The sequence below is a fragment of the Erpetoichthys calabaricus genome, chromosome 12 (assembly GCF_900747795.2).
Source record: "Erpetoichthys calabaricus chromosome 12, fErpCal1.3, whole genome shotgun sequence".
Taxonomy (NCBI): Eukaryota; Metazoa; Chordata; class Cladistia; order Polypteriformes; family Polypteridae; genus Erpetoichthys; species Erpetoichthys calabaricus.
Genome location: NC_041405.2, coordinates 20,955,246 through 21,099,424, shown reverse-complemented (window position 1 = coordinate 21,099,424; position 144,179 = coordinate 20,955,246). Strand labels below are relative to the sequence as shown.

At 40.8% G+C, this 144,179-nt stretch overlaps 5 protein-coding genes and 5 non-coding genes across 11 annotated transcripts in view; 9 read left to right on the top strand and 1 right to left on the bottom strand.

Moving 5' to 3' along the window:
* The first annotated feature begins 24,611 nt into the window (after positions 1–24,611).
* LOC114661930 (tripartite motif-containing protein 16-like) lies at positions 24,612–30,669 on the top strand. Its single transcript, XM_028815179.2, has 4 exons — positions 24,612–24,763; positions 24,866–25,133; positions 25,214–25,285; positions 27,514–30,669. Exons 2-4 carry the CDS (start codon positions 25,067–25,069, stop codon positions 28,035–28,037), a joined length of 663 nt encoding a protein of 220 aa, XP_028671012.2. The 5' UTR covers positions 24,612–24,763; positions 24,866–25,066; the 3' UTR covers positions 28,038–30,669.
* A 9,066-nt stretch (positions 30,670–39,735) lies between these two features.
* Positions 39,736–67,456, top strand: LOC114661929 (tripartite motif-containing protein 5-like). The gene is made up of 10 exons (XM_028815177.2): positions 39,736–40,381; positions 45,079–45,132; positions 45,405–45,449; positions 50,358–50,448; positions 52,871–52,978; positions 58,836–58,955; positions 62,607–62,731; positions 63,173–63,241; positions 65,432–65,482; positions 67,270–67,456. Exons 1-10 carry the CDS (start codon positions 39,740–39,742, stop codon positions 67,357–67,359), a joined length of 1,395 nt encoding a protein of 464 aa, XP_028671010.1. The 5' UTR covers positions 39,736–39,739; the 3' UTR covers positions 67,360–67,456.
* A 2,788-nt stretch (positions 67,457–70,244) lies between these two features.
* Positions 70,245–70,317, top strand: trnar-ccu (transfer RNA arginine (anticodon CCU)). The gene has a single exon. It is a non-coding gene; the product is annotated as a tRNA-Arg (tRNA).
* Positions 70,318–72,926: 2,609 nt separating this feature from the next.
* On the top strand, positions 72,927–72,999 carry trnar-ccu (transfer RNA arginine (anticodon CCU)). Its single transcript has one exon. It is a non-coding gene; the product is annotated as a tRNA-Arg (tRNA).
* A 2,729-nt stretch (positions 73,000–75,728) lies between these two features.
* On the top strand, positions 75,729–75,801 carry trnar-ccu (transfer RNA arginine (anticodon CCU)). Its single transcript has one exon. It is a non-coding gene; the product is annotated as a tRNA-Arg (tRNA).
* A 371-nt stretch (positions 75,802–76,172) lies between these two features.
* trnar-ccu (transfer RNA arginine (anticodon CCU)) lies at positions 76,173–76,245 on the top strand. The gene has a single exon. It is a non-coding gene; the product is annotated as a tRNA-Arg (tRNA).
* Positions 76,246–78,179: 1,934 nt separating this feature from the next.
* Positions 78,180–78,252, top strand: trnar-ccu (transfer RNA arginine (anticodon CCU)). The gene has a single exon. It is a non-coding gene; the product is annotated as a tRNA-Arg (tRNA).
* A 2,828-nt stretch (positions 78,253–81,080) lies between these two features.
* On the top strand, positions 81,081–87,272 carry LOC114661928 (E3 ubiquitin/ISG15 ligase TRIM25-like). Its single transcript, XM_051934914.1, has 4 exons — positions 81,081–81,698; positions 83,793–83,828; positions 87,124–87,195; positions 87,255–87,272. The coding sequence occupies exons 1-4, from the start codon at positions 81,138–81,140 to the stop codon at positions 87,270–87,272; spliced, it is 687 nt and encodes a 228-aa protein (XP_051790874.1). The 5' UTR covers positions 81,081–81,137.
* A 14,250-nt stretch (positions 87,273–101,522) lies between these two features.
* Positions 101,523–113,075, top strand: zmp:0000001062 (GTPase IMAP family member 7). Its single transcript, XM_051934913.1, has 4 exons — positions 101,523–101,534; positions 102,193–102,277; positions 105,829–106,581; positions 110,562–113,075. Exons 1-4 carry the CDS (start codon positions 101,523–101,525, stop codon positions 110,606–110,608), a joined length of 897 nt encoding a protein of 298 aa, XP_051790873.1. The 3' UTR covers positions 110,609–113,075.
* Positions 113,076–129,656: 16,581 nt separating this feature from the next.
* Positions 129,657–144,179, bottom strand: part of ep300b (E1A binding protein p300 b) — a 124,472-nt gene continuing 109,949 nt past the window's right edge. For both annotated transcript variants that reach the window (XM_028815174.2, XM_028815175.2), the window contains exons 20-31: positions 141,834–141,914; positions 140,541–140,597; positions 139,819–139,896; positions 139,404–139,471; positions 137,920–138,070; positions 137,440–137,586; positions 135,892–136,005; positions 135,620–135,785; positions 134,975–135,142; positions 134,358–134,519; positions 133,626–133,907; positions 129,657–133,198 (exon numbers count right to left, since the gene is read on the bottom strand). In XM_028815174.2, coding sequence (XP_028671007.1) covers positions 130,688–133,198; positions 133,626–133,907; positions 134,358–134,519; positions 134,975–135,142; positions 135,620–135,785; positions 135,892–136,005; positions 137,440–137,586; positions 137,920–138,070; positions 139,404–139,471; positions 139,819–139,896; positions 140,541–140,597; positions 141,834–141,914 — 3,985 coding nt within the window. In that variant the 3' untranslated portion in view covers positions 129,657–130,687. The remainder of the gene's footprint in view (positions 133,199–133,625; positions 133,908–134,357; positions 134,520–134,974; positions 135,143–135,619; positions 135,786–135,891; positions 136,006–137,439; positions 137,587–137,919; positions 138,071–139,403; positions 139,472–139,818; positions 139,897–140,540; positions 140,598–141,833; positions 141,915–144,179) is intronic.

The window sequence follows — 144,179 nt, the reverse complement described above, 5'->3', positions numbered from 1 at the left end:
TGATTTTTGTTTTGTAACTATTTTTTTGACTGCTCACATTCATTTTTTGACTGATCCAAGTCTGATATGAGTACAGTGATCAGAAGCCATTAAGAAGGCTAATAGAATGCCAAGTTATATAGCATCCTGATGTGTGGAGTACAAGTCACAGGAGGTTCTGCTCAAGCTTTATAACACTCTGGTGAGGCCTCATCTGGAGTACTGTGTGCAGTTTTGGTCTTCAGGCTACAAAAAGGACATAACAGCACTAGAAAAGATCCAGAGAAGAGCGACTAGGCTGATTCCAGGGCTACAGGGGTTGAATTATGAGGGAAGATTAAAAGAGCTGAGCCTTTACAGTTTAAGCAAAAAAAGATTAAGAGGAGACCTGACTGAAATGTTTAAAATTATGAAGGGAATTAGTCCAGTGGATTGAGACTGTGACTTTAAAGTGAGTTCATCAAGAACACGGAGACACAGCTGGAAACTTGCTAAGGGTGAATTTCACAGAAATATTAGGAAGAGAGCAGAGAACCACAGACATTTGAAATAAGTGACCAAGAAATGTGGTAGACAGTAAAACTTTAGGGACTTTTAGAACTTGACTTGATGTTATTTTTAAAGAATGAAGTGGATAGGACTGGCAAACTTTGTCAGGCTGAATGGCCTGTTCTCATCTAGATTGTTCTAACGTAAAAAAAAAAGCCTTTCTAATAAAATAATTTTGTCAGATAGGTGTTGACTGCTGCTCTACTTACATCATTTCAGCACAGAACGTCTTGTGATGGCATGGAGGAGAAACAGGAAAAGAGAGATCAGAGCTGTTGGCTTTAGTGCATTTATCATTGTTGGTGTTTCGTAAACAGAAACAAGTGGTTCAAAGGATGCCAAGAATGACTGGTGTGAGCACAAAAACAGTAATTTCAAGTGTAGTGTAAATCTTTATTGAAATGGTTTTAATCCATATCAATTTTTTGCTAATGAAACTTCACTAAAAACATCACATCTGTGTCATATATGAATGAAATGATGGGAACTGACCTGTAATGTGAATGTAGGCTTTTTTGTTTCAAAAATCAAATATAAGGTTACGTGAGGTGCTTTGCAATCAACCTATTTAACAGCTAGGCAGTTGCTATGAGCAAGGTGGCATTCATGAAAAGGAATAATAAAAATAACAATAATAATTCTGCACATTAAATATGCCAAATCAGGACACTACTAATCATAATAATAGGTGCTGTTATTCTATATTAAAAAAAAACCTGAACACAGCAAACTAAAACTTGTGCCAATAGCAATCTGAGAACTCCATTAAAAGTTCCTTCAGTTAACACCTTTTATTCATCAGCCCCTTTAAAATTGTTACATGGGTGTTTAAAATCGTTACGTAGGCGTTCTGTTCTACTCCAAGCTTACCTTGTCTCTGTACAAAAATCAGAAAGTATTTGAAAACATTTTTTTTCAGAGATCAGATTAAATGAAGCTCATGCTAAGCATGGCCAATTTGTTACAAATTGAGAGAAACAGCTGTGGCATTAAGAAAATAATACTGAGACAGAGTTGAGTAAATCTTCTGTTTGCTAACCATGAAGGTAGTATTATGTACTCAGACATGTCTTCAGACATTTGATTAATTAGTATTATCATTGATTTCTTTTTACAGCATTCAAGTTTATCATGTGACCTAGCCAAATATGACAGGATATGTCTCTTTAAGTTGTTCTGGGTAAGTTTGGTCCCATGGAATCATATTTTTTTTGTCCTGTTACAAGATTCACTGATAACATCAATATACTTTCCTCAGGGATTTTGAAAGTGTTCTGAACATTATGGTGAATTTAACATCTGATAACAGATACGCTACACTGCAGATCCAGTTCTTGGCTCTAATTCACTTCTGTATGTTCTTATCTGGTGTGGGAAATAGCCCGGACACAGACAGACAGACATCGTTATCTCACCCAACACACGTTTATTTTATACACTATTTACAATGTCAATCAATTGCACAACCCAGTGCCGCAGCACCAATCACCCCAACAGTCCAGGCCTCTATCCACAATATGCCTTCAGGCCGCCTCCTTCTCTCTTCTATCTCTCTCACTCTCAGACCTCGTCCTCTTCCACCCGACTCCAGCCTTGAATGAAGGGAGGCGGCCCCTTTTATAGTCACCCGGATGTGCTCCAGGTGGTTCCCGGCAATCTTCTGCTGACATGCCCCTGTGTGGCGGAAGTGCCAGCTGTATCTCCGGAAGCACTCCGGGTGTCTCTTTTCTTCTTCCCCCCAGCACTTCCTGGTGTGGCGGAAGTGCTGGGGTCCCAAGTCCTCCAGGCATGGGGACACTCCCTGGCGGTGACCACAGGCCCCTGCAGGGTTGAGCTTCCAAGACCTGTACCCGTGGCCCCCAATATAACCAGGGCAGTCGCCCCCTCATGGTCCGCAGGAGGCATGAGCCCTCCTCCTGTCCTCCTGGGCATCCCAGCTGAGTTCCACCCCCAGCCGCGTGCCACACTGGAAACACAGAATCAGCTTTCTTTATTGAAGAAGAAAAAGGCAAAATAAGACACATTTTCAATTATAATCAATCCTTCCCCAGTTGCTGATCCACAGACCAGTAGAATATTTTTGTGGGTAGATAACATTTTGAACAAAACATTATGTCAATGTTGTGTCTGGATATTCAAACCTCCAAGAGGAAACACCCAATCCTAATGATCGAAGTAAACGTTGTGAGAGACTGCCAGCAGCTCAATCCGGCCTGGACATCCCAGTCTGGGAAGAATGGAGAAGGGCACCCTTTCCAGGACACTGCCTCCCCCAGGACGCTAGGTGGCAGCTCCCCTGGATGGTAAATGTACCCCGGATTCCCTTCAGGGCATCATGGAACGTGGAGTCCATTTTCTCAGCCCTATTGGGTGCTGTGGGTGCCGCAGGGACCTGGGGACTCCTACTTTTCTGACAACCCGGAAGTACTTCGGAGTCACAAGGACGGAAGCCCACAGTACTTCCAGGATGCTTGAGCAGAATGATGTGGCGTTTGACCCAGAAGAAGAGGAGAAACATTTCCGGGTCATGGAATATATAAAGGACTGTTGGAGAGCCAGCAAGCTGAGCCGGAATTGGGAGGTTGGGTGACGAAGCTGCTGGGAGTGGAGGATTGATTTATAGTATTGATTATTGATTATTGTAATTGTGGAGAGTGTAGTGCTTTGTGCACTTTAATGAAGAAAAGTATTAAAATTCTTCTTAGTGCTTTTATACGTGTGTCCTGGACGTCTGTCTGTTGGGTTTCCCGGGGCAACAGCGCCCATAGCGTCCACAACGTGTACACTCAAAACTAGAAGGAGGATGCGCCTCCAATGTAATGTTAGTAAATCTTGGTGCTTGAAACTCCAAGGAGGATCTCCCACCACCTCCACCAGGCCTCCAATCTAATGTTAGACAATCAGAAATTATAATACAATGTTATAAAGAAATTATGATAAGCACGTTTATTACTGTATATTTTAAACCTCCCAAGGTCCACAAAGATTTTCTCAGTCCCCTGCCGATCCACAAATCAAAAAGATTGAAATCTGCTGATATAGATATTTATATTGTCATTTGATGGGGTCCTGAAATAAACAACTCAAGATGTCAGAAAAAAAAGGGTTGAGACACAACAAGATACTCCATTTAATGAAGGTGGTATGTTAGCGTACTCTTCCATAATGCAAATGATGAGAGGGTAGGCGCCATTTTTTATTCCCTCAATGGTTTTCATCTTCAAACCAGCTTAACATTTAAATGTTTTTATTCTAACCCTGGATATATATTTATATATATATTGTAAATGGATGGACGCTAGGTGGCACTATTGCCCCTTTTAAACCCAACAGACAGACGTTCAGGACAGAGGTTAACAACACCAAGAAGTATTTTATTGTTTCTTCTTCCCACACAGTGCCTCCAAAGCACCGCCACAATAAGTTCAGCAATAAAACACAATATTCTTCTCCTCCACACCTCCCAGCAAGCGCTGTCCACCTCCTCCCTACTCAGGCTCACCTGCTAGGTCTTCAGCAGTCCTCTAATATACTGCCCATCCCGGAAGTGCTTCTGTTCTTCCTTCCACATGACTTTCCAGCACTTCTGGGTCAGATGGAGAACTCAAATTCTTTAGTCAGCCCGGAAGTACTTTGGGGCTCCTGTCCACGTGATCCATTAGTACTTCCGGGCTATAGGGAACGTATCACTCCCCTGGTCCTTCAACAGCTCCCCAAAAAGGTTGTGAAACCAAACTCCAAGTCCCAGGATGCCCTATTGGAATCCGGGGCATCGCTATACTCTAGGGGAGCTGCCATCTAGCGACTTGGGGGAGGCAGTGGCAAAAAGTTGCTCCCTACCCCCATCTTTCCCTTCTTGGGGTGTCCCAGTCGAGTTAAGCTGCTGGCCGTCCATCACTATATATATATATATATATATATATATATATAATATATATATATACTAGGGGGCTTTGGAAGCCCACCCACTCTCCCCAACCCTGGAGTGTGCCATGCGCCAGTCACTTTGCGTCTCTGCCACTGCTTGTGTTGTGAAGGGGGGAGCTGAACGCACGCTTTGAAGATGCGGACGGATCACCTGCTTGCTCACTGCTCCTCCTGCCGTGCTGCGTGTTCTGCTCCTCGCACTGCGCATCAATCATTTCAAAGCCTGTACAGCAGCTGTCCTCACTTTGCTTGCTTACACACCCCCCCCCCCGCCACATCCATGCTGCTCGTATTGTGAAGGGTGGGGGGACTAAACACACGCTAAGGAGATGCAGACGGATCAGCTGCTGTCTTTCTGTACCTGCTGTTGAACTGCATGTTCTGCTTGACGCGCTACGCGTCGATCATTTAAAAGCCTGTACAGCAGCTGTCCTTGGTCTCACTGCTTTGTCTTGCGGGACGTTAAAGTGTCTCTCGCAGGACGTCCGGGCTGATTATTACTTTCCTTATTTTCTGAATTTACACATAGATTTTTATTGTTCTCTTGTGCATCCTTTTTTGCCTTCTTTTCTCTCCAACACTTTCGTGTCTCTTTTCGACGCGCTGCTCTTTTTTCTTCGATTAGTCGTTGACATGCCATCTAGAACATATAACATTTTTAAGAGCTGAGAGCAGATGAAGTGTGTCTGCCAAAAGCATTCCAACAACTGCGAGGTTAGATGTCCGTGAACTTGGTTTAACTTGTTTCTGAGTTGGGTGTGACGTACAAAAGTCACCGTCTCATGGGTCTTACTTCCTAAGGTTGTAATGTCTAGTCTCGCGTGATGTCAAAGTGTCTCCCCAAGATGATGACGTCTCGACCCAAAATTTTTTTTATATAATAGATATATACTGTATATATATATATATATATATATATATATATATATATGTATATTTTATAAAGTGTATAAAATATAGATGAAAAATATTTTAGCCTACACCTATTTGAAAACTTGTTCATGCATCATAATTTAAAGCAAAGGAGAGCAGTGGTCAGCCATAATGGTTGATTAACCAAAGTTCAAGTTTTTGTCATGGTTAGCATAAATTTTGCATCATTATTGTGCACAAAAGCATGGCCGGCCTAAGGGTACATTGCGCACATAGGCAGACTCAGTTGAGGGCGGCGAAAAAGACACATTCAAAATTGTATCCCTCTTTAAGATTTGCTTGGTTTGATCTTTAACTGAAATCAACAAGCAGAGGGAGGGCACCCACATAATCGTATATCAAACAACTTTTTGGTGTCCACTTGGGCATGGCGCCCCTAGGACCGGTGCATACAGTACTTAGCCTATGCCTAGAGCCATCCATGTTCATAAGAATTACTTAGAAATGCTTTTAAAAGATTTCCCTTTTTGTCTCATGCCTCCTGACTCATGGGTGTGAGGAAACCCCCACATATGATATATCATTCAACTATGATGTCTAGTTATGGAAAACCTGAATCTGTTTGAGGTTTCCTCCCTATTTTTGCCCCTCTAGACCTGAAAATCCCTCCTTTTTAGGCCAATTTTGGACCATATTTGTGTAGGAAATTGCACTGTTATGATTAAGAATAAACCAATAAGTGTGTTCACCAAAAAGGATCAGAAGGACTTGAAGTTGTGCATGCTACATCAACCGACCCCTAATGGGATACAAGCCAACAAACTATGAAAAAATGGGGTTCGGTAATAGAAGCAGCTGTCATTTTATATTATTTTGAGGTTGCTGATCATGAAAATGATTATATTTGTAATATTTGATTCTTTACCAGTGCTCCTAGCCCTTTAAGAGCCACTCCTAGAAGGTTAAAAATGACACATTATAAACATATGCACGTGGGATATTGTTTTAGATTATTTAATATTAATTCATATTATTAATTATATTGTTTTTGATCTGCGCTCTTTTGCCAGGGATCTGGCCCTCTATGGAGCTCCACTGAATGGTGAAACATGACACATTTCTCTTACAATCGAGAATATTTAAAGTTTAAATATTTCAAGTAAAGCATACATTTTAATATCCTCTTTAATAAAATCCCTTTGTGCGTCCAGGTGTCCGTGTGTGTGTGTGTCTTCTGGTGAAGTGCGCATGCGCGGGGCTTCTGGTGAAGTGCGCATGCGCGGAGCACGGTGCGATGCGCGATATTACTGTCAGAGAAAGTTAGAGGCATTTTACGGAAATACAAACCAGTATTACTGCGAGAGGAAATTAAAGGTACACAATACAGTGACGCATATTACAGCCACATACAAGCCAGTATTACTGTCACAGGAGATTAAAGGCATATTACCGACACGCACGCCTGTATTACCGCCAGAGAAAATTAAAGGTATATTACGGACGTACAAGCCAGCGGACGTACAAGACAGTATTACTGTCACAGAAAATGAAAGACACACAATACACGGCGGCAGCCCACGAAGAACGGTCAGCTCAGCAAGTAAACATCAACAAAAGAAAGGCTGAAAGAAAAATACGACCAACAAAAAGAATGAGGTCAAAGTCCCTTGCCATTTAATATAGACTGTTCCTACTATTGTTTATGCATTACTGTTCTAGCGCCCGTTATTGTAACGGGCTAAATGGCTAGTTTCAGATATTTGACACAGCTATTCTTATTTATTACTTATTAAAACAATACTCGCTAGCGCCCGCTCTCTCAGCTTTGACAAGTGAAAGTGACAAATTCAAGCCGTATTTCAGGTTGTGTTTGAGGGAATATTAAAGACAAAATTAAATGAAGAAATAAATAAGCAACAAAATAAAATTCTGTGTAACATTTATTTATTTACGCTCATATTTTGCGCTCTTTTTCTTCATTTATTGTCACATTTCACAGTACTTTAATGTATTTTCGTATTTACTTATTTATTTAATTTTGTTCAAAGCATTCCTCCATAAGCATGTTCCTAATTTAGATGGCTATTGTGATGTTCCAGGCAGAGGCATGCAGGCTTGTGCATAGCAAAGATGGGAAGCACGGGCACAAAACGCCAAGCTGGGATTAGAGACATTCAATAAATGACAGAAGAAGTCAATAGCTGGAGCTCAGAACAGTACATAATATCTGCATTTACATATTGCTTTATATCAGTTTAATTAATAACTGTTGTTGTTAATTATAAAATCAATGTGAGATAATGTAACATTCCAACCTTCTTTTATTCGTTGTATTTTTTATCAGAAGAGAAGACAGAAAGTTGAAAAGCAGGAAGTACGGCAATCAGTCATTAGTGTAAGTGTTGTAACTCTTTTATGTTCTTTTTGTTGAGCTATTTTATTTATAATCCTCAATCTTTTGCAAAATATATGAAAATAACAAGCTAATTAAGAGGAAGATCCTTGCAAACCAATATGTTAGATTTTTTTGAACATGCAGTTGTTGACAAAAACAAAGCATGTGGCATAATTTACTTAGACTTTCTAAAAGCCTTTGACGCAGTCCCACCACAAAGATTAATTCTGAACTTAGAAGCTGTGGGCATCAGAGGTAACCTATAAAGGTCGATCTCAAGTTAGCTAACCAGCAGAACACAAACAGTACAGATAAGGGTAGAATGTTCCACAAGAGGAATTCAACAAGACTTGGACAAGCTTCACAACTGGGTGAGCACTTGGAAGATGCAGTTTGATGTACAAAAGTGTATAGAGCTACGTGTGGAGACAAGGAACGTAAATTATAAATACAAGAAGGAAGACTAACCCTACAGGATGCAGGGTCTAAAAAGTATTTACATTGACATAATATCTTCATAATCTAAGCAATGTGAAGGAGTAATTAAAAGGGAAGATTAAATTTTAGATTGTGTAGTAAAAACAGCTGAATGTAAATTGAGGGACGTTATGCTCAAACTATAAAATGTACTAGTGATGCTGCATCTGGAGTATTATGTGCAGTTCTGGTCACCACGGTACAAGAAAAACAGAGCAGCACTTGAAGATGAGCAGAGGAGAGCAACCAAGTGCATCATGGAACTTGAGGACATGTCCTACTGTGACAGACTCAGAGAATTAAACCTGTTTAGTCTCAAGCAGAGGAGACAGTGTGGGGACCTCATCCAGATATTTGAAATCCTCAGGCATTGATAAAGAAGATCCAGCAGAATTCTTTCAGCTTAAAACAGAATCACGTACTCGAGGACATCAGCGGAAATGAAGGGGAAGTGCATTTAAGACTGAAGCCAGGAAGCACTTCTTTATGTAAAGAGTTGTAGGACTTTGGAACAAACTAGCGAGACTTAGAGTTGAAGTAGAAACCTTGACAACCTTCATGAAGAATATGGATGAGATATTGGGACAGCTTAGCTATTGGTCAAACAAACAAGTTGATGGACTGAATGGTCTTCTCTCATTTGTCAAATTCTTATATGATTTGTATTTCTTAAGTTTGATGAGGTGGTCTGTGTTTCCCAGTCAAGATTCCTAGCAAAGTGAATCAAATGGACCCGTCAAGCCTGAATAATTTTATTAGCTGAAGTAACTTTCTTGTATTTCCCTTTATTGTGTAACAGCTGTAGCCGTCTCAGATAAACTAACACATTTTTTCTTTCTAAAGAATATTTCAATTATTATGTTTTTTTTGTCTTCTATTTCAGAAATATGAGCATTTATTTCAGCCATGACGTTTATGTGGACTGATGGCCTTTTTGTTCTCACCTTGGAAAAGAAGCAGCTGAATCTGTTTTTGTATGTCATCATTTATCGGACCGTAACCCTCACCAGTAACATATGGCACCTCTTTACATACAAAATGTCTTCCTGAAAGAACCCTCATAAATGTAATAACCCTCGTACACTAGTATCCTTGTGCTAACACTCTGTTTTTCATCATTATTTTCAGAATGAAAAAATGTATACATTCCTGACTCCTCTAAAATAATACCAAATGAACACAAACACTTCAATAGTTCATATTAGGTATCAAAATGCACTCCAACTAGGCACCTTCTCTTCATTAGTCACTCAAGTAAATGGCTGTTTACATCCATCCATCCATTTTCCAACCTGCTATATCCTAACTACAGGGTCACGGGGGTCTGCTGGAGCCAATCCCAGCCAACACAAGGGCGCAAGGCGGGAAACAAACCCCAGGCAGGGCACCAGCCCACTGCAGGGCACACACACCAGGGACAATTTCGGATCGCCAATCCACCTAACCTGCATGTCTTTGGACTGTGGGAGGAAACAGGAGCACCCAGAGGAAACCCACGCAGACATGGAGAGAACATGCAAACTCCACGCAGGGAAGTGAACCCAGGTCTCTTAACTGTGAGGCAGCAGCGCTACCACTGCGCCACCTTGCCACCCATGCCTCCTTTGTAGCTACTGTGTTTTACAAAGTGTACGGTTACGGTTACAAACAAAACAGACGTACTGATTGCTCTGGCCTTGTGCCCGATGCTTGCCAGGACGGGCTGCAGTTCTCCCCCTACCCTATCTCAGGATAAAGTGTGTTTGCAAAATGGATGGACGGGTGTTCACTTACACAGAATTTTTCCTTTAATTTTAAAAAACAGTAACCGGGCAGTAAAAATAACTTTAAAAATGCCATTAATCACCCTCACTGAGCAAACTGAGAAGGAAAGAGAAGAGGCAAGGATGATGGTGACATCATTGCTGTGGGCTGGTTGGTGACTGTGGGAGTTAATGGAAGGGTGATGAAGAGGTGCTGAGTTTTTTCACTCTGTTTCTGGATTGTGGAGGCAATATCTAAATAAGAATCAGTCTGTGCCACACCAGTGCCCAAACAAGAATAGTATAATGTACCGTACATGTAAGTCCAAATGCAAATGGTGACACTTGTAGAAGAAAATTATGAATAGAGACACCCCACCCACTGGAATGCCCCGATTTCAGCAATAAAACACAAGTAGGAGAAAGTGTCAATCGTTATTCTTTATCTAAATCTCTGAAGAGGCAAAAAGCATCATATCAGTGTTTTTGCAAAGAAAAGAGTGTCCTCTGCGCTCCATTTATACAATCCGTTGATTAGGTCACTACTCAAAAAAGGAATTCATTACATAATCAGAAAACCTTTAACATGATTGGTTACACCTAGCTGGTAACGGGACATGACAAACGTTGATACCTTAAATAACTACAATTTGATTAATAGTCCTGTTAGCTTAGGGTGTACATGACTTTACTAAGGTTTAAAAGTACATCAGGATGTACATTCATTTTTTTATGTTTCTGAACCATATGCTTACTAAGTTTGCCATCAACAGGAAACTTCGCGCCTAACAATAGAACAATGATTATATCATAAAATACATTTTCTCTTAAAAATAACAAAAATGGATTTATCATAGTAATAAATAATAAAATAACAGCATCAGCTTTTAAGCATAAGCTCAGAAGGGTATGAGACTCAGACACATGTTAGGTGCACATTGGACCAGGGTTCAAATTCAGCTCTTACACACTTTGCACCCAACACAGAATAACACCATTTGAAAACATCCCATTTATTCCTTTTGTTTCATAAGTCCTGGGAGGTGTGAAGTAGCCGAAATCTAACTACCTACAGGTATGTCACAAAGATGCAAACCAGCATCGCTGTCACTAGCATATAAGGTGCAGTACAGGTAAAGCAAAACACAAACAGAACAAGCATATGATTGCATTTAATGGGCTGTGAGCATCAAATGATTGGTATGTGTGACACTTCAAAGGACATTCGTCACTTTACAGGTGTTTACCTTTTCAGAAGTAGATATTGTTATGAGATCAGATGACACATCTGAAATACATCCAACCCAAAGTAAATGTCTGTTATTAAGCCCTAGGAGAGCAATTAGCCTTCAATGAATGCACGCCACATAGCTCCATTATAACGGTAGCAGTGTAATCTTATAAAGTGTTTTGCATAAGTACAGGGATTACTGAGAAACTGTAGAACTTCAAATAATTTTATTCCTAAGGGCACAAGTGAAAGGCATTCATTACAAATTTCAAAGAAATGTACTCTCCTAATAAGGAAAGCATTTCTTGCTACGGATAACTGGATGTTAGACATGATGACAAGACAGAAGGTGCAAGTTTGGCCATTTATAATGTGTGGCATCATAGCATCTCACCTCTGCGCTCTGGGGATCCTGGAAAGGCATAAGCATCAGTTTCTGAGTGGGTAGCCATTGTCACCTGACACATGTGATTACATAATTCCTGTCACAATGACTACTACAGCTTATATGAAACACTGAGGGTTACCTTACCAACAAGTCAGCCACTACGTACATAACTATCATGTCAGCCAAAGCTACTTTGCCACAAAAATAATGAACCCCGTTTTGACTTAGGCCAACGAGCCATGACATTTCTCAGCCACATCTTAGCATAACAAATGACTTGTGCTTTAATGGAATGGAACAACTTACAGTTAACAGTGCCCTTAATTGCAACCTGAGTTCAGTAAATTGCCCTGATTATGTTAGGAGAAACGGGTGGCGCAGTGGGTAGCGCTACTGCCTTACAGTTAGGAGACCCGGGTTCGCTTCCCGGGTCCTCCTTGCATGGAGTTTGCATGGTCTGCGTGGGTTTCCTCCGGTTACCTCCAGGTTAGGTGCATTGGCGATTCTAAATTGTCCTTGGTGTGTGCGTGTGTGTATGCACGCCCTGCGGTGGGCTGGCGCCCTGCCCGGGGTTTGTTTCCTGCCTTTCGCCCTGGGATTGGCTCCAGCATAGCCCCGTGACCCTGTAGTTAGGATATAGCAGGTTGGTTAATGGATGGATGTTAGGAGATCCAGACACTGCTGCAACTTGGCTTTTTATGTTGGCAAAAACATGTTATGTTTTACATATGTGCACACACACCATACTAAAACTGAATGTAGTGCCTCACCAATCAGTTAATGGCTTCCAACATAGTAATGATGTGAAGTTTGACAGAGGTATTCCTGACTTGCTGTCAATATCCAGTTCACAGAGAAATGACAATATAAACTGATGAAAAATCGAAAATGTTCTTCGGTGCAAATATGCAGCATTTACCCTCTCAAAAAGGGAACTAAAATAAATAAACAGAAGTCTGGACATCATTTTCATCACTTTTGGGGTGTAATATGTTTGTCACATCAGCACACATTATAATAGTAGCTCAATGATATGAATTATACACGTGAGTCGTCATTTAGCTGGTTTGGCTGCATTTACCTACTTTATTGAGGGTGTTGTCATTTCCCAATTTCTCCGAAGTGTTGCGTATGCATGGCTCAAAATGGCCATAAATAAACGCATGTTCCCCCCATTAAACTTTTCTTTTATAAATCCCTCATGGGAAGCTACACACATACATTTAAAGCTTCTTTTTGTGCATACACAAGCTTTATAAATGAGGCTTCTGGTCTAGACACTGTCTTCTGGGATTTTACCACATAATCATTTAAAGTCTGTATATCCATCCATCCATTATCCAACCCGCTGAATCCAAACACAGGGTCACGGGGGTCTGCTAAAGCCAATCCCAGCCAACACAGGGCACAAGGCAGGAACCAATCCCGGGCAGGGTGCCAACCCACCGCAGTAAAGTCTGCATAGTATTAGATTAATTAATGACTCAGATTGCACTAGTATGAGTGAATGTGACTTGCGATAAGCTGCCATCCCATCCAGGATTAGTTCTGCCAAGCTAATTTGCAACCAAGGATGAAGTAGAGCTGCCATGTAATGGAAAAATGGATAGACAGAGGCCTTCCAGGGATAGATTGGCTGCCTTGACTCAAAAAAAAAATTTAAAGAACCAATGATGTCTCTACATCTGAATTTGGACTGGGTGTGTTGTAAGAATAAGATCATCTGTTCTAACTTGTTGAGTGTTTGCATAGATATTATAACCTGCTTTGTGACAGTGCAATCAGCATACCTAGGTAGGTTCGACTCATAAACTATTTACTGAAAATCATTAATCATCATCTGATGTAATTTAGTCTCCTCAGATATTATCAGCCTCATTCCTTTTGATGAAACAACCAAACCAGGGTGTTTCCCCTCAATGAGAAGCTGAAAACCTTTACACACAGTTTCTTCTGTGATTGTGAAAGGGTGTGACTTCTTCACCACCCCGAAACCAGCACCTGCGTTTGAGCAGTTTGAAAACATTTTATTTGATAAGGTGGTGGGGTAGTGAGCAATAATGGATGGAATGTCGGGGTATGTGTTTGGAGATTGTATGTTCACCCTCTGGCTTTTCTCTGGTTAGTCTGGTTTCTTCCCCTAAATGAAAAACGTACATGTTACGTTAACTGGTGACTGTAAGTTGATCCTGTATAAGTAGACATGGCCAAAGTATGCCCTGAATTGTATGTTGGTTCATACCGTGTTAAATGAAAAACATCAGAAAACCTGTAATAGAAAATGTTGATTCAAAAAATAAACAGGCTAACTGAAGGATCAATGGAGGTATAAGTCTATTCAATGGGAGTTAACCGAGGTAAAGTGAAAAATAGCAGAGAAAAAAAACATTGAACATCTAAGCTCAATTGCTGGGGGAAGTTACTTACTATAAACCCCATCGTAGAGTTTATTTCTGGGGTATGTCCAGGTTTAACCTCTGTCTTCAATAGCCACATTAATAAAAAGACAAGTGCCTGTGTGTGTGTCAGTGTGTGTGCGTGTGTATGTGTGTGTGTCCGTCCAGTTGCTACTGTATGTCTCATTTGGTATGGAATTTGTAAAAGCTGTGCTAATGCTTGTGATGCACCATCTGTTGGAATGACAAATTCAATTAATTTCATTTCTACATGCTTACAAAATACATGGTGCCCTATAAACATTAAGGCTTAATACACTGAGGTCTACATTGATTATTTAGATTTCAACCCAACTTAGACAGGTAGCAGAGCTAGTTCTCCCATAAAATGCTAAGACCATTAGAAAATAGAGCTTCTGGTAGCCCCGGATTTAAACTCTGTACCTGGACATACAACTAAAAACTAGGCACTCTAAGGATATTTTCCTACTGTAGCAGAAAACAGAGGTCCAATATGTTGTAAGAAAGGAGTCTGAGACATGGGTGTGATACAACAACAACATTTATTTATATAGCACATTTTCATACAAAAAGTAGCTCAAAGTGCTTTACATAATGAAGAAAAGAAAAATAAAAGACAAAATAAGAAATTAAAATAAGACAACATTAGTTAACATAGAAAAGGAGTAAGGTCCAGTGGACAGAAAAAACAAAACAAAAAAAAAACTCCAGAAAGCTGGAGAAAAAATTAAAATCTGTAGGGGTTCCAGGCCACGAGACCGCCCAGTCCCCTCTGGGCATTCTACCTAACATAAATGAAATAGTCCTCTTTGTAGCTAGGGTTCTCACAGAGTCACATGATGCTGATGGTCATACAGACTTCTGGCTTTTAATTCATCCATCATTGTTGGAACATCATGGTGCTTTGGGTAGATGGTGGTGGCGCAAGCCAGTCACAAAACAGAAAGAGCAGAAAGAAACAGTGAAGAACAGTCCTTATAAGAAAAGTTCTCTTAACTCAAGGTTCTAGTGCAGCAGAGACAGCAAGATGAGTTAACCTTGGCCCAGCAGGGACAATTAGACAAGAAGACCTTGACCTGGCATTGGTGAGATGAGATGAGAAGACTTTGACCAAAGATAGGAGGATGCAGCAGTATAGAGACCATTACTAAGTAATGACAAAACAGCGATATGTTTTTGGGATGTGGAAAACCCAGCCTAAAACTGAGAGAACATGCAAACTGCACCCAGGTAACAACCAGAATTGAACCCAGTCTCCTGAAGCAATGAACCAAAATCACAAAATTTAATCTCCACCAAGCCATGCAAAAAGTGTAAATTAACATTCAAAATATTATGGGAGCAATTCAAAGGAGTGACATGTCATAGGAGTGACATAACAAAGGAGTGAAACTTTAGATATAAATTTCAAAGGAGTGACAACCATCCAACCAACCATCCAAGTGGTAGGTGAGGCGACAACAATTTTTTTGGCAAGCGTACTTTCAGTTGTGTTCCTGCTCTCTGTTGAAGCAAGATAACAAATTATTTAATAAAATTTTAATCATAATTTGTCACTCCATCATTATGTCACTTGAATAAAATGTCACTCCTTTAATATGGCATTTATGTCACTCCTTTGAAGTGTCACTCCTTCCACACAGACCCAAAATTATAATCCAGTGTAAAGTTAGTACACAACATGTAACAATAAAAACACATTCTGCTATTCCCTTAAATGACTTAATACAATTGTAGGAACACAGAGGGCTGTAGCCTTTCGTGATAACAACGAAGAGAGGGTAGAAACCAACTTTGAAGAGTACCAGTTCAACATAGGGCACATGAACTTAGACCAAACCAATCTGGAGTTGCCCATTGCACTAAAAAGCAAACATCTGGGATGCGGGTGAAAACTAAAACTACAGTACTAGGGAAAGACCCACCCGGATACAGAAAGAACACACAAACGCCACACATATGGTGACTAGAATAAATTCTAAACAGCAGCACTAATCACTATGAAACCATAGCACTCAATAATTAAATTATTATTTCTGCCTAATATTAAAATAATATATTACTATAATAAAATGTAATAATATTGCATAGTATTAAACACAAAAAAAATGCATGTCAGGGAAAAAGCATGAATATCCTGGCACTCATTGCTCTGCTTTTTGAATACAGGCTTTAATCAATAATAAGTTTCTGTTTTTCATATCCATATCTAATTTTAGTAAATAAGGCCCTCAATAAACTGACCTATCGTGCATTCAACACTTTATAGTCACCATACACACTCAAAGCTATGACTGAAGAGGGAGGAGTGCACACATCTCACTACCTTCTAATGTCAGTCAGTGCAGGTTCATCACCAGCACTCCAGCATCAGTGTCAGATAACTAACCCTAACCCATTTGTACAAAAATATCAAATTCCCTGTAGAGGTGTCAGGCTTTGAATTTCAGACTCTGCTTTAATACTGTATATATTTGTAAGTTTCATTAAACCATGAAAAGAAAATTTATAGAAGTTATACTCAATAAGTTTAGTGAGAATAAAACTGACAGCAGGTTGTTCATGTGTTCATTATTACACAATGTTTTCTCCAATGAAGACTTTATTAAAGTTTTTTCTTTTTTGGAGAATTGTGTAATTAACATTAATGGTAATAACGGCTTGTTTGAAGTGCAATTGAAGAGGATGATCAGGTGGCTTCCGCTTCAGCAACAGCCATGCAAAATCTAAAACCTATTTAAATACACCTGATGGAAAAAGTCCAGAAGGTATTTGTTCACACTTACTGTATTTATCTGACGACAAAGGCGTCAATCCAAAACACATTTTTTAAAGTGGAATGGCATGTTAAGTTTCATATCCTCAGAAATGCGTCACCTTGGGCTCCCCTCCCCTCCCTCTTTCAGATCATAATACAAACATCAGTCTGGAACTGCTCCTGTAGAAGGAGCTGTTTCTCCAATAGCACTTGTCAAAGCACACTGAAGCAGAGTACAGCACAGTGGTTAACACTTCTGTCATGAAACGCAGTAGTCAAACCCCACCTGACTCTGAGAGCTACTGTATATGACAAGAGAGGGTCGTCATCTCTATATAATAAAATGTTGAAGTCTGTCCTTCTGTCACGAGTTTACTCGCAAACTACTGGAGCTAGAACCTTGATCTTAGTCTTAATCGAAAGCTTATGACTTGATACCTTTATATGAAGAGGAGGTAAAAATATGTTTGTTGAGTCAAGTCGTTTAGGTGGTACACTCGTCTTGTCTTACCGAGTGGCCAGTTATTTTTTAACATGGCTACCCCATTTTCAGGACTGGGAATATCCGAGCTGTGTTCCTAGTAGCAGTGCCACTATTTTGAGATCACCAGTTCCAGTTGTAATTGTTGTACTGTTTGTGTAAACTTACAATATGAGACAAAATCACTAAAATAGGTGACTGCAATAAATGGTACATGATAGGTAATAGGCTTTTTACAGTAGCTCTTAAAATAAATAAATGCATTCATTCATTCATTAATATACACACACACACACACCATGGTCTGAACGCACACCAAAATGACTATAAAGCAAGAAAATTAAAAAGAAAGAAAAACTTCTGACTTGGCAGTTCCAGCTCCAGGACGGCATTATGCAGATGTATTGCTGTTGGTATAAAGGAGCACCCTTAGCATTTCTTGCCACAGTCCTGCTGAATGATACATTGGCTGAAAGAACTCAGTGTTAGTGTGTCATGGAACTGTTATATATTCATATTTTCTGTATACGTTTTAACACAAACAAATTCCACAGGGTGATGAACAACAGGAACACTTTATTTTACAAATCTGAACCAAACCGTAACCGCTATTATCCTTCTCACACACGTGCCTCTCTATCGCTTCTTTCACACACACTGCTCTAAACTCCACACCCCCTTATTTATATTACACATGCACACACAACCATTTCCTTTACTATATAATAACATTTACAAATGAATATGTATACATAACAGGAACAATGGGTAGTGTCTACCTGTCTAACAGAGGAAGTGAAGAGCTGTAAATATTCACTTTCGTTTCTCCAGAAGACACTCCTTTAAGTATTTGCTTCTCAAATTTCCATTTTGTATAAAAGGCACTTCTTGTTTCTCTTTGCCACACAGACATTTTTTTTTGTGCCTGGGAACTTATGCTGAACAACACTGCAGCCATAAAGGAATCTACTTTCCTCCTCAGCGTGAAAACATATTCACGGAACCAGACATGCACAGAAACATGCAAATGGCAGCAGTATATCAGCAGGTGAATGTGGGATATGTGTTATTGGCTCCTGAACCCAAATTTGTGCTGTGTGACATCTGTCAGTGGGATAAGAAAATAGCAGTGCACTCCTGTCTCAGCTGCAGGGCATCGTACTGCGAATTGCACATCCAGGCTCATCGAGACTCAGAAGCTTTGAGGAGACACGTGCTGGTGGAACCATATGGAGAGCTACAGGAGAAGGTGAGGGATCTGCTGAGAACATTACTGTCCAGCATACTCCCAGATTGTGACTCACATTCAGGTTGGAAGATTCTCCCTTGTACACTCCAGGCATTCATATTAGAATAAATAGGTCAGGAAAATTTAGGAATAAAAGAATGAATGAGTAGAATAAATGAACAAGTGAAGGAAAAGCATAACACACAGCAAAACAAAATGTGATTCTAAGACTTAATGCTTTTGCAAGGTTTAAGTTTCCAAAGAGGTTGGTATTCAAATAAAAGCATATTATCAGTCTTTAGTATTGTTAACCCAGATGAACAAAGGCTGTGGGTGGGAAACTAAAACCCTACTTTGTAGTTTAGTAATGTAGCTGTACTTGATTTATAACACTTCTCTTGGTTTGTGCTGTTTAAAAATGGCCTGGAAAACTTCTAAGCATCTCTAGGGGACTGTCATTGATTTGTTTCTGGTATTTGTGGTCTTTTTCTTGTGCTGTGCATGTGATGTATTTGATACTGTAATCTTAAAACCATTGTAAATCTTATTGTGGTGATGCAGACTGTTAGTCTACTATATAAAAGATTGATTGATTGGGACAAAACCACCAAAGTTGGGTTTGACAGATTTTGTTATCAACTACAATGCACATTTCTACACATTTTTGAGATTTATATTATTTCACTGGTATTGGAAATGCCCCTCTGTTTTCTGCCACATAATAAAACTGTCTACAAGGGGACCCTCTTCTGACAGACATGTCTTCACGCAGTTTTCAGAGTGTCCTTATAGGCCTTCCAAATGGATCATTGCTGGTTTCATACTGGTTTTATTTTTTTCTGTTTGCTGTCTTTAACCATTAACTCCATCAGACAGTTGGATTCATCAATTTCAAATTCTACTAAAATCTAATTATTTTGGTCTGTCTTTACAATCACTTTTGCAACTGTATAAAATATACTAAGCTTGCCTATGGTATGTTTTGTGATGGGGAGGAATTGTGAGACCCCCTCTACTCTCAGAATAACATCCAAGAGGGCAGTGATAGGGAGAGTGAGCAGTTTCAAGTTTCTTGGTCTCCACATCTCAGAGAAGCTAAACTGGTTAACAAAAGCACCACTGCCATCATTCAAAAACCCAGCAGCATCTTCTTAGAGGGTATCTAGGTCACCTGTAAGCATCCAGTGGGAACATAGCATGCATCAATCAAAATCATAGCCCTTTCACCCCTTCTGCAGTACCACATATATGTATATACACGCATATCACCCTAATCAGCTCCTGCAACTTAACATTGGCATGTGCAGGACCTTTTCTATTCCCAGTGTAGTTCTTACTCCTTCCCAGAGGCTCTCCAATGTGAGCTGTTCTTGCCTCTATGCCATCCTGACGGTGCCCTCACTTTTGTTAACATCTTGCCAGCCAATTCCCCCTCCCACTTTCTTTTGACCCTTCTGAAAAATCAGTAAATATGAGTGAGGCTATTGTTATTTGACTGGTGATAAATTAAGCCCAGTATTTAAAGAGATACATAAGATTGGAGGTCAATGGAGCGAGTATTAGAACTAAAACCTCCAGTGACCAAGAGTGCACAAATGGTGATAGTCTCAGAGTTTCAGCTGTGAGTTTTCTTACCTTAATAAACAGACAGGCTGGCTTTTCTAGCAACTCCTTCACGTACTGAGCGTCTGACAAGTGTCTTAGTCAGGACAACAGCTTTCAGTTAATTCTTTCCAATTCCAATAATGGTCAACACAGGTATAGTTTGTGACGCTGTAAATTAAAAATAAAGCATCCACTAGAATTTCATTATATTAATAAAAGTCTTTACTTTACAATAGAACCTTGGTTGCCTTTATTTATAGGCCTAAGGGTGATGAAAGTACAGTAAGTGAGAGATGAAATGCTGGATCAGACAGTACAGTGGGACAGACAGCACAGTTTCATTAATTATCAGTCAGATACAAACCTTAACTGCAGTATTTAAAGCATTGAGTTATTAGCAATTCTAATCTGGCCATTTGTGTCTGAGCATATGAGTGAAGTCCTGTGTGGTCTAATGGTTTGTCCAAGGCTCATTCTTGGCTAGTGCCTAAACTTGCCAGAACTGACACTCCCAATGGCCCCCAATGACATTGAATCAGGTTAAGAATGTTAATTATGCATTTTTTAAGAATGTAATTGTTGATCTATCTAGAATAGTAATTTTAATATTCATTATAATTTAAAGCATCAGATATCCACTTATATTTAGTCCAGAAATATATTCTCCTTATTAATTATTGCTAGTTGTAGTTATTGTATAGAATCAAATAAGAAAAATATGATTAAACTAAAATATAAAGTATTTATCAGTGAATAACATATGATGGAGAATTGTTTGCAAGTGAATGGTTTGGTGAGTTTTTACATGTGGACTAATATAAAAATCTTAATTTATTCAGTCTGTCTTCTGTGTTTTATCAACCACAGATACAGTTGGGGGAAACACTAAAGGATTTGCAGAAAAGAATCCAGGACAATGAGAGGACCATTCACTTATTAAGAGTGAGTATAACTATGAGTTGGGAATATAAACTGTATGCATAATGATATGCAACCCAACTGGGATAGCAAACAAAAGCAAAGACAAAAATATTACTTTGATTTTAATGTATTATGTGTTGGCAGCACAGTGGCGCAGTGGTAGCGCTACTGCCTCGTAGTTAGGAGACCTGGGTTCTGTTCTCCCCGTGCCTGTGTGGGTTTCCTCCCAGTGCTCCAGTTTCCTCCCACAGTCCAAAGGCATGCAGGTTAGGTGCATTGGTGATCCTAAATTGTCCCTAGTGGGTGTGTGTGCCCTGCGGTGGGCTGGTGACGGAGGGCAGGTGTTCACACAGCATTTTCGGTGACAGATCAAGCTGAATACAGGTGTGTAAAGCGCGTGAAATAGAAAGAAATTTATTGTGCCACCTTTCTTTGCTCTTGTTGTATATCAAAATGTAATTCAAACGCCTGAAATTGGAATGTGCTGGGCAACAAAACCTTTACCGTATGGACTGAAAAATCACGAGTAATGTTTCGTTTCATTTCTCAGGTGCCTGCTTTTTGTTGACAGTAATTCACAGGCCACTTTGCACAGGAGAAATCATTTTAACTTCTTTGTATATGAAGTACAGAGAAAGTATAGTAATTATGAAAAAAATGTTTTTCTTTGTTTCCCTCAATACAGCTAAGTGGGGTCTGCACACTGATTCAAGTCTAAGTGTTCTGTTCTTCTTAAGCCCCCATGCTTTTCATGATCACACCAGTCAGAACACAGTAGAATCTGTTTTCTGATTTTTGATATCTTTTCAGGCGTGCAGGTGGCAAAATTCTGTCTATAAATTTTCTGTGCCTTAGATAGAATCAGAGATCAATATAGCTGGTAGAAAATAACAAAGCATAGTATGGGAAATTTGTGAATGCAGTATTGAAGGCCTTCATTATAAGCACATTGTTTTGGAGCAGGATATGTTGTGTGCTGTAGACATTTTGAGTAAAAAAAACCTCAAACCTTCATTACAAATTGGCTCATTCTGTGCAATAAAAGGAAAAGATGAAAAGCGCCAACAACCAACGCGGATTTGTTCAGCACAAATGACATAGAACATATTTTTAAAAATTATAAAATTGTGTAAAATTGTTCATATTCAGTATCTGGTTTTGATTATGCTTGTTTTTATCAGACAAAAAACAAAATAAAATAGTAAACCATGTAGTGTAGCAAGCTTCCACTAATATTAAACTCGTATCCAAATCCGTTAAGTGTACAGTTCTGTCTACTTGTGACACAAAACAAAACTCTGTAGGAGCTCCATGCCATAATTACTAAAACTAAAACTGAAACTAATAGATATAAAATATAAAATAGAAATGTCTTTGTGAAATAAAAACTAAATTAAAAACTAAAAATACACGATGCAGGAAAACTAAAACTAAACTGAATTTCCAAAGTAAGGTCAGAAAAAATATAGAAATAAAAACTAATATAAAAAGGCAAAACTATAATAACCTTGGTAAGCTGTACTGACTTGTGGCAAGCAGTAAAAGAACAAATGAAAAATGACCAGGAAAATTGTAGTTAGAAAACAGGCAAAAGTCAAAACAGGGAGAAAACACGGTCAAGTGTCAAAACCAAACTGTGGACCGGAAATCAAAGTAAAAAAACAAAAGAACAGATTCAGTAACCAAGAAGGGCACAAATAAACTTTTTTAGCACAGAGATACAGGGTTTAAAATCAGGGACAATTTTTAATAATAATAATAATTCTTTGCATTTCTATAGCGCTTTTCTCACTACTCAAAGCGCTCAGCAATTGCAGGTTAAGGGCCTTGCTCAAGGGCCCAACAGAGCAGAGTCCCTATTGGCATTTACGGGATTCGAACCGGCAACCTTCCGATTGCCAGTGCAGATCCCTGCCCCTACAATTATGTCATCAATGAGTGTGGCACAGAGCATTATGGGAACTGTTGCCAGGAAGATGGCAAATACGAAAGCTCTCAAATAGTGGTACTCATCAGGAAAACAAAGTGGTGATGTTGTAAAGCCTAAACAAAACATTAACTTTCTAAATATATTCAATGCACCTTTTCTGACCAGATATTCTGTAGTACTAGGGTGTTGTACCAAGTTAGCCATTTTGGATGTACAGTGGAACCTCGGTTCACGAACGTCTCAGTACACGTACAAATCGGTTTATGACCAAAAAGTTCTCCAAACATTTGCCTTGGTTCACGACCACACACTTGGTATACGAACAAGCCAGTTTCCCTTTCGGTTTGTACATGTTCAGTCTCTCCCTGTGCATTTCCTGTGCAGCGAGCAAGAGAGAGAGCGTGCGACACACACACACACAGGCAGCGCGAGAGAGAGACAGGCGCACACACACAGGCAGCACGAGAGACAGAGCTGGACGCATAAGGTAGGAAGGCAGTTAAAGAATGCACTGGGCTTGATTTTGTTTTCACTTCTGTTTACAGCGATCGGTTCGTAGCGTGCATTGTTGCAATGTTACTTTTCTTGGTGGTTTATTAAATTACGAATTTTTTCAAATGTTCATTTTTTTCCCTGTGCTTAAAATTCATTTAAAAAAGTGTTTTTAGCCAGCGGTTGGTAGCGCTATAGCGCGAACTATTGCAGTGTTAGTTTTCTCTGTTGTTCAAGGTTTTCTCAGTGTTATTCAATGTTTTTACATTTAGTTTACTATTACGCTGTGCATTCTATGGTTTAATTAAAAAATATATATATTTACATACAGTTCGTACGGTCTGGAATGGACTAATTGTATTTACATACAATCCTATGGGGAAATTGCTTCGGTTCACAACCAAATCGGTTTACAACCAGAGTTTTGGAATGAATTATGGTCGTGAACCGAGGTTCCACTGTAGTGGGAAGTCAATCAAAATGTCACCTTTTTTGGCTAACTAAAAAGATTACAATTTGCAAGTGTTTTGAGGCAACTCAGGCCCCCTCTTCAGGTGAGATCTTCAGGCAAGTTCAGAACACTGTCCTGTGCCTGCTTGTCAGTGTAGATTCATTTTGGTTTGCTGCATCTTCATCGTTGTCTGGGGAGAGCTCCCAATCATCTCAAATCCTCTCACTGCAACCTGGAACCTGGTAGGACAAAACATTACATTTCCTTCAGAGGTCTGTACACAGGGATTTCATTTCACACACTATCATAATCTGCCCCTGTTATACTGAACTGTTTTGGACTTTGTTGTCAGTGTTTTTTGTTTATTGTGTAGTATATATAGATAATTACTGCCATCATGAAACTGGAGTTGGCAATTGTGTATGCGTTCTGTATAATATTGTTTATTCATTATTTGATTAATATATCTTTATTAGCTGTATTATTTCTCAATTCACTGTGCTGCTTATCATTGTCTCTGTGTGTGAATGTGTATGTGCTGAGTCAAAGCTGGATGTGTTCCTGGGGTCCCCACAATAAAATAAACAAATCACTGTCTTTGGACAGTGCGAATCTTAGCATCCCTGTGACCGCCACAAACGTCTGTCTTATGTCTATTCCTCCTGAGGGAGGCCTAGGAGTCCCAGGAGTCTGATGATAAAATATACTCCATAAAAATAAAACATATTGGCTGTATCTCTTTCTCATTCAGGAAACCTTCAACAGAGAGAATGCACTCACCGAACAGCAAGCAGACCAAGAACGGAATAGGGCACACATGCTTATCGTGATGCTAGAGATGGAGACTGAGAACCTGAAGAAGACAGGCTTTGAGCTGATAGATTACTCCAAGACCAGAGGCCACTATGTCTTTGTGCAGGTGACGCAATGTACTCATAAGTAAAGCAATCAATTTGAAGCAAATTTAAATTCTTTTTAAATGTAGTTCTAACATGACTGTCCTGTTGCTCTCATGATACAGAATTTCATGGCTCTTCCTTTGCCTCTTGGACATGGAGCTTCACCCAACAGCATACAGAGTGCATAGACCTCTGCTGCAAACTTCATACCAGATCCTTCCAGTGTACTTCAGTGTTTACGGGCCATCAAAGAGACAGGATATCTTGAAAATGCAGTTTCACCCAACAGCATACAGAGTGCACAGACCTCTGAGACAAACTTCATGTCAGATACTTCCAGTGTACACCAGGCAATCAGAGAGACAAGATATCAGGACATGGTTAACAATGGTGAGTATTTCACTTATGTACTCATAAAATTCAGCAAGTATACATCATTTGTCATTGTCATATTTTCTTCTCTTACCCAGCAATCAGAGTTCCAGCTCCATGTCCAATGCTATCATTTCCAGAACCCAAAACAAGGCAGGACTTTCTAGAACGTAAGACACTTTGATTTTTTAGATTTAGTTGAATTTTTGTCTTTTTGTTATGCTGACTCCTAACTGCTCTTTTTCATCCCACTTAAAAAATAATTCTGTTTCCTTTTCCATCCAAGTGTCTATTTCCTGCTGTTCTTCATCACAGCCATTGCGTCTTTCTTTCCTGGAATGTAAAAAGAGGTTCCACTTATTGTTTTTATATATGCTGCATAGGTTATATATTTTTTGATAATTCTACACAAGTTTGAAAAACAAAATTGTGAAGGAGTTTTTTTTTTGTTCTTAGAAATAAAGTTACAGCTAGAAGTATACTTTTGAGATTTATACTTTTTAATTTTAGGCATTGATCACTTTTAAGTTTTTGATGTATTTCCTATTCTGTAAAAATGAAAAAATAAACTTTCAATGGATGTACATTTTATTGGCACCAAATGTGTATGTTTGGTGAACCCCAGAAATGGGACAATATAAGTATATAATACTTGATTATATTAGCACGGTTCTGAGTAATTAATAGAAAAAGGGATTATCCTATTGACACAACTTTCCTGTCAAATCCCAGATGTGAATATTTTTAGATTAAATGACATCTCTAAATTAGCCTTGAGTGTGTATCTGATTTAGTGGGCCTGAATCACCTGGATGGTGTCTGCCATTCTAAAGTCTAAAACAGATCAGTCCTCAGTAAATTCTTTAAGAGGAAAAATATCAGCCGGTGATGCAGCTCCGTGTGGCACACATGTTTCCCTGAATCGTTCATAAGTAAGACAGCATAATGATCTTAAATCAAGGAAGATTGGTATCTAAAAGCAGAAAAAACAACAAAACAAATGATAATATAAATTCTAAAATTAAATTCATACAGCTAACTAATTGTTTTCAAGCGTCTGGTTGGGGTTTACTTCTTATCTTGTGCCTAATTTTGCCTGAATAGGCACAGGCTCCCTACAACTGTGAACTGGATAAGAGGATTAGAAAATAAATGGATAAAGCGACAGCAGAAAAGACAACACTGAAAGTATTATATTTGTAATGTTTTGGGATTTTTTTCCTAATAATGTATTCCATTTTTTTACTCTAATACTGTTGCTTACAAGATCTTAAAATATATTGCTGCAGATCTGCTGAACTTTACAAAATATAAAGGTTTTGTTAACTAATTAAAAGGGGTAGAAAAAAACTTAATTTTTTTTAAAAAGATATTAATTTTTAACTATTTTTCTATTCTGACATGTCAGGCAGGTGGCATGTCATGGATTTCAAATGCAAAAGGGACTGTGGTATAGCAGGTCCACGGACCAGAAAAGGGTGGTCAATGTTAAATAAATAATCATGTCCTGAATGTGCAGGCTTCAATCAGGTGTGGGTGTGGGTGTGCGTTTCACTCCGCAGTTAACTGGGGGAACTGGCTGACCACACAACATACGAATGCGGAGGCCGGCGGATCAGTCAGGCACCTCAATGATGCTGCAGAGGTAGCAGCTCCTCGCATACATACCTAGTTAAGCAGCATAGGATAAAGGAGGAAGGCCAATAGTGAGTGCCATGGCCTTTGGGGACCCGAGCCTTGTGTTTGGATTGGGTAGCCCTGTTGTAGCCAGGGAAGGGCAGGGACCTGGACCTGTGGAAGGTCAGCTGTGTCTGTCTGCAGGGCGTCTCCTCTGTTCATCCGGCACTGGGCCTTGTCAGTATCAAAGAGACACACTGGGGACCAGATTTTAAAAGACAATTTTCTGCCTGTGCTTTTAGCCTCAATTTTTAAAAGAAATTATGTTTTGTTTGATTTTAACCTCCACCATCACTTTGTTTTATGGATTTTTTATTTATTGAATTTTTGCACCGCACTTTGGAACACTGATTGTTTTGACTTGTTTTAAATAAAAGCACTGGAGCTCTTTCACACCTACCCCTTGCTATGTTTGTGTGAGTGTCCTCATCCGCTGGCTCGTCCCTCTGGTATGTTATCAGTGGTAGCGGGTTCAAGAGGCTCCCAGGATCCAACTGGTAGCGTGGGGCCGACCCGCAGTGTCACAGGGACATGCACAGTATGTATGTATTATGATAACTGCAATCTAATAACAGTTTCTTACATTCTTTACTTTTCACATCCAGTTTAACATTTTTTATTGCTTATTAATGATATAAATATAGGCAGTAGGAGACATATTTTTCAGTTTAGGTGGTATAGGTGACAATAATGGATTTTCTCTTCTCTTTTCTTCAATCAGTTTCCTGTCAGTTGACTCTAGACCTCACAACAGCATATCAGGATCTCCAAGTATCTCGAGACCTGAAGAAGGTGACACACAACCTTTCACAACAATACCCAGACCATCCCGACAGATTTGAGTGTTATGAACAAATTCTATGCAAAGAGGCTTTGTATGGTGGTCGCTATTACTGGGAGGTGGAAAAGTCCTGTCACAATCTAGAGTTTGCAGTTGCATATAAAACAATCGGCAGAAAAGGCTGGACTCATGACTGTCGCTTTGGGTACAATAAGAAGTCTTGGAGTTTGCAATACGAACGGATTTTAGAATCATCTGTCCTTCACAACAAAAACGAGACCAAAATATCAGTTCCTTCCTGTGAAATAATAGCAGTTTATCTGGACTATCCTGCTGGCACTCTGTCATTTTATGCCATTGCCAACACCATGACCCTTCTGCACAGGTTTGAGACCACTTTTACAGAACCACTTTATGCTGGGTTTAGGCTTAGATCATATACATCCAGTGTAATTTTATGCTAGCAGAATTACAGTCTTGAGTAGTCTCTTGTGCCGTCCTATTCCTGTCTCTTCAGTGATACTTTTGAAGAATCCAACAAGTGTGATTCTAATCATGTTAAATTCTGAATCAAAGTTATTTGAATTTGGTTTTCTGTCATTTACTACATCATTAGAGGGAGCAGTAAACTGACTGTAAAATGTGTGTCTATATTTTCAAGCATTTAAACATATTTGTATTTCATACTTTCTAGCTCAATAACAATCAAACAGATTCAGTTTGCAGTTGCAAGAAACTTTTGTGAGTCTTTTACAGTTACCTGAATTTTTACCTTAATTAGTCATAGAAATGCGGTCTGATCTTCAAGTACGTGACAATAGCAGACAAACATAATCTCTTTAAACAAACAACACACAGACGGCTGAACTTCATCGCTGCAGTACTCAACAGATTGCTTAAACAGTCACAGACTGGAGCAATTCTGTGAATCCTATTTAGAATTTCCACCAAACCCTTTCTGTAGCTACTGACTAGTCTTGTGCAACAGTCAGGAGGAATTGTTTCAAACTTTCATGATTCTTCTGGTCACTCCACAATATCTCCTTTGGGGTGAGGTCTTGGACTCTGACCTGATAGGCATTTTCTTCTGGCTAAGTTCTTCTGTTGTTGATTTACTTCTGCATTTCAGGATGTTGTCTTCTACTATTAAGTTTCATGTGACAGACCACTACATTCTTCTACAGAATTTTCTAGATACCATTTAAAAATGATAGCAAGGTGTCCAGGCAGGACAGGAAGTCTGCCCCAAACCATGATGCTCCCTCAACCATGAGGTTTTGGTGCTGGTGTGCTGTGCTTTTATTCATCTAAACATGGTGTTGTTCTGGAAGAGTTCAACTCAACACATTTGAGATGTGCAGCGATATTTCTCTTTTGGAGAACAGTGATTTACCTTTATGAACACCATTCTTATTTTTTGATTTTTTTTCTACCTGAGACATCAAAAGAGACTCTGGCAAGGTCAGGAGATTCCTGATGATCCTTTTCTGTTAATTTAGGGTACTTTTGACCTTCTTCAGCATTGCATATGTGCTCTAGTCTTGATCTTTGCAGGATGCTAACATTTGGGAAGAGTAGCAACAAGACTAAATTTGCAACATTTGTAGACAGTAGAGATTGATGAACATCCAGACCTTTTGAAATACTCTTATTTTCCAGCTTTATGCATCTCTATAATTCTTCTAAAGTTTTCTCATATCTGATGGTCGCCAACAACAAATCTGACTTGAGAAGTTCAGACACTTTTAGTAACCAGTTGGTTGTGTGCCTCTTTTATACAGCAGGTCACCTCCCAGCCATACATCCAATCTCACCTCGTTGATTGGAACACAAGACTCCAATGAGCTTTTGGAGAACTCACAGGCCTAGAGGCTCAAGTCTGTGAATGTTTAAACAAATGTGTTTAGGATGGACAAGAAAAAGCTCTGTTATTAGTATACTTTTAATTTAAATTTATGTTTGTCTATTATTATGAATTATCTGAAGATCAGACCACATTTTATTTAGTAAGTTCTGCAGCAGTCCGGGTAATTCTGATGGTTCACAAACTTTTACGTATGTCCTAATTGCACATTTACAAAATATAAAATATAAAACAATCATATTTACTCTTTGTCTAGTTACAGATATTTTAAAGGCAGAATGAAGAGACAATAAGAGATGCCAATTAATTACTTAATCACTGTATTTCATGTAGAAATACCTTTTACTTGGGTGGCACAGTAGCTCAGTGGTAGTGCAGCTGCCTCACACTCACAACATCAACAACACCATTTATTTCTATAGTGCGTTTTTATACAACTGATGTAGCTCAAAGTGCTTTAAAAGATGAGGAAAGAAAAAGGGAAAATATAAAAATAAAATTAGGCAAAACTAATTAACAAAGAATAAAGTAAGGTCCGATGGCCAGGGAGGACAGGAAAAACAAAACAAAAAAAAACTCCAGAGGGCTGGAGAAAAAATAAACTAAATCTGCAGGGGTTCCAAGGCCACGAGACCACCCGGCCAGCCCCCACTGGGCATTCTACCTAACATAAATGATCTCAATCAGTCCTCATGGTTTACAGGCTTCACGTGGAAGAATTAGATAATGATGATCATATGGACCTCTGGCCTTCAGTCCATCAATGTAGGGACTGCTCGGTGCTTTGATCAGGTGGCAGAAATGCAGATCGCCACCACAGAAAACCAGAAAGAGAACAGCAGAGATAGCAGGGGTTAGTACTGATTTTGGACCCATGAAAAAAATGATAATTAAATACATATACAGAATATCAGGGTTATACTTAAATGAAGCTATGAGAAAGCCATGTTAAAATAAGAGTTTTTTTAGCAGTTTAGCAGTCCCATGTTCTCCCATGTACACGTGGGTTTCTGCTCACAATCTAAAGACATGCAGGCTAGGTGGAGTCTGGCCCGTGTGTTTGTGTTCACCCTGGGATGGATGGCCACCCTGCCCAGGTGATGTTCCTGCCTTGCGCCTGAAGCTCGCCATCATGGGTTTAAGCTTCTCTACAATGCTACTCTAAATAAGCAGGTTTGGAAGATGAATGGATGGATCTTTCCTCCTGAGATAGATAGATAGATAGATAGATAGATAGATAGATAGATAGATAGATAGATAGATAGATAGATAGATAGATAGATAGATAGATAGATAGATAGATAGATAGATAGATAGATAGATAGATAGATAGATAGATAGATAGATAGATAGATAGATAGATAGATAGATAGATAGATAGATAGATGGGGAAATTCACATAATAATACACTGACACACATTCTTATTTGAAATCATTTGCTGCAAATTTATTCTTTATACTCAGGAAGTTTGTGTCTGCTTCTTGCTGTTATTTACAATAACTAAGAGAAAAACAGTAATAATAATAAGTTGTTAACAAATTTTTCATCGTCATCTTCAGTAGTCAAAGACACCGCTAAAGGTAATGTATTATATTATTTATAAAATAAGTTGTGAAGCTCTAAAATCTGGAATGCTAATAGAGGGATGATGAATAGATTGATTGATGTAATAAGTCCACATTTATTTTCCTTACCTTTCTCTGTAGAAGGGGGGCTCTGGGCCATAAGGCTTTGAGTAGACTAAGGTAAGTGAAGCATGCTTTTTAAAAGAAATAGAGAAATACAATTTATTGATATACAGAAGAATTATGGAAAAATGATAATTGCTTATATATGTCAATAAAGAAGACTGGTCCCATGATGGAGAAAACAGCATATGACACAGTAGGAGCCGTTCGTAGTTCATGTAGAAGTTTTCTGGAGTTTCTTGATTTTGCGAAATTTTGTATCTAGTGGTTTACTTTTTGAATTTTAGTGGGATTTCACATTCAGCTTATTGTTGTACTGATGCACAGCTGTTGGTGAGAGAAGGTTAAACCCTTCCACTGTGACTCAAAGCTCTTTTGTCTCCTGTTAGAAGTTTGCATGACACACTTAGTTGTGAGCATGTTGCACAATAAAATATCAGACATGAGAAAGCAGGTTTTCATCTCGATGTTAACCAACTATTTGGAGTTCTAATTTATCCTGACGCAGGTGAAGCAGTTTTACGATCCTAAGCCTTGAGACATTGCCCAAAGCTGTGTGGATTTGTGTGTTGGGGCTCGACGTCTGAGTGATGTGATGCACCCGTTGTCTTTGTGGTCCTTTCTTCATGTCGGTGATGTGGTGTGGTCTGTCTAATAGCGATACTTCAGTAAAAGTTTTCCAAAAAAGTGACTCAAGTAAAAGTTGCCCACAAGAAACTACTAGAGAAGAAGTTTTAAAGTATCTGAGTGTTAAGTGCTCTTAAGAATCAAAAGTACCAGTAAATGTATGAAGGCTCCATGTTTTATACATAGTCAAAAAAGTTCCAACAATTGTAAAGTAATTCAGGCTACCTTCTCTTTGCATGCGAGTCGTATTATAATCACTAAAGTATGAGACAATATACTGCAACTTAACAGTGACATTCAGGGTGAGGAGACTCTGGGCAGGGTGCTAATAGGAAAAGCATACAGGAATTTTTATACTGCAATTACATTTCACTTCAATTGAAAACACTTTTAAGCCTTCCCAAATTTTATTCAGATAACACCAAAGTAAATGAAAATCGACAGAATTAGTTTAATAATAACATCTCTCTATTATAAAAAAAAAAAATCTTGGAAGGCTTGGTAGGAGACGAGACGTGATTTTCTCGGAGACACTTTAACATCCCGCGAGACAAGGCAGTGAGACAAAAGAACAGCTGCTGTGCAGGCTTTTAAATGATCGACACGCAGCGCGACAAGCAGATCACGCAGTACGTCAGCAGCAGCAGTAAGCCAGAAGCTGATCGAGCAAAGAGGAGGTAAAACAAAACTGTATTTGTTTCCCATTGTATTACCGTTTAAGAAGGAGTTTCGGAGGAGCAACCACATCTCCTTAGAGTGCGTTCAGCCCCCTTCTTCACAACGCAAGCGGCAGAGGCACGAAGTGGCTGGTGTGTAGCGCGCCCCGGGGGAGAGGGAGTGGGCGAGCAAAGCGAGCAGGGGGCATAGCCCCCTAGTTAGTCATCAAAACAAACCCTTTCAGGGTTTACCTAGACTTTATCACTTTGAGTTTCATAAATAATGGAGCAACTTTTCAGGTTTTCTTGGGCTTTTTTTGACCTTTCTGTGGATAAGCCCTGATATGTTCAGCAGGCTGCTGCCAGGACAGCAACTAAAAACAGAAGCATCGGCAGTGGAAATAACTAAGGCTGGAGATCGCGTGTCAGCAGCGTTTAGCTGTGCAGGCTGCAGCGCGGTGTACTAGGAATGACTGGGTAGAGTAGCAGGTGTTAGAAGTGTCTGCAGCATACATTTGACTCTTTCTAAACATGGACTTTCATAAAGCGGTGCTTCCTAAAGCAAGAGAAATCGGTATTTTAGTATAATGGACTGAATGAAGCATTGCGTGTGTTTGTGTAGTCCTTTAGTTTTCTGGCTTAATATTGCAGTAACAAATACTGTATGTCTTGTTAAATATGTTAGAGTAAAAGGAGCCATTTGTGCTTGAAAATGTAGTGAAGGAACAGTGAAAGTAGACAGAACATTTTGTACTCCATTAAAGTAAAAAAAAATTCACCAAAAATACTAAAGTACAGTAACAAAGTATTTCTGCTTCATTGCTATAACACTGGGTGTTGTCTTCTGGAGCTGTTTTTTGGGTATTTAGGCTCCTTGCTGTGTTTCTCTGCAACTTTATAGGAAAAAACATGGAATGTTTCTGGCTGTATGTGTTGAAATTCTCTTTTTAAAGCAATGGTAGTTATGGTAAACTGGCATAATCAATGGCACAAAGCTTGGCTTGAAAAGAGGGGATCTTAGAGCAGGGGTATTCAGCTCCAAAAGCTCCATAGAGAGAAAAACTGATCAGGTCCAAAGATAGTAAAGACATTCATGCAACTAGTCTTAAGGGAAAATGAAGCCTGTGCTGGCGGGACCAGTGCCCACTTCTGGACATAGATCCACACCTGTTTAGAAAGGCATGAGATGTCCTTCAGAGTAAGCAAGAGTTCTGGTTAAAAGTCATGAGAAGGCCTTGTGTGCAACTGCAAGCCTAGCAAGATGGCACATTGTCCACTTTGTTCTACACCATTAGTATAATATATACTTTCTTAATTGGTATAATTATTTAAAATATTTGAATAATGGAGCAGTGGTTTGCACACCAGAGACTGGGCTGGAGCTGCAATCTGGTGACCGCCAGTGTGTGGTTTCATCATCTCTCTGTTTCTGTGTGGGATTTCTCAGAGGCAGCTGATATTGGACAGGTTAGTGTGATGAAGTGAAGGCCCTTCAGTCTTGTGCCTGAAGCTGCAAGGATAACCTCTTGCTCTCCTGAATTGATTTAAACAGGCTCAGAATAGATGGCAGGTTCGAGAAAGTTTCTCTTTGACCAGAGAAGCTCCTAAATGCTTCACTCACTGATGATTCTTGCCTTGTGGCCAGTGCTGTCACAACATCTTGGCATCCTCAGGAAGCCCATAACAGTTCTGAAAATTAATACATGGATGGAAGGAATAGGTGTCTTGTCCAAAAATGGTTTCCCTGTTTACCTTGTGTCAATGTTCTCTTCTCAGTTTCTCTTAATTTGTCCTGATCCAGTTTGGAGTCTAAAGGAGTAGGGCTTCCCTCAGGTGCAAGTAGTCGAATAATCATATGAGGAAGATTTAAGATCTGGCCCGGCCATACCTCATCAATGTGGTATTCATCGTCCTGCTTTCTGATTAAATCCATTCTTATTTTAATAGAAAGTACACCTCGTTTAGTTTGGACCTTCTGCTTTTGTCACTTTACCTTGCTTAAATGGTTCTTGTATCAGTGGCTCTTTAATTTTGGAATTCTGGGTCAATTTTCAAAGATGAACAGTTCAGATTCCATGGTTATATGATTATTCATACTCATGTTCCTGTCTTGGAGTTGTTGTATTTAGGATTTTGTTTGGGGTTTTCTCTATTAACAGTTTCTTTGTTTATTTGATCTTCTTAGTTCTTTTTAATAGTTTGATTCCAGATTTTATTGTCTCCTTGTTCAAGTTATTATTTTCATCATTGTTTTCTTTCTCCTTTAGTTTGTTGAAGGAGGAGTTCCCTGTTCATTTACATGAAATTTGTATTTGTTTTTTCAAACTTTGTTTTTTTATTATCGTTTAATTACTAATTACATTACTGTTGTCCATCACCTGCTTGCTTGCTACTTATATTTATTCTAATTATTTTTGTAGTTTAATTATTTTAAAATAAATATTGTAATTGTGTGGTTTTATGGTTTTGGCGTAATTGTTACGCTCTCCAGGAACCACTTCGACGTTTTTGATGGCTGCACAGCCTGTAAATCCCCGGGCTGCGTACCAAGAGTGCCATCTAGTGGCGTCAGGCGTTTCTGCACTTTCTTTCAACATCCACCAAATTAAATCAAATCGATTTGTCATATACAATACTGTATCCGCTCTGCACAATATGTAGTGAACGACAACACTGTGCATTATAAGAAAATAAAAAGACAATACGCAGTGTGTCAGGAAACGCTGCTGGGGGTCCTTTATATATTTACAGTATCTTGAGCATCTGTAAAGCTACATTTGCACTTGGGACACATAAAATGCTATCTATTATATACTAGTAGCGCCTTTTCTATCTATCTATCTATCTATCTATCTATCTATCTATCTATCTATCTATCTGTGACACCTTATGACAGAACAGACACTCACAAGGCCCCTGGACTGCATTGTCTCCTGCACTGACAATTTGGGCACAGGAGACTTGAACGCCTGGCGTAGGTTGGCAATTAAAATATTGAAAAGAATTTCCAAAACTGAAACAGAACACATATAAAAATGATGAATAAATATATTTCCAGCAGAAAAAACTAATACACTCACAGCAGTTTGAAGATGCTCTGGCAAAGGCAGTGAGGACATTAGCCAAGCAAACTGAACAGACTTTACCTCATCATTGGGGGGATTTCTTTATCAAATAGACCCCCACCGAATGGACTACTTTAAATTCTGAATGCTGTCCTTTGGCGCTCATTATAGTGACCATGGTGACTTTTATTATTGTTTGATAGTGCTGAAATCGCCAACTAGGCCTGTAAAGAGGGTGAGAGCAGACCACCTTGACCTGTGATCAAGAGTGGTGGGATCTTTCTGAGGAAGCCTGGGATTTTTCTCCATATTGGGATGGCCTGATACTTGAGGCTTTGTGCTGACTGGCATTTCAGGGCTTGCTATGCTGCACACTGTGCTGTTAAGTGGCTGCCACTTTGGATGGTGTGTAGACTCACTGTTTTTATTTCGATTGGCCTCTTAATAAAATGATGCTATTACTAAGTGAACTGATCAAACAGAACAGGCCCTCAAGAGAAAGCACCAAGGAGCGATTACAAGAAACTGATGCTGACTGTTGTGTTGACAATGAAAGAAAACAGTTTGTTTCTTCAAACTTCAATGTACACTCCAGAACGTTCTTCCTGACGTAAACCAAATAACAATCCCATCCATGTGTTTTAATGGCCCTCCAACATCACAGATGCTCAGCTAGAAACCTTTTGTATTAGCCAATCAGTTTGAGAAAAAAACAACGTATACTGAACGTGATTGGCTGGTGGATTTTCTATACAGTAGACTGCCAGGTTGCTGCCAGGTGAATGACAGATAGATTCATATTAGTTTAGTTGGCAGTGTGCACCTGTAAGTTTTGTGCTAGGTGCAAGACCCTCTATGTATCTGACTGGGCAAGAATGACTACTGTGAAAACCAAAGAGCCAGGCCTATCACTGCCCGCCATGGGATTCCTTCATTTGCTGAAAGCTGGAATTATTGAATGATTCAAGTAAAGACCCAACTACTCAGACTTGTTTAGTTTAATTTCCTTTTCCTTTGGGGTAGGGCATCAGGAAACACAAGCCAGGGGTGCAGGGTGCAGTCTCTTTGCACAAAACACAAATGCATGTGTTTAGGATGTGGGAGGAACACCTGCAGAGATGGTTCTGATCCTGCATTAATGGGGAGCACCGACAAGGCGGATGAGACAGAGGAGCGGAGTCAAGTGGAGAACTTTGAGAATTGCCTGCAAGTCAACATCAGGAAAACCAAGAAACCGACGCACCAAACAGTCTCTACGTCTGGTCACCATTCAGGGAGTGGATGTGAAGATATCTGGATGGTTGTCGGTTCAAATCCCGTTACTGCCGGAAGGGATCCTTGAGCAAGGCCCTTAACCTGAACAATGGCTGATCCTGCGCACTGACCCCCAAAAAAGGTCATGCAAAAAGATAATTCCCCTGGGGGATTAACAAAGTATATAAATAATGATGATGTAGTACTACAAGTACTTGGGGGTCCACATCAATGACAGCCTGGACTGGTTTCATAGCACAGAGGAACTGTAGAAGAAAGAGCAGAGCAGACACTTTTTTTCCGTACGGGACTGCACTCCTTTAATGTTGGTAGTGACATACTTTATATATTTTATAAATCAAGTGGCTTTAATTTCATGCCACCCAAACACTGCACTGCAGCATACAGTGGCACAGGACCGCGGTCTGACATACCCATAAAATTACATATATAACATAACAAGTACAGGACAAGTATAAGACAAATAAAAAATGAAACAATACGATACTCTACTAAACTATATTAGGTAAATTAACAGATAGTAATAAAGTGAAGTAGATAGTAATTAATAATTTAATGATAACAACCAATAATTAAGACAATATGAATATACTACTAGGAGCAGATCTGAGGGCAGGGGGGCAGCACAGAATTCAGACTCCAGACAGCCACATGGTAGAAGCTGGTGCTGAAACTGGCAGCACTGGTTCGGATGCTAAAGAACCTTCTGCCTGATAGAAATGGGTCAAAGAAACCATGAGAAGGTTGGGAGTGGTCCTCAACATTGCTGTGAGCTTTGTGGATACGACACTTGAGAGAGACGTCTTTAGTGGAGAGTAGAGAGATTCCAGTGATCTTTTCTGCCATGTGTGCTATCCCGTTGTAGGACCTCATGGTCAGAGATGGGGCAGTTCCCCAACTAGATGGTGGTCCAGCTGTTCAGAACACTCAAAATGGTACACTTTGTGGACTACCAGGCGGGCACACAACTGACCAAAGCAGAGACAGACACAAGCAGAGGCACAAGTATAAGCACACGCTTTTTATTCTTCTTTTCTTCCCTCATGGGAAACACCTTCCCCCGTTTCCCACAAGCACAGCACAACACAAATCTCTTCGTCCCCTCTCTTTTCTCCTCCACTCCTCCTGGCAAGCTTCATCTACCTCCTCCCGACTCTGGCTCCTCGAGTGGCGTCTGCTGAAGTGCTCCAGGTGCTCATTGACAGATTTCCGCCAGCACTTCTGGGTGTGGCGGAAGTGCTGCAAATAAGGGCTCAGCAGCTCTCCAGGCACCCCGTGGTGGTGCCCACAGATCCCAAAGGGGCTGCATCCAACTCCTGTTCCCATGGAGATCTGTAGAAGTCCAAGGGGCTGCCACTTAGTGCTCCGGGGAAGGTAATGCTCTGCATACACTCCCTCCCAGGAAGAGGCGTCCTACCTGGGCAAGGGCCCCAGCCATACGCCACACCCTCTACAGTGTGGTGAGACTAGGGGGAGATAGGCTGACATTCCTTAGTCTCCAAATGAAGAGGAGATGCCGCTGCACCTTCTTGACTACGGAGATGGTGTTAGTAGTCCAGGAGAGGTGAGCTGCCAGGTGCACACCAAGGAATTTGGTGCTTTGTTCATTTCCATCATGGGGCCCTGGATATGCAGTGGGGTAGAGACAGCATGGGGATTCCTGAAGTCATCAATCATCTCCTTCATCTTGTCCACATTAAGATACAGAATGATGTCAGAAAAGGTCCTTAAACAAATATTTAAAAAAAAAGTTCAGCTCCAGACAGAATAAATGGCCATCTGCTTCATTACTGTGCAGAGGAGCTCTCTCCGATACTCCACTCCATATTTGAAATGTCATTGGATTTACAGCAAGTGCCCACTCTATGGAAACAGGCAGCTATTATCCCATTGGCAAAAACCGGACACCCCAAAGCATTAAGTGGCTTTAGACCAGTGGCATTAACTTCTCTTATCATGAAACGCTTGAGGTATTAATTAAGAAGCAAATGCTTAACAAAACTGTGGCACTTCTGGACCCTCACCAATGTGCACACAGAGAAGAGAGGGGTGTGGAGGACGCCACAGCAACACTTTGAATTTACTGTATGAGCACTTGGAAGGATCAAAAAACCATGCATAATTGCTGTTGATAGACTTTATGTCAACTTTTAACATAATCCAGCCCCATACTTTAGTTGACAATCTGATCGATCACTTCTGTTTGGACCCTAACTTGGTGGGGTGGATTGAGGACTTTTTAACAAACCGAACGTGAAGAGTGAGAGTCAATGGCTGTTTCTCTGATAGCCTCGGTACATCTGTGGGTACTCTGCAAGAGTGCTGCCTATCTCTTCTTTGGTTTATCCTTTATACAAACTAGGGGGCTCTGCCGCCTGCTCACTTTGTTCACCCACCCCTGGGTTTGGTTAATCAGATATACAATTTAAAGAGATTGTTATATTCATTGGAATTGTTACATACTCTTTCAATTCTATGTTGCATCGCTTCTCCGTGATCATAAATATACACCTGACCGAATTGTGGTTTCTTCGAATTTAATTTTGTCCTAGCTTTAATTGTTGTGGGACCACAGATTCTCATAGCGTATGGTCCATTATTATGTAAATCTACGTTTTGAGCATTGAATGATGCGAACGCGAAAAGATGGTAAGATGATAAAATACCATGCCACACCATTTTTAAGCCCATAGCAGGGTTTGTAAGGGGTCTGGCGCCTATGCGAGCAAACATGGAGCACAAAACAGGAACAATCCCTGGTCAGGGCGCGCTACGATGATGAATCCTTGGTTTATATAGCGCCATTCCCAGTATGCACCAGCACAGAGACGTGTCCGCCATCTGTCCCTGTGTTCTCACACATTCATCGCCGCACTCCGGCAGTGTTGATGTGTCACCAGTGGGTGTGACCGGCAACTTTAAAGTGAAGATCAAAATAAACAAACCAACGACCCCCCCGACCCGCTGAGTAAGCGCGCCCACACTGCGCATGCTCGCCGGCCGCTGCGCTCTCGCGTGCGCAGAGTGTTTGGAAGTTCGGAGGTCCATCCGTTGTAAAACAATGGACACGGACGCTTCGTCGGAGAGCCTCTTCGGCTGCCCCATGTGTGACGAGTTGTTTGTCGAGCCGGTGTCCATACCGTGCGGACATACGTTCTGCGAGAACTGTCTGAGTACGTTTTGGGAGTGGAGCTATAAAGCGGAGGGCTACACTTGTCCTTTTTGCGGAGATGTGTTCAACCCCAAGCCGCACACCTACAGGAATGTCGTCGCCGCGGAAGCCGTGGAACTTTTAAAAAATACGCGGCTGCGCTGCGAGGAGGAGGAGAGGCTCACAGCAGCCGAGGACGTGGCGTGTGATGTGTGTCCAGGGGCGAGATACAAAGCCGTCCAGTCGTGTGTGACCTGCCTGGCCTCTTACTGTGGGACGCACATCCGGCCGCACTTGGAGTCCGAGGCTCTGCGGACGCACAAGCTGACGGAGCCGATCCAAAACCTACAGTGGCGGATCTGCGAGCAGCATCGGAAACCGCTGGAGCTGTTCTGCCGGACCGACAGCAAGTACATCTGCGCCTTGTGTGTCGTGAGCGGGCACCAGGGCCACACGCTGAAAATAGCCGTGGAAGACAAGGTGAGTCTTGAAACGCCCGCTGTCGCTCGTTTACTTTGTTGGTTGCGCTTCGCGGTGCCCGCTGGATGATGGGCGTCTATTTACAAAGTTGTCACGCCGCTTTTTTGCCAAGCTTTCTTGCGCCATCTACTGGAGTAAAGTGGAATCACCGACACGTTACAATTTTTCATTTCAAACGTTCAGGTAGGTGTTCTTTATGAAGAGCCCACCATCGGCTGATTTAATCTGCGCATTTATATAAGAGCCTTGGTGACCGGAACCACTGATATGATTGAATGTATGCCAGGAACCAACCGGCTAATCGGAGGGCACACTTACGCTAACGCCATGCCTTTAGGATATGCACAGAAAGCCACCGGGAGAACTTGCAGACTCCACACAAGAAGGGCCGGGGCTGAACTGTGACAGAGAGAACCTTTGATGCTGACCTCCTCATACTTTAGTACAAGCTGTATGTTGTGATAGTTTAGGCTCGCACAGCTATGCCTGGGTAGGCTTGATGGTTTTTACTGATGTCTCCAATGGTTTTATTATTTTTATTGTCCTCATAATGGCTTCTTTGACTTTCATTGGGACAGTCGAGGCATCTTCTAAAGCAATGAAACCCACCGGAGTGATCACAAGCCCCTGTTTATGGTGCCCAGTGTATAAAAACTGTTGTCATTACTGCTCGGTGTCACCAAAATGTATGAAAATCCCCTTAAACGAAAGCCTTCAGTGTGCACTGTAATCACGATGTGTGAATTGTGTGATTTGTAATTTTAAATTGTGGAGTAGAGGGGTAAATCAAAGAAAAATGGGTCCTTATCCCAAACATTGTGGAAGGCACCGTAAACCTTTGTTTGATGCTGTGAGGATGTGAACGTTGTATGTAGTTTTAAAATATTTCCAGGCAGCATTGAACTTGGCTATGATGTACCAGAACAAGTTAATTCAGTGCCATGTTACCTGACTTCTAGTCAAAGGGGTGTCACACTTAATGACTGCACTTGCTGATCTTGTCGCCGGAGTACGTCAGATTATTAGTACAGCGGGACTGAGCCTTGGCTGGGCTTGAGTACGCCATAGTGGCACAGTGGTAGAGCTGCTGCTTTGCAGTAAGGAGATTGTGGGTTCGCTTTCCTGGTCCTCCCTGTGTGGAGAGCACTTTGAGTAGTGAGAAAAGCGCTATATAATTATAAAGAATTATTATTGTTGTTATAATTCTTTACATTTATATAGTGCTTTTCCACCTGAGCCACCACTAATGTGCAGCATCAGCCTGCGTGTGTTCTTTCTTGTGCGTATTTAGCAGGCCGCGCTGTATTGGGAATTTCAGATGTTCTTTTTCAAGAATATTCTGGATTTTTTTTTTTTTATTATTATTATTATAAATAATTTCAAACTGCGGCGAGTCAAAATGGCAGATGCCAAAACCCACGAATAAGCCAGGTCGACTGTATTTTAAGGAAATTTTATTTTAGCATTTTTTTACAGTCGCTGAACAATGAAAAGACAATTTCCAATCAGGGCTTAATAAAGTATATCCCATCTTAAGCGTACAAAATTTAATTTTGGTAATGCAATACAATACAATTTATTTTTGTAAAGCCCAAAATCGCACAAGAAGTGCCTTAATGGACTTTAACAGGCCCTGCCTTTTGGCAGCCTTGATTCTCTAAGACACGGGTGTCAAACTCCGGGCCTGGAGGGCCGCAGTGGCGGCAGGTTTTCATTCTAACCCTTTTTCTAATCAGTGACCAGTTTTCACTGCTAATTCACTTTTTCCCCTTTTATTTTAATATCCATGTTAGAAGGATTCTGAATTGATTCGTTTCCTCGTTAAATGACAGCCAAACAGAAATGAGATGTGAAACGAGCCAACAGATGACCAGCTAAACTGGGGCTTCAAACTCCAACCAGTTTCTTTAATGAGAAGCCGATGCTTGCTTGCTGTTAAACCCGTTATTTAATTCCATAGCTTGTTGCTGCTCTCGTTCTGCAACAGCAGACATTTCCAAATCTGATGATTTTGTGTTTTTATAAGAACATCGTCAAAGTGTTTTGAGATATTAACCTTACTGAGACCATCACCTTTCTTATTTTCAGATATTGTGTGATGTGGCCGCTTGTTTTGTCTCATTATTGTTTGGCTGGTAATTAAGGAAAAAAACTAAAGGGCCTGAGTCAAGTTAATTAAAAGAAGTAATTAGCAGCAAAAATTGGTCACTAATTAAGAAGATGGTTAGAATGAAAACCTGCAGCCACTGCGGCCCTCCAGGACTGGAGTTTGACACCCCTGCTAAGAAGACAAGGAAAAACTTTAGTAGGGAAAAAATGGAAGAAACCTTGGAAAGGCAGTTCAAAGGGAGACCCCTTTCCAGGTAGGTTGTGGGTGTCAAAAAAAAAAGGGGGGGGGGTCAATACAATACAAAACACAAGTAATTCACAATACAATACAATAGTGCAATAGAAATATTACAAGTACAGAGCAGAATTCACATCACGATTCGGATTTGTAATAAAAATCGACCTGCAGTTAACACTTTAATGTAGAACATGAGGCTTCTCTGCGTCCTGCTGTGCAGGAGCGTAATGTCCAAGTAAAGCAAAAATAAGAACCTTTATTGGAATTGGCCCATTCAACGACATGACGTCAGTGATCAGAGCATCCTTAATGGCGGTTTGCACATTTAGTGTTAAGTTCAAACTGTTTAAAGCCAGAAAAAAATTAGCTTAAGGGGACCAATATTTTTGTGTACGCCACTTTCATTTGTTTAATTGTTACTTTCTCGTGTACAAAGTATCTATCACTCTTTAATTTAATATTGTTCTTTATCAGTATGCTGCTGCTGAAGTATGTGAATTTCTCCTTGGGATTAATAAAGTATCTATCTATAGGGAAAGTATTGTAATCGTCCAAAAATTCGATTTTCAAGATTTTGATGAATCTCGACGTAAATTAAACATTGATTTTAAGATTAAGTTTACGACGTTCTACTTTAACGACAAAATAAACTATGAGATTAAAGTGGACATTTCAACCTTTTTTTTTTTTTTTGTTTTTCCACTGTATCCCTATTTTCTTTTCTTTTCGCTGTACCCCAATACGCTTCTATATGACGCTCCTACAGTGGGTTACAACTCGCCTTTTCACGGCAATACCACTTCTTTTTACTTTCTCGTATAGGGAAAGTATTGTAATTGTCCAAAAATTTGACTTTGAGATTTTGATGAATCTCAATGTTTTAGACCTTACTGACTTTCTCGTATCTGAAGTATAGGGAAAGTATTGGAATCCTCCAAAAATTCCATTTTGAGGTTTTGATGAATCTCGGTGTTTTGGACCTCCGTGAGTCTGAAAATACCGTGTCTGTGTATGTGAACATGTTAATTTGAGTTCGGTCAATCAAATTTTCCATACAAGTTGTAGCTGCAGGAGTGTAAGGCGAGATCAAGCACGGGTAAAACGCATGCTGAAAGATCTGTCTCAGTCCAAAAGTTTGTTTTAAAATATTTAGTGAAAATTCAAAGCAAACAATCCATACAAGAATAAAGAAAAAAGTTGTTACACACGTAGAATAAAAGGCAAAAAATAAGAAATAAAATGTATCTTCTCTAAACTTAGCTTTTCTTGTAAAACTTTAGTTATTTTTATACTTCTTCTTCTGTACATTTTAAACGTACGGCGCGGCTCTTTCAGTTAAGTGCTTTGTCTTATGTGTTTCTTAGCACACAAGGTGCGCGAGGCTTGAAAGGGACGCTTTAAAGCCATGTGCCCTCTACACCTTACACATGGCAATGCTGATCACCAACTGAGAATAATGTTTAGTCAGATAAACTAGAAATAGTTAGAATACAGTAGAGCAATTCAATTCAAATTATGGCAGTTATAGGAACCTCCCATAGAGTATGCACTGTCATTTAGTAAAACATTCTAGGAAATGGCTCTTACACAAGTATGAGGTACAAAACGTAGATTTCTGTCAACTTTTGGGCTATGTCCGCTAACCAGAAGTGGTACCGGCAGCTGCGTAGTGCGGTTTATTCAACTTTACATTTATAATAATTGTTCAGTATATTATTAATTAATTAATTAGATTTGTTGTTGATGGTTCATTAATGTACATAATATAAAAATGTAATAATTGCCTGGCGGTTTACTCCTCAAATATCCATCCGAGTATACGAGAAAGTCGTGGGGAGACCACTCTCGAGTTTTTCAAGCGAGATATTCAACCATAAATCATAAGCAAAGTTTCTGTTCTGTTAAATGTGATACAAAGAGTTGTTGAAACTCTGTACTTTTGTCCATTTCAGCTTAGATCAGAGAAAACTATGAAGTTTTTTTTTGTGTGAAAGAGGACCACTATGTCAATGTACCCCCAATTAGAGGAACACAACACTGTCAACATTATCACACAAAAAAAAAAACATAACTCATATTAGTCGTGAACAAACCCCATTATAATCGTACAGTGGTCTTCAGTAAGGTCCAGCAGTTGTGCTCATAAAGGATAGCAATTTGGAGTTTAGTGACCTTCATGGTGTGTTTTTGAAGTGTCATTGGTCCTTCTTAACTTTGATGTAATTTTCTACCACAACATCTCAAAAGTTCTCATCTGACTCCTTTAATACGAAAAGAGAAATACTCTGTCATTGTCTATTTTGGATTTCTAGTGCCTAACTATAGTTGTCTTGTCTTTATTTCCACCCAGCCGAACACTCAAGCGGCGCCACAGAAGCGGAATCATTCTGGCAAGCAGAAGCAGGTGAGTCTGTGAAAACGTCTACCCTGTGCGCCTTTCTGCCAGGTAAGGCCTGCCTCGTGTAATTTCTGCCACCGTGGATTTGCGTTTCTTCTTGACATTGAAATGTTTGGGGTGATCTGAAGTGTGGGCTTGGGATGAACGTATTGGCCTGATTGGTCTCCTGAGCACCTTCTCAGTGCTTATAGGATGAAGCATTCACATTCATGGAAGTCTGAAGTGCTAAAACCTTTTTAAAGTTTTTGTTTTTCTTTCTTTTTGTTTTTTTTTTTTAGACTTCATCTTCAAGACCAAAAAAACACCTCAAACGAAATGAACAGGTATGGCCTTCAGAATTCGGAAAGTGCGTTTTGATTACTTGTGAATAGAGAGATTCCTATTTCATAACTAATAGAGTCGCAGCAAGAAAAAAGTAGACCCTCCTTCAGTTCTTTTATTTTATAAATCACAATTGTGTTGCCATTGCAGGCTTCTGTAAATAGGTGACGTGTAAAACAGCAGATTTCATTATGTTGTTGTCCCCCCCCAAACAGTATGCAAACATTCAGAAATCATGTGAGGGGGGGAGAAAAAGTCCACCCTGTAATTTAATAAGATGTAGGACCACCTTTAGCAGCCATAACTTGATATAAATGTTTCCTGTAGGAGTCTGTCGCATCGTTTTGGATAAATTTCAGCCCACCGCCTTCTTTACAGCAACAGTGGAGGTTCCTTGATGTCAGAGGGCACCGCTTTATTAAGACCCCACCACTGCCTTTCATTGAGATTGAGAGCTAGACTTTCACTTGGCCATTCCAACACCTTGATTTTTTCCTTTTTAGCCAATCAGATGTTGATTTGCAGGTGTGTTCTGTTGCGTAATCCAGTTTTGTCCCATCTTAAGCAGTCCGCCTGCCCGCCCACCTCCGAGTGTTGGCACTGAGGCTATGGATCTGCACCAGCAATCGGAAGGTTGCCAGTGTGAATCCTGTAAACACCAGAAGTGTCTCTACTCTGTTTGGCTCTTGAGCAAGGCCCTTAACCTGCAACTGCCTCATCCTGGATATGACGTTAATATGCATCCACCCCTGTAAGCAGGTCCTCCAACTTACAAGGTCAAAACTTGGGGGTTGGTAGCAGGATTGGCACTCCAGCCACAGTTTAAAAAAAAAAAAAAACAAAAAAAAATCTGTTATATAAAAAAATCTTGAGACGAGATGAGACTTTTTTCAGAGAGATAATTTCACATCCCGCGAGATGAGACTTTATGCCAAGAGATGAATTGAAAACCTAACGGGTCTAAGCGGGGGCGGAAATAAAAGACAAACAGTAGCAGAAGAAAAGACAAAGAGTAGAAAACAAAGTAGAACATCGTAAAGAATTGAAAAACGTTGACACAATACTCATGCAGAGCAGGTTAGAGATTATCAAAGTACTAAAATTCAAAAAAGTCGAATTAGCGCTAACAAACGGAAATTATTACTCGGTGAAATAACAGAACAGCGAAAAGAGATTGAATATATGGACATAAGTGATATGACAGAAGTATGTAGATAATATTCACATTTAATATTTTAAGTCAGAGACATGTAGATAGTCTAATTCATGTTGTCATCAGGGAAAAGTAGCGTTTCTCCCCAGTGATGAGGCGTATCCGCGAGAATTCAAAGATTTGTTGTTTGGTGAAAGTGAAATCCCGCAGAGGAAATTTCAAGCCCAGTGAGACAAGAGCTTATGCAAAGAGATTTGTAAAAGTCCTGCTCACATCTGAAACATTTACAACCACACACACGGTTCAATCATTTCTCATTTGTGTGAATGTTATTGCCAGACACAGTTTGTGTACATAGAAAGAAACGATATTCACTCACGGGCAGTTATACGTTGTGTTCTCACGATGTAATTCCAAACACGGAATTAAAATTCAATGCGATATTGACGAAAAGGTAAAAATGAAGAGATCGAATATATGGACATAGGTGATATGACAGAAGTATGTAGATATTGGAAGGCTTTAAAGTTTAAGTCGGAGACCGTCTGTCTAATTTGTGTTGCCATCAGGGAAAAGTAGTGTTTCTTCCCGATGAAGAGGCGTATCTGCGAGAATTAAACGATTTGTTGTTTGGTGAAAGTGCAATCCACATATGCTAGCGGTAGAGACGTGAAGTGGCTGGCATGTAACGCAGGCCTGGGGGTTGGCAAGCAAAATGAGCAGGGGGCAAAATAAAGATAAATAAATAAAGAAAACCTCGCACTGTTCCAGTGGGGTGCTGAGGTGTCACCAGTTGCACGGCTCCACTCGGGTCCCAATTCAGGTGGTCCATCCTCGAGTAGTCAGGCAGATGATCTCACATTAGTCTTAAAAATATTTTGGTATAAAGTGGAGTTCTTGGTTTTCTCGAGGACTCTACATTTCTCAGTTCCTGTGGCTGCAAAACAATCCCAACCACTACCCCTCCACGCTTGACAGTGGGTGTGAGGTGTTTGTGGTGACACACTCTGTGCGTTGTTTTGCCAAACATGGCACTGTGCATGATAACCAGACATCTCCACCTTAGTCTAATCAGTCTAAACACTTTTTGTGGTTTCCTCCGATGCAACTTTGCAGAATCTAATCTGTACTGCCATATTCTTTTTGGAGAGAAGGGGCTTTCGGCTTCCCACCCTTCCTTGGAAGCCATACTTCATATTGTACTGTCGGGAACACAAACATGTAACATGCTTATCAAGGTCTGTGGGTCACGTGATGCAGTGCTTCAGTTTTTCTTGATTTCTCCAAGCATTAGACAGTCTGACCGTGGGCTGAATTTGTTGGGCCGTCTACTCCTGAGAAGATGGCCAGCGCTCTTGAAAGTTCTTCAGTTGTAAACGATCCTTCTCATGTACAGGCGCAGCTCTGGTGATGACGACATTAATGTGTTTACAGAAACTGAGACTTGCTCCATTGGATATCTCGTAAATGAGACACCGACAAAAGTCATCATTGGGACTTTTTTTTTCTTTTTCATTTTATACAGTTTCTTGTACTAGAAATTTTTTTTAGTTTTCACAGAGTGCAGGGTCAGCTGCTGTGCGGTGCCCTTGGAGCAGTTGTAGGTTAAGGGCCTTACTCCAGGGCCCAGCAGAGCAGGATCTCTTTTGGCAGTAACAGGAAATCGAACCAACAACCTTTCGGATAATGGCGCAGATCCTTAGCCTCCGAGCCATTGCTAAAACCAGAAAACCAGGGTGGATAAAACAACTGGTGATGCACTATAAACACACACCACTGCATACAGCATACAACTACAACTGCAAACCGCTCACTGAATAGTGTTAAGGCACTTTTTTCTTTCTTTTTTTTTTGCATATTTTGTAGCTTCTTCAGTCTCAGATGAACTTGGGACCAACATCAAGAGTTAGGCGGCCAGATGTGAATGTGGGCTAAATGGTCGTTCCTCCAGAGCCCACATTCACATGTTCGTAACACTGCACTGGTTCCACACTTAAAATTGAAATTAAATTTAAAATTAAAATTTTAAATTGGACTGGACTGCCTATACTGATTCTCTGTGCAAGAGCGGACAGAGCCGGCTATACTTCCTTAGAAGGCTGGCGTCCTTCATCCATCCATCCATTTTCCAACCCGCTGAATCCAAACACAGGGTCACGGGGGGTCTGCTGGAGCCAATCCCAGCCAACACAGGGCACAAGGCAGGAACCAATCCCGGGCAGGGTGCCAACCCACCGCAGGACACACCAAGCACACACTAGGGACAATTTAGAATCGCCAATCCACCTAACCTGCATGTCTTTGGACTGTGGGAGGAAACCCATGCAGACACGGGAAGAACATGCAAACTCCACGCAGGGAGGACCTGGGAAGTGAACCCAGGTCTCCTAACTGCGAGGCAGCAGCGCTACCCACTGTGCCACCGTGCCGCCTAGTGTCCTTCAACATCTGCAATAAGATGCTGCAGATGTTCTATCAGACGGTTGTGGCGAGTGCCCTCTTCTACGCGGTGGTGTGCTGGGGAGGCAGCATAAAGAAGAAGGACACCTCACGCCTGGACAAACTGGTGAGGAAGGCAGGCTCTATTGTTGGCACGGAGCTGGACAGTTTGACATTCGTGACAGAGCGACAGGCGCTGAGCAGGCTCCTGTCAATCATGGAGAATCCACTGCATCCACTAAACGGTGTCATCTCCAGACAGAAGAGCAGCTTCAGCGACAGACTGCTGTCACTGTCCTGCTCCACTAACACACTGAGGAGATCGTTCCTCCCCCAAACTATGCAACTCTTCAATTCCACCCGGGGGGGTAAACATTAAAATTATACAAAGTTATTGTCTGTTATACCTGCATTGTTATCACTCTTTAATTTAACTCTTTGAGGGCTGAATATTTTTTCCAAAAAACTCAGTTTTCTGAAAAGCACACAAAGCAATGGTTTCACACATAAGTCAACATAAAACATCTGTTGCTATGTGCTGTGGCTGCTGTTGGTGCGTGTTTGGCATCTCTGGCAGCAGTGGCTGCATGGGGGCAACTCAATGGTCAGCAGGAATGCACGGTGGGCCAGCTGCCTGGCTGTCTTCACATAGCAGGTATGGTGGCGGTTGCTGTGTGACACAATATGCTTTGTACCTCTAGTCATCATAAGTGGTGGACCTCCCAGGCAAATGCTGCTGTAGGCACATCAGCTACACGAAAGTGTTCAGTGCCACAATCAGCTGGGGACTGATCAGATGATGCTGGTACCTCACTTTCATTTCTGATATCAATCTCCAGATCAGTTGCATCAAACTCGGAGTCCGACAAGTCAGAGTCCTATTCAACGAAATTACGTAAAACATCCATGGAGTATTTTGCTTTGCACATTGACTTTGGTCTCTCACCAGATGTTGGTGCCATTTTAGAGGTTGTTTGGTCTTCGTTACTCATGCCTGCATAGGGAATTGAGATTAAATCAACAAAGCTATGTAACTTTATTTCTAGCAAAGAGAGTCAAACTAAAATGTAAGGGTTAGTTTTGTGGCGGTTTACAGCTGATTACCGTCCTCTACTCCTGAATTTTGACAAAAGTTGACATCAGCCCTGAAAGAGTTAATATTATTTTTTATCAGAGTGCTGCTGCTGGAGTATGTGAATTTCTCCTTGGGATTAATAAATCTATCTATCTATATCTATATATCTATCTATCTATGTTAACTGACTTAATGGCTCCAGTGTGTTTTCTGTTAAATGTTCTTTGTGCTTTTTCCCTAAAGGATTTCACCTCTGAATCTGAAAGTTGGAGTACTACCCCTGACTATTTTTCTTTTAGTTCTCCTGGAAGCTTAGAAGATTTAGACCTAGCAGGTTTGTAAAAAAATTATATATATATGTATACGTACACACCAGTAACAGGGCACACTTGACTTGATCATTCCTAGTTTTCCTCCTCTTTCTCTGTACGTTTACCACTCATCTGCTCAGAGGTTGATGCGCTTGTTCCTTCCTGAGCAGCTCTTCTTTTCTCCACTCTAGCGGCCCGCTTCTTCTCTTCTTTCGTTGGCATCTATTTTGCGTTAAAACTGATTCACTTAAGCAGGTACTTAAATCATTCTTGAGGCAGATCAAAGACTTAAGATATGAAAAGGTTGGGGAAGTGACGGCAAAGGTGGTAAGGATGAGAACGGCGCCCGTAAGCATGTGCCACACGGCCGCCCTGCTGCCCACTGCTGAGAGTTGATTCTACAATAAAATAAAAAGAGCAATAACCTTGGAGGTCAATCATCACCCCGAAAGCAGATAGTAGATGTCACGTAGTGTATGTGTACCAAATTTCAGGTCAATAGTTCAAATGGTTTGCGAGCTACAGGTGATTTAAAATCCTGGACAGACAAACGGACAGCCGCGGTAGCGTATTATATACAAAGATGTCATATATATAATGTTTTATTCCATAGGGATGGGGAGTGGCTGCCATTTACAGTAATCACTGTCATTGCCTCGTGTTTGAAGCCCTCAACCAAGAGGCTCATTTCCGTCTTTCTGTTTCTTGCAGATGGACTGCTGTTATAAACTGCTGTCAGGCCATCATGGCTGTTTGCATTGCAGAGGGGGCTCTGGTTTTCTTTTTGTGAATCACAGACAATCACGTACCACGAAAGGCTGTGGTGACAAACCGTTGTTATGATAATGCGGTTACATTAAGAGGTGAAGGAGGGCTTGTTCAAGTTCAGACTTCCAAAGAGCATTCCTTCCATATACACCTTTCAGCTGAGAGCTTTGTGTGGGGCTCAACTCAGACAGCTGTGAAAGTGGTCTTCACCTAACCCTGCCGAATTATTATGAGTTGCATTTATATTTCCTCTTTAACTTGGGGCACATGTTATTAAGGGAATTTAAAATGTGAAAAGACAGTTTCCCCTCACGGATTACCAAAGTATATCAAATCACAATTGAGCACCACATTGCATCACATGACAGCTGAGTTGGAGGGGATGTCAGGCTTGACGACTGCAGTCGCTGGTCTTGTCACCTCATAACCAAACAAAATTGAAGACAAATCAAACCCCACCCCTGTGAAGAAGAGCTTAGCCAAAGGAGAATTGCTTAGAGCTTTTTAATGAGGCAACAGTAAACAAAAGAAAGGGATAAATAAATATATAAGTAAATAAGAAATGGAGAAGGGAATTAAATGTGGTAATAGTTATTTCTCTTATTCTAAAATAATATTGATTAGATCCTGCCAGGTTTTGGTCTCGTCACCTCAGTAGGTCAGATTACATGACTAGATGTGGCAGGCAACTCGGAAGTTTTTTTTTTTCTTTTTAATTCTCTTCTTTTTTAAATCATTTTGGTTGTGTGTATGTGTGTATATATACTGTACATATATTTATCTACTTATTTATTTAAAGAACATCTGCAAAAAGCCAAATTTCCCCCTCGGGACCAATAAAGTTCTGTCTACCTAGAAATTCCAGGGCATGTCAAACTAGATGACTTCCCAGCACATTTTCACATTTCCAAAGAATTGTGTGCTCATCTCTTTTTATTTATTTATTTTTTTGACGGCCAATAACGTTTTTTCCTGACAGAGTTGGTGCCCATGCAATGTTTTCACGAGTACAGTGAGCTCACCATTAATCGTGGACTCCTCATTATTTTTCTCTTTTTTTCTAATTTGTTTTGTTACTTAAAACAGATGGGTCTCTCTTCTGTTTGTGAGGTCAAAAACTCCCGCATTGCTTATTCCTCATTGCCACATCCTATGCATTGTACTTTCGGATGAGCATTCATTGGTTGGCTGCCCCTCTGACTAAACACAAAATCAAAACTGTTTGTTTTAGTCAGCGCGAGTCGTGGACTAGTTGGAGTGAGGCGCTGGTTATTTCAGACTAGACGACTGGCTTCCGACTCGCTAAGATTATGTAAATAAAGTCTACAACTGAAAGTCACAGGGGACACTCGTCTAGTGTGACATGACCTTAGCACAAACTCAAACCTGTCTGGTTTTATCGGGGTGAGTTGCAGACTGATTAGACCGAGTCGCTGGATAGGTCAAAGTACATGACTGCCGATCACAGCAGCAGACTCGTTAAGATTATTTAAATGACGTCTGTGACTGAAAACCACTAGAAAAGACGTCTAATGTGACATGGCCATCAGACTGTCATGCTGGTCATTCCAAACCTGCAGCCCTCACTTCAGTAAACACTGAAACATAGCAGCGGTTGTAGACTGTGTAAGATATGATCCTTCTTTCTGACCCTCTTCCTCTTTTTGTTTTGGAAAGTGAACAGCTCTCACAGTGGACACCCAACACGCAAGAAGCCTGATGTTCCTGATTCCTCGAGTAACACAGTTAAGAGTAAACCCCAGAAGCCTGCTAAAAAGAGTCCAGGTACAGTGATGGAAGTAATGGGGATACTTCTCGGGTGGGTGGAAATGATCTGTGCTTTAATGTTTGAATATGCATTTCACTTTTAGGCCCCTCCAAAGATCAAATCACTCTTGCAAAGTTATTTCCATTGAGTCAGTGAACCTCAGAACTCACATTAATTTCCACACCAATGCAGAGGAATGGGTTAAACTTGCCATCCAGATTCCACACATGGCAGACTTCCCAAGAACAAGTGAGATTAGCAAACTTCACAATAGTTGTTTTTCTGTAGTTTTTAAAAGGTGTGCAGAAGACAAACTAGGCCAGTACTTTCATTCTAAAGTTCAGGTTAAAGTCTGCGTTACGAAGCCACACTTAACTTCCACTCTGTTGCTGACATTAAATGCCAAAGTGAAAAATAAAACCACTCTGGCATTGTTTTGTTGTAGTGGGGTCCTAGGGTGACCCTCTTCTCCCTCTCAGTCTCTTTATTATGTAGACGTGAACAGAATGCTCCCCTTGTATGTTTGTTCATACCCGCCTGGTCGCTGTCAGAGTTAGATAGATATTAATTTTAGTATAGTAGGCAGGATAGACAGAGGAACTTTTTTGTCTACACACTTTTTATAATATTTTTTGTTATATATACTAGCTAAGTACCCAGTGCCTTCGCTAACTGAGTGCAAGGGAAAAAAACTAAAATGTAGTATTTATAAAATAAGTTTGTCAATTACCAATGTTATTTTTGAACAAACAAAGAGCATTTACAATAAATAGAAATTATACAAATATTAAGTAGTAAAACATTTTGATAAAAGAATTTGAAGAAGATATAAGAAGTGTATAAATTATTAAACAGTCAAACATTAACATTTAAGAAGTAAAGATACATTGAGTACTACTGCAGTGGTTTCAGGCAAACGATGTGCCTGACAACCTTGCACTATGTGCCTGTGATTTAAACGAAAAATTATTCTGAGAAATGTGGACGCTGCCTTTCCGTGCTTAACGGGTAGAAGGTCCAAACAATTCCCAAGTCCAATACTTAACATGAAGAGCTCAGTACATCTTTTTAGATGTAAACCCTCCAATCCTCTTAAAAGAATTCATCACAAAAGCAATCTTGAATGTTGCAGGGTTTTAGTGACCCGAATTCATCTTAAGGGACAGTAAGTAGGCGTGCATTGCAATTTACCAAGAGAGTCCCACTTCGATAGCGCTAATTACACTTATTCGCAAAGATTTCCACTGTCCCAGGAGCCGATGGGACAAACAGTGTGACAAACAGTGCGAGAAGAGAGGACGCTGCCCGAAACTGCGAAGCTGTTGACCTGGAGGAAAAGCCGGACATTCCGAACCTCCCAGCGTCCACTTTGTTGTTACGACCCCTCGCCGCTGAAGGCGGTCTCGTCTTCACATTGTTTACAGCTCGGCGCAGTTAAAAAGTAGAAAGACGCAAAGCTGTTTTCTTTATCTCTTGTACTATCAGGGCTGGGAGAGGGCGACGCGGGTGGAAAGTTCTATGGTGATTAGTTCCTATATTATAATAATGTTCTGTGGCCATACGTAATTTCTGTTACCTGTGGTCATACATCATTTCCGTTTCAAACACGAAAAGAATTTTATTTATTTATATATATATATATATATATATATATATATATATATATATATATATATATATATATATATATATATATATATATATATATATACTGTATATTATAAAAGAAAATCTTGAGATGAAACTATTGCCAAGAGACTTTTTCAAGTTGGTAGAGGGGGTCCTGGCCTCCTCTCAACCATTTCTAGTTAACAGCCCACAGCTACAGTCCTCTCACATCTCATTCATGTGAATGCTTTTGTCAGTTCCTGCACTCTCAGTTCTTATAAATTTTTGTTTTCCTCACTTTAAGTTCCCAATAAAAAAAGACTTACTATGTCCAACTCTTATTGAAGAATTTAATCCCAAAGGGTTATCAACAGAAGAAATGAGTACACAGGCAATCCTAGCACCGAGAAATGAAGAAGTCAAACGAATTAACGCGAAAATTGTCGATCGGTTACACAGCAAATTGGTTAAATGCATATGAATAGACTCTGCTGAAACAGTTGGTGGTGATGTTGTGGAAGATGAAAACATCAGCTTATAATATCCCTTAGAATATCTACAATTGTTAACATCATCTGGTCTTCCACCGGCCGAATTACTGTTGAAAGAAGGATGTGTCGTAATGTTATTGCGTAATTTATATGTGAGTAATAGGCTCAGTAATAGGACAAGATTAGTTGTATTCAAAATTGGTTGAACAATTCTGACATGTAAAATTTTAACAGGCGACAAGAAAGGTAATGTAGTACATCTTCAGGGGATAACATTAGACACCAAAGGAGATCTTGATATGCCATTCGTATAAAAACATTTACAGTTTCTTGTTAGAATAGCTTTTGCTATGACAATTAACAAATCACTGGGACAAACATTCGAAAAAGTCGGTTTATTTAATAGAAAGAAATGATATTTATTCACAGGCAGTCATACATTGCATTGTCACGATGCAAGTCCAAACACGGAATGAATATTCAATGCGATATTGATGAAAGGTTAATTCAAAAAATTGTTTTTACTGAAGTTTTACAGTAAAAGTGTAAGTTTTAAGAGTGTTTGTGTGTTAATTTCAAAGCCAAACAGAATGAACACATACAACACAACAAATACCCCTAACGCAACATAAAACATAATTTTCTGTCAATTTATTACATTCTAATATTTTTTACTATGGTTAATTACTTGCTGTAATGTCAAATAGTTCTATTGTGCATATGTAACAATTCCCATGAAAATAACAGTCTGTTTAAATTGTACATCTGATTCCCCGTACGTGAGTGGGAGAGCTGGGGTTGGCAAGCGAAGTGAGCAGGGCGCAGAGTCCCCTAGTGTGTGTGTGTGTGTGTGTGTATAAAATAAACAAACAACAGAAACACACAAGAACCTGAAAATAGGGAGCAGCTGCCGTCAGTCTCAGGCCTGTGGGTGGGAGTCAGACGTGGTCAGATCTGCCCAGTTGTACTGCAGGTTTACATTTAAAGGCATTGACATTCGAACAGAGCACGTCCAGCTTGATGTGTCTACAAATTCAACATTCTAATTGAAATTTGTTCATTACGATGTCCCCCTGGTCGAGTCAACATCATGCTGGGATCTGAGTGATTGACTGGTAGTGTAGTTCAATAGGTCCCCCGTTTCTTTTACATCTTTAACCCCAGATAACTTGATAGAGTAGAGATGTTAAACTTTTTATTCATACATCGATTAACTTAAGAGTTCTAATTGTGCCCAAAATCTAAGCAGAGTAAAAATGAGTGTTGACAAAATAATACAACCTGATTAATAAGCAGTTTCTGGCTGGCTGTCTTGGTATGTTTATTGGTCTCTGGTTCGTGTGGTCTGGTATGACCCTTGAATGGAATGGTAGAGACACCCAGCATGGCTGTCTTCTTGAAGTGGGTAGCGGAGACCTTGAGCTGCTTTGTTAGCGTGAATTTCTGATGGTTCAGCTTTTTTGATGAACCTCCCAGACCAATGGCTTGTTGTATATTTCCCATTAGCTCAGGCAGACTCAGTCCCCATTCCATCCCTGGCTATAACTAACCTGCTTGTCCTTTCATTTCAGCCACTTGTATCTCCACTAACCACCACTAACCTTCCAGGCTGTTCTCCTGGAAGGGGAAGAGTTGTAGTGCTGAGCAAACTGCTCTGCTATGAGGTGCCCATCACGCAAGCTGGTGACCCTCAGAAGGTTGTCTTCTGATTAGGTTGTGACTTAGGGTCAGCCACATCTCTTCCTATCAGAGTTTCTTCCTGTTTCCAATTGCCTCTGATTTGTGTAGGACACCATACTTACTGACACTTTATTTATTTTTTTGCTCAATTTCTCTAAATGAAAGGCCAACACTTCTAAGGGTAGTATTGCTCCGTCTCATTTCATTTGTTAATTGACATTTTCTTACCATTATCACTGGAATTTACAACTTTCTACAGTGTAATATTGCCCAAGTACTGTACTTCAGAGGGTGTAGAAACTCAATCTGTTCCAACTCTCTGTCTTAAAGAAGAGTTGGCTAATCTGTAAAAGTTACATGATTCAGCACAAACATTTTGGATTTTCATTAAAAAAAAAAAACAAAAACCCAAACTTAAATGCCTTTAGCTTGCAAATGTCGAATAGTACCACCAAAATGAATTCATTGCAACATGCACTTTATGATTCCTTCTGGCATAAATATAAATCCAACATGTCTGAATGGACTTAATATGTGTGTGTGGATGTGAATGAGGAGGTGATTGCATAAGAGTGTCCAGCAGTGGATGAGAAAGTGCATCTGTTCAAGTGGCTGAGACGTGGGGTCTTTGTCAAAGCCGAGGAGTGGTGCAGGGAGTACTTGATCCGTGAGAATATGGACCCCGGTCAAATGTATTTGATGACCCCAGCTGTATGTCATCGGGTGGCACACAAGTAGGGTGATTAGGTCATGCTGGGTAACACAAATTGAGAAGTCGGATTACATCAAAGAAAAGTTACAGTATAGCAGTTTGGCCACTAGATGTCACTGTGAGACGCAGCATAATGTCTGGTTAATGGCTTTTTTCTTTGTTTCCCAAGAAGGAAAGCATATTTCACAATATAAAAAGTTTTATAATTCCAGTCGGACCAATTTGCAACACTCCGTTTCTTTGGCCAACCACTATGTTTTTAGTCCTTAAGACTTACCTGTCTGGTTGAGCTTCCACAGAAGAACGTGCGTGGTACATCTGGAAACATCTGTCTGCTTTGGAGAAACCTGGTTGATGCCAGTTCATCATCTTGTGTCTTGTTGCTATCCTCACTCTTGGCATGGTGTAAGATCTGCGCATACAGTGGACGACTGCCTCATCAATTGGTATCTCACCTCTACACCGCTTTTTCTGTTTCAGGTCATCATGCCATTGATCATTGGCACCTCAATAAAGCACTGGGCTGTGTACCTATAAATGATATATGTATTTAATATGAGCGTGTGTGTGTATGCATATGAGGGGGAGTCAAGGCCTGGATTGCAGCAGAATAAAAGGTTTGGTCTTGTCCTCGCAACCACTCATGCACCGCTTTGTTCATGTCATCAGTCTGGAATCGACGACCACCCAGATGTTTTATTTAGCGGTCCAAAAAGGTGGAAATCACACGGTGCCAAATCTGGCAAATAAGGAAGATGTGGCAATACCTCAAACTTCAATTTCTCCAGACAAGCTTTGGTGTTCTTATGAGACAGCAGCCCCCTCTGTTTGTATCGAATAGCAGGCTTCACATTGGTCTCCTGCAAGTCACAGTAACTTGCACTAGTGACTGTAGGACCCCTCAGCATGTAGTGTTCGACAGTAACTCGGGTACACGAGTGTTTGAGAGGACAAGACAAAGCATTTTATTCTGCTGGCACTTCTAGGCAGGGTGGCGCATGTGCATTGAGAAGGGTGGAGACGACATTGAGAAATGACATAATCAGTTTTGTTAAGGTGAGGTCCATTTTCTGATAAATCTCATTTTCTAACTTCAGCTTGACTCCCCCTCATGGGTTTGTGTGTATCATTTGTAACTGGGAAGTGCTCTGTTACCATGTTGCTTTCTTTGCAAACATTTAAATGTCTTCTTGTATTGCTTTACTTTTTACAAATGGAATGTCCGGAGCTCTTAGATGCGCTATTGACACACTGAGACTGCCAACGTCTCTTGCACAGTACTTCATATAACACGGAGGAAAATCAGATCTTACCTTATCGAGTGACACCAGTGTGTGTGTATACAGTATATAATATACCAATGTTTTATTTTCTGTATTCCAGCCAGTTCAAAGAAACTTAGCCAATCAGAAGTCTATGATTTAATATCCTCAAGAAATGAGCTACCTATCATCTGCAAAGGCAAAACCGGTGTTCTGCACAAAGACAAGTTGGCCACCAAAGGTAATTTTTCATTCTCTTGAACAATCCATGTAAGGTTTTTTGGATAGTGAAAGAATCTAAATTTTGTAATTCAAGGGGGATACTATTGTGATGCCCAGGTTGCCCACAGCTGGCATCTTTCCATCTTGCACCTGGACATCGATGGTCACGACCGAGGATGGTCCAGGCTGAGGGAGCAAACAAGTGAGACTTACTTAGCAAGGAATAACGAGACTTGGAGAACATAAAGTGCTTTTCCAAAAACTGCTACAAATAAGTCACAGTTGTGCCAAAAACTCAAATCAGTGTCCAAGAGGGTTTAAATAAATACATAATCCAATAAATAGCTTTAAATTGTCCAAAACGGAAAGGTTACATCACTGTCATTTCTTTTATCACATTGTTTCTCCATCCTCATCATGACCATGGGCATCCCATGGACACTACATCCCCATTGATCTACCACCTCACCCAGTACCCACAAACCCATAGCTGCCTCCTCCACCAGTCAGTGCAACTCGCAGGGTGCTGTGCCCACTCCTGGATGCCACTACATTGGGACCCCATCAGCATTCATAGCCTCGCCAGCTGACGAGTGCGCATTCACCTCTCTAAGCTCTCCGTAAACTCGTCAGCAGTAAGGACGCTGGCCACTTCGTCCTCCGCCATTTATCTCTATACCTGCTGTGTACACGAAATTAAACCAAATGGTTATTCTCATGTTATTAAAATTAAGAGCATCTTTTTAATTTCATGGTAACCACTCACTGAAGGAGATTAAATAATAATTGAAAAGCAAGTTGTACTATTGATTTTATGATATTATCTGATGTACTGCTATTAAAGAGAGCTGACATATTTAAACAAATAACTGCATTGTATAGAATGATGATAAATTGTAAACTCCGTCATTGAGCTCAGTGCTGCCGTGACCATCAACTGGATAAAGCGGTTAGTAAACTGATGGACGAGTTTATTCATTTTTGTTTGAATGCCAACCCTGCACTTTAGTGCAGCCACATCTCCCCACTTTGACCTCCGTGCTGCCAGGGTGGGCCTTGGCTCCTCGTGACCCCCAATTGGCTAAAGAGGTTAGAAAATTGAGGGGTGGATTTTTCTACTTTCTCATATACACAGTATAGAGAGAGTATAGGAATCGTGGAAAAATTGGACCTCAAGATTTTGATGAATCTTGACATTTTAGACCTTCCAGAGTCTGAGAACACCATTTTTGAAATTCTGTGTGTAAACACGATAACTCAAAACGTTTTGACGTCGGTCAACGAGATTTTGTACACCTGCTTTATATCAAAAATTAGAAATCCTATCAACTTTTAGGCCACTTCCAGCAACCAGAAGTGGTACTTAAACTGAATATTTTTGTGAATTTTCAAGTAAACTACTCTATGGTTGTAATTACAGATAGATGATTCAGATTTTGTGTAGATATTTATAATGATAAAAAAACAAACAGATAATGAAATTTGACAAAAATTACTCAGCCGGAGGTAGTATTTTATTTAAACAACCATCCGAATTTTTTGTATCATGGAAATATAAATGTGTACACGATATTAAAAACTGTATTCAATATAACGCCTAATCTGTCAGTATCTATTGTTCATTTTAATTAATACATCATCAGTTTAACAATAACGTGTAAACATTGAACATGTAAATATAAAGATGTAATGGGAACAATAAGCGGCTACATCCCCGTCGTGTTCCTGGTAATACATTTAATTGTATGATTTTTTTTTTTTATTATTATTATTATTTCCACCATCATTATCATAATTAAATGTAGCCAAATGCAGTTTTACCTATAACAATTTAGTGCAACAAATATTATATAATGCTAACACTTTTTTCCTATATTTTAGGTGACTATAACTCTTTTTACTTTGCACGTATTCTCGGTAATGTGTATGTAAGCATGAAAAAATTCCACCACTGTTTTCGACCTCCCTAAGTGCAAAAATATCATGTTGATTATAAATGGAGGTAAATGATTGTGTATTGATTTTATCAATTAGTTATGATGAGAAACAAAGAGAGATGATATTTGAGAACTGGAAGGGATTCTAATGACCTTTTCCTCTATCTTGGTATACGAGAAAGTCGAGGGGAGCGCACCCCCGAATTTTTTTATTTTTTAAATAAAACCCAACCATGTAACTTGATTGCAGCCACATTTCTAGTCACCTGCTCACGTATATTCGACTTTTCTTTGTTCACCAGCTTTGCAATATTCCATATGCAACATTCTGCTTAACACTACAGCTAAGCTGTGGGAAGTACTTTAAGATAGAGAAGCTTTTATCTGTGGCCCCGCTGCACGAGGACCACCTTTTTCCACCTTCTCAAATGTACGTAGCTTTTAATGTTTGGAAAACATCTGGGATTAAATCGCTTAGAGATCTGTACATAGACAACATCTTTGCATCCTACGAACAATTACAGTCTTAACTTTCCAGCAACACATTTCTTTCACTACCTTCAAATTATAAACTGTTAAACAAAACCTGCCCAATGTCACTCACCTCCCACCAACCCCTATGCCGGGAAAAAAATAATAATCAGTCTTAAGGACTCAGACAGCATTTCTGTAACATACAAAAATATTTTACACTCCCTCCCTTTCAAAGATCCAAGAGGACAATGGGAAAAGGATCTCTCACTCAACGTTTTGGAAAAGGAGTGGAAGGCAGCAAAGCACAGAATTCACTCGAACTCCATATGCGCAAAGCATATTATACAATTATTCAACTTAAAATCATCTATCGAGCACATCTCTCTCATTTAAAATTGTCCAAAATGTTTCCAGGGCAAAATCCAACCTGCGATTGTTACAATCGAGCTCCAGCCTCATTGGGCCACATATTTTGGGCCTGCACCAAATTAACATCATCCTGGAGCAGAATCTTTAAATTCCTATGAGACAGCCTTGGGGTTACAGTCCCTCCTAATCCACTAACAGCTGTGTGTGGTGGGCTCACAGAGGGGCTTAAAGTAATAATAATAATAATTCATTACATTTATATAGCGCTTTTCTCAGTACTCAAAGCGCTATCCACACAGGGAGGAACCGGGAAGTGAACCCACAACCTTCCACAGTCTCCTTACTGCAAAGCAGCAGCACTACCACTGCGCCACCTGTGAGGACAAAGTGGAGAAGGACAAACAAACTGGAAGTGCCTTTGCTACACTATTGACACATAGACTCGTCTAACTCAACTGGAAGAATCCCAGCCCACCCCTTTTAAGTCACTGGGTAACTGATGTTATGTATTATCTAAAATTGGAAAAAATCAAATTCTCACTTAGAGGATCTCTGCAGAACTTTTTCAAAACCTCGCAGGATCTCATCAGTAACAGTTTAGAATAAGCATTTAAAGCACTGAGGAAGTGGATTCTCATACCCCCCCTTTTTAATTCTGTTTATTTTTATTCATTTTTTATCTACATATTTTTATAATTATTAAAGTTGTACTCTGCTGGCCTAGCTTTCTTTCTCATGGGTGGTGGTTGATTTGTTTCAAACCTAGTTTTGTTAAACTTGGCTTGCTTGTATGGAATGTTATTTGATTTTAATAAAATGTTAAAAGCTAAGCTGCCATCCAGTACTACGCCCACAGCTTAACCTGCGTCTGTACCACTGCTTCATTTTAGGTGAACCTTCCATATATTTCCAGGGGGGTTGGCTCTTTCCTGGAGAATTTGAAATTCTGAGTGGAAACGCAGCCGCGAAACACTGGAAGAAGAGCATCTGTCTGAATGTAATGGAGCTGAATAAAGTAAGTCAGCTCTGTTAAGAGGGCAGGGTGCTGCCTGGCAAGTGGAGACCCAAGAAACTGTCAGATTCGACCTTCTTTATTAATTTTGGTATAAACAAATCTGATTTTTTTTAAGTAGGCAGTGTGATATAGTGGTTAAGGTTTTGTCTTCAAAAATTGAGGTTGTGGGTTCAAAACCCGCTACTTGACACTTTGTGACCTGAGCAAGTCACTTGACCTGCCTGTGCTCCAATTGGGGGAAAAACAAAGAAAACCAGAATATGAAATGTTGTAAGTTGTCTTGGATAAAGGAGTCAGCCAAATAATAAGTAATAAGAATAATAAAATGACCGCCTGCTGCTTTGAATGTGTTGTTTCATGTAATGCAACTTCTGATCATGTTTACCACATACCGCCCAGTTACCTCACTGTGTTTGTAATTTTGTGTATTTTACCTTTCAGCAGTTCAAGGCGTTACTGAGCGACTCCAGCGCTTGCTTCCCCAGAATCACTCTGTTCACATTAATTGAAGTAAGTCAGATGGCAAACTAAGGGTGAATGTCCATAATCTCCAGCACAACTACTGCCTTTCTTCTGTATTCTGTGGTGACAAACCTGAGAATGTGAGGAAAAATAAATAAATATATATAAATAGATAAATATGAGGAAAGATTAAAAGAGCTGAGCCTTTACAGTTTAAGCAAAAGAAGATTTAAGAGAAGACCTGAGTGAAGTGTTTAAAATGATGAAGGGAATGAGTCCAGTGGATCTAGACGGTGACTTTAAAATGAGTTCATCAAGAACACGGGGACACGGTTGGAAACTCATTAAGGGTGAATTTCACACAAACATTAGGAAGTCTTTGTTCACACAGAAAACTAGAGACACTTGGAATAAGCAACCAAGAAGTGTGGTAGGCAGGAGAGCTTTAGGGGCTTTCAAAACTCGACTTCATGTTATTTTAGAACTGGCGTCCCCAACTCCGGTCCTGGAGGGCCACAGTGGCTGTGTGTTCTCATTCTAACCCTTTTCTTAATGGGTGACCTGTTTTCCTAATTAACTTCTTTCAAATTCATTTTATTTGACTTGTTCTTGAAGACTCAGACTCCTTAATAGTTTTTTTCTTTAATTAGCAGCTGAACAATAATGAGATACAAAATGAGCCAAAACACGACCAACATTGTCGATCATACAAAATCTCAAAATAAAGAAAGACGAAGGTTTCAAGAATGTCGATTTGCTCGGGTCCCCAAAATATTTTACCAGTTGCTCTTAGAAAAGAGAAGATCAACAATTTCAGAAATGTCTGCCATTGCACAATGAGAGCAGCAACAAGCCATGGAATTAAAGAACGGATTAAATGAACGACAAGAATCGGCTCCTGATTAAGCAACTGGTTGGAGTTTGAGGCTCTGACTTTTAGGTGGTCTTCTGTTGGCTCCCTCACTTCACATTTCATTTCTGTTTGGGTGCCATTTAAGGAAAGAAATGAAACAAATAAGAGGAACAAATCTTAGAAAGAAAAAAAAAAACAGTCAGTTAAAATGAATTCAAAAGAAGTTAATTAGCAGCAGAACCAAGTCATTAATTAAGAAAAGGGTTACCGGAGGTGGGGACCCCTGGTTTAGGAGAATTAAAAGGATAGGATGGGCGAGTTTTCTTGGGCTGAATGGCAGTTTTAGTTTTACAGATTTGTTAGTATAACCCTTATAAGAAACAAACTGTATAATATTTTGGGTGACTAATATAGAAAATGAATGTATCGTATGCACAGTACTTCTCTCTTTAGCGCTCAGGTAGAGTGCTGTCAGTTGGGTAGAGGCCGTGGTCGCTGCCATATCATAAACCTTCTCTTCTGACCCGCAACAAAACATTTGAGTACTTCACGCTCTCCCAACTGTCAAACTGTTTGTGGTTGTGACTTTACACTAATCACTTGGGGTTCCAATTCTAACTTTTACTTTTGCACCATTGGACTATGCTGTCACGACAATATCCAGCGCTTTCAACATCTTTAGGTTAGATTTCACTCCCCACCCAAGGCAGCCCCCACAGCCTCTTTAGAGCACCATAATGAATTCAGCAACAGTGACAGGACCCCCCATGTGTCCAGCACTGCCGTCTGGTAGGACTTGTCCATGAGGAGTTCCTCACTGCTTGCTCCAGACCTCCACATCTCTGCTCAACAGTCTTGAGAAGGTTGTGCCTTTCCATCCTGAGGTGTCCTCCTGGTAGACAGGAGCCAGTTGAGGTGGTTTGGACGTGTCATATGGACGGGCAGCTCCCCCTAAAGCTGCTCTGGTCGTGTCCCCCACTGGGCAGGAACCCTGCTGCAGACCCAGGACATCCATCCCTTGGCTGGCTTGGGAATTCACCAGGAAGAGTTGGAGTCTGTAGCTGGGGACAATGAATTCTGGGCTGACCTGCTGCCACCACAACCCTCACCGGAGATGACCAGAGACATTTGCAGGGTTTGCTGTATTTATCTCATTGGTGAGACACTCCTAATAATAGAAGTCTAAAATGTGAACTTCATGATGAAAACCGCACAACAGAGCTTGGAGCCTTTGTGTCTCTCGGCATGTCACCAATTCAGTGGCCATTTTCTTGCATCCTTTACATGTTTACAGTGTTGAGGATATTTCATTGCTACAAGTGATGCTTACTATTTGCTTTTTTCTGTGGGCCAAAGTTTATTGTTCGTCTTTCTGTTTACAACAGGAAAATAAGCTTAAATGTGAACTTCAAGAAGTGAGAAAAGAACTGCTTGAGGTAAGCGTCCAACTTGTCATTTCTTGATAGTGATTATCGATAGTGGGGTTCTGTCGGTGCCCCTCTTTCACCTCAGCCATGTTTAGCGGTACAGACGTCAGAGTGAAATATAGGTAAACGTATGAGGAGGGGGGCAAAGAAGAGGCTTACCCGTCAGAAGAAGCCATGCAAATAATACAGCAGATGGATAATTTGAGCAAAGTGGATCGTTTTATGAAACAAGTCGAGCAACTGCGACAAAAAGTGTTTATTTACTACAAATCGCAGCTCCAAACGGTCAAACTGGGAACCACAACTAGCACAGAGGCCTAGAGAGACTTGAAAATGGAATTGGCAATACTGTACACAGAGCCACATTATCTACTCTCTGTATATAAGCCTAAAAGTGCAACGATTTTATGTGACTTTTTAATGTCACGCTTTAAATCGGGCTTATTTTAAAACCTACATATATATGTTTGATAAAATCTGAAAAGAATGATACCAAACTTTAATGTGATGTTGTTAGATTTTCAGATTCTTATTCCGTTTTGAAACTGTAAACTAAAAAATATCAAGAACTCGCATCCCGTGCAACGAGACTTTGTGCCAACAGATTTAACCACGCCCGGGGCTGGAAATAAAAGACAAAGAGTAGGACAGCTGCTGTACAGGCTTTTAAATGTTCATAGTGCCACACAAGATGCAGATCGTGCGTCATGGCAGCTGATCGAGTAAAGAAAAAAAACTATTTGTTTCCCATTGTATCACCGTTTAAGAGGGGGTTTCAGAGGAGCGACAGCATCTCCTTGGGGGGCATTCAGCCCCCCTCTTCACAACGCGAGTGGCAGAGACACAAAATGGCTGGAACATAGTGCAGGCAAGGAGGGTTGGCAAGCCGGGGGGAACCCCTGTGTGTGTGTTTATATATATATATATATATATGGTTGAAATAGTTTACTGTCAAATAAATGCGTACTCTTTGCATTTATTTGACAGTAAACTATTTCAACCATTCTATGATCTGTTCCTCACAAACTGAGGGCACCGTGGCGGATGTTAGCAGATTGCTGGCCAACCACAAGCGTTACCTGGTAGGTAACCACCCATACAATCAGATTGTGACACAGACTTCGAATGCCGTGACTATATATATATATATATACACATTGATTGATAGATAAGTAGGTAGATACATTTGATTATCTGCCTGTTCTGTATACGTGGGGGATCATAATAATAATCCTTTACATTTATATTGCACTATTCATCGAGAGTTGGGAGCCACTTCAGACACCACTAACGTGTAGCGTCCACCTGGATGTTGCGATGGCAGCCATTTTCACACTAGCACACTCGCCACACATTAACTGTTAGGTAGTGAAGTGGTGAGAGGTAGTTAGCCAGATAGAGACAGGGGATGATTAAGGGGCCAGAATGACTAGGCTGAGGTGGGCAATTCAACTGGGACATCTTGATGTCCCCCTACTCTTTACGAAGGATGATCTTTAATGACCAGAGAGAGTCAGGACCTCCGTTTTATATGTCTTCTGAAAGGTGGCACCATATTTACAGCACAGCATTGGGATAAGCGCCCCCTGCTGGCGTCACCAACACCTCTTCCAGCAGTAGCCCAAGCTTTTCCTAGCTGCTCTCCCATCCAGGTACTGGCCGGGCCTGAACAGGCTTAGCTTCAGGGTGAAGTGCACGTGGTACGAGATGTTGATCAGTCTGATGAATCAAACTGCTAAATGTTACCCATGAGCTCCAGGACTAACGTTTCTGTATTTCCTTTTGTTCTTCTGCAGAGTTGCCTTCCCGACATTACCCCGGGCAATGCCAAAGTACGTTCACTGGTAAAGTGCAGGAAAAGACAGAAGGTTAATGGGCGGAAGTAAATACATTCATACTGAATTCAACCGACTTTCAATTTTAAACTTTTTTTTTTTTTTTAAAACAAAAAGATAATAAAAAAAAGACTGTAACCTTTTTAAACTGTGAGCTGTGGCGTGTGTATGTCGTGACTAACCACATAAAAAGGTGGAGATGTCCCCTCATCAACAGTGACCCATGTGAGTATGTGGACGCCCCTCGAAATGACCGAGTTAAGACGTTTCACTGTCCACAGGTGCGTCACGTCGGCATGCAGCCTCCATTACCAGTAGAATGGGTCGTACTGAAGAGCTCGGAGACTTTAAACATGGCACCGTCACAGGAGGTGACAAGTCAGTGGCTGAAGTATCTGCTGTGCTAGACCTTCCCCGGTCAAGTGTAAGTGCTATTATTATGAAATGGAAATGTCCAGCAGCGACAACAGCTCAGCCATTAAGTGGTGGACCAGGCAAACCCACAGAGCAGGGCTGAAGGGCACAACACGTCAAAACTTCCTAGCGGGTGTGGTGTCCCAAACTACCTCTGGAGGCAACGTCGGCACAAAAACAGTGTCGGGGAGCTTCATGAAATGAGTTTCCAGAAGCTTCTAAAATCACCATGTGCAATGCCAGGTGTTGACAGCAGTTGCGTAAAGAACACCGCCATCCGACTCTGGAAACGTGTTCTCTGGAGTGTCAAATCATGCAGTCTGATGGACCAATCTGGGTTTGGTGGACTTTGTAGTGCCTAATGTTTGGTGGAGTAGGTGTGATAATTGGGAGCTGCTCTTCAGAGTCTGGGCTAGGCCCCCTACTGTTAGTGCTGCAGCATATAAAGACATTTTCAACAATTGTGCACTTCCAACTTTGTTGAAATAATTTGGGGAAGGCCCTGTTGTGCTCTCCTAAAGACATAGAGAACCCTGACCCCAAACCTCCTGAACACCATTGGGATGAACTGGAAGGCCGAATGCAAGCCAGGCCGTCTCGTCCAACATCACAAGTGCTCTTTTGGCTGAATGGGCACAAACACATTCGGCCTTTCCAGAAGAGTGGAGGCTCTTGTGAGTCGCAAAGGGGAAGCCAAATCCACATTAATGTCCATGGTTTTGGAGTGGGATGTCCAACAAGATCATACAGGTGTGCCAGTCAGGTGTCCACAGACTTCTTGTACCAAAGACACAGACCATCTAGTGGAAGGAAAAATATATTTTAACAGACCGAGAAACAAAAGCTGTGAACGACAGGACCTGGTGGAATTTGATTGATCGAGAAAGGAGGGCTTCACGCGCTCTTGAATTCTCAGAGTTTGGTCAATTTTTGGGGGCTACTCTGTTCAGAGCCTTCCTCCGAATTGTCTCATCACTAAGTGATGGCTTCTTTGAATGTCACCAGTGTCTGTCGCTGCACCATAATGTGCAAGTCTCATACTTGTAAGGAGGCATAACAAGATTAAAAACGTGAAAATGGAAGATGAAAACAAGAGTGCAGTCAGTACTCGCAAGGCCAGGGAGCGACTTGAGAACAAAAAATACACGGCAGGAAAGGGGGCAGTCACGTGACGTCGTACTTTTATGAATGACCGATTTCAGTTTTGGATTTTGATTACATTTGAAAACGTTTCATTATGGGCCACCGAGGGTAGACGGGTTGGGCACGACAGCAAATGCATCCATTTAAAATTAAATCTACACCACAATAACGCGTGCAGAGAGAGAAGGGTTCTGAATACACCGCAACTATAGGATGAAATACAAGTCACGCGTGTATCCATCGATATCCAAGCATAACCAGCGGCGTCCACTGTCAATCGTAGTTGGCCACCAGGACGTAAAAATGAGAGGGTCTCAAGCTGAAGGTTCAATCACACCTGAATCTGATTTGCTTTCTTAAATTGCTTTCATTTATTATCGAGGCCGCTCAATCAGTAACTTCGGACTCCATTGCTGGAACATGCTCATTCACGCTCGATCATTGCACAGCCGCCAGTCCTCGTAACACTCCTGGGACGTGCCACGCAGGCACCAGTTTAATATTCGAATATCCGAAAGGGCAACACGGCAGTGCGGTCCGCCGAAAATCTGTGCCCACCGAACACAACCCCAAGTGTCTCTCGAGCAGCCCTTCAGACCCCACAGCGCTGGACTGCGTAACTCCGAGGCAAACTAAAAGCGAACTGACACTCGTGATTTCTTTAGCGGAGTCTTTTGATGCGAGTTTTCCGGAATGCCGTCGTTTTATTTCGCAGAAACGTACCTTACGAAATGTCTACCTTCTCCTTTCCAACATTTACCTCCAGCTGAGGTATAATAAATAGCCGTTTTAATAAGTATTTGGTAAGACGACGAGACTTGGCGTTATGTTAACACACTAACGGAGCGGCACTTTAAGGAAGCTGCTTTACTCTGTTGGCGAGTATTCGTTTGTTTCAGCAGCAACCAATCAAAAAGCACAATCAGCAAGCATGTGTGGGCGGGGCTCCCGTGGGATACTACAACAGAGAGGGCGGATTGGTAGATAATGAAAATGATTACCGGGGACCCCGCCCACTTGTGCACGCTTTCGAGCGTACGGGAGGACGACGGAGGCTGCGCTTGATATGTGGCTGCAGCGCCAGACGACGTTTGTTTGTGTTTTCAATGAGCGAAAAAACGAAATGTTGACGTTCAGGTAAATAAGCGATGCCAACTGAGTGGTCTCCGAGTAGAGTTTTATTCAGTCAACTCTTAAGATTTACATTATGTAAAGAAAAGAGCGAGCGTCACAAACGGTGTAAAATGCCCATGTTTGCTTCGGTGTAGCTATAACTATAATAATTTTTAGACAATTTATATTTTTTATGCATTTAACAGTTTTTAATTATTGAGAGGACACAGATAAGTTGCAGTTACTAATCGTATGAAGTGTGTGTTGCCCCAGTGGCCTAATGGATAAGGCACTGGCCTCCTAAGCCAGGGATTGTGGGTTCGAGTCCCATCTGGGGTGGAAGGAAAAGTCTATTTTAAAAATTAGAGAAGTGCGGATTCTAACAAAACGGGCGAAGCCGTAATTACTGTAGTTAGCGCTTTTCATTTCGTGAGTCGCAGCAGCCCCGGCTGGACGTGCCGCAGTTGTTAATCCTTGTAATGCGGTAGTACAAATATGGACGTTAAAATGAAAGGCTGGATTAGCGTGAGCCGTCCTTATTCGGGGTCTTCCTATGATGATTTACTTCATGAAGTAGAAGTACATAATGAACAAGAACAGTAGTTGAAAATATATGAAATGTATAATTCAGTTTAAACGTTTAAAGTCTGAATATTCGCAATAGAAATAAAATCTAAAATAACACAATATTCGTAATCAGTGACATTGAAATAGTCCAAAAGGTTGCCCCACATGCTTGCGTTTGATATTTTTAACCTTCTGGGAGTGGCTGGTAAAGGGCTTGGACCACCCATAAAAAATAAAACATAACAAATATTGTCAAGTTCATTACAAGCAACCTTGAAATGCCATATAATGACACCATACATGTCTATATTACCAAGCCCCTTTTTTGTCAGTTTTGTGAAAAGAAGTAACTTTGACCCCTATTTCCCATTAGGGGTAAACCCCTGGGGGTCTGTTGATATGTCATGCACAACTTCAGCTCCTTCTGATCAAATTCTGTGCAAAACATGCTCCAAAAATGTCCTGAAAATGAGGAGTTTTCAGGTCTAAAGAAGGGTCTCGCCATCTTGCATTACTAGACGTCAAGGCGAGTCAAGCAGTGTGTCAAATGTGGGGAGAGTCAGGAAACACAGGAGAAAACAAATGGAAGTCGTATCAAAGCGTTCATAACACTAAAGTCGATGTAAAGTTGATAAACGCGTTTTTATATCCCCCAGAATGTGTTTTGAGCAGTTTTAGGAAGACATCTGCCCATGGGTACGTGGTAAAAAGTTTGAGGACCAATTCTTAGAAAATTTGTGAACAGCTTCCACTCACTAGTCTTAATAACTTATTAGGCTGTGGATGAAGTCCAGCAATTCAGATAATATTCATTTCATTTTATGCCTTTGTTAAAATCCCAGGATGGATTTGGCATGGAGCTGGACAGTTTAACATCTGTGGCAGAGCGAAGGGCGCTCAGCAGGCTCCTATCAATTATGGAGAATCCACTGCATCCACTGAACAGGATCATCTCCAGACAGAGAAGCAGCTTCAGCGACAGACTGCTGTCACTGTCCTGCTCCACAGACAGATTGAGGAGATCGTTCCTCCCCCAAACTATGCGACTCTTTAATTCCACCAGGGGGGGTAAACGTTAATATTTAACATTATACATAGTTATTGTCTGTTTTTTTCACCTGTATTATTATCATTCTTTAATTTAATATTATTTATTGTATCAGTATGCTGCTGCTGAAGAATGTGAATTTCCCATTGGGATTAATAAAGTATCTATCTATCTATCTATCTATCTATCTATCTATCTATCTATCTATCTATCTATCTATCTATCTATCTATCTGTTTTTTGACAGGTGCTCACATTTTTCTTTAAAAACATGCAGATTATAAGTCTGGGTGCTCACGCCAAGAGTGTCCCAGCTGCATGACAGAAGGTGAAAGATGCTGATATCTTAAATGAGAAGTGTCATGAGTGGAAGAATTAATTTAAAATTCATGTAACTACATGTGAATTGGTGAATTAATTAGTCATTGAAAAATCAAATAAAACAGGACACAAAACAAATCACACATGGTAGAGGCTGAGTAGAAGGTGCATGGTGTCCCTTTGGTCCTCACTCTTACCTGTGTAAATGAAGACTTGAGGGTCTTGGACTGTTGGGTTGGGTAGCTGGGCTGTGTGCTCGTCTCATTCTGCTTGTGTGCCTTTGCCCCCAAGTCACCTCCCATCATGGAGAGGATTTACAGAATTCACTGGTCCAGGAGCAGCTAATTGAACAAGCACCCTGCTACATTATCTGGTAAAGTCTGATAACTTGGAGAATTTATAAAAATGTAGGCAAACGTTTGGCCCTTTCTGCGGCACAAGTTTTGTCTGATTGGGAGAGTGTGGATTCACAAGATGACAGCGGAAAATGTCCACAGCGTAATAAATGATATAAACCAAAACATATAAGCAACACTGTAACTCAAACAGACACTCGTGTACACGTGACAGACTCCAATACCTTAGACAGATAAAAGACTTGGTGAGATAGATAGATAGATAGATAGATAGATAGATAGTAGGCGGCACTATAGTACACATATTATTTAGATAAATAAGAAAAAATAGTTTTAAATAATTCAAAATTATTTTATGGTAAAGGAAGAGTTTTAGAACTAAATAATGGAAATATATAATTTGCAGAATATTCAGTTTCTGTACATAGATTGTTATCCATAAACCGTACATTTACAACATGTCACTTTTATTCTAACTGAACAGACTGATGAGTGTCCTTAGCAAGCTTTTCATGGACATACAGACATATCCTGAATCCACAGAAAAATAACATTAATGTTATTTTTTTTTAGAATTGATATACTGTATAATTACAGTACTTTAGACCATTTACTAATTAAAGGTTAACAGTAGTCTACTAGGGTACATATAGTATAGCCCCAGTGGCCTAATGGATAAGGCACTGGCCTCCTAAGCCAGGGATTGTGGGTTCGAGTCCCATCTGGGGTGATGATAAAGGCTTTTATTAAAAATGTGACTTACTGTAAAATCAGATGGAAGTAATTTGATTATTAAAAAAGCCTTGAGGTTTCATGCACCATTATTTGTTCACTTTCAGATTCTCTGAGTGATTGTATATACAGGAGGTCCTCAGGTTACAACACAGTTCCATTCCTACAACAGTGATGTAACCCGAATTTTGGTGTAAGTCGAAACACACCCTATCCTAAATCACTTACTTATCCTAACACATTTGCAAAATCATAATCTAGAACATAAAAACACAACTAAGCCACAGAATAAGGAAAAGGACATAAATATACTGTACTGTACACTGTACAGTAGGAACAGAAAAAATGAGTGTAAAAAAATCCTTACCTTTATTCCTTTTCATGTCTCAATTTTTTAAAGTTTTTATGGGAGTGAGCGTTGTAAACTTGTATGTCGAGACGTTGTAACCAGAGGACACTCTGTATTTATTGTTATTTGAGTTTCACATAAGCTATAATGCAAAGTAAGGGCACAAGGTCAACAGATGACATGAAATACCTTATTTATATCAGTGATTTTTAAAAACAGGTGTCAGCACTTCTGCCTCACAACACAGGGACCGGGGTTCCCGTCCCAAGTCCTCCCTGTGTGGAGTTTGCATGTTCTCCTCCTGGTGCTCCCACAGACACAGACACACAGGTTTGGTGGATCTGTGATGCTGATGTACTGTATGTGTGTGTTCACCCTGTGATGGACTGGCACCCTGTCTAGGGATTGCCCCCCGATGATTGCTGGGATGGGCTCCCACTGCCCTGTGACCAAGTCTAAGAAAAGCCGTTTAAGAAAAAGAATGGATACAAAGTTAGCTGTCTTTCCACTGTGAAAAGTTATTTTCCCCTTCCATTCTGTAACTGGTTTACCATATTGAACCGCAGTGTCTGAAATCAAAAACTTTTCTAGTTGTTAATTCTTTTCTCATTCACCCATTCATTACTTTTTCTGAACCTTTTTTTTTTTAATCATGGGCTAATTCAGCCGATCTAACAGGAACTGGAACAAGGCAGGTACCGATCCTGGACAGAATGCTACTCCATCCCAGGATTTCCATTTAAATTCAGTTCATTTTATTTTTATATAAAGTACCTCCCATTGATAAGTTCAGGGGGCTGTACAAATACGAAATGGATATTAACTGCCCTCAGGACTGAAGCCACTTACTTACACAAAGCGTTGCAGGAATCTGAAACAAACTCCTTGAGGCTAGGGATCTGCACTGGCAATCGGAAGGTTGTCGGTTCGAATCCCGTAAATGCCAACAGGGACTCTGCTCTGTTAGGCTTTAGCAAGGCCCTTAACCTGCAATTGCTAAGTGCTTTGAGTAGTTAGAAAAGCGCTATATAAATGCAAAGAATTATTATTACTGAGACATGGAGATGAAGGGGAAACCTTAAGTTGCTTTAGTAAGAATCTGAAAGAGACACTGGGCCAGTTCAGCCATTAACTAAACAAACGAGCGACAAGTGGACTGAATGGTCTTCTCTCGTTTGTCAAATTTCTTGTGTGTTTAAGTATATTTTCTTACTGGACAAACTTCAAATGATTGGAAGCTAACAAATGCAATTCTGTTAAATAAAAAGGTTAAGAATACTGACCCCAGTAACTGTGGGCCCGTTAGCCTCCTTGTTTTTGCAGGTAGTTTTATAGAAGCAATAATTACAGATCAGAGTAACGTCCATTGAGGGCCTTAACAAACAGCCAATATGGGCCTGTATGGGAGCGATCGTCTCTCACTAAAGTGCTAGAATTTAAGAAGAACAAAAAGCAACAGCATTTTAACAGAGTGGCTCATTAAAACTGAATTTATGTTGGCTTTCAAAATGCTAGCAAAAGGTAGCACTTGAGAGATTTTATACTTCTGCATCAAGCCTACAATGCACTGCAGTCTACGCCATCAAAAGCTGTTTATACTTCTGCATTGTGCCGCTCTGCACATACACACCTGAACACTAGACGGCCGTGTTTGTAGCACACAAGAAAAGCACACGCTCACGGGGGTCAGTCAGTCATTTTCTAACCCGCTTAGTCTGGAACAGGGTCGTGGGGTCTGCTGGAGCCTATCCTAGCTAGCATAGGGCACAAGGCAGGAACAAACCCTGGACAGGGCAGCAGTCCATCATGGGGCAAACACACACACACACACGCAGCCAGTTTAGATTTGCTAGTTCACCTAACCTGTGGGAGGAAACTTGAGAAATGCAGGCAGTTTTTGCCGTCCAGGATCACCGCTCCTCTTGCTACACATTTTCTTCCAAAGCAGAACATATTTGCCCCTCAGATTTTTCCACTTTTTCATACATTTGCTGACTTCCAAGCTGATGTTAGTCAATACTTCATTACCATCCATTTACAAATATAATACCACTAAACTAAAACACAAAATGATGTTCAATAGAACAGAAGGCTCTCTGGAATATAGATAGATAGATAGATAGATAGATAGATAGATAGATAGATAGATAGATAGATAGATAGATAGATATGAAAGGCTCTATAAAATTAAAGATAGATAGATAGATTTTAGTATAGTAGGCAGATAGATAGCTCACCATCTGTAATTTCTTATTTCATAGAGTTATGTTTTAAATAATACTTCATTTTTAACACCTTAAAAGTGGCTAGTGGGTGGCACACAGTGGTATCTGCTGCTGCATACTAATGACACAAAATAATCCCCCAGGCTAATTGTTGCCCCAGTGGCCTAATGGATAAGGCACTGGCCTCCTAAGCCAGGGATTGTGGGTTCGAGTCCCATCTGGGGTGGTTAGTACAAAAGCTTTTATTAAAAATGTGACATATGGATATGATGTTAATTCAATTTCAACTCTATACAATTTAGATAGACAGATAAAGTGTTTTATATAAAAGACTAGATAGACAGAAGTGAAAGGCACTGTAGAATAAATGAAGTTGTCCCTAAATATCTTTTATTAGATAAAAATTGATATTGACAAAATATATAATTTACTTAAACTTCTTACTTTTAAGAGTTGACTGCTGCCTGTGTATAATAAAAACAGGACTGAGTTCAGTTTTTAACGCGCCTCATTGCTGGGTGACACTGTCACGGTGGCACCACACTTGTCACTGCTGCTTCATACTAATGACAGACAGCAGGCACATGTGCTCTGTAAGCCCCAGTGGCCTAATGGATAAGGCACTGGCCTCCTAAGCCAGGGATTGTGGGTTCGAGCCCCATCTGGGGTGGATACAGAGACCTCCTGTAAAAATATAATAAAATCATATGGAAGGCATTTATTGAAGAAATACCTGATGTTGCACTCTCTGAGTTCACTTTACTTTTTTCCAGATACTCCAGCATCCTCTGACTTCCAAAGACACACACGTTCGATTAAGTGGCATTTTCTCTTCATGAGGAGTTTCTTCTTCAGGAGGACAGTCAAGTGAGGTATGAATCAAAACACTGCCACCACGGAACTGAACATTTTATGAGCATGGGTGGACCAGTCGACATAAATTAAATTAAAGACATTTTCTTTCCAAAGAAAGCATTTTGCCCCACACCTGTAGAATGTGAAGCAATATTAAGGCAGGCAGAGTGAAGAGTGGATAGTCAGAGTGCAAAGAAAGGCTGTGGTGTGAATGGTGCACAGAACATAGAAAACCCTGAAAAGACATCTATCTATAAGTTAGAAAAAGTAATTTATTATACTGTATAGTCAAGAGTGTGACCATTTAGGTGTTTTTATGAGGACCAAATTAGAAAGAAAACATGCAGGGGTTGTGGCTGCTACCTGGGATATGACACAATCTGTCTGTTTCTTCTTCTGATAGATAGATAGATAGATAGATAGATAGATAGATAGATAGATAGATAGATAGATAGATAGATAGATAGATAGATAGATAGCGTCAAGGGTTCATCCACCTTAATTAAAGGAACAGTGTCTGTTTTCCTGCATATCTGTGTGTTTGTTCAGTTGCTGTGTCTCTGTCATTCCAACAGGTGGCACATCACAAACATGATTACTGTTTCTACGAATCCCACACAAGATGGCATATAACAGAGACATATCCATTGTATTTGTCATTCCAACAGATGGCACAAGCATTTGTAGCAATGCATTTTATTACTACACCTGTTTATGATGTGCCCTCTGTTGATTTCGCTCTGAGGTTCTCCATGAGCAAACAAGTCCAGGGTGGATTTCTGTGTCGTATCACCATCCAACAATCAAAAATGCACCCTTGTATGTGGTTACATTTTGAAAGGAGCAGCGCTGTTCCTTCGCTATCATTATGCAGCCTCATGCCAGTTATTGTATGGGGGGTACACTTACCATTATCATCAAGTGTTGATGGTTCCATCCACTCATCATTAAATGTTAGGCCCATTTTTATTTTTTTTTTTAAAAACAATACATTTTTGTTAAAAAGCTGATGCACAACACAGTAAACATAAAAGAATAATTCTTACTATAATAGGTGGAAATCGAAAATGTATATTTTATGTCTACTGCCAGTATGCTTTACTTATTAATATGCCTATTTACACTGGCTTGGGTATTAATATGTTTTTTGTGTTAATACCAGACTGCTCATCCCAAAAGGTTTAGATACTAAGACGGCATACTGTGTATATAATGTACACAAAGCTTAGTTTGTCATTTATTCAGAACTTGTTTATAAACCAGATGCAAAAGCCATTAGGTTAGCAGCAGTTTCTGACTTTCCTGTCACCCTGTCCACTTAAACAAAAAGGCAGGCGTCTGTGTTTCGGTCATTCCAACAGATGGCACATCTCAAACATTAACACTGCCTTTTACAAACCCCATACCAAATGGATTTGCATTTTATTACTACATGTTTGTGATGTGCACCGTCCGTCGGAATGACAAATGCTATGCATCTTATTACTAAGTGAATTACAAAATGCATTCCAATAGACCGTGCACTGCATACATTAGTGCTGAACATGTTGAGGCCAATGTTGATTATTTTGACGTTAACCCGTCTCAGATGGGTAGCACAGGTAGTCAGCTCTGTTTTTTTTTTTCTTTTAGTTTTGTTTTTAGTTAAAATTAATTTGTAACAGTTTGTTAAAATGGTCAGAAGGCTTAACACAGTGGTACCTAAAGCCACATACTAATGACAAACGGCGGTCACCCAGAACAGCTGATGCCCCAGTGGCCTAATGGATAAGGCACTGGCCTCCTAAGCCAGGGATTGTGGGTTCGAGTCCCATCTGGGGTGATGATAAAGGCTTTTATTAAAAATGTGACTTACTGTAACAGATCAGATGGAGGCCATTTGTTTAGAAAGACTTGAAGTTCCAGCAGCCAGCATCGGTCCACTTTGAGACTATCTGAACGATTGCATGTATACTGAATATGACAGCTAACGTTAACAGATCATCAATTAGATCAAAATGCCAGGTGACTGTGTCAATAAACAGAGCCAAATGAGTCAACAAATAACAGTAAATAATTCAGTGTGAAAAAGTAATCACCCCCTTAAAGTTGGTAGCTCATTATTCTATATCTAACTGCCATGATTCTACTCCCAACACTTTCAGTAATTGTTTGTTCATTTATGTATTTATTCTTTTTCTCAGTCTTACTTACTCCATATCTGAGTCTTGGATGAGTGGAGCTCATTCCAGCAACTTCACAGCAAAGCAGGTTTCAACTAATTGTCTTCTGAATTTGCATGTCATACAATTAGATTGTCTTCACCTGGTGTGTGGGCTTTTATCAAAATGGTGCCATTACTGTGCCAAACGAACGAGAAAAGCAGCAGGCTTGTGATACGTTTGTTCACATAGTTAAACCTTGACGTTCACACAACCAGACTCGCACATAACATCTGTTCAGAGTCGCCAGTCACACTAACGGTAGGCCCTTTGGACTGTAGAAGAAAGCCGGAATGGTAGAAAAGAACAGTTCAGAACTGAAGCTCTTTGGTGGTGCGCCATGGGGTTTGAGTGCGACTCCCCACAATGTGATACGGCAGCACCAGAGTGGTGCACTGCAGACATTACTGTGCATGTAGGGATGATATCATGTGTGCTAAATATGGTGAAATACTGACTTGCATGTCCGACTGCCATGTAACATGTCGCCATAAACAAGAAAGTTGTATTTAGAAATGTTCACTGAAAACACTTTCATATCATATGTTTCAATGAGTACGTCCTCAAATCCCTTCAGTGATGTGAAGGTACAGCGCAGTGTGATTGTGCAGCGGTTAGCACTGTTGCTTATCGACTTTTTGCCCTGCTTGCACCCTTTGTGTTCACTTCACTCTTATCCAGGTACTCCAGTTACCTCCGTCTTCCAAAGACATACATGTTAGATTAAGTGGCAAGTTCTTACGGGCATTTTCTTTTCTCTGAGCAGTTTCCTCATATTCAGGAGGACAGTCATGTAAATAAAGCCAGAAATGCTGCCACCATGGAACTCAACAGGAAAATCCAGTTTCTGAGCATGGGTGGACCAGTCAACATAATGGCAATTAAAGACATTTTCTTTCTAAAGCAAGCATTTTGACATTCACCTGTAAATTGTGAAGCAATATTAAGGCAGGCAGAGTGGAGAGTGGATAGTCAGAGTGCAAATGGGAATGGCGTACAGAATGGAGAGAACCCTGAAAAAGACATCTATAAGTTATACAAAATGTAATTTATTATACTGTATATTCAAGAGTGTGAACATGTAGGTGTGTTTTTGGGGACCAAATGATAAGGAAAACGGGCAGGGGCTGTGACTGATACCTGGGATACGACACATCTGTGTTTCTTCTGAAAGCTACCAACCCAAAGAAGGACAACTGGGTCTTTCACAATACTAAACCTGCTCAACAGCAAGCCTTAGAATTACTCTGAGAAAGGACCGTAAACCATCTACACACTGCATGGGAGCTACTGTAACAGTCACACACACCATTAACACCTGCAGGGACATTAAAAGAAATGGAATTTGAGAACCCCACTCATCTTCATTTGTCCTCTCTTTGTCTTGAAATATGATGTGCATTTGATAGATAGATAAAGAAATGAAATGCACTATATAATAGATAGATATTTATTAATTTTAGTATAATTGACAGGATAAGATTTTTAATGGCACTTTGTGGTTTTGGGTTGGATTGGGTTGTGTGGTTCCTTGTAAAACTATTGCTTGACAAAGCACCATTTAATTCTAGGAGGGGTTCTCTGCATAAGAAGTTAGTTTTTTGTGCTTTGAAAAACTTCCTAACATATAGAAAAAAAACTGAAATCTTTAATGTTTGGTAGGCTACCTAGCAAGGAATAACAGATTAATGAAAACTTGAACTTTGTTACTGAACGTACACAGAAAGAGTCCTTTTAAAATCAGGAACCCATTGGTATTTCTCAAAACTGTTACCATCCATTCATGGTTATTCACTGTATGGAGTCTGTTACAGATCTAAATAAATAAAGGCTCTTTCTGGAACCTTCATGTCGATGGGGGGTCTTTAAGGAACCAAAAATGCTTCCCCTATGGTATTGCTTTAAAGAACCACTCTGGGGCCTTTATTTTTAAGAGTGTAGATAGATAGATAGATAGATAGATAGATAGATAGATAGATAGATAGATAGATAGATAGATAGATAGATAGATAGATAGATAATTTTAGTATAGTTGGCAGGATGGAAATGGAAGTACAGGGGATGAGAAATTGAAGGACAGAAGCAGATCTAGATGGCTAAAGTAAACGAATTGAAGGAAGAGGTGCAGGACTGCACTACTGAGAGGGTTGACCAGGCGCAGAGTCTCTGCATACAAGTGAGAAAAGTTGAAGAGAAAGAAGAAGGACGATCTAATTCTATGACGTGATATTTCAAGTGCAAGTCCCCCAACAGTTGTTATTCGTAGTTACACACCATGAAAGGTGCAGACAGAAAGCACTGAAGCACTGCCAGTCTTGATGGTAACCCTCATTGCCCCGATCCTCGTTTTCCTAACTACGCCATACTGTCATGCCCCCAGTTTGTGGAAGTCTTCTCGCACTACGCACGCCGAGCATTCATTCCTACCTTTGCGCCCGTTTTTTTTTTTTCGGCCAAATGACAGCAGCTTTCTCTTTCGATCTCTCGGGGTTGCCTGCGTTCGAGCATGGAGCCGGAGTTCGCGACTTACCTCTTCTGTCCGCTGTGCCAGGAGCTGCTCAACGAGCCCGTCTCAATTCCGTGCGGACGCACTTTCTGCGAAGGCTGCCTCAGACAACTGTGGGATGACAGCGAACGCAAAAACGAAAACTTCAGCTGCCCCACCTGCAAAGAAGTTTACAACCCCCGGCCGCACGTGTATAAGAACGGCATTGCCGCGGAGGCGATCAAGTACTTGAAGAAGCGGCGCCTGAGCCGCCCTGGGGAGAAACTGGCGGGCCCCGAAGATGTGGCGTGCGATGTGTGCAGCGGCTTGAAGCGCAGAGCCGTCAGCTCGTGTCTCACCTGCCTGGCCTCGTACTGCGAGACGCATATCAAGCCGCACAGGACCGCCGAGGCTCTGCGGAGGCACGTGCTGGACAAACCGACCGCCAACCTGCCGTGGAAGCCGTGCGCGGAGCACTGCAGGCCGCTGGAGCTGTTCTGCCGGACCGACAACAAGTTCATCTGCGCCGTGTGCTTGGTGCGCGGGCATCAGGGGCACAGCGTGGAGATGGCGGACGAGCAGGTGAGGGCGGATATTCTTTATGACTTTGAACGTATTGCATTTAATATTTGGTTAAAATCTGTCCTGCCGTTATGAACCCAGTTTTTAAATTGGTTAGGGACAGTTTAACGATGGCTGGATCCAGTCCTGGACGGGACGCCAGTCAGTTGCGATATTCAGCATACACACAGGAACACTCATGTGAAGACTGTGGCTCTCCAGTGGCGATCATTTGACTTTTTTTTCCCCCTTTTCCCGGAGCCGAAGCTACTTTTTCACAATCATGTCATACTGTACATTCATTTGTTCCGGAAAATTGTACTGTTAAAGGAAGGTATACACAATTAAAAAAAAAACGAAACACAATTTTGGCCAGTGGAGTGCCAGAGGAAACGTTTAAAACTTGCTGAATATGTCCACTTTGAAGCAGTAAGTGTTTGGGTTCAGAAAACGTACCCTTTGCATTCTGAGAGATGTTTATGACAGCAAAACAAAATAATTTTTAACACTGATTCTTAATGCTGTCTTTCCTGAGACCTTTCTTTTTGAAGGCCTCAGACAGCTCTTTCTATCTGGGGATGATGATAACACACACTTTAACAGCAAAGAGCAAAGCAAACTAAATCCCAGAAGTTTAAATGACGGGTTCAGACAAGAGCCCACCTAATGATATTCAAGTCATTTGCACCTGATCTGGTGCCCCCACCTCTAAGATTAGGTAGTGAGAGAGTGTCAAGACCACGTCAGAAATGTTTACTCATCTCTGCAGCGACATTCACGTCTCTGGTGACCCTTCCTATGAAATCATTGGACGGATTAAGAGAAGGGGGTCATGCGGATGCTGGAAAGGGGTGTGTGGCGCTCCCAATATCTTTGCAAAAGGATGAAGGTCCAAGTCTTTAGAGTCCTGGTACTTCCTGTCTTGCTATATGATTACTATGCAGTGACCTGAGACAAAGACTGGTCTCCTTCGGTCCTGTGTCTCTTCGGAGAGTCCTTGGGTACTGCTGGTTTGACTTTGTGTTGCTCATGGAGTCCTGAATGAGGCACATTACCTGCATTGTAAGGGAGCGTCAGTTATGAAACTACGGCCATGTGGCGCAATTCCCAAAGGGTGTTCTGGCTAGCGGGGCCCTCATTGTTGAGGACCCAGGTGGCTGGACCAGGCCAAGAGGATGCCCAAGTAACACCTGGCTGCGGCAGATAGTCATTTCTGAGGTGTGGGACTGGACCGTGTGTCTTCCTCAGGGGGGTTGCCAACCAGGATCCCGAGTTGCTTCGTCGAGTAGTGGGTGCAGCAATTCGCTGTACCAGTGCTTGCTCCCCGACCTGACCTGACTTGAAGTGATAAACGGAGGGGTGGACATTTTCTTCACATGCAAAATGTGCGTTTGTTTAAATTGTACAATGGACTATAAAATCTAAATGTGGCTCACCTTTATCTAAAGATACTGTATAAATGAAGATTAAATCTTGATATGTCCACAAATGTTAAAAAAGGGAGAAAAAAAACACTTCACGGAGTGTAGGTCCCTTTTCACAAGTATATCCTACAATGGTGAAATGACCCAATCCAGCCAAGACCCTGCCATCTCAGATGTTCCCAGAATTTTCAATCCTCTTACTGAACAGTCTAAAATTAATTTCTAAGTCAGCTAAAAACAAGCACTGAAGAACGAGCCCCAACTCTGCCTCCCCTCCAACACACATTGTATTTTACTGAAAGGGTCATACTAAGTGTGCCTGTATCTCTCAGTGCTAAGTTAGTGGAGGTCCATCGTTTTTATGTCTTAAGTGCAGATTTCTAATAATGTTTAATACATAAAAGAAGGAAAGAACCAGTGACATTATTAGAAGTTGTTGTATTGTCCCGTGTTACAGAGGACTGTGAAATTTTTACTTGTGTGTGCAACCAACAGTGAGGGGGAACAGAAAAATAAAATCCAGTTCTGCTCCATTTAAGCCCCCGTACTGTGACTCGCTGTATAATGCTAAGTGGACTAATTGAATGAACTCCATAGCGACTGACTAAGTCGCGTCTGTCTGCGTCTCTGGTCGACGGGCGCTTTTACCAGACAGGCCACAGACTTACTGTCTCCCCTTCCTTTTTTGCAGGATTCCCAAGGCGGCTCAAACGAGCACCCTGATCAGGTGAGCGTTCATCTTCAAGAAATCAGGCTTCTATGGTGGGGTGGTAAGTTAAACAAAAGATGAAAGAAGAGGTGGGCGGTTTGAACTAAATTATATTTTTTTCCCTATACCCTGACTTGCCAAGAAATAATAATGGCTTTTATGAATCCAGTAGGGTAAAACTTGACTTTGAGGGTCTTTTTTTTTTAGTCTTCAGAATAAAAGAGCAGACAGCCCAGTTATTAACAGAAAAGCAAAACCATTTAGCGTGGCAGAATGTAAAGAATACCGGCTGGAGAGTCGGAGAGATTTAATTTCAGCCAGTAACACATTCCTGTTGTGGCAAGTTGTAGGGTTTATACTGCATGGTAACATCCACTGTCAAACCTGCTTAACCCAATTCAAAGTCACTGAGGGTTTGGAGAAGCAGGACGTATCACAGCTACATCAGGCACAAGGCAGGAACCAGCCCTGGATTGAGTGCCAGTCCACTGAGGGCCCACTTATACAGGCGGGTTTAGAGTTGCCAGTTAACCTAACCTGTGCATTGTTTCAGATGTGGGAGGAAAACTGGAGTATAATTATAATAATAATAATTCTTTACATTTATATAGTGCTCTTCTGGCTACTCAAAGCACTTTAGTGACCACCAATGTGTTGCATCCCTCAGTACGCTCATCACTTTAGTTATTATTAGGTGGTGAAGTGGACAGAGAGAGACAATCAGAGACCGGGGATGATTAAGGGGCCAGATTGACAAGGCCATGGACATTGGGATACATCCTACTCTTTACAATGGGTCTTTAATGACCGCAGAGAGTCAGGACCTTAGACAACATGCGAGCGTGGGGTTTGAATCCAGCATGTTGGACAACACGAGACAGCACTGCTAACCACTACATCGTGGAGCTCATCTGATATCTCTGATTGCTGACGACTGTGAGGGTCATCAAAGGCCAAAGCTGAATCTGGCCACAACATTAGGCTACTTTGGTGTGTTGTTTGCTATGGATCCACTTTGGCTGGGTGAAAAGTACCAGGGGACATGCTCCAGGGCGCAGCTTTTACAAAGCGGCAAGGACAACATCTAACTCTTCCAAAAGTACTAAAGGTATGTCCTGGACATAACACAACACCACGTGACAAGATTTATGCTCTGACTTAGGGGTCACCAGCTCTGGTCCTGGAGGACCACCGTGGCTGCAGGTTTTCATTGTAACCCTTTTCTTAATGAGTGCGCTGTTTGTGCTGCTAACTAACTTCTAGTGAATTCATATTAATTGACTTGTTCTTGAAGACTCAGACCCCTTAATTATTTTTTTCCTTAATTAGCAGCTAAATAATCATGAGATACAAAATGAACCAAAACAACTGGTATCCATCATACAAGATCTGAAAATAAGGGTGAAAGTCTCAGGAATGTCGATCTGCTCAGGTCTCCAAAACATTTTCACAGAAAAGAGAAAATCAACAATTTCAAAAATGTCTGCTATTGCACAGTGAGAGCAGCAACAAGCCACAGAATTAAAGAACGGGTTTAATTAACAACAAGAATCGGCACCTCATTAATCAACTGGTTGGAGTTCGAGGCCCTGACTTAGTTGGTCTTCTGTTGGCTCCCTCACTTCACATTTCATTTCTGTTTGGGTGCCATTTAAGGAAAGAAATGAAGTAATTCAGAGGAACAAATCTTAAAAAACAAGTCAATTAAAATGAATTCTAAAGAAGTTAATTAGCAGCAAAAACAGGGCGCTTTTTAAAAAAAGGGATTAGAATGAAAACCTGTAGCCACGGTGGTCCTCCAGGACTGATCTAACTGACCTGCATTGTATGATTTTTTTTTTTTTAATCAGTAGCCAACAGCTATGGAATCTCTGTCATCTGGTGGGACCCCTGTTCAATTTATTGAAATCTCACATGATGGAAAATGTAGTGAGAGCAAAACAGTCTAACAAAATTAATGAACGACGTAGATGCATTCTCCATAGCTGTCACAGCAGGCAATCATGGACCACACTGTAAAGTTCTATTGATGAGTTTTTTATAAAAAGAATTCATATATCTCGGACAACACAGGTACCACTGCTCAATGCCTATACAGTGAAGAAACTGAGAGACCCCGCCAATGGGAAGTGTCCCACTCGCCTCTTTTTTTTTTTTTTTTTTTTTTTCTCTCTCTCAGATAAGTAGCTTAGGTGATACATCATTTTGAAATGCAGGATAACAATAAATCTTTTTGAAGAGCTAGTCCATTTTCATGTTCACACAAGTGCCCAAAAGTCTTGCTTAGAAAACACAATTTTTCATTTCTACATTCAGTAACGTGACGCAGGGCCGATCATACCGTTTTCAAACCCATGTAATCCCAGTTAGGGTCACGGAGGAGCCAAATCTGACGGCACAAAGCCGAAGAAGCCCTGGATGAAGTGCCAGTCTGTCATAAGATGGCCAGACGGGCAGATCCACAATGACAGGCACACAGAGCCAGTTCAGAATCGCCAATTAGCCTAACATGTCTTTGGGATACTGGAGGAAAACCTGAGAACCCAGACAAAAATCAACACGGATAAAGGAAGAACTTGCAAACTGTTTAAAGACACTGGGGGACTGGAGCCATTTTGTTGGATCCTTAAGGCAGCAGCATGATGCACTGGGACAAATTAAGTAGACACATCATCCTCTAAAACATATATATAAAAATACTTTTTAAAAACCACACTTATATTAAGTTTAAAAAGTGTACTAAAAAGTAAAAAATACGTCTCTCATACATTCCTTGTAAAATAAAAGCGTGAGCGCTTTTCATCAATCAACATTCAAAAAACAAGTCTTAAAATCTTAGCAAAAGCGCCCATGCTTTTATTTTACGAAGGATGTATGAGAGATGTATTTTTTTTACTTTTTAGTACACTTTATATAAGTGTGGCTTTTAAAAAGTATGTTTTTATATATATATTATTTTAACTTTTTAGTCTTGGCTTTGTTTTAGTATAATATTGTAATCAATATTTTAACACTTCCTTTAATATTTCTATCCGTTACTAGCGCCATCTGTTGGTGAAATCTTTAACTATTCTTCATATGAATTTCATTTCTTAATTAACATGGATTAATTGATCAATTAGTGAAACTGATTACTGATTCATGTATTGCCATCGGAAGTAAGTGTGCAAAATTTCAAGTCATTTCGACAATAGGAAGTGGGTTAAATATCGATCAACTGTTTGTTGTTTGGTACAAATCTTAAGTTAAAATAAGCGTGGTAATAATAATAATAAGCATGGTAATAATATAACCTGTTTTATTTATTTTGCAGAATTCTCAGGAGACACACAACCTGCTTAACCAAGAGGCAAGTTCATTTCCTTTTCATGCAAGCCTAATGAAGGTCTTTGCCCTGATACCATTTTGTGATGTGTTTTGTTTTCTATCCTTTCCTGTTTCCAGTTGTCATCATGTGCATAGCTCATTTAATTCCCAAAGTGCCTTCTCATTGATAACTGATATATTTATGTTGTTCCTCTGCTCTAAATCCTAATTGTTTTTATATGAATACAAGAAAAATGCGGATGTTACGTATGACTTATTTCCAACCAACTCGAGAAAATCAGGATCCTCCCAACTACTCTTTCTGCAGTGAGTGTCTTTTTGAGTTGCTCAGAAGAATGATAGTTTTCCTACTACATGCTGTGACCCCCAGACTCTGTCTTGTTTGCTCTTCCTGAAGGATTTTGGGGGGGTGGGTGGGGGTGTTAATTGACTGCTAACTTCCATTCTTTCTAAATCAGTGACAGAAGCAGGAACATCACCCAGACAAGGGTGACAGTCACACCATTTAGTTCCAGTATTTGTGCAGCCGTAGCTGCCATTTCTTTCAACCACACATTTACTCCGTCTGTATTGTCGTGAGTGACAGTGACAGACAGCACACACAGGCAGCAGCAGTGCACTGCTCACGTCTACCACCAACCCAGTAATGTCTTTGAATGCCAAAATATAATCTGGCTTTACAGAAAGGATTCTCTTTTACAACAGGTTACGCTTATCTTTAACACCTACAGTGGTGTGAAAAACTATTTGCCCCCTTCCTGATTTCTTATTCTTTTGCATGTTTGTCACACAAAATGTTTCTGATCATCAAACACATTTAACCATTAGTCAAATATAACACAAGTAAACACAAAATACAGTTTTTAAATGATGGTGTTTATTATTTAGGGAGAAAAAAAATCCAAACCTACATGGCCCTGTGTGAAAAAGTAATTGCCCCCTTGTTAAAAAATAACCTAACTGTGGTGTATCACACCTGAGTTCAATTTCCGTAGCCACCCCCAGGCCTGATTACTGCCACACCTGTTTCAATCAAGAAATCACTTAAATAGGAGCTGCCTGACACAGAGAAGTAGACCAAAAGCACCTCAAAAGCTAGACATCATGCCAAGATCCAAAGAAATTCAGGAACAAATGAGAACAGAAGTAATTGAGATCTATCAGTCTGGTAAAGGTTATAAAGCCATTTCTAAAGCTTTGGGACTCCAGCGAACCACAGTGAGAGCCATTATCCTCAAATTGCAAAAAAATGGAACAGTGGTGAACCTTCCCAGGAGTGGCCGGCCGACCAAAATTACCCCAAGAGCGCAGAGACGACTCATCCGAGAGGTCACAAAAGACCCCAGGACAACGTCTAAAGAACTGCAGGCCTCAGTTGCCTCAATTAAGGTCAGTGTTCACGACTCCACCATAAGAAAGAGACTGGGCAAAAACGGCCTGCATGGCAGATTTCCAAGACGCAAACCACTGTTAAGCAAAAAGAACATTAGGGCTCGTCTCAATTTTGCTAAGAAACATCTCAATGATTGCCAAGACTTTTGGGAAAATACCTTGTGGACTGATGACACAAAAGTTGAACTTTTTGGAAGGCAAATGTCCCATTACATCTGGCGTAAAAAGAACACAGCATTTCAGAAAAAGAACATCATACCAACAGTAAAATATGGTGGTGGTAGTGTGATGGTCTGGGGTTGTTTTGCTGCTTCAGGACCTGGAAGGCTTGCTGTGATAGATGGAACCATGAATTCTACTGTCTACCAAAAAATCCTGAAGGAGAATGTCCAGCCATCTGTTCGTCAACTCAAGCTGAAGCGATCTTGGGTGCTGCAACAGGACAATGACCCAAAACACACCAGCAAATCCACCTCTGAATGGCTGAAGAAAAACAAAATGAAGACTTTGGAGTGGCCTAGTCAAAGTCCTGACCTGAATCCAATTGAGATGCTATGGCATGACCTTAAAAAGGCGGTTCATGCTAGAAAACTCTCAAATAAAGCTGAATTACAACAATTTTGCAAAGATGAGTGGGCCAAAATTCCTCCAGAGCGCTGTAAAAGACTCATTGCAAGTTATCGCAAACGCTTGATTGCAGTTATTGCTGCTAAGGGTGGCCCAACCAGTTATTAGGTTCAGGGGGCAATTACTTTTTCACACAGGGCCATGTAGGTTTGGATTTTTTTTTCTCCCTAAATAATAAAAACCACCATTTACAAACTGCATTTTGTGTTTACTTGTGTTATATTTGACTAATGGTTAAATGTGTTTGATGATCAGAAACATTTTGTGTGACAAACATGCAAAAGAATAAGAAATCAGGAAGGGGGCAAATAGTTTTTCACACCACTGTATAAAGTATTCTCCGTATACACGACACACATTTATATGTTTAACGGGGGTCTTTGTAGAAGAATTTTCAGCAATGGAAGCTTTATCCATCATGACAACAGGCCAGTTGTCTGTCTGACCTGGTTAACAAGCACACCGTTGCTCTTTTGCTGTTTCAATCACCAGCAGCACTATGAGCTCCGCCTTCAAGAGGCGTTGGATTGGATTAGAAATGTGTCACTCGGCAAGACATCTAATTATTTCCACACCCTTTTAAGCACAGTTCACTCAAGGTTGTCTCCATACATACTGGCTCTGCAAGACTACCCGGTACTTAAAGTGGCTTTTGGTCACTTTTTAAAGCTGAATTTTATATAAGCAGATGGCAGAAAAAAGCCAACACCAAATATTGTAGTTCTCATTTCTTTTCCGAAAAGTAGATAGGAGGGAGGACACAGATGGAGCAGAAGGGGTCTGAAAATCCACAATTTCATTCACAACCTTGACAAGGAAAGAATGAGACCCAATTTTGAGTTTGCCTTAAGTTTAATAGGCTGCCAAAATTCAAATCACTGCTGTCGGAAAGTGGATATAAATGGCGCATCCAAACAAAAATGTTGCATACGCCCGTTTCCACGCTCACTTCGAGATGTATAAAAACTTAACTTGACGTAAAGCCGCGCACATTTTCACTGCCTCCTCACACCATGCGTATGCACATTTCTGCTTGGTTTTGCAAACTGGCGACACCCAGCATCAAAGCAGTGCTACTGTTTGTGTGGTTTTCCTTTCTTTTTCATATTTGCATCACTGACACAGGCTTTATCTAATACACTGACATTAATTCCATATCAAAGTAGTCTGCAGTTTTGTCTGAAATGCTCATACTTGTCTATTAGCAGCCATTTCTAGATATACATTCTTCTTCTTTCGGCTGCTCCTGTTAGGGGTCGCCACAGCAGATCGTCTTGTTTCATCTCTTCCTGCCCTCGTCATCTTGCTCGGTTACACCCATCACTTGCATGTCCTCTCTCATCACATCCATAAACCTCCTCTTAGGCCTTCCTCTTCTCCTCTTGCCTGGCAGCTCTATCCTTGACATCCTTTTCTCAATATACTTAGCATCTCTCCTCTGCATTAGTTATTGTAATTATAAGCAGAATTAAAAGATGGGGTCTGAGCTGTTTGGTTTGTTAATGAAGATAAGAGAGAACAGCAGATGAAAACATTAGAACAACTGTGATGAGAACGGGCCGTTGTACCTAACACACTTGTGTTTGCTGTTCACCCGCATTATCTAAAATAATCCAAAAGTCCTGCTGTCCACCATTCCACTTGGTAATGTAATCCAGAAGGAAGCTTATTAGACATGGAAGACAGACAATCAGTTAGGAACCGGTGGGTTTAGGGACCCTGATAATCTCTTGGAGAGACACTCAAGCAGGAATTTTCAAAGAGAAGGAGCCACACGGGGGCTTTAAAGAGTAATGAAGACACGGCTTGAGGAGGCCACATAACATTCTTCTGGAGAGCTTCCTTGTGTGACAACAAGTGACTGAAATCACACTGTAGCACCTGTAATGTCATGAATAGGAGGACCTTTAATGATCATGCTATGAAAAAGTTTTCAGCTTTATTCAACATTTGGGTTTTATAAGACCTTTTAAAACTCTGCATTCTTTAGGAATATTTAAATTTTTCCATGCAAATAACAATCTTTTTCTTTTGTAGGGCTCTCAAGATCCAACAAAACCACAGATCAAGGTGTGTGTTTTTTAAATAATGTTTTTTTTATATTCTACTAAGTGCACTGCCAGCACTCTGACTAAGCAAGCTGGAAAGATTAAGGACCGGGGGGGTCTCATTTATGCAATTTGTGTTGATTTGAGCGTGAAAACATTCATAGGCTAAAGAAAAGGCACAAAAACAAAAAATCTGATTTCAGAAAATCTCATGTACAGACATTTCTAACACAATTTCCCTTTATAAGTCATAATCGCTTTGTAAATGTGCATACGTGAAGGCACCTTAACCCCCGCCCAGTCGCCATGCTGAGCCAATCATATATGGACTATGCTAATAAGACTCCTAGATACTGTATGCAATCTCACAGCTACCCTCCTTTATTGGCTGGTAGAGCAGACTCCCACCAGTCACAGTCACCTGTGTTTTTGGAATCCTATGGTGCACAGCATTGTAGTGCCCTTCTCCTCTGCACCTTGGGGTCTGGGAAAGGCAGAAGGTGCGAGCTTCTGAGTTTGCAGCCACTGTCACCTAGCACATGGAATGACATGATATAATGAATAGTACAGAACACATGAAAAACTGAGGGTTCTGCTAGTTACCTTATCATCAAGGCACCCACCACGTACAGCACCATCAGCAAGTTGTCAGCCAAAACTACTTTGCTTCAAAATAAATGAATCATGGGTTGACTCAGGCCACCAAGCCACGTTTCTCTTCTTGGCATCACATCACTTGTGTATTAGTGGAACGTAACTGCTTAAGGTTAAGAAAAGCAGTTTCATTCTCACTAGGTATAGTCGTCAATTTTCCCAACATTAGGAAAACTGGACACTGCTGTAAATTGCCTTTTTTATATCACCATGTACAACCAAACCATATAGAAACTGAATGCAACTTCTCGTCAGTCATTCCAGGACAGCAGGCATGATGGAGTTCAAACTTGGCTGTTGACCAGTGCCATCTGATAAGCCAACTGTTGTTGGTGTATCCTGATTTTGGGCAGTCTGTCTTTCTAATTCCAGGGCCATATTAGCACAAAGTTCCAACAGAATGGCTCTTGGTGGCATAAATCGGCGCATAAGCCAGTCGTCATCATCATCATGGGCACAAAGATCCTGCTGGTTCCCAAGAGCTCCTCTGCTTCATATATGACCATTTGCATAGCCTTGAAGCAACGAGTCAGGTTGTGTCAAACCATTAGGCTATAAATAGGCTATAGGGCACAAGATTTAGAGCTTTCTGGACGCAGAGGGTGAATCACATCTGTGTGTTTATTGCGGTTTGGATTCTAAATCTGAGAAGTGACAACAGGTAGTCGATATAAACTAAAGGGGGGAAAAAAAACCAAAAAGGATCTTCAGTGTAAATATGCAGCATTGGCTGTACTAGCCGAGCCTACCTTAATACATAATTCGCCAGCCGCCTCACTCACTCACTCACTCACGTCTGTCCGAAGCCGAATGCGCAGTCGCCTTCTGTGCAGTCGCCTTCTGCGCAGCTGCCCGAAAAACCTTACGAGACCGACATCTCTGTAGGCGGCGGATTTACGGCCACGAAAATTCAAAGAGAAAGGCGACTTTGACCGATATCCAACCCCAACATCGCGGTGGATTTATGGCCGCAAAAATTCAAAGAGAAAGGCGACTTCGATTAAAGCTCTAGAGGCCTGAAAGGCGATTTCAACTACAGCTCAAGGCCTAATTACGCATTCATTCAGTACACCTATCAGGTTTGTGGTGCTTATACTTATTACTATTCCACTTGTGCCTGTTTCATCTTACGTTGTCGAAAATGGCTCTTTGTCTAGTACATCATATTCATATTTTGAGGTTTATAATATCAACTCACATCATAATAATGGCTTGGTGATATGAATTATTGTAATTTATATAGTTAAGCTGCATTTCCCTACTTGATTATTATAATGGTGGTGACAAAGCTAATAATTGCTTTTAAAACAGAATGTGTGTTACAGAGTCACAGGGTGTGACGAGGATGGACAGGATTAGAAATCAGGACATTAGAGGGTCAGCTCAGGTGGGACGGTTGGGAGACAGTCACAGAGGCAAGATTGCGTTGGTTTGGACATGTGCAGAGGAGAGATGTGGAGTATATTGAGAAAAGGATGTTAAGGATAGAGCTGCCAGGTAAGAGGAAAAGAGGAAGACCTAAGAGAAGGTTTATGGATGTGGTGAGAGAGGACATGCAGGTGATGGGTGTAACAGAACAAGATGAAGAGAACAGAAAAATATGGAAGAAGATGATCCACAATGGCAACCCCTAAAGGGAGCAGCCGAAAGAAGAAGAAGAAATCAGAACGTGTATTAGGTGCTAAATCAAAATCGGGTCATTCAACAAGATGTGGATTGCGGTTACGGAGAATAACATCTAATTAAAAATCCACAACTCCTGCAAAGGTTGCTGCCTCCTTGATCTGTTGTGTTTTATTTTTGCAGGTTTTGCTGGAGCGGTTTGTGGGAGAGGCAAGTACTTTTCATTTTTTTTTGTAGCTCAGTTCACTCCAGGATACAAGTATAAGATCTGTGGTGGGAAAAAAAGAGAGATGGTCCATTCGGATGGATGAGAGTGAGGCTTTGCTTTATAGCTTAGCATTTGATATGACAGCTCAGCAGTAAACTTTAGCACTGACTGCAAGAGTGACGGTGTCTTCGGAGGCTGAAATAAGCCATAAATGGAGAGTGCAAAGGCTGTGAGCAGGGGAGCTGGGATATCAAAGTATAGTGCAGTTCAGAGAAGTCCTCAGAATTGCTTTCTTGTCAAAATAATTTATTTAGAAAAGATGCATAGCAGTGAGGAGAAGAAAAATGTCTTGTGCACTTATTTGTGGGTATAGTATGTGTGTGCGCTATAAGCACAGATGGTGAGGTGTTGCCCAGAGTAAAGGCAGACACAAAGGTGCGACCTGATAGGGCAACTAAAAGTGAGAAAACCACAACCTGGCAAATGGAAGGCACCCTCACCAGTACAGCTAGGCAGGGATCTCCAGGGACAGTGTATGACGTGGGCAGATTTCCAGATAAATGAATTTTCCAAAGCCATCAGAGTACAATATATTTCAAAAAAAGATACTGAACATTCTCCTGATTAAATGAAGGTAGCTTGGGGACTGGAAGCATAACAGAAATACCTTATTTCCTTTGGTGGAGGGCAAGAAGCTCAAGAGAAATAAGGGGGGGTCAGACCCTGCAAAAAAAAAAAAAAAATGAAAGGATGGCAGCACTACTCCTCAAGGCTGGCAGGTGCTAGGAAAGAATATGGTACCCAAGAGGGAGCAGGAAGCTCAGATTTGGTCTTGGAGCAACCGGAATTGTACTCCAAGTATGTACTGAATAGTGGTCTCTCAGATTTTTTTTTTATGAAGTAACTGGGTGAGATTATTGGGACAGTTAGATAAACAAACGAGCTTGACGGACTGAATGTTCTCCTCTCGTTTGTCAAATTTACAAATTCATCAAAGGACCACTAGATGCCACTGTGAGCTAGTGGCCCAGTAGTTTGGCAGAACATCTCAGACCCCGGAAGTAAACCCGGGATTGAGTTTAAAGAGCGTTTTCTTGCTTGTGAAATTTTGAATTTTAAGCAGGAGGTTTAATTGAATCTCTTTTAAGATCTAGTCGAGAATGTGCAGAAGAATATTTAAAAACCCAAGAATTTACCAGTGCCAACATCATTATAAAGCAAATTAATATTAAAACCTAATTCATTCTCAAAATAGGATTTCTAGGATATGCCCCTGGTGGCAATCCTCGACTTACTGGTGCTTTACCTTCTCAGACTTGATTAATTACCATCATCTCACTGGCTCTCTTTCTTAGGAGTGGTGACATCCTTTACATGTCCTATAACTCTGCATAACAACTGTGCCTGTGGCCTTCCATTTCCTGATTCCATTCCTTACAGTTGAAACTGACAGTTTAAACCTCTGAGATGGCTTTTTGTAGCCTTCCCCTAAACCAGGAGACTCAACAATCTTTGTTTTCAGATCTTTTGAGAGTTGCTTTGAGGATCCCATGCTGTCACTCTTCAGAGGAGAGTCAAAGGGAAGCACAACTTGTAATTGACCACCTTAAATACCTTTATATCTCATGATTGGACACACCTGTCTATGAAGTTCAAGGCTTAATGAGCTCATCCAACCAATTTGGTGTTGCAAGTAATCAGCACTGAGCAGTGACAGGCATTCAAATCGGCAAAATTTGAAGGGGACCCACATGTGTGCACAGCCAGTTTTTCACATTAGATGTAATTTCATACAACTAAATACTGCTTCACTAAAAATATTTGTTCGGAAAACACCCCAGTACTGTTACCTTTTTTGTTGAAAGTAAATTATTATGCCCCAAACTTTTCCATATGACTGCATGTATGTATCTAGTCAGTAGTGCTGGGCGGTATACCAGTTCATACCGAAAACCTTTTTTATATTTTTGTTATGATAAGGATTTTTCTTATACCGCAATGCAGGTTTAAATAGCCTAAACAACGTTCGGAACGTGGCGCAGCAGGAAACTGTTTAAAGGGGGACCTCTTTCACTGCTGCACTGCTAAACACACATGCAACGGAGTACATGTGTTAGTGGAGGTATTGCACAGTGAAAATGGACAGAGAACATTCCAAAACTGAAGCTGTAGCAGACGATAAAGTTGAACATGATGACACAGGAGAACTTTGGCCAAAAAAAGGAGCCGTGTCTGTTGGCTGGAGATACTTTGGTTTTAAAAGGTTGGATGTGGACCAAACGACTATTTACTGCAAATGCTGTTGAGCTAAAGTTGTCGCCAGAGGCAGCATCACGAGCAATTTGCTGCACCACCTTAGCCGCAAACATGCTTTGGAGTGCCATGAATGTATGCAACTAAGATTGGCACCCTCCACAGGGTCCTCAGGTAAAACTGAAACAGCGAGAGGACACTCGAGTCAGACGTCACTTGTCGACGTGTTTGCTAGAGGTACTGCCTACGACAAAAAAAAAAAACCAAGCGGTGGTTCGAGATAATCAACGCCATTACAATCCATATAGCTAACGTGTCAGTGGACAGAGATTGTTAACGTTAACAGAAAGTGCAGTTGGTTTACAAAAAATATTTACTATTTATTCCTTTTCTAAGACATGTTCAGTGCAATACAACTTTTGACAAGCACCTCTGGATATTTTACTAAGTCTAAATGCCTTTTTGGATGGTTGAAAATATGTTGTCAAAATTATAGTTGTTTGCAAAATTTGTTCAATAAAAAGGTTTATATTTTGACTGTAACTGTCATGCAATGTGATTCCTTCTCTTCATTAGTGCCACCCCCTTGAAAACTATCACTTTATGGGGCCATGCAAACCTGTATTAATACTTGTGTGCACATTAAAATGTTTTTTTTGTACAATGTACAATGCTCATGACAGTGGAATAGGTTATTCTTAGCCAGTCTACTGCAGTAATTGAAGTGGAAAATGTGGTTAACATCCACTCATGCATGGGGAAAAAAATATCGTTGAATACCGTGAAAAATACCGTGATATAGATCAGTTAGGGCTTTTTTTTTAATCTATCACTATATATTATTGACTAGATACATACATAAATCTGAAAGACACTATATGATAGTTAGATAGATGTGAAATGCAGAATACACCACAGTATAGATAGATAGATTTTAGTATAGTAGGCAGGACAGATTGATAGTGCTTTGTCTATCTATCTCTCTGTCTTGCCTACTATACTAAAATCTATTTATCTAGACTGTAGTGTATACTGCATTTCTCATCTATCTATCTGACTATCTATGAAAGCTATCAAAATGTCTGCTGTATGTTTAAGAATGCTGGGTCTTAACTATCCCTTTTCTACTACCGGTCAGCCTGCAGCAGTCTCCCTGGCCTTCCAAAAGACCTCCACTATTGATCACAGTTTGGGGTCACCTGTCTCCAAGCATCTTGTTACACGGAGTGCTGTGACCTCCTCCTTTTGGTGATACATCAAGGGGTGTAGCCTACTGTCTCCTAGTGGTGCCCGTCTCTTTCTGGTGGTGTGCACAGGAGCCGTTTATGTGCCAATGTGAATTGTCACTTCTCACTTTACCCTCTCCCAGCCTTTTCTGTGTCCTGTGCCTCACCCTGTGCCTCCTTTATCACTGTGTAAAGAATATTAGAACTTAAATGAATAACATGTTTGTCCATTTTTCCAAATTTGCAGGCCTTTGTAAAGATGCCGTGGAACAAAAAGGCAAGTTCTTTCTTCATTATATTTAATACTTCTAATCTCTGGGGACTGTGCCAGCATTTTAACGTCATACAGTTCAGTGGGTTCTTGGTCAGTTTGAATGCTTCAGAGTCAGAGAGTGGGAACTGTCATGGTTTGGTATGGGTCTTGCTGATAAGTTTTTTATTTTGTTCATTTGTTTTCTTTATTGGTGTTGTGAATTGCCCTTTGCTAATCTTTTCCATTGGTTTAATTCCTTTGCCTACAGATTTCCTTAATTGTATAATTTTCATCTTTTGAATTTAGTTGGTAGTAAAGTAATTTTGAAGTTTGCAGTTGGAATCCTAGTTTTTAAATTTTTCTGTTCATTAAATTTTATTTCCTAAGAATTATTATTGCGTAGCCAGTTTTTTTTTTGACTGTTTTACTTTCCCCCTATGGTAATATTCACAAAAGGAATGATCAAGCAATCTGATGCTGCATTCATATTCTATGTAGAAAAATAAAAAATGTCAGCCTCCCAGTGGGGAATTTTCATATAAATACTCTTCTAAGTGAAAGCTAACAGTGGGAGTCTTCAGGGGCAACTTGTTATGTCCAAATTTGTCACATTGTGTTATGTAACAATGACGTCTGATCTTATTTTCTTATATAAAATACAAAATAGGCTTAGGCTGAAATGACATTATGTGGTCACTTTGCATCTGCTTATTACATTTCATCTCCTTTTTACCTTCACAAAAAGATATTTAATTTTTTTTGGTGTCAATTGACCAGTAAATCACCAGTGACCTTGCATTTCTCCCAAAATTCTGACCAGAAATGCAGGGGAACAGAACAAGAGGAGAAGGTTTAACATCTCAAATTGTAACTATAAGCACATCAACGCAGCATAAGGAGAGACCCGATCATCTGTCCATGTGCCCAGGCAGCATTTGTGACTGCGAAAATGAAAGTCTACTGTCCCTGTGTCGTACAGGAGCTACAGCATGCACTTCAGTGCTTTTTAGCATAAAGAGGTGCTAATGTGAGTCATCAGTTGGATATTCCATGATAGCTTGCAGTAAAATATAATTTTAGCATGGGCTTTATTAAAAATTAACGAAATGGGGAAAAATCTGCTTTTATAAAAGTTCAAGAGCATATTCTGCTTACTAACTAATGATGCAAACCGAAAATCGTACTGAGTTTTGGAACAAATCTTGGGCTGCCTGGTACTGAATATTTGTGAGAGACAGAGTATGTATATATATCTGTATATACTGTGTGTGTGTGTATTATATGCTATATACAGTGGTGTGAAAAACTATTTGCCCCCTTCCTGATTTCTTATTCTTTTGCATGTTTGTCACACAAAATGTTTCTGATCATCAAACACATTTAACCATTAGTCAAATATAACACAAGTAAACACAAAATGCAGTTTTTAAATGGTGGTTTTTATTATTTAGGGAGAAAAAAAATCCAAACCTACATGGCCCTGTGTGAAAAAGTAATTGCCCCCTTGTTAAAAAAGAACCTAACTGTGGTGTATCACACCTGAGTTCAATTTCCGAAGCCACCCCCAGGCCTGATTACTGCCACACCTGTTTCAATCAAGAAATCACTTAAATAGGAGCTGCCTGACACAGAGAAGTAGACCAAAAGCACCTCAAAAGCTAGACATCATGCCAAGATCCAAAGAAATTCAGGAACAAATGAGAACAGAAGTAATTGAGATCTATCAGTCTGGTAAAGGTTATAAAGCCATTTCTAAAGCTTTGGGACTCCAGCGAACCACAGTGAGAGCCATTATCCACAAATGGCAAAAACATGGAACAGTGGTGAACCTTCCCAGGAGTGGCCGGCCGACCAAAATTACCCCAAGAGCGCAGAGACGACTCATCCGAGAGGTCACAAAAGACCCCAGGACAACGTCTAAAGAACTGCAGGCCTCACTTGCCTCAATTAAGGTCAGTGTTCACGACTCCACCATAAGAAAGAGACTGGGCAAAAACGGCCTGCATGGCAGATTTCCAAGACGCAAACCACTGTTAAGCAAAAAGAACATTAGGGCTCGTCTCAATTTTGCTAAGAAACATCTCAATGATTGCCAAGACTTTTGGGAAAATACCTTGTGGACTGATGAGTCAAAAGTTGAACTTTTTGGAAGGCAAATGTCCCGTTTCATCTGGCGTAAAAGGAACACAGCATTTCAGAAAAAGAACATCATACCAACAGTAAAATATGGTGGTGGTAGTGTGATGGTCTGGGGTTGTTTTGCTGATTCAGGACCTGGAAGGCTTGCTGTGATGGATGGAACCATGAATTCTACTGTCTACCAAAAAATCCTGAAGGAGAATGTCCGGCCATCTGTTCGTCAACTCAAGCTGAAGCGATCTTGGGTGCTGCAACAGGACAATGACCCAAAACACACCAGCAAATCCACCTCTGAATGGCTGAAGAAAAACAAAATGAAGACTTTGGAGTGGCCTAGTCAAAGTCCTGACCTGAATCCAATTGAGATGCTATGGCATGACCTTAAAAAGGCGGTTCATGCTAGAAAACCCTCAAATAAAGCTGAATTACAACAATTTTGCAAAGATGAGTGGGCCAAAATTCCTCCAGAGCGCTGTAAAAGACTCATTGCAAGTTATCGCAAACGCTTGATTGCAGTTATTGCTGCTAAGGGTGGCCCAACCAGTTATTAGGTTCAGGGGGCAATTACTTTTTCACACAGGGCCATGTAGGTTTGGATTTTTTTTTCTCCCTAAATAATAAAAACCACCATTTACAAACTGCATTTTGTGTTTACTTGTGTTATATTTGACTAATGGTTAAATGTGTTTGATGATCAGAAACATTTTGTGTGACAAACATGCAAAAGAATAAGAAATCAGGAAGGGGGCAAATAGTTTTTCACACCATTGTATATATGTATATGTATATATATATATATATATATATAGTCGGCCACAAATTGTGCAAGTTCTCCCACTTAAAAAGATGAGAGAGGCCTGTAATTTTCATCATAGGTATACCTCAACTATGAGAGGCAAAATGAGAAAAAAAAATCCAGAAAATCACATTGTCTGATTTTTAAAGAATTTATTTGCAAATTATGATGGAAAATAAGTATTTGGTCAATAACAAAAGTTCATCTCAATACTTTGTTATATACCCTTTGTTGGCAATGACAGAGGTCAAATGTTTTCTGTAAGTCTTCACAAGGTTTTCACACACTGTTGCTGGTATTTTGGCCCATTCCTCCATGCAGATCTACGCTTTTCAGGAGAGAACTACTTAACGGATTTAGATCGGGATTTTTCTATAATTTGCTTGAACAATCTCGCTAAGTATCATAGTGCGGCACCGATTTATTTGCAGGGATCCAACACACACGCAGCGGGCCGAGGGGAGGGGGAGGTGGGACCTCAGGAGTAGCGAGCCAGACAGGGTCCTCCAGCTTCTGTTCGAGTCGCTCCACCTCTTGACACTTGTTGAAGTGTACCTTGCCTCCGCTTAGCTAGCAATATCTGTTTGTTCAGCAGACATTATCATCTAGAGCAGGGGCCTGGAGGGCCACAGTGGCTGCAGGTTTTCATTCTAACCCTTTTTCCTAATCGGTGACTAGTTTTCGCTGCTAATTAACTCCTTTTCCTTCATGGATTCTTTTTCTTCATTAAATAACAGCCAAACAGAAATGAGAGGTGAAATGAGCCAACTGATGACCAGCTAAACTGGGATTTCAAACTCCAACCAATCTCTTAATGAGAAGCAAATTCTTACTGTTAATTAAGCCCATTATTTAATTCCATGGTTTGTTGCTGCTCTCTTTCTGCCACAGCAGACATTTGCAAAACTGTTAATTTTTCTGTTTTTTCTAAGAACACCATCAAGATGTTTAGGTGACCTCAGAGATCAACCTTACTGAGACCTTCACTTTTCTTTATTTCCACATACTGTGTGATGGGCACAGGTGAGCTGGTCATGTGGCGGCTTGTTTTGTGTCTCATTATTGTTTGGCTACTAATTAAGGAAGAAGTGGCAACTAAGGGGTCTGAGTCAAGTTAATTAAAACTAAGGCAAAAGAAGTTAATTAGCACCAAAAATGGCTCAGTAATGAAGAAGATGGTTAGAATGAAAACCTGCAGCCACTGCGGCCCTCCAGGACTGGAGTTCGATACCTGTGATCTAGAGTTTGTTAAAGAGTAAATTTTGACATTTTTGAGAGAGAGATCAGAACTTATGTGCGTTTTAGAGGGTGCCTGCTCAGTGGTAGAGATATCACGGCCATGTGCTCTTCTCCCCATGTGGACGCTCTCCTGTCAGACCTGAACACAATCAGATACAATGGCAACGTTTGATGTTTAGATCGTACCTACCTTCCGCTTAGCCAGAGATACCTTGCCAACTTTTTACATTTTTGGAAAAGAGATCGCAGCTACATTCCAAATATACAATATACCAAAAATATTGTATATCAAGAGGCTCTCGGATATGAAAAACAGCTTGGATAGTTGTTCATAAAATAGTGTGGATATTAGATTAAAATGTTATTTCATTAGCAAGAATACATACATTTCAGTCTCAAAGAAAGTATTACGTTTTTATGCTAAAATAAAACTTAGAAGAATCTACAAAGCAGAACGTCTCTCGTTGGCGACAGAGAAGCTTTCTGAACAAAATGTTGTAGGTGACCGGCCTGGAAGATCAAGGCTGAAGAAATAAAACTGGAATTAAACAACGTTTGGTGCATTCAGGTTAAGATTTCTTTCTTCTTTCTTTTTAGTTCCCTAAATCTACAAACGAGCCGTGGAATCATTCATACAGAAGTGATTCTGTTTCTGTTACAAATCCAGAGTTTGATGAAACAGGTTTGTTAATATCTACTGACTTTTATGTTAAGCTGTCATGTTGTTCACATTGTGGTAATTGCTGATACTTTTAGCACTATAAATTGTGCCTTGCACACGATATTCATTCATAAATCATTGTTTTTGAAATCTATCACTCATTTTGTGCTTTTTTTTTTTTGAGCCCTAGAATTCAGATTTAACAATATTTTTTTTTAATTCAAAAGCTTATTACTTTTGCTTCTGTTTATTATTCTGTCTTCCCATCGTTAAGGCAGCTCCCACGTTGCTAGGGGCGTGTCCTCGGAGGTTATGACCTGTGATTAACAGCACCACCTGTTAAAAGGTCATCCTGGGGAATCATTTCCATATCGGTGTTGACAAATTCAAACTCCACGGCCTTTTTCTTTTGTCTTGTGCCTGAATCTTTTAACCTCAGTTTTTGTCTCACAATTTTGTTTTTGGGATTTTAGAGTGGTTGACCTATTCTTCTTTTTTCGAACTTGCCTCGCCTCCCTGTTTCTCGTTAAAATTCTTCTTGCTGCTTTGCTTGCATAGCACCCTGTAGAGGTAAATGAAACCCATACATCCAAAGAGGAAAAGGCCCAGATAACAGGAGGAAGACTGTGATGCCAGGGCAGACGGTGTCACTTTGTGGAGCAACCCTGACCCTGGAATTGTCTCTGGGAAATAAACACCAAGATGGCGACCGAATGGCCATTCAACTTAAAAGAAGAAGACTACGACATTGCATTTATATAGAGCTTTTTTAAGATACTAAAAGTGCTTTGCATAGAGAGGAGGGAGCCACTTCAACCACCACAAATGTGCAGCATACAGCCGGATGACGTGACGGCAGCCATTTTGGCAACAGTGAATGGGGGAGAGAAAGACAGCCTATTAAAGACTGGGGATTATTAGGAGGCCAGAATGAGTAGGCCATGATGGGAAATTTAGCAAGGACATTGGGATACACCCTGCTCTTTACGAAGGATGACCACAGAGAGTCAGGGCCTTGATGTTACATCTCATACAAGGGACGGTGCCATTTTGTACACCACAGTATACCACAGTGCACTTTCTACTCTTAGAATTTAAATGTTATTTACTTTTTGATTTAGACCTTAGTTTTGATTCTTTTTAATTATTTTCACTTTTTGACCATCATATTGGCCGCCACTATTCTAACACACCATCGCTAAGGAAGCACATTGTGCTGCTATGGGCTTAACCTTGGAGTTAATGACCTGTTGGGAATAACATGACAGGATAAAAAGATCATCTCAAGTTCTTTTCCTCACTAGGTTTTGTGGATGCCTAAACCTTCTTTTTGTCTCGTGTTGTTTTTTGTTTTAAACTAAGATTTTTGTCTTTAATCTTTTTGGCACTAACTCCTGCCTGAAACCTTTGACTTTGATGTTTGTCTCTCGATTCAGTTTGGTGCAAGTTTAGCTTGAGTTCTTGGGGATGAAACTTCTGTTTGACTTTTTGGCTACACTCTTGTCCTGGTTGCCCTTTCTCATTGTGCTTGTCTGTCTAGCATAATAGGTGGCAGTAGGGGGGCTAAAGGAAGAAGGTGGTACAGTAGAGGAGCCAGCAAAACACAAAGTGTGAGGTGTGGGGAAAAAAATAAAGAAAATAGACAGCAAATAGACTCCTGGTAGGTGAGGATTCCTGTACTTATCAGTGCAGTAGACCCTTCTCAAAGGACTTCTAAAACAATCTTAACAGATGTTTTAAATATCGAGTCATAACGGACTAATTGAACATCACCTGGGGATCGCTACAACACAAGAATGAATTGTGACATTTTTAGTGGTTCTTAATAAATCAAGACATATGCTATATGAAGGCTTTTTTAGTGAAGGTACTTATTGGAACAAGCCTAAAAATTAAACTCTTATCCTGTTGCTTAACTAATTACGAGGGACGTTCAAAAAGTTTCTGCACTTTTTGTAACTCTATTAAACAATTTTATATTTTGACTGAAGAAGGGGCCTGGGTTGCCTCAAAAGCTTGCATATTGTAATCTTTTTAGTTGGCCAATAAAAGGTCTCATTTTGCTCGACTTCTCTCTACATTCATAATGGCTAACACGGTACAACACCCTAGTACTACAGTTATAACAGACGGATATTCAAAAGGCCACTCTTGTTGTTGTTTAACGGATTCAGTTATCTCGTCCCAACCAGTTAATAGCAGATACCGAAGCTGCATGCACCGCTGAACTTTAGGATAGGACAGTTATTGACAACATGATCCATGGTTTGCTGTTCTCCACAGGAACACAGTGGATTGTCACGATACCCCCCATCTATGTAGGTTTGTAGCACATCTACCAATTCCTGTTCAGTAGCAGTTCAGTCCTACCTGGGAAGGTCAAAACCTGGCACGCATTTTTGTAATTTGGATGAAACTTAGCATTACAGAAGTCCTCTGGTAATAATTAATTTTTCCTCATCTCCTTGTGTAAAACTAATCCTGTTTGAATATGGCTTAAGACCTGCTGTGTACAACCATGATTATTTTAAAAGAAATCGCCAATATTCTGATATCCAAAGTCAACAAAAAAAGGTTGTAGATAAGATAGATCAGTTTTAGTATAGTAGGCAGGATAAGATGGATAGACAGATTTTAATTTTAGTGTAGTAGGCAGGATCAACTAGTAGATAGATAGATGTACCTGATTTGTCCCCAAAGGGAAATTAGAAGTTTGTAGAAGCGAGAGAGAGACAGAAATATAACACAAAAAATGTTTAAATGGACAAATTCTAGAAATCTCAAAACATTCAATGTTTGCACTCCAGAATAATTATTTTTCTCTCATACGTTATCTGGACTGTGTCATAGTGTAGGTTTTATATATTCTTTGACCTCTACAAATAATGGAGATATCACTTTGGGGATTTATAGTTCAAAGAATTGAATGTTCAGATTATTTCTTTGATTTAGGACATTTCTGAGGATGATATTTTTGAAATATGTCTTCTCATGGGGTCACTGTCTAGTGTTTTCGATGAAGGTTGCCAGGCTGTGGGTGGGCAGGACAAATGGGAGTGCCTGATCGAGGACGTCATTGTCATAAAGGTCAGCAATCGCTCACTTCCTACCTGTCCAAGTTTGAGGATAAATCACTGCGTTATTTTTAAAGATATCTGTGTTCTGTGAATTCTGTTCTGCTCTTTGAACTTGATTTCCGTCTTGCATTTTGGCTTAGGCTACGTGAAATATTTTTGGTTATGACTCTCTCACAACATTTCTCTGTCTATATTTTTGTTTCACAGCCTGACCTTTATCCATCTAATTTCTGTACTCCCACTTATAGCCTTGGCTTGTTATTACCGTTATAATCCATCCTCCGATTCCATCTTACATTAAACTCCTGACGCCCTGCACAGTTAGTACACGCTGTTTTATTCCAAAATCTGAAACAATCCACAAAAGAGTAAAGGCACTACTAAACTTCAGAATTTCTTAAGTTAACAAATCCTCTTGAAAATACTTCTTATCCACAAAGTCCACTATGCTGAATGGTACTGTAACGAACATTTTTTTTTTTTTTTACATTTTAGATGATCAGCTGGGAGGTGCAGATATACTAAGCGACTCTGAGCTGAGGATGGTCTTACTTGGACGATGTGGTGTTGGAAAGAGTGCCGCTGGAAACACTATTCTGGAAACTGACATATCTTACCTAGCGCCCTTCTCCTTTTTCTACTCCCTCATTCGCAAGCAGGATCCGCCATTCCGATCTGAAATCAGCAGCCAGCCAGTCACTCTGTGCTGTGAGAAAAAAAATGCAAAGATAAGAGGGCAGCGTGTCGTCGTCGTTGACACTCCTGGATTCTTTAATACTCGCCTCTCTCTCGAGGAAGTCAAACAGAGGGTCAGAAGTAGCATTGAGCTGGTCTTCCCAGGGCCCCACGTTTTCCTGCTAGTAATGCAGCTAGGGTGTTTAACCAACGAAGACAAAGAAACGGTAAATATAATTGAAGAAATTTTTGGCAAGGAGATCCTGGGATATACCGTAGTCCTTTTTACTCATGGAGACCGTCTGAAGGGCAAAAAGATTGAAGACTTTCTTCAGGATGCCGATGAAAATCTCCTGCAGCTACTTCAAAATTGTGGCAACAGATATTTTGTGGTTAATGAAGCTGAAGCAAAAGGTATTGGAGAGACCAAGAAGCTGTATGAAATAATCGATCAAATGGTGATTAAGAATGGTGGACCCTTCTGCCTGGGGGATGACATTCAGGAGACCACCAATGACTTCAAAATAGATACTGAAGATGCCTGGAAAAGGAACAGCAAGAGGGAACCTCCTAGTAAGTTCTGTTAAACAGATAGGAGCAACATCTAGTAAATACAGCTTTCCAAACTTTGGCACCACTGCATGCTCACTTCACAGCAGAACAGAAAAAGAGAAGATTAATAGTTAGTTGTTATGATTGCATTTCTTTTGTAATTTTTTTTCCCCAGTGTCACAAGTTTTTCTCATCCATATTACTAACCGAGAATAAACCGGATATGGACGCAGGTACATGGCATGCCCATGGACGCAGGAGACATAGTTGAGTTGTCGGCGCCTGCGCAGTAACGGAAATACAAAATAAAGCAACGAGCACAGACAAGACGGAACCCTAACCGTCCACACTACACAGCATAGTCAAACCCGACATAGTACGGAAGGTGCGGGCGCCTACAACGCGCGTCTAACACACCGCAGGCAGACCCCCGAGATGGTACAGAAGCCCCAGAGATACGGACTCCACAGAAAATATGTGAATCACATTACAGTAATACAATAATATGAGTACTCACAGACAAAACAAACACAACAGGCTTTGGCGTCCCGCCCCACAATCAAACCGGAGAGAGTACGGCGTCCCCAAACGTCCACAAAACACAGCATAGTCAAACCCGAGATAGTACGGAGGGCGCATGCGCCTACAATGACTACCACATGAAACACACACACGGCACCAGAGGTATAATATTAGCTCAACTAACGTAAATAGGTGCCTACAACGCGTCACGGCTCAAAAACAAAGGAGCTCAACTAACGTAAATAAGAAGTGAGGCAACGCGCCCATAGGTAACGACACAGCCACACAAAAAAGAGGATTCAGCCCCCCGCCCCAGAGTGAAACGGGAAAAAGTACGGAGTCCACAAAGGTCCATCATACACAGCATAATAGTACGGAAGGCGCGAGTTGGTACGAAAGCCGAAGGCGCCTACAACGCATAATAAGAATAAACGAACGCTCCGTTTTAAACATACGTCATCCTCACACGTCCAAACTGTAATAAGAGTAAACGAACGCTCCATATTGAATGTACGTCATCCTCACACGTCCAAACTATACAGCATAAGTGAATCACATTACAGTGATGCATTATTAACAGTACAACCACAGAAACCGCTCCGTATTAACAGTAAGTGCAATTATTCATATTACTAACGGTAAACAACGGAGAACTAATGGAGTCACGATCACGGCTCCAAAACTATACAGTTCCACTAACGGAGCTACAAACACGAGCCCGCATGGACAAAAACAATAGACGTCGGCGCCTACAACGCGCATCTGAAACCGCGGAAGCAAAACTGTCTCGGCTCCAAAACCCAACGGCTCGACTAACGGAGCTACAAACATGTGTCATACATTCATCAATGTATTTCGGGTTACCCAACACCGGGGGTAGGCGAGCAGGGGGCGGAGCCCCCTTGTGAACACTAACTGATGTCATCATCAGCATTATGGCATAATCATCATTGCTCATGTTTGTGGATATGTTCAATAGCGTTTGACATGTTTATGATCAGGATATTCTACCAGGTGACTTAAGGCCATGCCACATTAGGTACCTTTTTCCAGTGATTTTCGGCCATAGCCTTCATCTGCATAATTTTAGCAAGTCGAAGGCAGTTGGTGGCCCGCTCCCGTGAAGCCCATCACCTAAGATGACGTACCAATAGACTCCCTCCTATTTTGTCTTTAGTCGTAGGGGTGGACTCTGTGTCCACGAGAGCCGACAACCAATGAATGCTCATCTTTAACACTAGAATCCCTGAAGCCTACGGAAAAAATCGTAATCCTGGGCCACCTTAAATTCCTTCGCACCTCTCCTCATCAGTGTCTTTTGTTTTGCAAATTTGTCAGTCAGCACAAGCAGCCTACTATCCCATGCGCCCACTGACGGAGCTGATGTCAGTCACAAAATTCTCAGCGCTCAAGTGTGTTTATCGAGGTGTGAGGTCCCTAAAGTTGTAGAGTAAATAATCTACTTCGTTATTTGGAATACATGCATTTCACGTGTGTTCTGTATCTACAACAATCTGGGTAGATGTAGGATAACAGGAAATGCAAGGCAAGAAATGCAGAATGCACTCATAAAACTGAAACTTACCCCATGTTATACTAATAATGATGTGAAGTGTATAATGTGTGAAGACTTTAGTCCAAATATCAAATAAAGACATGCACTTTTATTCAAGAATATGACCAAAGGAAAAAAAAAAATCATTCAAGTTCCATGTTGCTGTGAAGGAGTTAAAAGCCCAAACTCAAATGTCAGTTGACAGAAAGCGAACACAAATTCTTGGATGGTGCAGGGGTAAGAACTGCTGCCTTATAACCAAAAGGGTGCAGGTTTGAGACTGGGGGCTCCGCGTTTTGAGTAGTGAGCTGCTATCGTTATTACTATAATATAATAAAAACATACATTTGATTTGAGTCTGTAACACCCGGTGTCAGTTTTGCCTACTTGTGTAAGAAGTTAGTGCTTCTTTTTTTATTATTCACTTTTATTCTCTCAGTGACGTCCACGTGGTACAAAGAACTTGCCTCTCCCTCTTGGAGTTGATGGCGTTTATCCTCATTCTTTTCTTTGCAAGAGCAGCACTGTGGTTGACGCCTGCTCAGAACTATTTTGTTGTAACGCCAATCAAAGATATGGTGTCCTGTGTCCGCTATCAGACACCTGATCAGGCTTTGACAACAGACACACCGAGCAATTTGCAGTCATTTAAACTGACGTGGTCTGTGAGATCAGCAAGTCTAACGTACCCTACACCTAGAACAGGGGTGTCGAACTCCGGGCCTGGAGGGCTGCAATGGCTGCAGGTTTTCATTCTAATCACCTTCTTAATCAATGACCAGTTTTTGCTGCTAATCAACTTGTTCTGCCTTAGTTTTAATTAACTTGACTCAGATACCCTTACATCTTTCTTTTCCCTTAATTAGCAGCCAAACAATAATGAGACACAAAATGAGCAAACAGGTGACCAGCTGACCACATTATCTGAACATAAAGAAAGGTGATGGCCTCAGTAAGGTCGATCTCTCAGGTCAATAATCATAAACAGAAAATCAACAGTTTGGGAAATGTCTGCTGTAGCAGAATAAGAGCAGCAGCAAGCCGTGGAATTAAGTAACGGGTTTGATTAACAGCAACAATCGTCTTCTCATTAAGGAACTGGTTGAAGTGAAATTGGCAGGAGTTTGAAACCCCAATTTAGCTGGTCATCTGTTGGCTCGTTTCATGTTTCGTTTGTTTGGCTGCCATTTAATGAAGAAAAGAATCAATTCAGGGGACCGAATCCTTAAAAACAGGGCTGTGAAAATGAAGGGAAAAGAAGTTAATTAGCAGTGAAAACTGATTAGGAAAAGGGTTAGAAGGAACACCTGCAGGCCCAGAGTTCAACACCTGTGGTCTAGAAAGTCATGTATTGTGACATCGGCTTTTGTGGTTTTACCGCTAATGCTCTAATTTAGTACTTTCGACTTAGACATGTTCCTGAAGACGTTTCATTATTCATTTCATCGAGTTGCTGTTGTGACCTGCCACATCTCCACACATCAATAAAGTATGCTTAGCAAGTCACCATTCTTGAGCCATTAGCTCAAAATGTTGTAATTTATTTCGTTTTTGTCCACATTATCAACTGGAATTGGATTAAGTGAGTTTGACAATAGATGCACGGATATTTACAGATATTAATGGGTGTTTGGTGGCATTGCGGTTAGTTGTGCTGCCTTACGCCTACAGGGGCCCAAGTGAGAAGCCCAACCTGATCATTTTTGGTATGGCGTTTGAACGACCAGATGTGCAGGTAAATGTATTCCGATACGGACGAACATCTCATCCGCAGGTTTAGAAAACAAAATGAAGGATTACACAAATTTAATATCATGCACAATATATTGGCCTTCACAAAATGAAGGAATTGAGGGATTTTAAGCCCAAAAGATCTTTATCTGAGTTATTGACGGCTTTTCCCCTTGTTATTTTTTTTTTCCAGCATTTCCAGACGAGAGTCCTGCTGCATTTCCGATTGCCACCAGTTAATGATCTTCTCTCCTTTGTGATCTGCTTTTTCGGCCTACACTCTTCAACACTGTCGCAGTTTTGCCTGACAATGCTGCTCTTGGACTTTGAAAACTCATCATACCGTCAAGCAGGAAACTGAATGAAGTCCTTGGCTTTCCTCATGACCCTTGGTGCAGATGAACTGGATTTTAAAATGGATGGATAGATTCATGTGCATCTGTCATGCTTCAGGTGAAATCTCCTTGTGTGCATCATGGTAATGGCTCTGCCACCAGGCTATGCTTTGGAATGCTGGCCCAGTCGTTACGCCTGTGGATGCCCACTGTGTTTATGGGGTCTCTTTTGGGGTGTATATTAGGTTAGCTGTGATCTCAGAACTGGCCCAGCATGCGCGAGTGTCTGCGTGTGAGTGACTGTGCCTGACGGACGGCCGTCCCATTTAAGGGTTGCTTTCTGCCTTTTGCACAACGCTTCTGAAATGGGTTCTGGCCACTGTGACTCTGAACTGGATTGAGCTGGTTTGATAAGGAACGGCCGGGTGGATGGGAAATCACAGTATTTAGGTTGACAGAATCAAAATGGTCAAATCTAGCTTCCCCTTGTGCCAAAATGCAGCAGCTGTCTGTCTGTCTGTCATTCCCATGTGACTCCGTTAGCAGCATTAAGTACTCGGTGTGTCACTCTGTATCTAATAGGCTTTGAGCTCATATACTGTATATATAAAAACCTACTTAGGAAATATTCTTTTATATACAATATAATTTTAATTTGTACTTATTACAGGATGTTCCATTGCTTACTCTTTTCAAATTATGCTGGATCAGTCAGAACAGTTTTGGGTTTTGCCAAGAGAAACCCTGAGAAGGTTCTTTATTGTGGGAGATTATGAAGAATAAAAGGAGGAGGGACAAAACCCCTAATTAGACAGTGATTGGTTTACTGTATCAAAACAACTCTCTTTAAAAGTAACAACAAGTGACCACACACTGGACATGCAGGAGCAGCGCACACCACTGACCTGCTCAACCCTGCGACGTTTTAAATTGCTGCTCTCCTTAATCTTGCAGCCTCCAAACTTCTGCACAATAATAGCACTTGGAGAAGAGAATGGCTGAAAGATAGGGAGCGTCTCAGCTAACAAAGAAAGCAGAAACATTACCCTGCTGTTATTCAAAAGGGGGGTCTCCTGGCAGTGCCCGACGCAGATTATATGCTCAAAAACAAATAATTAATACACGCAAAGTATAAAATGATTATTTCTGTCGTGGTCAATTTTTGGCCACTTTCCACAGCTCTGTTTTCACTTTGACATTACAGAGTCTTTGTGTTTGTCAGTTTCAAAAAAATGGCAAATTAAATCCACTGGGATTCTGGGTTGTATAACAATAAAATCGTGAAAAAGTTACAAGGTGGCGAACACGTTTTATAGGCCGTGTAATTTCTGGCAATGCATCCGGTCCATCTGTAGAGCTAAGACTCCCTCGCTCTTCACACAGTTGCTTTCAATGGGATTAGAGAGGTCCAACTTAAGGTGCCCGCTCGTCTTTTTTGAGAGCGACTGATTACAGTTTTTCTCGGTCGCTTTGACGCCACTCTCACCGCACTTAAGGCGGTTCTCAAAACAGTTCAGGTATTTCTCATAACACCGACTCACCAGTGCAAACGACACTAAAACAATCAAAACCTCGCAAAGTCCGTCAGTCACTTCAACTCTGCGACCAACGAATAAAAACCTTTCACCACTGTTTTAAGACTGAGACACCATTAGAGTCCCTTCCTTTTAAAGACCCAAGAGGACAATGGGAAGAAGATCTCTTAATTCATATATCAGAAAAGGAGTGGAAGGTAGCAATGCAGAGAATTCACTCGAGCTCCATATGCGCAAAGCATAGAATTATTCAACTCAAAATTATATAATCAAGCTCATCTGTCTCGCTTAAAACTGTCCAAAAATGTTTCCAGGGCAAGATCCAACCTGCGAACGCTGCAATCAAGCTCCAGCCTCACTGGGTCACATGTTCTGGGCCTGCACCAAATTAACATCATTTTGGACCAAAATATTTAAGTGCCTTTCAGACAGCCTTGGGGTCACAATCCCTCCATTAACAGGTGTGTTCGGTGTTCTTCCAGACGGATTTGAAGTGGAGAAGGACAAACAAACGGTGATTGCGTTCACTACACTTTTGGCACGCAGACTTATTTTGTTAAATTGGAAGAATCCTAATTCTCCTCTGATAAGTCAGTGGGAAACCGATGTTTTATATTATTTGAAATTGGAAAAAATCAAATTCTCAGTTAGGGGATCTGTACAGAATTTTTTCAAAACCTGGCAGGATTTAATCAATATTATTTTAGAATAAGAAGAATTTTCTTTCCTTCTCCATTTCTCTCTTTTTGCCCTATTAAACTCAATAATTTAGGTATGTTTACAAGCCTTAAGTATTACTCCTTTGGCCATACTCTCCTTCTCAGGGGTGGGGATCGATTTGCTTTCAATCCTATTTTTTGTAAAAAATTGTTCTGTGTGTATGGAATGATTACAATAAAATTAATAAAAAGAAAAAAAAAAAAGACAGAAACACCAAATTATTTTACACCAGTAATGGCGTACTACACGATAACATGCAGTGAGTACACTCGACTTATAGTTTTCCTCCTCTTTCTCTTCTTTTCTCCACTCTAGCGGCCCGCTTCTTCTCTTCTTCCACTGGCATCTTTTCCCATTCAAGCTGATTCACTTAAGATGGCACTTAAGTCTTCAATCTGCCTCAAGAATGATTTAAGATATGAAGAGGTAGGGAATGAGAATGGCGCCCGTACGCATACGTGTACGCCACACTGCTGTGCACTGCCGAGAGTTGATTCTACAAAAAAATAAAAAGAGGAATAACCTTGCAGTTCAATCATCACCCCGAAAGCGGATAGTAGACGTCACGTAGTATATGTGTACCAAATTTCAGGTCAATAGGTCAAACGGTTTGCGAGCCACAGATGATTTAAAATCCGGGACAGACAAACAAACAGCCACGGTAGCGTATTATAGAAGAAGACTTTTATTAAAACATTACTGAGTTTGAAAAGAGTACTGGAAAAAAAAATAAATAGGAGGCCTAATGAGGGGACACAAAAATAAAATGTAAGAGGACTTGTTTGAAACATTGTACAGTATAATTGCTGAAACTGAGAAAGGCACAATGATACGCGTGAAACTACATTCGCATCAGCAAACAGACAGAGAGTGAGGTCAGGAGCAGGCGCTGATGCAGCAGGTCGCCGCACTCCCCACACGACAAACCAACTCAGGATCCCAGATTAGGACCCGAGTGCAGCCGTGCAGCAGGTGACACCTCAGCACCACACCAGTTCCGATGGAGTGAAGCAGCGTGAGGTTTTTTAATGGAGGCCGGAGTGCCAGTTCTGCCACCAACCCCCAGTTTTTCCCTGCAGGTTGGAGGGCCTACATGCCGGGCTGGATGCAGATTGACGTCATACCCAGGATGGAGCCATTGCAGGTTAAGGGCCTTGCTCAAGGAGTCCCTTTTGGCGTTTACAGGATTCGAACCGGCAACCTTCCGATTACCAGTGTAGATCCCGAGCCTCAGAGCCACCACTCCGCCCAGGAAACAAAGAAAAAAATCTACAAACGTCAAGCACAGCACCAGTAAAATCGCACTACATACATGCGTAAATAAATGTAAAAGGACTGTAAAGTGCAAACTATGAAACGTCTTAAGGGGCATGCACTCTCTCGTCTCCGTTTGGCCACACCACTGCGTCTACGTCACCCCAATGTCTTCCTTTGCGAGACACAGAGGGTCAAATCTTTATGCCTGCCGCACTCGGGCCTCAGCAAGCCTCAGGTGTGACATCCTCCCAGCCACCATTCGTAGCTTCCAGTATGGAAATCCGCTCACGAGGCTGTCGATCTCACACCTTCCAAATCCAAGTGGAGACGAATTCCTCAACTGGGCCGAGGGACGGTGAATACGGTGTCAGGAACGCCATGAATTATCATGCGCTGGTGGGGTTTCAAACCAGTTCCCTCACACGCTTGGAGTGGTGAAAACTTACATTGTCCCAAACTACCACATGAAATGTCACGTTGGCTCTCACAATCACCCTTTCATTCGAGGGCATTGCCCACGTAAGAACAGAAGAAGCCGGTCTCTGTGAAAGGGCCCAATGGCTGCAGCATGGCGAGTTACCCCACACTGGCCTGGCCTGGCACATCCACTGTGGCCTCCTCGCTTTATTCAGGTCAAATCCTGCCTCATGCACAAAACTCTGTGGCATCTCATTGGCCTCCAACTCAAAAGACTGTTCATCTGAAAACATCTCAACAGCCCTCCCTAGCTGTCCATGCAGGTGTCTAAGCTCTGTTACTCTCGCGCTGTTCCTCTCAAATGAACCCTCGTCTTACCAGGACCCTGTCTAAGGTGGACAGACTCACAGAGGCATTGTCCTCCCCAACAGCTCGTGGCTCTCTTTTCATCTAATTGCATTGCTTTCCCTCACCATGTCCTTACCCGCACTTTCCCTCTCCCACCAGAATGAGGCCGTGGTACTATTCTGACAATAGAAAGGTCATCACTTGTTATACAAAACTCACAGATTCTACGATTTACAGCAAACTGCAGAGCCGAAATGTTGCATGTGAGACAGAAATCCAGTAATTGTGGTGTGGCATTGCCACATAAACTTGTATCTGGTTGGCTTTTTTGTCTCTCTATGTAAAATCCCGTTGCCATTTGAGAATACTGTAGCATGAGATTGGTGGATTGGATAGGGAGGACCTTTCGGGAGGTACGGGGCTGTCATTGGGACACACCATTTTAATAGGGGCGCGAAAAGGCAGGAAGAGAAGGAAGAAAAGAGTTTTTATGGTGGAGGAAAAAGACACAACCCATCGGAGTCTGGGAGAAAGATGGTTTTCCAACGCAGTCTGGGGTGGCCACCTCGAAGATTCTGGATACGCTGAGGTTACTGTGAAAGGGATCGGCAGCAGTGTGAGCTGTAAATCTTTTATTCTGGGATTGGCGTGTGTAAGAAACTGAACTATGGAGAAATCGGATAAAAATGATGAAATTGAATGGACGGTGGGGAATATTGTTGGGTACGTAATTTAATGCCTTTTGTTTATTGTATATATTGGAAGAGGGGGAGTTTTGGGGGATTGTAGAACAGGTATTAATTACATTTTGTTTGTTGCATCTTTTCTCTGTGTGGTTTTGTAAAAATCGCTTTTATTATTATAAGTCATCTGTCTGTGCCGTGGGAAGGAGCTGAAGGCAGTTTGGGGTTGACCTGCAATCATCAGTACGATGTTCACTGTAACCTTAGTGAAGCGTAGCGGTTACAGTCGTAACAGTGGGATCACATACAGTCAAAGTAAAAAGTATGTGAACCCCTAGGAATTCTCTCTATTTATGTCTAATTCCCATATCAAACCTGGTCGCATCTTCATGTCAGTCACCATAATGAACAAACACAGTCTCCTATAACTAAAGATACACAGATTTTCACAGAAGTTTTGACCATATTGAATAAATCATTCAAACTGTGAACCTGAAGGTTGGAAAAAGTAAGTGAACTCTAAGCTAATGACTTTTTAAAAGGCTCATTGCAGTCCGAATTTAGCACACCTGGAGTCCATTTAATGAAACAAGTTCAGAAGTGTGGTGGCCCAGAATGACTTTGATTGATCACAAGCACTCTAAAGTTTGAGTTTGAGCTTTTTGATAAGAAGCATATCCAGATGGGAATCACGCCTCGCACAAAAGAGCTGTCTGAAGAGCTACGATGGAGAATTGTTCATCTACATAAGGCTGGGAAGGGTTACAAAGTCATCTCAAAGAGTTTAGACCTTCATCAGTCTGCTGTTAGGCAAGTTGTCTATAACTGGAGACAGTTTGGTATTGTGGCTACTCTGCCTAGAAGTGGGTGCCTGGCCAAGATGACCCCAAGAGCACAACGCAAAGTCAGCAATGGGGTAAAGAAGAACCCCAGAGTGACAGCAAAGGACTTGAAGAAGTCATTAGAACTGGCTAACATCTCTGTTCATGAGTCAACTATACGCAAAACATGGAACAAGAAAGGAGTCCATGGCAGGACACCAAGAAGGAAGCCACTGCTATCAAAAAAGAACATTGCTGAACGCCTGAAGTTTGTGAAAGAGCACTTGGACACTCCACAATGGTACTAGGAAAATGTTTTGTGGAGTGATGAAACCAAAACTGAACTATTTGGGAGGAACAAGCAGAACTTCATTTGGCATAAAAAGGGCACCGATATCAACATCAAAACATCATCCCTACAGTAAAGTATGATGGGGGGAACATCAGGATTTGGGCCTGCTTTGCTGCATCAGGGCCTGGACAGCTTGTCATCATTGAGGGGAAAATGAATTCACAAGTTTATCAACAAATCCTCCAGGATAATGTGTGGGTGTCTGTCCATCAACTTAAGCTCAGAAGAAGGTGGGTGATGCAACAGGACAATGACCCCTAACATTGCAGCAAATCCACAGCACAATGGCTTCAGAAGAACAAACTCTGCCTTTTGGAGTGGCCCAGTCAGAGCCCAGATCTCAATCCTATGGAGATGCTGTGGAATAACTTGAAGAGAGCCGTACACAGAAGACAACCAAAGAATATGGAGGAGTTAAGGCAGTTATGCAGGGAAGAATAGACTCCGATTCCCCCCCCACACGATGTGCAGGTCTGATCTGCAGTTATAGGAAGTGCCTGGTGGAGGTCATTGCTGCCAAAGGAGGGTCAACCAGTTATGAAATCCCAAGGTTCACTTACTTTTTCCACTACAACTGTGAACGTTGAATGCGTTTGTAAAATAAAGACACAAAAGAGTAGAACTGTTTGTGTGTCATTGGCTTAAGCTCACTGTGTAGATCAGGACCTGGGACTTAGATGAAGATCACATCACTTTATATGACCAATTCACGCAGTAAACCAGATCATTCCAAAGGGTTCACATACTTTTTACTTTGACTTTACACTACTTGGACAAAACTATTGGGGCACCTGACCTTCACACCAACAGGGATATTAATGACACTGCAATCAAATCCATAGACTTTAATATGGAGTTGCGCCCGCCTCCCCCCCCAAATAGCAGCTTCCACTCTTCTTGGGAGGCCTAGCACCGGACTTTGGTTTCTCTGAGAATTTGTGTCCATTCATTCTGTGGAGCATTTATGAGGTCAGGCACTAATGTTGGACGAGAAGGGCTGGCTCGCTCACAGTCTCCATTCCAGTTCATCCCAAACGGGAGGTCAGGGCTCTGTGTGGGCCAGTCAAGTTCTTCCACACCAAACTCATCCCACCATGTCTTTGTGGACCTTGCTTTGCACACTAGGGTGCAGTCATGCTGGAAGAGAAATTGGCCTTCCCCAAACCGTTTCCACAAAGTTGGAAGCATAGCGATGTCCAAAATGGCTTGGTATGCTGAAGCATTAAGATCGCCCTTCACTGGAGGTAAGGGGCTGAGCCCAAACCCTGAAAAAAAAAAAACAGCCCCACCCCATTAGCCCTCCTCCACCAAACCTCACAGTGGGCACAATGCAGGTAACTTTCTAACATCTGCCAAACCCAGGCTCTCCCATCTGATTGCCAACCAGAGTGCATGATTGGCCACTCCATCCAATGCTTGACGTGAAGCTTGCATGCAGCTGCTCTGCCATTCAAACCCACCCGTGAAGCTCCCGCCACACATTTTTCTTGAGCTTACATCAATGCCAGAGGAAGCTTGGAACTCTTCAGCTATGGAATCAGCAGGACGTTGGCCGCTTTTATACAACGTGCACCTTCGCAGTCATTGACCCCGCTCTGCGACTTCACGTGGTCTTCCACTTTGTGGCTGAGTTGTTGTTCCTCCTAAACGCTTCCACTTTCCAGTAAAACCACTTACAGTTAACCATGGAATATCTAGCAGGGTTGAAACTTCACGAACCACCGTATTGCAAAGGTGCCATCCTAACACAGTGCCACGCTTGAAGTCACTGAGGTCTTGAGAATGACCCGTTTTGTTTCACAGATGTTGGTAAATGGAGACTGCATGACTAGATGTTTGGGTTTTATATACTCGTACCTGCGGCAAGGGGTCTGAATGAAACCCCTGAATTCAATAATTAAGAATTGGGTCCCAATACTTTTGTCCGTATGGTGTGTCTGTTCCCATTCCCTAATGTCCATACTACAGAAGCAACTAACTGTAGACCTGGCACCCGTTGACCAGCTTCACCCAGACTCGGGCCAGGAGTTAATAACGTGCTCCACAATTGTTGCCCTTATTGCATTAGGCACCCTAAGGATCCGATTCACTCGTCTCCCGCCCCCTGCTGCCCTGTGTGCTCCTCTTCCTCTTGCCGTACCATTCATGCATTTGGACACCACGTCCCCTCACGTAGCCTGCTTCTTGTACGTACGTAACACCATCACCCTGCTACATTTTCACGACTAATCACTGAGGGGGGTCGGAGAGAAACGTGAGCATTGTCTACAGGGTGAGTCAAAATTATGTTAACATCTGAATGGCAGAAACAAGTTATTCACAAAACATACTTCATATGAGCAAGATGACTTACAGGAACGTCTCAACCAGTTCGCCATCTTGTTCAACACACAAAACCCAACGAGCAACAGCACCATTTAAAGCCCGGACACACACATCACAGGGAATAGAGCAGTGGCTCCCAAACTCGGTCCTGGGGACCCCCTGTGGCTGCAGGTTTTTATTCACAATTGGTGCGAATAATCGATAACAACTTCTCTCGTTTAGGTAGCTGGTCTTTTTTTACTTTTCTCTTATTCTGCATTCAGAAAAAACACAACAGTATGGTCTATACATTTACAAGACATTTAGAAATGGTTCTGTTCTAATAGCGACACCAGCAGAGCAGACACCCGGGATGATGAAAGCTGCGACGACTTCAGTGTCAGACCCGCTAATTAGTAAAAAAAATCAATTAAATAACCAGAACACCTAGAAAAGCAGAATGAAAATTTGGTTGAAAATACTGTTAACAACTTAACATATATTACATTTTAATAAAAATCGACCAAACTCAATTTTGTAATTTCTACATTGACTCCAAAACACAGAAACTGGGAAATAAGGACTCACTTAATGAGGCCAAGAGTCCAATGAGAAACAGAAGTTTCTCATTGGACTCTGCAGCCACAGGGGGTCCCCCAGGAACGAATTTGAGAGCCAATGGAATAGATGACACCACAGTCCGTACTCGGATATCATGAACTGTCCTGCTATATACACGAGCTCCTTCACCATACCACGTAACCTGAAATCACACGGTGTCAAATCAGGGGAGGGTGGAGGCCATGGCATACCTGGAAAGGCATGGTCGAGATAAAAATAATCCATTAGTGTTAACATCATTTGGACTCGCCCTGTACTGCAGTGCCATGACATGCAATTGGGATACAAGACTGACAGCATGCGCTTCTATTTGTTTCAACACACGGTCATGCCGAAGTACTTCTGGTGAGATCTCAGCCAGCTCAGTCACTTCCCTTCTCCATACTGCACTGGTGGTTTTTGTTTAGCGCCAACAATGTGCAGAGAGCTCTACAGCAGAACACTGTTGTGTACCTTTATGTTCAGCTTCCAGTAAGTACAACAAGGTACTTCGTTTTCATACATTTCCCACCGATGCGGATACCCGATCTAAATGGATCGTCGCTATCCGGAGAGAGAGCTTTACGATTGGTCAACATTTGTAGCCGGCGTTTTTAAAAATGAGGATGTTCGCGAGCCGTGGTCTGAAACGGAGACGACTGCTGAAGAACGGAGCGGTTCCTACGTTGTTTGAATGGAACAATTTCTCTGTTCCACTTTCAAGACCGGAGGTTTGGGAGGAGAGAAAGCAACCAACGAGGAGGAGAAGGAGGAAGACAAAATCCTCAAGGACAGCAAGTATGCTTTGGATCCAGCAGTCGTCAACCTAGCGCCTGATGAAGACATGTTTCTTAGAGTTACGGTCTCCTACCCTCCAGCTGAGGAAACAAACGGAGACCCTTACAATGAAACTGTGGTTTAGCATTCACCGTTTTGCAGGCTCAGGCAGACACATTCGCTTTTTTACAGTTAGTATGTATTAACCTTAAATACTTAGTCACCTGTCTCTGAATAAACTTCAATGACCAATTATTTAAATTGTTTTCTTGAAGAAGCCTAATGTAATAACAGATTTGCCCAGGGAGGTGCGGTCAGGGGAGGCAGGTGAGGCTAAAAATAATGATAACATAAAATAAATTTCTCCACTGGTCTGTGCTATACATTTTGTTTTCTGTATGATTCCAATAATGTTGATCATTTTTATAATCAAAATCGCTCTATTTGTGCATTTCCTGTTTAAACACAGGGGAGAAACGTGACGTGCGGCAGCGGACGAGCCACACCTCACCTCAGACCACACTCTCCTCACACACTGGTTTGATGCCTGCAGTTGTCACATGACTGTCACTGTCTCTGTGGATGTCGCCAATATAAGATTTGCAGACACGTTTATTATACACCCTGACTTTCCACAGTCTGGCTAATATCTTTAATGAATGTGTGTGACATATTTAGTCTTGCTGATCAGACATAAAACCGCAGTGAGAAGGCACGTGGGGAGGCAGAGAGTACCGTGCCGCCCTGAAGGGGGCGCACGTGAGCCCAACAGGTGCTCGTTGCTGCTGTTCTTCTACTCAGAGACGCCAGTAAGTTAGCAACATCAGAAAGTCAAGTGCACTGCAGCGGGCCTTTATTTTTATTTTTTTGTTCCGACCGACTGCCGACTACAATTAAAGGAAAATAAGGAGGAATTTTACAAGAAAGTGAAGGAGATTTTAGTGGAGAAGAATAGGCGCATGGACTTCATTTACAAATAAAGGTAAAAGACCAAAACCGGTTTTCAGTTTTATAATAAAAAAAAAAAATGGGATCAGACTAAGAAAAAAAAAACAATCCAATATTTAAAAACTAAATTTTGACCTTAAATAAAATATTGTTTTTCTTGTTATCCTTTTGTTGAACAGTCTTGTATTAAAATTGATTGAAGCATCAGAATAAAATGCTTTTAAAAACTAAAAATTTCAATTATCAAAATTGAAATCCGTTTTTTTTTTTTTTTTTTGTATTCCACTCTATAATTTCATTTGTATTTTGAATGTGTTTGAATTGTGGAATCGCAACGGCAAATTTAAAACGCATGGAGGGTGAGGAGGAAATGCGCGCGCTCATGCCGCTATAAATGTAACGTTCTTTCTTAGCCAAATATGCACCTTACCTGTGCGTGTATAAAGAATGCTGGTGAGATATGAAACATGACTAGTTGTCAGTGTGCATGCTGCCAAAATGAACAGTGAATAAGCTGCTCTTTTGGGTTCATATATTTGTAAATCTGACTCTAGGAGTCAGGGCCTCACCAGCCATGAACCTCACCGCACGCCACTGTATTTGCCCCATGTACGTTCAAGTTTTTAATATATCCGGATCTTACCTTGGTAATTATGGATGTAGCTTGAAGCCCTTCTTCTTTTCAGCCCCTAAATGTTTGGCACGTCATAATCGCTAACCGTAAGTCTGGACACGAGCTGAAGCGATCGGTGAAGAGCGCCATTGCCGGTCCGCTTTGATATCAGCGCCGGACGTGAAGTTGCGGGCTGACGCCGAATCCGGAAGAGAGCGTGCGCCACGCATGTGCAATGTACGGCTAACACGGGCTGTGGAGCTGGACTTGCTGTTTGGTGCACATATGAAAAAAAGGTTAAAAGCGATTTGATTGAAAACACCCCTACAATGCTGGACAGTATTAAGGTGAGTGTGAAATATGTAGTTCTGACTGACAAAAGGTACAAACTGTTTTGACGAGTTGCCAGAGTCAGATGAGAAATGCATCGACACGACGACAAAACGTCTGTAGTAGTCAAGTAGGTGTGGAAACAGTAGCAGTGTGTACCAACACAAACAGAAATGCTAATGCGAGTGGGGATTAAGGAGAATGATGTGAGAACGGCATCAAAGCGGTTGAGAATAAACGCAACTCTACGGACGTGATGCTGTGCCCACCCCACGTAGTTTGCAGTGATGGCCGAGAGGTTGGCAGCAGGCACTGATAGACGGTGCCGCACCCACCACACGATGAACCAATTCAGGATCCCAAATCAGGACCCGAACGCAGCTGTGAAATAATTCACTTTTATGTTTTCATGTAAAACAGATAGAAAAGGGTTTCTGATATAACAGAACCCGATAGATCCTTCAATACAGGAGTGCGCCAACTTTGCCAGTCTTTTACACCCAGGTACCCACGTTTGGGCCTGGAAAAGCACAACTGCAGCTTGCCAAGGTTTGCACAGTGTCTCGCCGTGGACTTGCGGAGTTCCCTGTTTCTTGACGGCACTGCCTAACTGAACAGCTCCGACTGGAAATTCCTTCCCATGAAGGGAAGTGAGAACTGACGCTTACTTCCAGGTAGGTCACTCACCGTTGCGATCACGCAAGTGGCGGCTTTCGCGCCCCGATAGCGCCGCGCAAACTCTGATGCGCTGTGGCGTCCGGTGACGTCACTGAGCGGTAACAATGTCAAGTTCGATTGCGATCGCAGGCGCTGTGCTCTTACTAACAAAAACAATGGTACACAAAATAATGACAATTAAAGTGCAGCTCTGGTTAATAAGTGTTTAGTATTGTTCCATGTATTTATCCATCCATTTTCTAACTCCTCTTATCCAGAGCAGAGTGGCAGAAGTGAATCGGGCGTAAGGCTGGAACAATCCTCGTCATTATGTAAGAGGAAAACGTGACGGTCGACTGAAGGGCGCTTTCCGTAAACAGGAGGTCCACTATAACAGGTATAAGAGACAAGTTAACGGGAGGCCCACTATAACAGGTATAAGAGACAAGTTAACGGGAGGTCCACTATAACAGGTATAAGAGACAAGTTAACGGGAGGTCCACTATAACAGGTATAAGAGACAAGTTAACGGGAGGTCCACTATAACAGGTATAAGAGACAAGTTAACGGGAGGCCCACTATAACAGGTATAAGAGACAAGTTAACGGGAGGTCCACTATAACAGGTATAAGAGACAAGTTAACAGCTTGTACTTCTGTTTTCATTTTTCTTTCAGGCAGAGACCAGAACGTATGTAATTCAAACACGTAACTGGTACCCCTCCTTTTGTGACCTTCAGCAGTTTTCTAACCTTGCATGTGCTGCAGCTGTGACTATAATTCATTTAAAATTTTATAATCTCAAAAAAGAGACACAAACAGTGATCATATGGATAAATAACTAAGTTGTTTTTAAAGTAGATGTGGTGGCTTGCTAACCGTTAAGACACGGCGCAAAGGAAAACCTAAAATGTCTTGAAATCTGTAATCTAGATCTGTATTTCTCACAAACCTTGATTTTAATTCTAAGTTTATAGCTTGATCTGGAATAAAAACAAACAAAACAAAAAAAAAAACAGTGGCAGCAACCTGGTGGACACCGAAGTGTATAGTAATTAAAGCACAGCCCCCTATCTTTGCTAACGCCCCAGGCCGCAGCATACATCATCAAATTACGTTCTTACCTTGAGAGACAATGGCTGGAGAGTTTACTCTCCTTTGTATCTGTCCTGAGGAATTTTGGTCTGATTGCCCCCCTTGTTATGACTGACTGTAGAATTACTTCTTTTAGCAACACAATTTATGGTCATCGGTAGTAAACTGAATATACTGTACCATAACATTTGTAAACATGTTTAATTGAATTGACAGTCACAGGAACCAGGAGTCAAGCCGAGTAATTCCATCTATACATCCATTATTATATCAAGTCCATAACAGAAGACAAAAGCTCTCAAGAAGCTGTTTCTCAGTCATGGTGGCTACTTGGAACAATCAAATAGGCAGGTGCCACTACAAAAGGACTTACTTAAATGACCATCAGTTTGGCTACCACTTTGCATCTAACCTTAAGACGACCAAATGAATAGATAACTGTCACGTCACACATGTTCTGAAATGTGTCAGGAAAGGAAGACAAATTTTAGAGGGAGTTTTCACTAATCCTGGCAAGAGAAAGTGGCACAAGTATTTACTTCTACAGTACATGTAACAATAATGACCAGGATTTTTTGTTTGTCCCCCCCCACCCCCAAATGTGACAATCGTGCATTTCATTAATGTCAGATAAAAATGTTCAGTGACAGTAGCTCAGAAGCTTAAGATCCCATGGTGTTGCAGTTAAACCTAGCTGATCCAACATTATTGACTATTTTTATCATTTATGCTCCATATTTATTTTAAATTGGCCTCCACTTTATTAGGATAGCATGATGGTTACTGTAGCACCATCAGTTTGAGCACCGCATTTGTCAAGGCTGGCATGTTTGCGTTAGGCAGGTTAAATAAAGGCAGCAGTGTGCACAGATCTGCTTTATGATGGCTTGGCCTTCCATAAAAGGTTCATGTCTGCCTAGTATCCAAAACCAACTTCTCCCATTTAATGAAAATCGCAATTCCACAACAAAAGGTGGCACTACTCTACACTGGCTACTTTGCCATAACAAGAGGATGGGATATGACTGCACCCTACCTGTTTTCTAGGATGAGAGCGTCTTTACAAGAATGTTCAAAGTTGGGACAAATTCAGTGCAGTAAGGGATCAGAATATTGCATAAAACGTCCTCAACACTGTCAATAATGACTCAATACAAGCAATGGAAGCATCAGGCACAAAGCACCAGTTGGGAGGCTACAGTGCTCCTCCTGGCAGTGGAATTGAGGCTTGCACCCTGCCCAAATCGTCACTGAAAACTATTTTCTAGGTTTACAGAGGCTGACCAGTTACCTCCCTCACTAGAGCTGAGGGTTATCAGAACAGAATATTTTATGGCCAGATGACCTTCCTGATGCCAACCTAATTTAATCACCTTTTCAAACAAGGGATGGTGACCTAGTCCTTACCCTAGGCAATAGGACTAACCTGTGGTCTAGACCATCCACTTGCGTGAAGACAAAGTGGTAAGTGTTGGACAGTGGTTCCTTAACCTCAGCTCTGGATAACTCCTGTGGCAAGAGATGAAGACTCATCTTCTCATCAGCAGGCCTTTACTTGGCATCAAGAAATACTCTACCACTTGAGGTAAACTTTGTTATACAGTTGTACCCTGTCCTGAACTGGTTTCTACCATATTTACCAGGATGGGTCCCAGCCCCTCACACAAGTATATGCTAGGTTTAGTAATAGATTGGACATTGACTTTTTTTTTCCTTCATTCATTGGCTTGATCCTGCTCTCATTTTGCTCATCAAAAATTCCTTTAAAAACTTTAGATCTGATTGTTGTGTAGACATAAATTCCACTGTAGTGAAAACTACGGCTGCAGCAAGTGTATTCCTAAAGCAGATGTCTCCAACTCAGGCTCTTTCAGCCACTTTCTTATTTAGTAGAATATTACAGCTGCTACTTTAACAGACTTTGTTGCTTTCATCATTTCACTCACTCCTCAAGATGGAGTCCTAAATGGCTTGTTTGTATTTCTTGTTTAGGGCCAGAATCTTATCCATGGTGGCTTACAACATTTGAGAGATGCAACTGGCGACATTTATTTTGTTTTATCCAATTAAAACACAGGCAGGTGCAGTGACCTACGCATGGACACAGGGTGTCACTACTAGGATTTGAACCAACGTCCACAGGGGTTGTAGTCTAGAGTCTTAGCCCACTACAGCACACTGCATGCTTTTCCAGTAAACAAAGCCAGATTGATGGTTATTTTCCCCATAACTAGCTCTCAGTCAACAAGTACTAAGTTTTAAAAGATGATTGTGATTTTTTCTTAGAAGGGCAAAAATATTACAATTGCCTGAGGTGTCTAATGGAGTGCACTGCCAAGTTCTGTTGCTGGAAGGTCTCAATAGTTTCAGCCAAAATGGACAACCAGAAGATAATTCTTATTTATTAAATAGGTGACTTTATTTCATTAGTGTGAAGTTCACTGGCAGCAGTAATGGGCTAAATAATAATGTGGCTGCAAAGAAAACCTGCAGCTTTCCCAGGTCAGAGTTTGACACCTCAATTCTAAGGGAAAACTAGAGCTTGGCTTGCAACTAGTTCAGCTCTTTAAGGCCACAAATCACAGGCAGACAACTGTAATGCCTGCGTCACTTCTGGTGCACACATGGGAAAGAATAAAAGTAGCTAAAGCTATTCAAGAAAACCTTACTTTAGCCGGCAGAAAATAGTCCAGAAACCTAGGATTAAGGTTACATCAACAATAAGATTAGCTTTCAGTTGCTGTGCCTCACTTAAACCATCACCCAGAGGTAGATTAACTATAAATATTATATACTCACAGAATAAGAATACAGTAAAATGGGTCCAAACTCTTCAGGTTCAAAGGATATGGTCCTGGAATTACCTTATTCAGAAATACTTTGAACAAATGCATTTCTCAGCCTTTTCAAAGTTTAGTTCCAACCTGTACTACTTAAACAAATAGAAAAGTTTCAAAACTACAATCTTACCAGTACCACATTTTTGCTGGACTTGGCTTGGTTACATGGTGTTTTACAGTCCAGCTGTTTATTTTGATATTTTCATTACTCCTGCAAAATCAGAAAACTTAACTTTTGAATATTCAACTCAACTGAATACACCCAGAACATGAACCCCCAAAGAGGAGCTTGTTTACCTAAATACAAGAGTGGAAGAACCAGAACACCATTCAAGTCTCAAATTAATGAAGCACCAGGACCAAGACCTTACCACCTGTAAAATTCAATTTGCTCCATCAAAGAAATTCACAACACACCTCCATCTCTTCTGACATTATATACTGCAACATCATACCAAACTGGTCTTTCAACGTTCAGGCAGAATAAAGCTCCCAACTCTTTAGCACAGTTCCCGATGATTTTTGTGAAACTGGGCCAACAGAGTATGAAACAGATTGTCTAAACTTCCTTTTAACACACAGCTATCCAGTCCTCAAACAGCAGTGTTATGCTTCATTTGAACAAAAATGCCGGACGATTCCCACTTCTAAGCGAATTCTGAAGGTGTACTTCTACTTTAAAGAGGTACTTAAAACCTTTTGATGCTGGCACTAAAATCATCTTCAGTTTTATCAACTGCTGTTGAGGCAGCTATAGAACACTTTAAAATGCAAAATAAACTTCCAAAACAGAAGGAATCAGACTGCCAAGCACTGTGCTTACTGTATTCTGGTAATGAAATCAAAATAAAACAAATCCTGACAAGCAAAATTAGAAATTTACATATTTCAGGAGAGATCAGTTTGGCTTTACTATAAAATCTGTTCCCAAGCCATGTTCTTACTTGTCTCTGAAAACTCAGCACAGATATGATACAATGCACTGTTTATGGGCACAACAACATGCCTCCATCAATTAGTTTGTATCTGAAAAGAGTATGCAATTTGGTTAAGTGGTATAATGTACATTTATAAACTGTCAAATTTTAAATAGGTAAATAAAACACTTTCCAAATGTAAAAATAGTCTTAAGGAAAATTGATTTAAAAAATTCATGTGGGCCATCCACTATAAACAACCTGAAAAGTGCAGTAAATTCACAAAAAAAGACTTCTACCAAATGAAATTAACCCCTTAATACAGATTTGACCAAAAACACTTCAGCTTACACTCAAACTCCTACCCAATTGGTACCAATCAATGGTTCACTGCTGCTATTCCAACTGTTCTTATTACGCACAGACATCTCATATGATACTTTTACTCTGATCATTATTGGTCAAGGAGTAGAACAGCAATTTAAAAACAAAAAAAAAAAACAAAAAAACAAAAACAAATTTTTATCTTTTCAACAGTACAAACATACTTTAATATACAATTAAATAATTGGCAAAAAATTCTGACCACCAAAAAAAAAAAAAAAAATTATAAAATAAAAATAAGGAGCAAAAAACGTTTTTTTTTTTTTTTTTTTGCTTCGTTTCAGCAAGCACCAGAAAATAAAAATAACGAAGCAAAACGCATAATTAAAATCGGACTTGTGTGGTTACTCACTCTCGCGCATGGGCTACTTTGTCTCTGACCCTTAAGTTTTTTTTTTTTTTTTATTTCTTTATATTTTTGTTTCTTTAAAACAGTAAATAAGAAAGTTGAGAAAAAATGAAATCAATGGCAAATTTCTATACAGTGATCCAAAGAAGTTCAATATTTATATATAATAACAAGGAATCAAAATTGCATGATTTACAACATTTTCTTTCTCAGAAGGAGGGAGATTAGAATGTGTCAGGGCTTTTTTCATTCTTTGCTACCCATTTGTATTTAATCTGTATTTCAAGTTTTATTTAAACACAGAACAAGGAAAAAAAAAACAAAACAAAAAGCAGACAAGAGTCTCTCTCTTTAAAAATATTCAGAGCTGAAGAGTACAATATCCCCTGAAAAAGGAGACAAGTTCTAAACACAGGAGGGTCCGTCTGTTTATTATTATTATTTTTAAAATCACAGCCTTGTACTGAAGTCCATTTCTCCAGCCTGGATTGGGATTGGTTAATTTTTTTTTTTTTTTTTTTTTTTAATTGTGTTTATTATAATTTATTTCCAAAGATGCAAAAGAATTCATTAAAAAAATAAGGAAACTGAACCAGCAAGTCCTTTTTTCCATTTTGGGGAAACGAGTCTATTTTACTGTACATATTTGTTATGTTTTGAGAGGAATAAAAAGGAAAAGAGAAAACATGGCAGCTGCCCCAGGACATGCCTGCAATGAGTTTTTGCCCTTGGTATCCGACGGCGGGTGCTTAAAAGTTCATTTCTCCAAACAAGCTTTGTGTCCTTACTGCTTGCTTTATTTATTTAAATCTGTACACTCGTTCTTTGTTTTTTAATACTCAAAAGATTAATTTAAGTCCATACTTTTCAAAAAGTAGAAAAGAGAAAAAAAAAAAAAAAACAACCCCCCAAGGAAGGAAATTGATTAGGCAGATGCGCAACAGATAGAGTTTCAAATTAATGGAGGGGAGCTCATTATAAATGGAATGGGAAGTGGGGTGGGGTGGGGTTTGGGGACAGGATTAATGCTACCACTGTCACAATAAAAACACAAGTTATTGGGATGAATTCACTGATGTGACAGAGCAGCAATAAGCAGCACCAAAACAAAACAAAAAAAACATGTTAACAATGTGTGTAAAAAGAGAGAGAGAGAGAGAGAGAGAGAGAGAGAGATGGGGTGCTGCATGTTATTTCACCTGCACAAAAATGACCCCAATATACTAAACACCAGTGTCAACCCCCAACCTCAACCCCCAACCACCTTGGCGCACTCTCTCTCTCTCTCTGTCTCTCCTCTTTCAAGACGCAATCCCTGCTGAGTTTGGAGGTCTCTCTGCACCCTCCCCAACATAAATTCATATACCATTAGCAGAGAAAAATGACATGTGGTTTACATAAATAAATAGGTTAGAACCCCCACCCCCAAAACTGTCTTAAGCAATGGGTGTGGGCTAACAGTGGCCAAGATTTTTATACTCTATCACCACCTTCCTCATGCCAAGCCACCCCCCCCCCCTGCCAAAAAACTGCTGCATGGTGGAATTGGGACTACAGAGCACTTTCATTAATCTCCCAAAATTCCCCACCCATTCCCCTAGTTGTTAACAAAAATATACTCTTTAATTAGCTATTTTAGTATTACAGTGACAATCATAACACGTCTTACGGCTTGGGTTGATATTGTTGCAAAGACTGCAAATAATGGAAGGAAAACCAAAAAACTAAAAATGAATTCTGTGGTAACAAAAAAAAAACAAAAAAAAAAAAAACACCCACACAATAATTCTGCACATTTAAATATTGTCCTGCTTTCTTTCATTAGAAGAAAAGCACATAACAGTTTCTTCTTGTAATGGGGTATCTTTTTAATCATTTCCTTCCCAAGTAGTAGAAATAATAATAATAATAGTAAATAAATATTTATTATTATTATTATTATTAATAATTTACATTTTGTTAGACGCTCCCACAGGAAGTTGTGTGTGAAAAAGAATTAAATAATAATAAAAAACAAAAACAAAACCATAAAACAATGCTACAACATGTCTAGTGTATTATGAGAAATGTTCGCACTCAAGTCCGGGTTGTTAGAAGCCAGAAGGTCGGCACCATTTGCTCCATGTAGGCCACCCATGCCCGAGCTGAGCTGGGACAGCATGGCATTCTGGTCCGAGCCAAAAGGCCCCTGATCCAGGGCACTGTTTTGTTGCTGCTGTGATGCCACTACTAAGCCTGGATGGCCTGGGTGCCCAGGATGATGACCCGGATGTGGAGAGCCTGTCTGCGGAGAAACATGATGGGGAGAGGGCTGAGGCTGCATGCGTGGTGAAGGGCTCGAGTGGGGAGGCTGTGACTGAGGCCTGGGGGACGGCACAGGCTGGGGTGAGCGCACTTGATTGCTGAGGGATGGACCTTGCAGATGGGGTGATTGAGACATCTGCTGCTGCTGCTGCTGCTGCTGTTGAGCTTGTACAGCCGCCTGCTGCTGGGGGCTCATGGGATTGCCGTGCTGGCCGGGCTGCTGGAGAAGACGCTGTTGAATGACCTGCTGTAGACTTGGTGGAGGTTGCGGGTGACTTCCATCATTTCCTGGTGATTGCATGCCTGCCAGTGAACTCTGCTGTAGATGATGCTGCTGCATACGCTGCTGCTGAGACACTGGGCTCTGGCCTGGGTAACCTGTTGGCTGAGACACAGCAGGCTGTCCAGGGTATCCTGTAGGCTGGGGAGGCTGCTGAAACTGAGCATGGTTGGCCATTTGCTGCTGTTGCTGTTGCTGCTGCTGTTGCTGTTGCATGAGCTGCCGTCGCATAAGTAGCTCTCGGAACTGAGGGTTTATTATGCTGGGATGGTTGATGTTCATTGGCTGACTCTGACCTGGGATGCCACTTGCACCGACCATACCTTGAGGCTGCTGGGGCTGTTGAGGTGGCTGCTGAGGAGATATGACAGGTCCAACCACTTGCCTTGGCATTTGTTGCTGTTGCTGAAGTTGGTTCATGTTGGGCATCCCCACTCCTTGACCTTGTGGCTGACCTGGATGCATACTACCAGCTGCTGGGTTGGGAGGCTGTCCACCCATCCCTGCTGCAGCTCCGCTGGCCCCCTGGTACTTAGCCGCTCGCTGCTTGATAAAGGCTGCCATAAGCTGTGGGTTTGACCGCAGGATTGACAAGACCTGCTGCTGCTGAATGGGTGAGCTGGGTGAGCGAAGGGTACGCAGCAGGTCCTGTAGGGCAGTCTGAGGGTGTGTGTTGCTCCTGCTCTGGGCAACTACAGGCTGACCTCCAACTTGTGGCGGCTGCTGAACTTGTGGTTGTGCTACCATTCCAGGGTGACCTATTATAGGTGGCCTCTGTTGCTGAATGGGTTGTGCCCCCCAGGGAGGCTGTGAAGGCACCGGAGTCTGTGGCGTGGACACTTGGGACTGCACTGGCAGTGGCTGTGCAGATGGAGTCATGACTTGCTGTGCCTGCGGTGGAACCTGTTGAGGACCAGGCACAACCAGGCCCTGAGCCCTTGCAGCCTGAGAAGGCATACCTGCCACATTCATAGGATGGTTCATAGTTAAGTTGTGTTGAGCTGGACCTCCCATCTGCTGATGTGGGTTGATCATCCCACCACCCGGTGTATGGCACCCAAAAATATGGGCCTGAGCCATTTGCCTTTGCGTTTCAGCTGCTCGTTGAATCTTCAGGGCCATCTCCACAGCAGCAGGTGGAGGTCCTTGAGAGGGGCCACCACCCTGTGGTGTAGGCGGCTGCTGTGGAGGAGGGGTTGCTGGTCCCATACCAGGTTTACCCTGCGAAAGTGGTTGTCCTGTTGCCCTGGGATATGTAGGAAGGGTACTGGGTGGATGATGGGTAGGGGGTCCTCCTTGCTGCTGGAGTGGCTGAGATGGTACTTGCTGCTGCTGGTTGACTGGCGCTTGTGGAAGAGGCACCCCCGGTTGTGGAACAGGGGTCAACTGGCCCTGTGTTGGGGTAGGTGTCTGTGGAGTAGGGGGCTGGGTGCCTGGTGGAGTTGTCGGCGTGAGTGAAGGTGAAGGAAGTCCTTGTTGGGCCTGCTGTGGAGTCTGTCCCGCCACTGTTCCTGTTCTCTGCATGCTGGCCATACGTCTGCGCAGCATCTGTGCTTGTTGCAGCCGATGCTGGAGCTGCTGTTGGCGAAGTTTGTGTTTGATGTTGAGGCAGAAGGGCACAGGGCACTTGTTTTCCTGGCAGTGCTTCGCATGATAGCAGCACAGTGCAATAAGCTGCTTGCATATAGGGCAACCACCATTTGTTTTACGTTTGCAACCTTTGGTGTGCTGTACCACTCGTTTCATCTTCTGGCAAGATGGAAGAGAACAGTTGGCATTTCGGCACTGGCAGGCGTGTACCAAGGACTGGATACAGCGCTGAATGCTCAGCCTCCTTGAATCGCCAGGACTCTGTGTGGCTGCAGCAGCTTGGTTGTTGCTCTCATCATCTAGGCCAAGGCCAAGTTTCTCCATCTTGTGTTCATGCCCTTTAGTGTTGTAGCAAGTGATACACAAGTCATAGTCCTGAGAAGGGGGGAGAAAGAGAAAGAAACCCAAGGTTTAAAAATATAAATACAACAATGTCAGGTAACTCAGCAGAATATATTACTCCTCATACCAAACTTGGCAGTTTCCTTCACCACTACCTAAACACCCCTCATTCTACTGCTGCCAGTCTTTAATTTGGAAACTAAATATAGGCTAGGCACCCCTGGCTACACAGCAGTGAAAATTTAGAAAAATCAATTCTCTGTAAACTTCACAGACACTGTAAATCTACAGATTCTGTATTGCATCTAGTAGGCTAGGAACTTGCAAATAAGCACAAATGGATGATAAACAACTTCTCCTCTACATAGTGGCCTCTCTGTTATTGATAAACTGACTTTGTAGAAATCACATTCAATGAAAGAACAACTAATCTACAACTGAATCATTTTGTAAGACTCACCTCACAAACAGTGCAGTGGAAGCGAGTCTCCACATGATGTTTACACTCATTGCAAGTGTAGACAAAGCGATCCTGGCTCTGGTTGTGTAGCTCCACAAGCATGCACATGGAGGACCACTTGGCCCGTCGCAAAGAAGAGAACTCTAGATGCTTATCCCGAGCCAATGTAAGGAAAGCATCCCTGCCATCCATTAGATCACAGGCCATCAGTGGGTCAGGTTCCACAATAGGGGGTAAAGAGTTAGCTGTTGGGCCTGCAATCAAGCGGATCACAAAGAAAACCTGGAAGGGGTTGGAGGGAGAGACAGGAGTATTAGGCAAACATTTGTGCATTTAATCAACAGAAAGACAAACATGCCCAATCCAGTCACTAGTGTTCATGAATGTGTTTGACTGCATTGAAATGCAATACCCAGTCACCCAAGATCAGAATATTAACAAACATGCCTGTGATTTACAAAAAGGCACAAGTCAACATGGTTTCTAATGAAATTTGCCACCAAAACAATGTGAATTTATTATGTGAAGAGACAATTTTTTTAAAAAAATGAAAGACAAGTGAAGGGTATAATCCTGAAAGAAATTCTTCCATTGTTAACAGTCATCCTGCTTTCGAACTGTATTCAAATAACTTGGGCAGATAAAGCAGGCACAAGCAAAAGCTCTGAGACAAGGATCGTAATTTATCAGAAAGACAATGCATTGTAGCAGCATTTTTGACAACTTCCTCACCTCTTTGTGCTTCTCCATCGTAGCATACAACTTTTGAGACAGGTCATTGGACACATTGGGCATGCCAGGCTTCTTCTTATTGCCTCGACTCAAGCTACTTTTGTTTTTGCTCGTCTTCTTGTTGTTTTTCTTCTTAGCACTTTTGCTGTCCCCTTTACCTGCCTACACAACAAAAATTTAACAAAAAAGTAAGTCAGAACAGAATAAAACACTTGGCATTGGTATGGACTACTTTTCTACAAGAAGCTCTCATCACACTCCGCACCTTTTTCTTTGTCCAATTTTTGAGTGTAGCCTGAACCCTGAATCCCATACTATATCTTACTGTTTATCCTTACTTTTAAGTACCTTTTCAGGTTAAGAACCTGAAATGTCTGCATTTCCCTAGCACTAGCAACTTGGTATCCTTTCTAAAAATAATTTGAGACCCTTCCATACAATGCATACACGTTCTATTTGGTTTACATTGTAAACTCACACTGTGAAAACACCACATAAAAAGAAGGACCAAGCTTAGAATACTGCTGCATATATTTTCCTGAATAAGTAGCCAAACCTAAACAAGTTCTAGACCGCTTACACCCGTGATGACAGTAGTTAACTTCACTCGTACTTACTTCAGTGCTTTCATTACTGGTACTGTTCTCTTCTCTCTTCCGCTCTTCCTCCTCTTGCTCCAGCTCTTTGATGCTCTCCTCAAGCACATTGGGCCAGAAGTCACCCTCAAAATAGGGAAGCTCCTTCGCACTCGTCAAACGGTCCTCTGTTGCCTGCTTGAAAATATCCTAAAGGAGGGAAACCAAAACACGCACATACACACACACACACACAAAGGTAAGCAAGTTTACCAATACAGCAAAAACACCAAGTCTAAAAGAAGTTGTGCATGGACTAAAAACCAGGATATTTTAAATGTAGGTAGATTAGAAAACATTAATAAGGACAATGCTGAAAGTATGGAATAATGTGTTAAGTAAATCTGTTAAACCAACAAACGACCACTTAGATAAACATGCAGTTTTCCTCAGTGCTGTAACTGCATGCTGTGTGTAAAATAAAGGAAAGGGTACAGGGAAGAAAAACGTATCTACAGGTAATTATAAAACTTGTTCTTCCACACAGGAGTTCAAACTATAAACTGTTACCTGTCTATAACCTCTACTGTTTAGAGACAAAGAACAAAAACAAACCATCTTAAAGTAAGCTCTACCTAGTAGGAAATCGCATGCAAACAAAAAAGTACTCAAAGGGGATTCTCGTACCTTATAATCATGTACAATGCGCTCTGCAACAGCCTTGTCCAGCATCTTTTTATACCACTCCTGTAGACGCTTGGGCTTTGGGATCTTCTGGTCTGGTGGGTGACAGTGAAAGATGTAATCATCACCTTCACTAGGTGGGCAAGCCCAAATATGGCCTGTTGTAAACCTGAACAGGAAGCCAAGAAAAAAAAAAATTAAACACAAAAATATTACCATAAAAAATAAATACACAGTGGTTCATTGATACTGGACTTGCTAGTCCTTTAACTCACCCTAATTTTTTGACATATTCAAGGTAGCCTATAAGTATCTCGTGGTACACACCAGTCCTTAGGCACCGGGGTTGGAAGAAATGAACACTGTCAAGGTAGGATATGTACACACGCCTGAAAGTAAAGAGCAGAAAACAAGACAGGGTATTACCACTGCATTAACCACATTTAGCACAAATAATATTATAAAAGTGTAAGCCATTTCATGACATCCACAGTCTAACCACACAGTCGTAGTTCAATTGCTGCGGGCAACTGGGATAGACACCAGGGGATTATAGTCACAGCAGAACAAAAAAGTCAGAAGGGCTTATCGTGCCATAATGAAACGTGAAATTGACTGATAACATTTCTGTGATGCTCTTGGGAGTCCACAGCTGCACATGCGGTACACTGTTTGGATCAACATTGTGTCTACCAAACACAGAGATGTGTGGGTAAGCTGCAAAAACCCCATTTGTCATGGGGACCGGGGCTAACAACTGATTGGATGGTTTAGGGAGGTCCTCGAATTGGCTCCACTGTAATCCTTCACGACCTCTGGCAGAACACCTAGAAGATGACTGAATTTGACTAAAAGTAGGAATTCTGTTGGTGAACTTGTGGAAGCATCAATACCAGGATCATTGCAAGAGCAGAGTACCACTGTGTTTGCCCGAGCCAATTTCTCCAGTAACGGTGCCCATCAGACCCTAAAACCCCATCTTTCTCATAGGATCACTGCTTCAGTGTGTGTTTTCTGTAACTGTGGGGTTTTTCAGGAACATAACCAGCATGGAAAATGAATAAAAACATATACATTGTGACAGGCTGCCACGGCCATTACCTGGCCGGGACAAGAGCATCGCTGAGGCAATACCTCCCTGGGGACTCTAGAGGGCAGCCCTCTGGAGCCAGAGTCAGGAGGAGGTGGATGAAGCTCACTAGAGAAGGAGTAGAGGTGGAAGGACAGAAGAGAAGAAAGAAGAATAAAAGGTCTGAGACTTGTACTGTGGTGCACTGAGCTGTGCTCTGGGGAGCGTGAAAGCAGCTCCTTTCTGTAAATAAACCATGTGTGCTGTATGACAACTTGTGTCTGTCTGCCTGTCTGTGTCCGGTTAGGGCGGCTGTATTTGCACCGGCAGTTCACTATATACATCTATACACACAGAAGCATATAACATATACAGAGACAAACATGAAAATTTACACACACCCCTGAACTGTCGAAGTATAGGGCAGTATAAGAGAAACGTGCACCAGTCTAATAATCTTAGGAGGCAGTCTATTTCTGTACAGTCAGTCGGTCAAGTCTGTGGAACAGAAGAATTTCAAATGACACTGCCAAAACTATCAGAATGATTATGAACGTTCTTCATTTCCTGCCAGACTGTCCTAAGTTTTCAGTTTATTACAATACATTACTAGCTGTGCTGCCCATTTTAGATGGGTTGAAAAATAATCAATGTATACCATAGAATTAATGTTTGCAGTGAACCATGCAGTCTCCTCCTATTAAGGTGGATTTAGAACAATTTTATTTCTTTTCAACAAAGCAGTAATGGCTACCTCTGATTAGGCGGTGGACAGTCTGAACCATACTCTTGTACATGCATTCCAAAGAAACAGACATCCGCTCCATCGATGTCTTCAAAGGCAAAAAGGGCTTTTGTTCGGTAAGGGAAGGATTCTGCCATTTCTCCACTGTCAACAAACCTGGTAAGGTAGTTAATAAAAACAATAAAATAAACTGCAGATGCATCACATGCTTATTTTTGTTAAACTGAGTCTTCTTAAAAGTAAACTTTAAATAATGAACCTAAGCAGCATATTGGTATGACTAAAGCTTGTGCTATAAACAAACCAAGAAAAATTAAGGAGCTCAATTAAATAAAGGCAAGGGTAGACTCCTTTTACATTCCCAAAACAGTAGAAAATTGGTTTTAAAATGTTACGGTTATGTATTATGAATTATTATTATTATTATAATATGTCCACAAAAACATCACTAAATTGAAATTCCTTCTTTAACCCACTGTTCACATTTACCTGGCCTTCATTCCAGGTTTGACCTCCACAACCTTGTCAGAGACATGCACCACACGGATCGTCACTTCGCCAGATTCAGGATGGTTCTGTCGGCGCAGAAAGTCATTCACTCGAGTCTCCAGAAAGCTCCCAAGCTTAGTCTGTGGTAACCCTGTGTGTAGAATTGTGCAAAAGGCCAAGAAGAGTTAACAAGAGCTGACTATATCTAGAATCTGAACCCTGCAGTTCTACACTAAACATTTACTACATTTCTTCTATGTATCATCTTTAAGAAAGCAAGCAAGCATTAAACACAAATTAGTTCAGATCTGTAAAGGTAAACTCTCCCCTGTGAGAAAATGCACTGGAGTTCAAAAACTGACATATGGACAGAAGATTTATTATGAGCAATAATTATGTATAAATTAATCCTTCTTTGATTAAAACTAGTCATTATAAAGGTTATTGGTACTTCTGGAAGAAAATCTATCAATTCAAAGATCCATAGACTAATAGTTGGAAGAGACTTGATCTGTAAACATAAATCACACAAGCTGAACAATCAGTGGCAATATATGATGAGACTTAAAATGAAGCATACTAATTAAACTGCACACAATGCCTTACTTTGGTTTTTACTCAGAAAAGGAAAAGAAATTACTATTTCATTTGAATTACATAACTACTGACTGCAGTTTAGCTGATGTTGTACACGAAAGAAAGTAAAATCAACAGGTAATAAAAATATTTTTTTCAGAGAACAAACAGGAAAAAAACATCCAAATTACACAACTGCAGTCAGTCATCTGACTATCAAATATCACAATGTTATTGAAGTTAAGATTTATCACTAGGTTTTCCAATTGCTGAATGGAGAGATTGCTCAATTTTCATGACTAAATGGAATCTTTGTGAATTTGGAAAGCCACTTTTAAGTCTACTGACAAACCCAACTACCAAGTCTGTACTGCTACAGGCAGCAATTCAGTGACTCCAAAAACATATGCTATAGGTTTCAAAAGCCTTCAAGAATTGGAACTGTAAGTCAGTTATAATTTAATTAAAAATAGTTATGTGAAACCTAAAGATGTATTCTGTGTTTTTAAAGCTACAATATATGTAGCTATGTACAAGGTAATGTATTAGTACTAAAATATATATTCTATATACCTAAAGTCTAGTGGTATCTCTTTTTCAGCTGTTGCTGACAAAGCATATGTAACATTTATCAAAAGTACAATAATTAGAGCAGCACTGCTCTTGCACAATGAGAAAAAGAACTGAACGTACAGGGACCAGAAATGGGTAGTATGTTTTTGGTGTATTCAAGCTAATTCACTGCTGTTCACAAATCTGTTTTAACACCTGTTCAATAAACACAGCAGAAACTAAACATGACAATGACCCAAGTATCACTAAGTAGACACAGGTCAGTTAGGCACATAAAAGTTTCAGTAATCTGATCAAAAAAATAAATATATAAATACACCTGTATTTTTACTTACTTTTTGCTGCATATTTGTTTTCTTTTCTTGTTTTACAAAACTTCTTCAGACACCCATCACAAACAAACCTGGAAGGAAAATTAGAGCACAGGCAACAGTTAATGAGACTGGGGTCGTTCAATGAAAAAAAAAAAAAAAAAACCACTGAAACAGTAAACAGATGCATACAGGTGCCTCAAGAATTTGTTCAAGGAAAACAAAAAGAACTGTGCCACAAAACAACTGAACAAGGCATTTGGGCATCTAGCTTCATGAGACTAAAAAGCTTATTCTGTAATACTGTTCTCCATCTTTATATAAATATCTGTCATGGAGCATGGATTCTTACATACACAAATCTGCATCTATATATGACTTCAAGCAAATAGTGAATAGAAAGCAAACTGCATAAATTTCCTGGAATTAAAGTTCTTACCCAGATGGCCAGATAGTCTCATTGTGCAACACACAGATCTGATGCATTTTGCGCCCACAGTCAGTACATTCCACAAACCTGAATAGAAAGCAATGGAAGCGAGAGACGACAGATCATTTTAGTATCACATGAACCAAATCCACTGTATTATACCCAAATATACATTCTTAATTTAGAAAACCATACACTTAGTAGCAAAGCTACTGGAATCACAAAAACAACTTAAATCATTTTAATATATAGTCAACAATGCAGAAGAGGCACTGCATGCCATTAGTCCAAAATAAAAAAATACTCGCCAAAGCCAACAATGTTACACTCCTATAATTAGCTCCCAAATCACCAGTTTGGTAATGCTGTGTTTAAAAGGCAGGTGATACTGACCTTTGCTTTCTCTAAATTTTTGAACATCGGACTAAGTTAGTTTTTCATTTGCAAAAGTACTTAGCATCTTCGCTCTAACAACCACTATATGGTGAATTAATAACATCTGTTGCTTTTGGAGTAGTATAGGTGAGAAGGTACCACAAACATATAATCAACGTTTTGTGTCCCAAAAAAAGAAACAATTACATTACACACACATTATACATACACACACACACACATTATATACACACACATACATACATACACACAAACACACAGGCTTTCAAACCCTTTGGCTCTTAGCTAATATTAGAAGTAATATGGGTAACAAGGATAAAACTGATAGAACTTACAGCTCCGGATCCAGAGTGTCATTCTTTTTCTTCTCAAACTGATCTTTTCCTATGGTCCTGTAAAATAAACAGTAATTATCAGGTAGACAAACAAGTTAAAAAAAAAAGGAAATGCAACTAGCCATTGGTCTTCCATTTCTTCCTTCATTATCTATAATCCTTTTAACTGCCACATCATAATTACCTGTATAATAAAAACCAACATAATAAAGAAAAAAATCCAAAACAGCAAACAAACACATTCCAAGTGTTCAAACCATTAAGCTTAATTGCAAATTTTAGAAATCAAATAGCAGTGTTACTATTCTTAATATCAAAGATTTTGTTATTTGATCCCCTGTTCAAAATATATTTTCCACATTCTAATAATTGTTTTTATATAGACTTAAAAATTATATTAAAACCTTGTATCTGACCCATTACTGCTTTTTACAGTTGAATGAACGATACTCTTTTTTTTTTTTTTTTTAATTATTTCATACTACAACATCTGGGTGGGGGGGGGGGGGGTCACTCACCTTTAAATCTGCTCAGATTGACTATAAACATAAAGATCTTAAACAAAGACACAGACTTAAACACTATGATCATATTGATTTGTTCTGTTCTATGTATTTAAAAGTAAATACCAACTAAAATATTCTGTGCATTAAAAGTGATCTAAGATAATTACAAACAATAAAAATAAACTAACACCATAATGTTTTGGTAGTAAAGTAGCATAACTAGTATTTAATGATATTTTACATAAAACATGACAGGGGTTTGCAACAGAATTCAAAGCCCTGATCTTTCACTGATCTGACAGCACCAGATTTATGAGTACCTGCTGTTTGGTATATTTAGATTTACATAATATATTAAGATAGGAATTTGATCAGAAGGGAAAAAATTAGTAAGTGCTAGACTCTATTGTGAGGAGCCTGAGAAAAGCAATTAGGTCTACCCAGCTTTGAAAGAGTAGAGCATTTACTGCTCATTGCATATAAGGTTGTCCAAGTTAGTAGTTTGTTGGGCTTAAAAGTAAAAGGGAGACGATGGTTCCAATTTCCTGCTTGGCCATCAACAGATTATACACTTTACTTAGGATGCAACTGGGGCTGGAGTCAAGACAGAAGCATTTCTGCCACATCAGTTGGTGCAAAGGATTTGAACAAACAATTTTAAGGAATTAAAAATGTCTTACAACTAACACAAAAGTTTGTAATAAAAAGAATCCACATGCTTGACAATTAAAAGCAAAAAATAAGCTTTACAAAAAGACAAAAACAACTGAAATAAAACAATACTCACGTTTGAGGCTGAGAAGGATCGTCCCCCAGGGAAACGGTCTCCCCCTGGATTTCGTTGAAGCACTTCTCACAGAAGTGATACCTGTCAGCAAGAAGGCCATATTTGGGTGAACTATAGGTCCACAGATCACAGCCAGCCATAGCAAGGGCGAAGCCACCAATCAGAGCAGGCCAAGGGGGCGGGCACAGGCAGGAGAAGCAGAGGGCAGGTCACCACGACGACAAGGGGCAATCATGATGCAGTGTGCAAGAGTGGATTGATTTTTTTTTTTTTTATTTTATTTTATTTTTGCAGAGAGGGGGAAGGGACAAATAGGGCAGAGGGGAGGGGTGGGGGGGGGGTGGGGGGGGGGGGGGGTAAAGGGTGGCAATGGATGATTGGTTGCAAACCAAAAAGCCAGTGCAGACATTACAAGCATGTGAAGGAGCAGGGGAGGGACAGTTAAAATAATAAATGGGTGCAAGAACAGACAGACAGACAGACAAGAGACGGACGGACAAAGACGCAGGGACATGACAACACCAAAGATAACACAAAGCAGAAAGCCAAGGCAAAGCACAGATTAGCAAAAAGTCTCACTCAATGGGAATCACAACAAAGCAGTAAATATCTAGGAATATATCTAATTTATATTTTGCTGCAGGAAGTGCATGGAACACGACGTGCAGAAAGTGCCCAAACATGCATCTGTCATGCACTGCAGATAGAGCGACTCACAAAGTTCTAGTGTAGAGGTGAGACACTGTGCTATTTTATAATATGAAGGAATGCAATCAATTTTATTAACAAGCCAGAAAGCAAGTGCATCTGCCTATGGGCTTTCTGCATATCGAGTTCCATCAGCTTCTCAGACAGTTTGAAAAGAATTTTGAGGTATTCTACAGTCAAAATCAAGCCTTGAACAGAAAGTGCAGTGGCGTCCTTTTATTAATTAAAAAATTCTTACAGTAAAAGTTTGGGGAAAAACTCTGCAGTTTTTGTCAAATCAACTGCTTTAGACGACAACTAAAAAATTACAATGGAGTGAGCAACAGCTAACTACCATACTAAGACGCATCAAGTTGCTCACCATTAATTATGTTCCAAGAGACGCAGCTGCACATTTTTCTATGGAGTGCAAAGGCAATACAGAGGTCCAAACTCAACCTCACAAGGCCAACTGAACTTGTAAACAGACATGCACCCTTTAGGCAATTAACACAAAACAGTTGGTTCAAAAGAGGGACAAAATGCATAGAAATGAAAGAACAAGAATTGACTTAAAGGACAAAAAGAAAATGTGTGATGATTATTCACTATAGAAGTAAAAAAGATGAGTTACAGTATGTTTCCATCACTTCTCTATTTATATAGCATCTAGAAAGCCTAACAGAAGGATACACCAAGCAAACTGAGTAACAAAACCCAACTTTTAAAGCTGGCTACACTAATACACTGAAAATAATAATGAGATTACGCGCCACTGCTTTTTCAGCATCTTATTGCTAGAGGCCACTGAACAGTTACATTTGCCCTTTGTTAAATATTTCATCTAGAATATAAAAATATGAAAAATTGGGCCTAAAATAAAGAAAATGTTTGCTGATAAAAACAAGACGTTAAAACTCCAGACAAGAGGAAAAACATAAAAAAGGGAAAAAAGCACAACTCTACAACACTTTCCTTCAGACCTGAAAATACTTGTGTTTCTAATGAACCTTACCCACATACGAACACCTCTGCTCTGAACCTAGGCTTACCACTTCATCATAATTTGGAATTCATTAAAAAGGCTGAGTTCATATACTCATTGGTTGCAGAAAAAAAGGCCTGTGTGATTAGGTTGCAAAGGATCTCTGTATCAGCATTGATGCCTTAATATTAACAAAATGCTAATTTGATTTAATTTTTATATTAACATTTTCTAAAAAGCACAATACAGACAAAACACACACACAAAACATTAATCCACCCACCCTACCCAACAAACAGATTTGTAACCAATGGTGGCCATGACTCATAGCTTACATGGGGTTCTTTGTCTAGCTCAAATCACAAATTAAAATCTTATTTGTTAAAATTAACAGCAAGAACAGGCTATAGCGAAAGTTGGTAACTGGAAAGTATCTACTACTCTAACAGTAGAGATGGACCACTTAATGGCTGAAAATATTTGCTACAGTTATCCTAATAAACTGCAACTCTCAAGTGGTCAAACGATATACAAACTGTCATGCTTTTTCAAACGGAGGAAATATCCTGTCAATTATGTGATTCCGTTTAAAGTCAGATTTATCCTACTTTGGGTTAGTTTACTGAATATCACTCCATTTCTATAAAATGTTCCTTGCATAGTACAATCTGCTG

Excerpts from the sequence above, each read along its gene's own strand:
- zmp:0000001062 (XM_051934913.1), top strand. Across the intron at positions 102,278-105,828 it reads TCCAGAGTTTGATGAAACAG|ATGATCAGCTGGGAGGTGCA; the intron begins GTTTGTTAATAT and ends TTTACATTTTAG. Across the intron at positions 106,582-110,561 it reads CAGCAAGAGGGAACCTCCTA|CATTTCCAGACGAGAGTCCT; the intron begins GTAAGTTCTGTT and ends TTTTTTTTCCAG.
- LOC114661928 (XM_051934914.1), top strand. The coding sequence starts at position 81,138 with ATGGAGCCGGAGTTCGCGACTTACCTCTTCTGTCCGCTGTGCCAGGAG. Across the intron at positions 81,699-83,792 it reads TGGAGATGGCGGACGAGCAG|GATTCCCAAGGCGGCTCAAA; the intron begins GTGAGGGCGGAT and ends CCTTTTTTGCAG. Across the intron at positions 83,829-87,123 it reads CAAACGAGCACCCTGATCAG|AATTCTCAGGAGACACACAA; the intron begins GTGAGCGTTCAT and ends TTTATTTTGCAG.
- LOC114661929 (XM_028815177.2), top strand. The coding sequence starts at position 39,740 with ATGCTCGCCGGCCGCTGCGCTCTCGCGTGCGCAGAGTGTTTGGAAGTT. Across the intron at positions 58,956-62,606 it reads AGACAAGTTGGCCACCAAAG|GTGAACCTTCCATATATTTC; the intron begins GTAATTTTTCAT and ends GCTTCATTTTAG. Across the intron at positions 65,483-67,269 it reads TGAGAAAAGAACTGCTTGAG|AGTTGCCTTCCCGACATTAC; the intron begins GTAAGCGTCCAA and ends GTTCTTCTGCAG.
- LOC114661930 (XM_028815179.2), top strand. The coding sequence starts at position 25,067 with ATGTCAGATACTTCCAGTGTACACCAGGCAATCAGAGAGACAAGATAT. Across the intron at positions 25,134-25,213 it reads TCAGGACATGGTTAACAATG|CAATCAGAGTTCCAGCTCCA; the intron begins GTGAGTATTTCA and ends TCTCTTACCCAG. Across the intron at positions 25,286-27,513 it reads AAGGCAGGACTTTCTAGAAC|TTTCCTGTCAGTTGACTCTA; the intron begins GTAAGACACTTT and ends TTCTTCAATCAG.